Source organism: Pseudopipra pipra, chromosome 1 (assembly GCF_036250125.1).
Source record: "Pseudopipra pipra isolate bDixPip1 chromosome 1, bDixPip1.hap1, whole genome shotgun sequence".
Lineage (NCBI taxonomy): Eukaryota > Metazoa > Chordata > Aves > Passeriformes > Pipridae > Pseudopipra > Pseudopipra pipra.
In genome coordinates this window covers 23,766,333-23,910,511 of record NC_087549.1, presented here as the reverse complement: position 1 = coordinate 23,910,511, position 144,179 = coordinate 23,766,333, and the positions used below count along the sequence as shown (strand labels likewise).

At 42.7% G+C, this 144,179-nt stretch overlaps 3 protein-coding genes across 7 annotated transcripts; 1 reads left to right on the top strand and 2 right to left on the bottom strand.

Annotated features, from left to right (window-relative positions):
• Window positions 1-22,996: 22,996 nt before the first annotated feature.
• On the bottom strand, window positions 22,997-50,482 carry VIRMA (vir like m6A methyltransferase associated). The gene is made up of 24 exons (XM_064648646.1): window positions 50,365-50,482; window positions 47,765-47,880; window positions 46,803-46,889; window positions 46,356-46,404; window positions 45,720-45,888; window positions 44,733-44,855; window positions 43,240-43,539; window positions 41,410-42,562; window positions 39,924-40,415; window positions 39,119-39,273; window positions 37,055-37,137; window positions 36,487-36,580; window positions 35,807-36,351; window positions 35,011-35,246; window positions 34,042-34,288; window positions 32,276-32,493; window positions 30,939-31,071; window positions 30,196-30,348; window positions 28,700-28,860; window positions 28,351-28,447; window positions 27,113-27,279; window positions 26,622-26,953; window positions 25,668-25,811; window positions 22,997-25,213 (listed from the first exon to the last, which is right to left on the bottom strand). The coding sequence occupies exons 1-24, from the start codon at window positions 50,425-50,427 to the stop codon at window positions 25,056-25,058; spliced, it is 5,475 nt and encodes a 1,824-aa protein (XP_064504716.1). The 5' UTR covers window positions 50,428-50,482; the 3' UTR covers window positions 22,997-25,055.
• Window positions 50,483-56,229: 5,747 nt separating this feature from the next.
• Window positions 56,230-92,651, top strand: ESRP1 (epithelial splicing regulatory protein 1). Of its 5 annotated transcripts, none has more exons than XR_010429084.1 (15): window positions 56,230-56,839; window positions 57,045-57,173; window positions 58,053-58,166; window positions 60,592-60,706; window positions 68,021-68,119; window positions 68,222-68,276; window positions 70,154-70,264; window positions 70,353-70,485; window positions 70,569-70,611; window positions 72,033-72,334; window positions 73,831-74,049; window positions 75,981-76,179; window positions 78,134-78,302; window positions 86,348-86,451; window positions 88,034-88,115. XR_010429084.1 is itself a non-coding variant. In XM_064648665.1 (15 exons), exons 1-14 carry the CDS (start codon window positions 56,708-56,710, stop codon window positions 88,122-88,124), a joined length of 1,911 nt encoding a protein of 636 aa, XP_064504735.1. In that variant the 5' UTR covers window positions 56,230-56,707; the 3' UTR covers window positions 88,125-88,139; window positions 89,645-92,651. The 5 variants fall into 5 exon arrangements, 4 of the variants coding, with proteins under 4 accessions (XP_064504735.1, XP_064504745.1, XP_064504725.1 ...); XM_064648665.1 differs by lacking the exon at window positions 86,348-86,451 and adding an exon at window positions 89,645-92,651 and having other exon boundaries at window positions 88,034-88,139; XM_064648675.1 differs by lacking the exon at window positions 86,348-86,451 and having other exon boundaries at window positions 75,981-76,167; window positions 88,034-92,651.
• Window positions 92,652-108,716: 16,065 nt separating this feature from the next.
• Window positions 108,717-110,688, bottom strand: LOC135411275 (GSK-3-binding protein-like). The gene has a single exon (XM_064648636.1). It carries the CDS (start codon window positions 110,156-110,158, stop codon window positions 109,550-109,552), a length of 609 nt encoding a protein of 202 aa, XP_064504706.1. The 5' UTR covers window positions 110,159-110,688; the 3' UTR covers window positions 108,717-109,549.
• Window positions 110,689-144,179: the final 33,491 nt, after the last annotated feature.

Genomic DNA, 144,179 nt, shown 5'->3' with positions numbered 1-144,179 from the left:
GCTCTAAGGAAGGGAGATATAGGGGCTTCTGTTACTGCTGACACTAAATGATCTGCTCTGGCATTTCCTTCTCCCAACCCTATGTCCCATTGGTGGCTTCTGATGTGCAACACAGCGTATTTAGCTGACCGACAAGCAATTGCTTTGTGGAGTTTCTGTAAGAGTTGCATGAGTTTGGTGTTCTTAACTTCTCTAATGCTAGTGTCTTCAATTCGATTAGCCACCCCTGCAACATACATTGAGTCCGTAACCACATTAAGTGCATGATCTAACCAGTGAGACAATGCCCATACAACAGCTGCAAGTTCTAGTCTTTGTAAGGAGTCTTTTGACTGAGCATCCAGGAAATGTTGATGCCACCGCCCTTTTTGTTTCCAGGTGGCCACTGCACGTTGCGATCTTTTTCCAGCGTCAGTAAATACTGTGACTGCATCCTGGAGTGGTGGTGCGGATCGCTTTGGAACTCGCAGCCATGCCTGATTAGCCATCCAGGCCAGCGTCGTTGACCGCAAAGGGTGGATATTAATGGTGGCGTCAGTCACAAGTAGTGCTCCTTGTAGTTCAGGAGAATGGACTAAATACCAGTCTAAGTCCTCTTGTTTTATTGGCACTTGTATTTCATATGGCTCCAACCCTGTTGCTTGCACAATCCGGCTCCGACCTTTTTTAATAAGGTCTGCTAATGTCCGAATTTTTTCCTGAATTGTTCTGCGTGGTTGTAAGGATGTTGTCAGCCACTCCAACACAATCTGTTGCTCTTTTGTCGACGCTGCAAGTCGCCTCTGATTCACCCCCTGATTCTTTGTTGTGTAAGGGCTCCCATTAAATGTTTCTCTCCTGCCAAAATGGTAGGGTTGACAGGTACGCCTTCTATCCGTCGGTGTGTAACATGATTAGTAATACTGGCTATGATCTGATGTAAGATGTTCCGCTGTTCTGGGGTGACAGTTACTGCTGCTGAAGGGTCTGTGCCTTTTAATAGCGGTCTGAGGGGTTCTAGCCATTCATTGGGTATTCCTACCACTGGACGCGGCCACTGTAAATCTCCTAAGAGTCTTTGAGCATCGTGCAAGGTGGCAATCTCTATATTGATAGATAACTTTTGAGGCCGAATGACAGAGTCTGTGATATGCCAGCCTAAATAATGCCAGGGACTGGATTCTTGAATTTTCTCAGTGGCTATGACTAAGCCTTGTTGCTGCAACTGGTTAACTAACTGCTGGTTTTGATTTTCTGTAAAATTAGTAGACTGAGCAAACAGTAAATCATCCATGTAGTGGTAGATCACTGTAGAGGGCCACGATTTTCTAATTGGCAGTAATGCAGCATCCACGTGAAGCTGACAAAGCGTGGGAGAATTTTTCATCCCTTGAGGGAACACTGTCCATTCAAAACGCTGCGCTGGTCCCTCTTTGTTTATAGCAGGGACAGTGAATGCAAAACGCTGTCGATCTTGCTCATGCAATGCAATAGTGAAAAAACAGTCCTTAAGATCAATTATTAACAGGAACCAATTCTGTGGGAGCATAGCTGGGTTCGGTAGTCCTGTCTGTAATGCCCCCATAGTATGCATCTGGGCATTTACTACATGTAGATCATGTAAAAGCCTGTACTTTCCAGATTTTTTCTTGATTACAAAGATAGGAGTATTCCAAGGACTTGTTGATAAACGCAAATGTCCCTGCTGTAATTGTTCTGACACTAATGCATGTGCTTGTAATAGACTTTCCCTTTTTAAGGGCCATTGCCCTACCCACACCGGTGTTTCTGTTTTCCATTGGAGAGGGATTGGGAAAGTCCAGGCAATGGCCGTCATGCTAAAGGGGGTCTTGGTTCGTTAGTTAGAACCATCCCCATCTGAGCAAGAACGTCTCTCCCTATTAGTGCTTGCACTCCATCGGGTAGGGGGAGAACAGACACAGTACATTTCACAGTCACTCCATCTATGATGATAGTTATTGGAGGGGATCTTTTTGCCAGAGTAAGACCACCTACTCCCGCAACTGTATTCACCAAGGGCCATGATGTGGGCCACTTGTGAGCTGCAATAATGCTGACATCAGCTCCCGTATCCAATAAGGCAACTAAATGTACAGTTTGTAAGTCCCATTGCATCTGAATGGCTTTTTGTGGTCGTCTGGCCAAGTCTATTGTTAGAAGAGCTGATACACCAGTGGATCCAAGGCTTTGATCTCCTCGTTCAGGCTTATCTGACCGTCCAGAAGTGATTTGAGGAAGTGGTATCAATTGTGCAATGCAAGATTGAGCAGGTATGTGCAAAGGTGGAAATAATGTATTAACCATAATCAATATTTCTCCAGTATAGTCAGCACCAATCAGTTCCACTAAGACATTTAATCCAACCATTGTGGACGAGGACCGACCCATTAACAAAGCCCCCACTGGTTTGCCGTTAATCAACACCGGTCCATGCACTCCTGTTGGTATTCTTTGAGGATGTTGATCTATAAGGGTACAGTCTATTGCTGTTGCCAAATCCAGTCCGAGACTCCCTCTGGTGGTGAGATGCAGTGTGAAGTCTTAGCTGGGAAGCTGTGAGCGTCTGGAGCCGTCATTTGTGTCTTGGCATGGGGCCCCTTCGCGCTGGCTTTCCCGTTTCCCGTCCTGCACCGGCATATAGTGGTAGCGTGTGTATCCTGCTGACAACATGAACACCATACTGGGCCAGACCGACATTCTCTTCATATGTGGCCGGGAGCTCCGCATCGAAAACAGCGTAATTTTGTTGTCTTGCTTCGTTGCATGGCTCCGGCTGAAGCTTGCAAGGGCACAAGCGCGGCTAATACCTGAGAGCTAGTAACCTTAGCTTACTCCTTTAAGCCCTCACCCAGTTCCTTAACCGCTTCCACTAGCATAGCATTGGGCCCCTGGGGTATTTGTGTCATTCGCTCTAACAGCTCCTCAATTGACCAATTCCCCGGATGCATAACAATAACATTGCGAGCTGTGGAATTACAGTTCTGCAGCATGCATTGTTTTAACAAGGCTCCATGCATATATTCAGGAACCCCTGCTGACTGGATAGCATTAGCGACTCTGTCTATAAATGACCCAAAAGGTTCATCCCTTCTCTGCTTGATTCCCATATACGATGGAACTCCCCCGGGAGCTTTGATCTTATCCAGAGCAAGACGGGCTAAGCGCATAGATTCCCTGATCATATCCGGTCCCAATAACGCTTGCGCTTCTGTTCTAGTGTATTGCCCTATGCCCATTAATTCATCTATTGTAACCCCATGCAAAGGGTCAGCTGCCTGTCTTTGAACAGCTACGGATTCCTGACAATACGCCTGCCAATGTGCATTGTGTAACATTTGCTGATGTTGGGAAAGAATTAACTTCATAATGCTTCTAATATCTCCTGGCAAAAGCAAGTTGCCTCCCCAAATATAATTTAACATTTGTCGGGTAGGCTCACCCTGGATTCCACTCTCATTAACAGTAGAACACAATTACGACAACAATTTCCAATCAAAGGTAGTAATAGTCGCTGTCATCCCACCCCCTGCTGCCGGAGCATAAACCACGGGAAAGGCACTGGTTAAAGCTTCTGCTGCTTCTTTATCCCCCGCTTGTAAAGTGTCTGCAGCAATACTTTGCCACAGCTTCCGTCGCTCTGTTGCTACAGTACTTGACTCATCGGGTAAGGGAAGTAAATCAGCCCCGTCAGATGAGATCAGCCGGGGTTCAGGAGGGTCCGGGAAATCTGACGGGCTGGGGAACTCTGGTGAAGGGGCAGTAGGAGTAATAAAGGTCTGCGTTTGGGACTCAGGTGGAATATGTATAACATTAGTTGAGGGGGGGAGCGGGCATGGAGACTCAGCAGCAGGAGAACTGCTGGTGTCGCCCAAGCGCTGTGCAGCGGCTCGAGCAGCTTGCTGCTCGGCTTTATGTTGTTGTAAAGCGCTAATAACTACCCACCACTGCTTGCCTAATTTCTTGGCTACCTTATCATCATTTAATGAATCCTCCCATAACTTATCCCCATAATGTCTCCATTCCCCTTCATCAAAAACTGTATTAGGGTCCACAAAACAACCATTAGCAACCCCCACCGCAAGCAATCCTGGTAATTCTTTTTTCAAATCTATACCCTTAACTCCCTGCTTTTCTAAAAAGCACTGGAGTAATGAAAGCGACACTTGTCTTTCCATACCTATAAATCTTCAGCGCGCTGTTGCAGCCCTTTACAAGACGTCAGCGGCGTTGTCGGCCAGGACCCTCCTGTGAGGTCACCCGGGGCACGGAGTCCAACTCTTTTGCCTCTTGTGCTGTTGCAAGACCGACCGGCTACTGTGTCGGACCGTGGCTTCGGGAACTGCAGATTTAACTTAGCCCCTGTTCAGGTTTCGGGGACCGCAGATTCAACTTAGTCCCTGGGGCTGCAGAGTTAACTTAGCCCCTGTTCAGGCTTCGGGGACCACGGGTAACCATGCAAAACTCAGCAGGATCCTCTTTTATCGTCCCTTGCTTCAGGCGTCATTATGTCGTGACGAGGGAAGAGAGTGATGCTCAATATGAGAATCAGCAAACTTCGTTTATTGATCACTGCTAACAGCTTAATATATGTTTTATAATTAGCTCATACATATTGCAAAAGCTAAGCTCATTATTGGTTCTGGCTTAAATGTTGATTCCGCCTTTTACTCCTTTCTTTTGTTGACACAGGTGGCTCTCAGTTGCTTTTGTTTTGCTAATCACAACGTCCTGTTTACCAGCCAACTAGCACTTACAAAGACACTGTAGCCTTGCCATGGCTTTGCTATCTCAGATTTTCTCACCGGCCTAGACAAGCCGTGTTCTGTATTCTAACAGCTCGTCCATAGCTTTAGCTATATCCATATGCCCTTGTTCTGCTAGCCAATTCTCTATACATGGGGGTCCTGACTTTGCATCCCTTATCATAAGCAATGACTTATAAGCTAAATCCTGACTAGTTTGTAATACCTCATCTGGAAACTGTGCTTGTACTTCTGCTTTTTCATACTGACCAAGACCCATGAGTGCATCAGAGGTAACGCCGTAGAGAGGATGCCCTTGCTGCCTGGGCTGTGCAGCAGCCGCTGCACAGCTGGCAGTCCATTTGTTAAAGAAGTGGAATTGTTGGGAAGGAGATAGCAATGTGGTTATAATCATACGAGTATCATATGGTGTCAACAAATGCGCAGAAAAAAGATATTGCATTATTGATTGCGTATAACTGCTTTTTAAACCATATTGTGAAACAGCTGCCTTTGCCTCTTTTATGATTTTCCAATTTATAGCTTCCCAGGACTTATTTCCTGCATTATCTACAAATACAGGAAAAGCACTAGATTCCAAGAGCTTAAAATACAGGCAGCAGCCTGTATAATGTTTTTCCAATTCTGTGCTGGATTATCGCTCACCCCCCCTTTCCTCCTCCCTCCACCCGGCAAGGCTGGAACCCCTAAACCAGAAGTTCCCACCCCGGGCATCCCAGGAGAGGGGTTTGGAGGAGGCAATGCCGACACTGCAGGCAAGGCTGGAACCCGTGAAAAACCTGGATTTTGCGGCGCAAACTGTCTCTCTGTTAAATGAGACTTAAGCTCTTTGAAACAGTGTAACAAATTGTCTATTTGATCTTTTGTTGCAAGCATAGTAATCTTGTCGCTTTCATCTTCTGGGCTCTCCTTGTGTGCAAGTTTGGAGTTGGCTTCCTGCCAAATCTCCGAAACTCAACAACAGGATCTCCTTCCCAGAGAGGGAAGGAAAAAAACGAAAAACCAGGCAGCCAAAGTTCTAGCAAAAATATATATATATTATGTATAAAACAGAGATATACAATGAGAATTATATATATGAATCTATGACCCCAAATAGCTTCCCGAAGTCGAAGGGAAGAGGGGGGAAGGGAGAAGGGAAAAGGATAAAATAGGGTGAAAAGGGACAAATAATAAAACAGATCTACACAATCTAAAAACCCAGCAAAGCTGAAGAATTGGCAAGAGCTCACCACTTCCCTTGAAAGAAAGCAGTACGTCTGGACACGGCCCAGCACTCCCCCCTCACGCGTGGCTGATAACAGCAGTTACTGTAGGCCTCAGCTCCAGATAAGCCAGGCCCAGACAGGGACCACCGTTCTCCAACCTCGCCGGAAGAGAAGAGAGCGAACTCTCTTATCAATGCCTTATTTATACCCTAGGTTACGTAAAGGAATAGCATGGAATACTTCCTTGGTCACCTTCCTAGTTCCTTCCTGGTTACAAGCTGGTTTCCAGGAAGGCCTAGACTGAAACCATCACATTCTCCACCCCTTATTCCATACTATTTTTTTACGTAACACCTGTATATTGTGTTCGTCTCTATCCCGCACATATACATATATACATATATAGTCCATGTTTATTTTTTCTCGAAGGCTGTTGTCTGTCATTGAAGATCAGCACCACCAGCAACTCGATTTGTGTTCTTGGCCCTTTCGTCATAATCACAGTTCCGGTTTAGGGCTGGGTCATTGGTTTGGGCTGTGTCATCATCGGCCATCCTTGGATTCTCGTATCAGCTTTGTTCGGGTCTTTTTTCCGTCTGGTGTCTGGTCTCCTGTAAAATACAACTCAAGGCACAGAATTAGTTTTTCCCCAGGCTTAGGTTTCCTTGAGGCACACATTGGATCTCTCCATCCTTCCTCATAACCCACCAGGTATATCCAGGCCCTTGAGCAAAGACAATCCCACGAATGGGTTTGTCTTGGCCTGAGGGAGGAGTGATCCAAACCGCCTTACCTAACATACCTTTTAGATGGATCGCTGGAACTTTGTCTCCATCTACAGTGTGGAGGGACTCTGCTTGGGCAGGACCAGCTCGGTTGACAGAGCCTCGGGTGTTGACTAGCCAGGTGGCCTTGGCTAAATTCTTGTCCCAATTTTTGTAAGTTCCCCCACCTAGTGCCTTTAGAGTCGTCTTCAACAGTCCATTACACCTTTCTACTTTTCCTGCAGCAGGTGCATGATATGGAATGTGATATACCCATTCAATACCATGCTCCTGTGCCCAAGTGGCCACTAGACTGTTTTTGAAATGAGTCCCGCTGTCTGACTCAATTCGCTCTGGAGTGCCATGTCTCCACAGGACCTGCTTCTCAAGGCCTAGGATGGTGTTTCGGGCTGTTGCATGCGGTACCGAATATGTTTCCAACCATCCGGTGGTTGCTTCCACCATGGTAAGCACATAGCGTTTACCTTGGCGGGTCTGTGGCAATGTGATGTAATCAACCTGCCAGGCCTCTCCATACTTATACTTCTCCCAACGTCCACCATACCACAGGGGCTTAAACCTTTTTGCCTGCTTGATAGCAGCACAGGTTTCACAGTCACGGATAACCTGAGAGATAATATCTTTCGCTAAATCCACCCCTCGGTCTCGTGCCCACCTATGAGTACCGTCTCGGCCCTGATGACCTGAAGCATCATGAGCCCATCGAGCTAGGAACAACTCTCCCTTCTGCTGCCAGTCTAGGTCTGCTTGCGAGACCTTGACCTGTGCAGCTCGGTCTGCCTGTTCGTTATTAGCATGTTCCTCATTAGCTCGCTTCTTGGACACATGGGCATCCACATGGCGGACTCTTACATTTAGTTTCTTCACTCTGGCAGCGATGTCTTGCCACAGATCAGCAGCCCAGATGGGTTTCCCTCTACGCCTCCAATTCATCTTTTTCCACCGGTCTAGCCATCCCCATAGGGCATTGGCTATCATCCACGAGTCGGTGTACAGGTAGAGCCTTGGCCATCCTTCTCTCTCTGCGATATCTAGGGCCAATTGGACTGCTTTGAGTTCCACAAACTGACTCGATTCGCCTTTACCTTCAGTGGCTTCCGACACTCGTCGGGTGGGACTCCAAACAGCTGCTTTCCACTTCCGGCTCCTCCCTACAATACGGCAGGAACCATCAGTGAAAAGGGCATAGCGTCTTTCTTCATCTGGCAGCTTATCATATGGCAGAGCTTCTTCAGCTCGACTCACTGGCTCTTCTTCTTCTTCTGCCAGACTGAAGTTCCCACCCTCAGGCCAATTGGTTATGATTTCCAAAATGCCAGGACGATTCGAGTTCCCGATACGGACACGTTGCGTAATCAAAGCAATCCACTTGCTCCACGTGGCGTCGGTGGCATGATGTGTAGAGGGCACCCTCCCTTTGAACATCCAGCTCAGCACTGGTAATCGGGGTGCCAGGAAGAGCTGTGCTTCAGTACCAATTACCTCTGAAGCTGCTCGTATGCCTTCATAGGCTGCTAAGATTTCCTTCTCCACAGGGGTGTAATTGGCCTCAGAACCTCTGTAGCTTCGGCTCCAGAAACCCAGTGGTCGCCCTCTTGTCTCGCCAGGCACCTTTTGCCAGAGGCTCCAGGAGGGACCTTTATCTCCAGCTGCAGTGTAGAGCACATTCTTTACATCTGGTCCCGTTCTGACTGGTCCAAGAGCCACGGCATGTGCAATTTCTTGCTTGATTTGCCTGAAAGCTTGTTGTTGTTCAGGACCCCATTGGAAATTGTTCTTTTTACGGGTCACAAAGTAAAGAGGGCTCACAATCTGACTGTACTCTGGGATGTGCATCCTCCAAAAGCCTATTGCTCCCAGAAAAGCTTGGGTCTCTTTCTTGTTTGTGGGCGGAGCCAGTGCTACAATCTTGTTGATTACGTCTGTTGGTATCTGACGTCGTCCATCTTGCCATTTCACCCCTAGGAATTGGATCTCTCGGGCAGGTCCCTTGACCTTGCTCTTCTTGGTGGCGAAACCAGCATCGAGGAGAATCTGAATGATCTTCTGTCCTTTCTTGAACACTTCTTCTGCTGTGTCCCCCCATACAATGATGTCATCAATGTATTGGATATGTTCTGGAGCCTTACCCTTCTCTAGCGTGGCCTGAATCAGTCCATGGCAGATGGTTGGACTGTGCTTCCACCCCTGGGGCAGTCGATTCCAGGTATATTGAACGCCCCTCCAGGTGAAAGCAAACTGTGGCCTGCACTCTGCTGCTAAGGGAATGGAGAAAAATGCATTTGCGATATCAATGGTGGCGTACCACTTTGCTGTCTTGGACTCCAGCTCATACTGGAGCTCCAACATGTCTGGTACAGCAGCGCTCAATGGCGGCGTGACTTCATTCAAGCCACGATAGTCCACGGTTAATCTCCATTCACCATCAGACTTACGTACAGGCCAAATGGGGCTGTTGAAGGGTGAATGGGTTCTGCTGACCACCCCTTGGCTCTCCAACTTCCGGATCATCTTATGGATAGGGATCACAGCGTCTCGATTCGTCCGATACTGTCGTCTATGTACAGTTGTCGTGGCTATTGGCACTTCTTGATCTTTAACTTGCAGTAGTCCTACAATGGAAGGGTCTTCTGAGAGGCCAGGAAGGGTAGACAATTGCTTGGGCTCCTCTTCAATCACTGTGGCTACTCCAAAAGCCCACTGGTACCCTTTTGGGTCCTTGAAGTATCCTCTTCTCAGGTAGTCCATGCCGAGAATGCAAGGGGCTTCTGGCCACGTCACAATGGAATGCTTTTCCCATTGGTCTCCTGTCAAGCTCATGTCAGCCTCCACCACTGACAACTCTTGAGACCCTCCTGTCACTCCAGAAATGGAGTCTCGGTACTCTTATGCTCCGAAGGCATTAAAGTACACTGGGCTCCAGTATCTATCAAGGCCCGGTATCTCTGAGGATCCGATGTGCCAGGCCATCGAACCCACACAGCCCAGTAAACTCGATTATCTTCTTTGTCCCTCTCCTTCTCCTGGCAGAAGGCAGGGCCCCTCTACTGGTCTTGATCAGAGTATTCATCGTCGGACTTTGACTTCTTAGAGGCCTTTTTGCCATCGTCAAAGCGGACCTCCCTCTTTTTGTGCCTTGGCGATCGCAGTTTCTTCTCCAAGAAGTCTGCATCTACTACGTAGACAACTTTCTTGTCCGTGTCCTTTTGCTTCAGCTCTCTCACTCTAGCGGCAAGCTTGGAAGTGGGTTCACCGTCCCACTTCTTCATGTTTTCTCCTTTACTACGGAGGTATGCCCATAATTGGTTACATGACCGACGCTTGGGGTTTTCTTTCCTTCGACGCGTGAATGATGGAGATCGTGAGCGAGATTGAGACCAGGATCGAGGTCTAGGTCGAGGTTGTCTGCGTCGATCCCGCTGTGACCGTTCCATCGGCCTCTCTCTGTAATCTCTATACCTTCTGTCATCTCTGTCTCTAAGGTCGTCTTCATATCTGTAGTATTCATAATCTCTCTCCATTCTTTCCCTATCATAGGGGTGTCGGTATAGAGGGTCGAAGGGGTCTTCCAGATTTTCCTCAATGCTTCTCATCCAAGTGCACATGGTGTCCACACTTGGTTCATCCATCTTTGGATGATATGCGGTTATCAAGCAATACCTATACGGTTTAGGGGCACCTTGAATTACCTTTTTCCACATTGGTTGTGTGCAAGGAACATTCTCGGGAACTTGGATGTCATAATATTCTGGATCAGAGTAGACAATCTCCTGCATGGCCAATTCCCGTAGGTATTGGATGCCTTCTTCCGCAGTCCTCCACCTTCTCAAAGAACTCTTCAGGGACTCCTTAAATGGGTATTTCGCCCTCACAGCATGAAGAATTCGGAGCCAAAGACTGGATGCCGCTTTCTCCCTTCCCATTTCTTGTTCTATCTTAGGGTCTCGGGCAATGGATCCTAGTTGTCGTGCTTCGTCACCTTCAATTATGTGACTATCAGCTCCCTTGTCCCAGCATCGCACCAGCCAGGCGAGGATTTGTTCACCAGGCAAGCGCATATAATCTCTCCGTAAATCTCTAAGCTCTCTTGTGGTCAGTGATTGTGTAATTTCGCTTTCTCGCATTATTTCTTGTCCATCTCTCCCACGTAGAATCTTTTCCACCTCCCTCTTTACTCTTCCGCTCCTACGTGGAACCGCTCCTGCCTCCTCTCTGTATCTCTCACGTGGAGGTGGAGACTGGGCATGCCGTGGGGATAAGCTTCTATGTTGTTCATGGCGTGGAGATGGACTTCTACGCCGTTCATACCGTGGAGATGGACTTCTACACCTTTCATACCGTGGGGACGGACTCCTACGTCGTTCACGCCGCGGAGATGAACTTCTACGTCGTTCACGCCGTGGAGATGGACTTCTACGCCTTTCATACCGTGGGGACGGACTCCTACGTCGTTCACGCCGCGGAGATGAACTTCTACGTCGTTCACGCCGTGGAGATGGACTTCTATGTCGTTCACGATACCCAGCCGGTGGAGGTAGCGAGTAGTCTCTCGGGTGCCAAGATAAGGGCTTCCTCCAATCATCCACACCTCCAAGAGAAGGTTGGGTCTGAAGGGGAAGAAATGATTCTCTCTCAGGTTGAGGGGGATACTTTGGCCCTTTCTTTGCATCTTTTGTAACACTGAATGTGTAGTCAGGGTATAAATCATCAAGTGACAATATACCACGGGCCGTTTGTACTGTTGCCTTCCTTTCTCTTGATACTACTCTGCTTTCCTTTGGACGCGCCCCTAGTTCTTTTGGGCGTGCTCCTTCTCTTGCAACTGTTTCTTCCTCTCCGGCGGCTGCTTCTTCTGTTGCAATTGCTCCTTCGTCAACTACTTCCTGCATGGTTTGAATAGGTTCCTCTGTTCCTTCTTCTTCTTTTTCTTCTTCTTCTTCTATGTGTTCCGGTAGCGGGGATGGCTCTGTAAGTTCTTTGATCTCCCTTACCCACGTCTTCTTCTTCTTAATGGGGGCAACAATGACTTTCCGGATTTTAGGTTGAGTCCCAGTTCTAGTAGACTTAGTAGAAATGGCACTGACTTTAAGTTGTGTTTGGACCCCGACTTCTGTGGACTTAGCAGGGACATCACTGGTTTCAGGTGGCGTGGTTTGAGTTTCTGTGTTGACCTTAACCTTTTGGAAGTGGTCTACAGCAGCTCGATAAGCATTAGCCAGGCCCCAGCACAAAGCAGAGAATCGCATATTCGGATCCTTGTAGGAGAAGCACCCTTCTGTTAGACAACGGGCCATCTCACCGGAATCAAACATCTGTTCCGGTGTGAACTCCCAATTAATGGGAGGTGACACACTTCCTACTAATTTACCAAAATCTACCCAAGCTCCATGCCACCCGGGGACTGGCCTGTCCGCAGCCCTTTCCAAAGTTCCAGCGATCTCCTTTGAGGTGCGATCTTTCCTGCAACAGGGAAAGCAATACAACACCATTCTTCCAATTTTAAGCAACACTTCCATTATCTTCATTAATAACAGCATGGTTGCCACACAATTTAGATAATAATTGGGTCCAATCGTAACCATGGGGATCTCCTTTACCAGGCCTTTGATGTCGAGATTACGAAAAGAAAAATACTGGCAACATTGGTCCTCTGGGCGTGGATGTTTCCCTATGGGATAACTCAGAACGGGCACAAACATTGCCAAAATCAGCAAGGAAATAGGTAGGATGGTCTTTAAAAGAAGAGCCCTTGCCCTATAGGACCGTCGAGCAATGCCAATTTCGGGGTCATTGTTAGGGCCACCTACAGAGTTCCTGTGGTAGTTGCTGATGAAGGTAGAGCCAGCACTACCCATTGTTGTTGTTATTATTTCTTCTTGTTCTTAAAACAACCCTTTGTTTATATAAACAAAGTTTTCTTGGCTGCTTTCCCAGACTCTGGCAGTGTTCCCAGACCTGTTCCCAAAACAATAGATTTGGTTTGAAAAATAACACCGAGCTTGGCTGTCTTCCCGGACAATGTTTTCAAAACAGGCCAAACTTAACCAAAATATCCCACCGCTGACACCAAAATTGTTGTGCAAGTTTGGAGTTGGCTTCCTGCCAAATCTCCGAAACTCGACAACAGGGTCTCCTTCCCAGAGAGGGAAGGAAAAAAAACCGAAAAACCAGGCAGCCAAAGTTCTAGCAAAAATATATATATATTATGTATAAAACAGAGATATACAATGAGAATTATATATATGAATCTATGACCCCAAATAGCTTCCCGAAGTCGAAGGGAAGAGGGGGGAAGGGAGAAGGGAAAAGGATAAAATAGGGTGAAAAGGGACAAATAATAAAACAGATCTACACAATCTAAAAACCCAGCAAAGCTGAAGAATTGGCAAGAGCTCACCACTTCCCTTGAAAGAAAGCAGTACGTCTGGACACGGCCCAGCACTCCCCCCTCACGCGTGGCTGATAACAGCAGTTACTGTAGGCCTCAGCTCCAGATAAGCCAGGCCCAGACAGGGACCACCGTTCTCCAACCTCGCCGGAAGAGAAGAGAGCGAACTCTCTTATCAATGCCTTATTTATACCCTAGGTTACGTAAAGGAATAGCATGGAATACTTCCTTGGTCACCTTCCTAGTTCCTTCCTGGTTACAAGCTGGTTTCCAGGAAGGCCTAGACTGAAACCATCACAGGGTCATATTTGCAAAAGGTCCACTTCCAGTTATCATGTCTGCAGTAAGACCAAACAGAGGGTCGTTTGGGGCTCGGGGTCATCCTGCTTCCAGTTCCACAAGCCGCTGCCACTCTCGGGTCCAGATGAGCTGTTGAGATGGGGTAAGTAGCAACTTCGCCAGGTTTCAGCAGTCAGTTGGTCTGTTGGTGTCGGCTGTGAAAAGCCAGTCAAGCAAAGCTCGAGCTGCTTCCAACTTGATGCCACTTTCATTGACTGTTTTCTTGGCTTGTTGTAGAATCTTCCAGTCATGCTGCTCGTACTGTGGCCCATTTGCCCCTACAATTATTGGGCATGCAATAGCGCCAGCGGCTTGCCATTCCCCCTCTAGTATGGTATCTCTAATTATTCCAGTCCAACGACTTGGTTGTGGTCCTGTCTTCATGACAGGATTATACAGTGGTGGTGGGAGCTCCAAGGGTGGGGCAGACAGGCTAGGCAAGCAAGGAGGATCCGCCCTGGATGCTGACAACAATTTTTGTATTGAGTTTTCAGTGGAAAGGTTGCTGCAATTATCTGTGCTCTCATGCCTTTTTTCCAATAATGTTATAGATTTTTCAATTTTTTCTTCCATCTTTTCCATCATCTTCTCCATTTGTCATTGTAACATTTTGAGGTCTTTTTCTTCCTTTAGTTTCTTCAACTCAGTATCCATTTCTTCAGTAGTGGATAGCTCTTCATCACTGTCTGACAGCATTTCTGTATCATTGCCAGCAGGGAGCGGTATTTGATCAGGTTGCACTTCTGGTGGCGGAGGTGGGCATGTTTTTGGGTGACAGTCTGACCCACCACTTATTTCCCCGTTCCGTAACTGAGCCGGTTGCACTTCCGGATTTGCTTTTAGTTCAGCTTCCATCCCCGCGGAGGACGGTTCCTCTTTTTCTGCCATGGTAGCACCTGACTCAGTAAGCATTTCACTCACGGATTTACATTGTTTACCACCAGTCACCCCCTTTACCGGCTGTGCCCCCCCATTCCGAAAAAAGCCTTCAGTCCGCTGGTGGGTGGGACAGCTGGTCACTGAGTCTCAGAGGTGCCAAGTGCCTGCACTGCGGCGGCGGCTACGTTCGTTTTGGCTCTCATGTCCTTTAGTGTATTTGTGATCGTAGGCCAAGGAGGACTGAATGCTGAGGTGTGCTTATCTTTCCCTGAGATAGTCAAGTTCCAAAGTGTATCTCCCAAACCCCGCCATTCCTCAAAGGTGAAAAGGAGAGGGGGTACTTTAAAAAAGCCGTTATCACGGGCCCAAGCAACAAGCTTGTCGAATACCTTCTCAGTTACTGCTTCCCCTTGCTTAGCGAGGATACCTAACAGCATTTTTTTAGCTGCAGCAAATTCCGATTCCATGCTTACAGTAAACGACAGGGTGAAGGTAGCGACTCTTCCTACCTCGGTCCGCGTCGACTGGCCTCCGTGATCCGAAACTCCTCTGTCCCGCTCCATTCAGCCTCTCACGTCTCCGTCTGTGTCTCACTACCAAGGAGATCAATTGGCTATCCGCATTCTTCTGCCTTTTCATGCTTCCTTCCACCTTTCGGGCGCCAGAAGAAACAAGAAGATGCAAAAAGGAGTTCCGGAGTCAAAGACACATCCTCATGGAGGTACAGTCAATGCTCTGCTTTATTGCAAAATTACAGAAATTATATAGGGTCCTACAGGGTTCACACGCTCTACTCTAACTCTATTGGTTACATCCGTTTTCACACGCTATAGCTGTATCTCTATTGGCTCAGCTATCCAAGGCATGTGCTCTGACATTTCCAGGCCCTCCCATCTTGTGGTTTCTAACACCCTGGATAACATCCTCTTTTCTTGTTTATCTCTATGCAGCTTTCTCATATCTGCTGCTCAAGAACACAGGTCCCTGCCGTCCGGCACGTAGGCTGGATTGTGCAAGCAGGCCTGAAGCAATATGTTATGTCCTGTATCGTCTAAGATACTCTCAACACATCTGTTCCGTTACCTTTTTATGTTTACATCTTGCTCAGTTACTTTATCCAAAACAAGTTCTTGTTTCTCACGGACAGCTTTCCTCCTGGTGCTTTTCTTTCAGGGTACATCGATATGTTGTCAGGGCTAATGCCTTCATTCTCAATCACATTCTCATTCCATGTCAGGGTCTCAGTCCAGCCAAAATTCCTGACAAACCTTGAATGCCACCATTAAGGAAACTGGCCGTGGATGTCAAAATTAAGGAAAGGAAGCAATTCGTTCTATCCATCCAAACGATCCCTTTTAGGATATCCCAGGACAAAACTTCCAGGGGTTTCCACCCCTTGGGGTCTACCACTTTTCTTAGCCTCTGGGGGAAAACAAAGTCCAAACCACTACAACACTCCACCCCTCGCTCCTGCGAAATGTCAACATATCACAACAATTGAAAAAACTCTAATCAACATTCAATCTTCAATAAACTAAAATATAACCAAAATCTCTCTACTACACATCAATATAGCATCATCACAAACTTAACTCTACTCTTAGTACTTAACTTACATTACTATAGCCTTACTTTCACTACAATGGTACAGTCTGTGTTTTGTCTGTAACTCTTTCTGTTACCACAAGCATCATGGCTCTTATCTCTTTTCCCCGATGGTTCGCAACCATCCTCTGCTACCATTTATGTCATGGTTTGAGATAGCCCCAAAATCCAAATTCCCTAGTCTAAGCCCCCTCCCACATCTCAACCTAATGTGAGATGGGTTTGCCAGACAAAACACGCCAGACTCAAAGTGGGGTAAATGGAATATATTACAATGACTGTACAAATAAATACTATAACACATTATACACACAGTCACAACTATCTCTACCATGACATATAGTATTTACAATGGATCAGATCTCTTCTCTCCTCCAAATAAAAGTCCATGAGGGAAAGAAGGACAGATCCCTTCCAGTCCTTAAGCAGCAGAACCTTCTAAGGCAGCAGGTTCTCCTCATCTCATGCATGCAGCAGCTGTAACTGGATTGTTGTAGCTGGATCCCTTTTCAATACACACAAGGGGGTCTCCAAGCCCCTCGGCTCTCCTTCGGTCCAAGCGAAGGCCTCACCTGTGGACTGCCAGCAGGGACAAGACTCGCATCAGCACAGGTATATCACGAAATGCAGGGGCATCTTCGTGAAAGTCCCTTCCTCAGGGGATTCACCCCTGAGTCAGAACATCTTGGGCAGCATTCAGTTGCAAGCCTTTGCCTCAAGAGTTCTACCAGAGCTCCTGTGCTCTGTCTCAGGCTGCTAGGCTTGTCAGCAGCAACGAGGAGGGCCAAGGTCAACCCCCCCCCTGCATTCCATCTGGCCGTCCCGGTCCAGCTCCAGGACGCTCTGAGCTTCTCAGCTCCTCTCTCTCTCTAGTGCTGCATGTCCAAAACTCTTCTCCAAAATAGGAGTCCATCTATTCCTCCTTTCTCGGAGGTCTCAAAGGAGTTTGGGGAGGTTCTGGCATAGTTCTTACCCCCAGAACTCTGTCTCTCAGCTGCTGGCTCTCTTTTTTCCCGGCTCTCCTTCCAGGAGTCCTTTCTGTGATACATGCCGTTTCTGCTGCTCCTCCGGTTCAGTTCTTATCTGTCCTGGCTCTCTGCCACCGTTTCTCTGGTCAGTCCCGGCTGCTGCTCTGCGCCAATGGAGAAAACATCTCTCGGCATAACTACAGGCACCTAGCCCAGCTTTATGCTGTTCCAGGTCCCTGCAGCCCCCCAGCCGGGGCTGGGGGCCAAAGCCCCCCTGTGGGGCTCAGAGCCCCTTCCTCGTGGCTCTACAACATGGCCACCTCTCCAACAACCAAAAAACAACTCTTCTGGTGCTTGTGGGATGTTGACATTTTTGCAGGAGCGCCCATTGGGCAGAACTTCAAAACTTCCAGGGGTTTCCACCCCTTGGGGTCTACCACTTTTCTTAGCCTCTGGGGGAAAACAAAGTCCAAACCACTACAATAACCACCTTGGCTGTCTTCCCAAGCAATGTTTTCAAAACAATCCCAAATTAACCAAAATATCCCCGTACAGGCCACCAAAAAAATGTGTGAGTTTTGAGTTGGCTCTCCGACAAATTGCTGAGACCCAGCAAAAAAGTCTACTCCCCAGAGAGGGAAGAAAAAACCTGAACAGCCAAAGCTATAGCAAAAATATATATTTACAGTTATATATACAATTTGAATATATTGTACACATGATAGGGAGCTCTCGAGGGGGGAAAAAAGGGAAAAGGGAAGGGGAAACAGGGATAAAAAAAAAACCACTAAAACAAATATCCTCCAAATATACACCATTACTATAGAGCTAGCGAATAAATAAAAAAACTGAATTAAATACTTCCCTGAATGAGACAGCAGAACTGTGCGAAGCACCAACCAACTCCCCCATGCCTCCCAAAGGGAACGGAGATAATGGCAGGTTGGAGCAGACAGGCCCTGGCCTATAAAAGCAAAGACCATCTGCTGAGAGACCTGTTGCCTTCAGCCACTGGAAGAGAGAAGAAAGCGAGCTCTCTTATTTGCACCTTTTTATATGTTGTGTTACGGAAAGGAATGATATGGAATACTTCCTTAGATTTCTGACCCCATTGCTAAGGAAGGCCTAAAAAATCCAAAAAACCAACCCACTACATGTGTGCAGTTTCAACAACCCAAATAAGTTAATTTTATAGTTTAGAAGCAACTACATTACTGTGCATGCCCTGCTGTCACTGAGAGCAGCGCTTTTATGGCTAACAGCATAAAGAGAGAGGCAGCAATCTTCTTTAGTACACAGTCTACAGAACGAAGACTTGTAGTCAAAGCTGTCTGGATTTCAGGCATTAATAAATCCTTCTAACTTGCTGTTTCTTTAGTACCACTGAGGCAGATTTGCACATGTTCAGGTCTTGTGTAGTTAAAAACTGACATAAATAGCTCTTCGTAAAAGTGCTTTTTTCTGAAAAAACAAACAAACAAACAAAACCCCAAAAACAAACAAAAAACCAAACAAAAAAAAAACCAAAACATTCATAGGAAGAGTTATGTCCAAATCTTTACATGTTTTAAGTCCCTATATTCTAGTAAATGAGTCACTGAGACTATTTAGGTCACTATAGCAGTCTCACCAACTCACAACATAGCACATCTCAGGAAGCCATATTTAACAATCTGGAACAGTAAACCAGTAGCTATAATTTGGGAAGACCTTCATTGACACTAAACATTTGGTGGTCAATTCACTTACATCAGTGTGTTTAATACTTACGTGTATTAAAGCTGGAGGTAGAAAGACAGAATCCTGTTATTCTCTTGTGTTCTAAATAAGCAGGCTGTGAGTGTCTGTGCTCTGTGTGACACTACTGCAGCATTCACACTAATTTTGAAGCTTTTTGGCAATACCAGATTTCATGCTATTAGATTCGGTTGCTTTTCTGTGTAACCGTAACTACGTGGTTCTGTGATGTGACTTTATTACTTTATCTAATGTGAAAGAAGAAAATTACTTCAAAAGCATATAGGATTCAGATGAGCTGGATCATATTTCCTGACTCGGAGGGCAGTAACCCAATCTTTTCTGTTCTGACCACAGAAGAAAGCAAGTTATTAGCTCTGTGCTTTCCCCTTAATGGGATCTCTACATTTGTTTGCTTTAGGAATTTCACCCACCTATTTGTGACTAAATTCCTTCTAGTATAGAAAGTAGGGTTTATTTAATGTTTACGTAGGGAAAAGACAGCAGACCAAATGCTAAGTGATGGACATGAAACTGCATGAGGAAAAACATACTCTTGGTGGTAAAGGGAAGACTTTCTGCTGTGGAGTCCAGCTCAGGAGAGTCTGAACTTCCAGTGTGAAAATGTGGCAACACTTTGGGACTACATGCTGCTGGAATGACCTGTCAGCTTGGGTTTCCTTCAGCAGCAAAGCACTTTCAGAGATAGTTTAAATGGGCACATAGTAGCTAGTAACAGCAGGTCCCTCCAGTGACTTTAAGCTTTATCCTATTCCTTTGGGTTGATAACTGTTCTGCACTTCAGATTTTCCTCTGCTAATGAAGCTCTCACAGGGTGGTATTGCTGAATTATGGTCATCATTTAACCTGTCTTACAACTGACTAGACTGAAAGTAAATAGCCCATTATGTTAATGTTTCATCTACTTCTAGCTTTTTCAGTCTCGTGTATTACACAGCTCTTAATAGCACTTGGCAGAAGCAAGGGATTTTTTCTTTCTTTCCAATAGTCTGTTAATCCTTTTTGTCGCTGTTGGAACAGACTGCGACACAAAGTATCCAGCAGGAAAGTTTATTGGAAAGGAAAGAGAAGCCCCCGAGCTGTACTTTTGCAGCTCCTTATATACAGTTTTTTAGGCACACGTACTCTACACAGATAGGTTAATTCAAACACACAAACCACAGTTCTCACGGCTGATAGGTGGACTTCTTCAGTCTTACTTTCTCACAGTCTCTCTGCACATCTGTTCTTGTTTTCTTCTTATGTTTACATTCTACTCAGCCACTTTGTTCAAAATAAGTCCTTGTTCTCATGGAACAGCTTTCTCCTGGTGTTTTTCTCCTCTCGCAGGGTGCATCACTATGTTGTCAGGACTAAGGCCTCCATTCTCAGTCACCTTTTCGTTCCATATTAGGGTATCAGTCCAGCCGAGATTCCCCACACCTTTTCATAAAAACTAAGGCTCCAAATATTTTACTAGATTTGATGTAAGTTAAAGACATTCACTTGGTAATGCTACTTCTCTGTAGTCATGATCATATTTTAGGATTATATGAGAGACACTGCTAACAGTGCATTACAGGAGGGCTTGGCATGGAATTACTGGTATTAGTATTCTCATACTAAATCACATTTAATCAGTTCCATTTCCTCACAAGTGGAACTGTTAGTCAAGTGGATCAGTAACCATGCAAATTGTTGTATTTTTAATTACTTCTGCTAGCACTTTGCAGCTGGTAGAGGGAGAGCAAAGACTGTGGAGCCGGGAGAGTGCAGAGAACAAGTGTGTGCAGTCTGACTCTGTTCCCTCAGCCCAAAAGCAGTGCTAAGGCTGCACCAGCCAATTACCGTGTGAGCTGCCAGCGTGTGGCACTGCAGTTAATGTGGCATTAGAATTAAAAGGAGATTAAATCTTTATCCACAAGTAAGTGGGTACACAATGTAATAGTACCAAGCCTGGGACATTCACAAACAAAACAGAGAGCAAGTGTTAAGTTATTTGAGACTGCAGGGTATTAAGAAGTTGAGCAACTCCTTATCCTATATTAAAATAGGTGGAAAAGAATAACACTAAGGATGTATTTAAAGAAATTAGTATTTTAAAGCAAGTGGTAAGCTAGTCTTTGAAAGAAAAATCAACATTCACATATTTATTCTGAAGATCCAAGAGCCCAGTTACAAACACAGATAAACTAGTTCCCTTAAACTGACTTCTCCACTTGAGAGGTCAAATTCGAGGCAAAATACTGTTTCTTTCAGCATTAAAACTGCATTCCCTGTTCTGCACTTTTCCCAAAGCAAAAAAATGGTCAGCGCACTTAGCCAGTATGGACCATTCCTGCTAGGATTGCTTTATTTGGAGCAGGAACAGTAATTTTGGAGAGAGCTTCCAGTAGGTTTGGATGAGTTTCAACAGAAGTTGTGGAACTGAGAACGGTGCATGGGTCAGGTACAGGAGTGGCAAGGAAGAATTTTGCTGGACTTCCTAATTAGGGTGGCAGGTGGTAATTAGCTATGATTCTAGTACTGGATTAACAGTCTCATATGAGATAAATTCATTTAGTAGCACACATATACAAGGGTTTTATCCCAAATGTTCTAGGTGCTTTTATGAAGTTTAATGTATTCATAGACCCAGGTGGCAAATGGTTCCTGCAATATATAGAAATGGGTAGCCTTGCAAATGAAATTTTCCATGTACTGTCCTCTTGGATGTTTCTGGCATGGTGCTTTTCTACAGCCATTTTCCTTAGAAGTGCTGGATAGTATTTACAAGGAGCAGTACTAGCCTTGCCTTTCCCCGTACTGCTGGTCAGATGGAGTATGGTAGGACAGGGAGATTTTACCACATAGATAAATGCCTTTATTAAGACCTACAATTCTATGCAACTTTCTATTAACCGAGTAAACACTGAACTGTCTTCCAGCATTATAGGTCACTACCAATCTATTTACATTTTCTACCTTTATATGCACAAGAAGGATAAACCAGCACTTAACAGATCTTAATCTCTATCTCGTCTGTAAAAGAAATAGTAACACTTTGTATCACTTTGAAGTACACTTTGTATAAAAGTTGAGCTAATAAAGGGTCTACACCATAATTAACGGACTTTGGTTCACTTCTTTGTGTTACACAAGTTCGAGTACCCTCTTTATCAGAGGAAATCTGATAAATTTGAAATTTGAAATACATTTAGGTATCAGAAATCAGGAATAAACCATAATGTCAAATTGGTGCCCTGGAGTAGGTGTGACTGCACTTTCCCTTGTAAAGTAAGCAATAAACAAAGCAGGTGCTCAGTCAAACACTATCCAGGATTTCCCTCCCGCCTCACACGTGGGAGTTTCTGAATGGGATAAGCAGCCATTTGGAAGGCAAAGAGCTAGCAAAAGTTGAGAACTCCTGACTACAAGAGTATGGCACTCCAGTCCTGCACTGACAATAGGACAATAAACTGGCAAGAAGGGAAAAATTAATTCACTGTCCCTCAACTGCAAGGATCTCATCCCTAATGGAGTTTTCCATAGCCACTACAAGAACCCAGGTGGGATATGAACATGTAAGAAGAGCAAAACAAGAGTGGTTGGATTTGCTTAAACATGAGCAATCTGGACATGGGGCACTCAGGCAGGAATTTGCTGCTGCAGTCCTCTACCTTCATTGTCTGGACATGTTCCCTTACCTGATGGGAGGAGTTACTCAGGGAAAAAAGGTTGAAAGCCCACACAACAACTAGAGACCAGCAAGTAGATAAACTGTTAACTCCTTACACCTCTCCATCTGGCCCTCAGCCACAATACAGACTGCAGAGATTTTGGAAGCAAAAAAAAAATGCACACAACTTATCCCATACACAAACTGTACCTTTGTTTGTCCGTGTTGCACTGTAGATCTCCTCTGCTGCACTTACCCTCCTCCCCCTGTTCTGCTCATCAAGTAAGCACAGGAGTGTCTACACTAAAATGGCATTAGGCACTTAAGTGTTCCGGTGCTGCAGTCAGGAAACAAAACTTGAAAATTTCTTTGTTAGGCAGAGTACCAAAAGCAAAATTTAAGACTTTAAAGTGTTACTTACTCATGGTAACAATCCCATTTAAAAGAGCCAACCAAATAACCCCTAAGTTTTAAACAGCATTATTTCATGTTGGATTTATCCATGAAAGGAACCACGGTGCATTGAAGGGTCACACAACTAAATTCATTAAAAAAAACCCAAACAAACCAAACCACAAAAAAACACAACAAACCAACAAAAAACCCCATCATGATACACATACACTTCAGTTTTGAGTTTAACTGAATTTACAGAGCTTCCATACATCAATTTAACCAACCCTTTATTTCCTCCTAGTTTGAAAATTACTAATGACATGCCATAGATTTTGAACTTTGAAGAACCAGTACTGAATATTTACATATTTATTCCATGCTTGACACTTTTCAGTTCAAATTCCCTGACAGAAACCAAATGATTCATATCCCTGCTAGTTTCCAAAACAGTAAAATTTCTAAAAAAATAAAACAACCTTAAAACACATGATCTAAAGGAGTGAGTCAGCTTTAAAAATATTTGTGCAGTGCTCCTTAAAAAAATAGCATTAATAACAGTAATGCCTGTGAGAGCTCCACCATTTTAGTCATTACAATTATCAGTAAAATTACATCTTCCTATCATTTTACTATTTGGCTTCCAATCCAAATCTGTTCATGTTATTTTAGATAATGTTAAACCCTTTATGAACTCACACTGTTCCCTTCAGGTGCACCCAGTCAACTCAGGGAAATTTCCCACTTTCATAGGTTATGTCAATCACCTCCCAAGCAGTGGGACACTCCCTCAGAGTCTCCACACAGAGAAAGTACAGATAATAGGGGTCTTCGTGGTTCAAATAAAAACCTACTTAACTTATCCAGGCAGTATAAAGCTAAAAAAAAAAAAAATAAAAAATTCAATTTAGCATATTACCATACTTTAGAATCACTTAAAATAGGGTGTTAAAGTTTATGAGTCTAGGCAGATGAGCTGTCCAAAGTTAAGTCAGAATTATGTAAAACAAGATCATTACAACTGGGTCTTATTTAAGTAGACTAAGACCCCTTTATACCACTTCTGTAATGTCAAGAGACCAAAGCATAAGTGAAAAATTGAGCTCAGCTAAGTCTAACAGCGGAATTCATTTGCAAAGACTACATATGGCCTTTAGACAAGGCTACCACACCTCATCCCATCCAAAAATGCAATAAATGGTTACTGAGAATCTGTTAATTCTATGAGACCCATGGAGCATAAAGGAATGCAAACTTGTAAAACAAACATGTAAACCTTATTTCAGTCACTGAATTCAATATGAAAATAAATTCAGAATTGACTCTAGTGATGACATTTCTTTATTAATTCCTACTCTTCAAAGTTTCTTTTTGCACTGTATCTCAGTCTAATTGCAGAAACAACAGTCCAAACCACCTCTTCAAGGGGAAGGTTCAGCATCACTGCCTCACTGTGTGGTTGCTCAGTGTATACACCTGTGTCTCTGCCTTCTCCTCCACTATGTAAGTCAGAGGAGAGGCAGGTAACAAATTAACTCCAGGCCTTTAAGGGTACAGGTATCTTGATTTTTAACTGCAAAGCATATGCTGCTTTCCAATGAAATAACACTTGTGCTCCTAATGCAAGAGCCGGAGTTGTAAAGTAAGTGCTGGAATGTTGTCTTGTGCTCCCTGAAGTGAGTGACAGATTTTAATCTAGTTTTACCTGGTGTGGGACCTTAAGTTTCTAATCACATTACCCAAGATGTACAACAAAACCTACATAAATTACATTTACATTTGTATTCTTTCACTGATAATTCATTTCAGTCAATCTTCTATCATCTGCTACTTCACCTGCTGTCAGATGGACCTCATTCATTAATAACTCAGGCTGGCTAAACAAAAACAAAGGAAGAAAAGGGCTAATGGCTCTAAACATTAGAGAAAAAAACTAAAATTGTCTTACACATATATTTTTTTAATTTTCTTGCAGTAATAAGTCACACACAAAACACCTGTACCTTTCTTTTGGCACAATGAATATTTTAGAAGTCCTTCAAGTCTCAACTCAAAAGAGCTGCTTTACTGAGTATTGTCTACTGAAATCCACAAAAAAATTGAAACATTCTTCCAAAGGCAACAAAAAAATTTACAATTGTACACAAAAAGTCTTGAATTTTATTGAAATTTCAAGTCTTGTATCAAACAAAAGCTTTTTCTTCAGACAAAAATATTCTCTTGGTGTCCTCCAGATACCAGAAACTCTGAATTGGTCCTTTAGTGACACTGCTTTCTTTGTCATCTTCACAGAAGTCCACAAGGTTGGGCTGTTCCACCATTAGGTCTCATTTTATCGTGTGAAGGAACGTACATGACGACCTCTTCCACTGCCTCCACTAACAAACTTCCCTCTTGAGCCACCACTGCTACTACTATTAGCACTTGTCCAAGACGGTCCAATTCCTCCGCGGCCTCTGGAAGCACGATCGCGAGGACTCGGTCGGTAGCCTTAAAGCAAAGAAAAGTATACTCAGTTGGAAAAAAAAAAAAAAAAAAGCCCTAGGCGAAGAAGCTGCTGCGAAAGCGTAAGGAACAAAAACGAGATGAGATACAAACAGCGTCTGTTTCCTCCTTTTAACTGTCACCTTTCTCTTAGGCAAGCATTTCTGCTTGAGTTGCGCTATAATTACCATGTAGGTACGAAGACAACCGAATGGCAAAAATCTGAACGCACAATTAGGTTCTGCAATCAAGTGTTCAATTCAGCAAGTTTTATGGGTTACAGGGCAGGTCGTACGACAGCACGTATTTGACACAGTCTCAGTGACAACTGTTCATATATGCTTAAAACATTTGCTGAATTTCAAGGTGTCTGCAGCATCCTTGCATGGTTTCATTTGTAAAGCAAAAATGAAATTCAAGGAATTCTCTATAGTTCGATGCCCATATGAATACCATGTACCTGCTGAACTTAATGGTCTCAGTGGTGGCAGTGGACCCCTGTTAAAATTGCTTTGACCACCTCTACTGTCATTGTAGGTTCCCCTGGGCGTACTCTGTGCACTCCAACTTGAGCCTCGAGTGCCTTCACGACGACTGTAATTTCCTAGATAAGAGAGAAAAACCCACACATTGTTGAGCAAACATCACTGGTTGTGTTTTTTTCCATTTCAATCTTCACAATACTCAAGTTGGCAACATAATATTTACATAATTCAGATAGATAAGGTTACTCTGCATTAACATACCCTCAAGTATTCTAACTCAAAGTCTACAAGTTACTGTATTCTACACAAAATAGGGGGAAAATATCTATTTACCAGGCAAGAACTCAAGCTTAAAAGACATTATCCAGTGTATTAAGACAGACTCCTATACTTTCAGGTTTTGTGATAAAGTAAATCCTACTATTTATAACTTTATAAATGGAAGTATTTTCTGCTTCTATTTTGCAAGGACTTGCCCTAATTATAGGATGGAAAGGAATGCAACCTTTTCTCTATATGAAAGAAACTTAAATACTGTAGCTAGTATCTGCAGGTCCACTGGAAATTGCATCTTATTCTTGTCAGGAACTTCTATTCTTTTATTCCAAAGCCTCGTTTAAACCCAGAGATGTACTGTCGTGCTTGATTTCAGGAACTACAATGTCAAAGAAGGCAGAGAAGCACTCCAACAGTTGCTAAAACAGCTGACTCCTTTTGTAAAAGAGAGGGAGAGACAGCCATCATAGGAATTCACAGCCTTGTTTCAGTTCCACAGAATTAGAGAGAACCTTTTCTGGTGCCAAACAACTTATTTCAACACTGATTCAGGAACATCTCACACCAGGGACAATTCACTGCTCAGAAATTGGGTATTACTGAGGGAGTTTTTTGCATGCATTTACTCCAGTTCTAACATGGAACCAACATACCTTTAGAAGCAGGTGGTGTAAAGAACCTGTTTTGACTGTGAAAAGCTCCTCGTCCTCCTCGATTCCCTGAGAACCCACCACGTGAAGAAATCTTCTGTGACACCTTTGGTGGCCTTTTGGCTGGTGGTATCCCATCTGGAGCAACCACTTCTTTACTTTCTGCAGCAACAAAATCATCCACGTGCATGGAGGGTGGCCTGCTTGTATTTTGTTTCCTCTGACGGAAGATATCATGCGGCCGAATTCCTTGTCCAAATCCTCCCCTGCCTCTTCCTCTTGGTGGTGGCACAACATGAGCTCTCTTTGCAGGCTCTATGTACTCAGATTTCCCACTGTCACGACAAACCATGATTTATTTAGTTAATGTAAAACTGTATTCATACTGAAGGTCAGGCATTCTCCACATTGGAGACGCAATCTGAAAGGTATTTAACGCTTTTAGAACACAAATCAGTGCTGAACACAGTGTTAACTCATTAAACTCATGTTACCTTGAAGTTATGAAGGTCTCATGCTTGTGCTTGCCGAGCTTGAACCCTTTTGTGGTTTTTGTGCGTCCAGGAGATGATGGTTCTGACAAAAATGATCTTTCCAATTCAGCTTGCAAGTCAAAGTCACTGCAGCCCTTCTCTGACAGTTCAATTAAGTCAACTTTTACCTGCAATGACACAATTGAGTTTTATCACAACAGTCATTACTAGCACCTCTGAAGAAGAAAACATTCTGCACAGGGAGAGAGGATATTCAACTTGGGCCCTTCTGCAGCAAAAAAGCTCCACCCTCTACCTTTTAATGCTGTAGTGTGGCTCAAAACAAAGAGCAGCAGTAATAAAAAAAAAAAGCAGCAGAGCTGCAGCAAAATTCTCCTGATAGTTCTGATTCTCAGCAAAGTGAGTGGCATAGCTCTTAAATAGAAACATCTGTCTTGTCACTAAATGACTTATAGTGAGGCAACTCTCTTGCTTAAGCTACAGCCCTGTAATTTATTAATGCCACTTTTATATATGAATCAACAGTTTTGGTTTTGCTTAAGCAATTAAAACACAAGTATCTTTGCATGTAAATTAAGGAAGAGTAAAACTAAAAACAAGTGAAGGCAATGAAGTCGACAGAAATGGATAATTTCTCACTTAAGAAATTATGACAGTGCCAGTTGCTTAATTCCAGGAAAAAAAAAGGGGGATGCTACTGTATATTTTTCACAATTAGCTTTACAATTTAGATTATAAAAAAAAAGTTTCAAGCACTGTGAAAAGTTTTTGTGCAAGTAGTTTCATTTACTACTGCCATTTTCTCACTTCTGTTACATTAGAGCAAATATTTAAAAAAAATGTAAAAAGTGTAGCTATCAGGCTCTGTGCATATTTCTGTAATGACAGAAGATAAGCAAGGAGAAGCAAATAAACCACATTTTTTTCTACTTTTAACACCAATTGCAGAAAAGGCCCATCAGCAATGAAAAAGCACGTTGGGAGTGACACAACTGTTTCTCTAAAGAAGATGATTTCTGCACTAGAGCACTGCAAGAGGTCCCAATTTTGTGCCTGCTTCCAGATGAATCTGAAGGCATTTTATAGCCCCTTTAACAAATGCCAATCCCTCTATCTGGGTCAATTTAGAAGGGTGAGCTCAGGAAAACAAACCACTTGGCCATGACTTTCTGAAGCTACTGGCTCAGATTAACCCTTGTTTTTAAATCCACTTCAGTTATGGTAATGAAGCCTTTTACCATATCCAGATCAGTGTCTATTTCTTCAGCCTGAAAGGGCGAGAACCACATCGACTTCAGCTGGTCATCCATCACATCTGCCAAGACATAGGTAGTCCTGCAACAAAACAATACCAAATGTCTGTTTGGATGTGAACTACAACCGACTGCAAGCACACGCAGCACTACAGAACCCAGGGTGAATGTTGCCGCCTTATCCTTGATACTTGCATGGCATTAAATACACTGGGACTCGCAGGCAGTAGTGACAATGGTGATGTTTAGATTCTGTTATACTCATGCATAAATTACTGCATTTTCTTTAGTAAATCACAGGTAGAATGCTCCCACATGTTTAACAACATTTTACCTGTTGTTAAACAAATTCTGAAGAGAGTCTGGTGCAGAAAGAATAGGCTCTACATCTTGGTCACTCAGTGGACAAGAATCACCCGCTGATTCCAACATCTGCCTCACTCCAACAATGTTGTCCAGTAAGGATTCGAGGCCATCATCTTCCTTAGAACGATCCTGTGTCAAAACAGGACAAGTCAGAACTTTTTCCGCTCCTCAGAGAAGAATATATGCTTTGGTTAATTATAAAAAAAAAAGGGGGAGGGTACTATACAAAACAGACTCTCCAGCCACAAATAGGGAAGCTAAGAAACCTGAATACACAAACAAGAGCAGAGAGCTCCTCAGTGTGGTATAAAACAAGCCATGTCATCACATGCACGTTCTAGTTTTCATTCCCAATTGATGCAATATCCTCCCTAACAGTCCCAAGGAAGACATTGCCCCAAGTTTTATTTAAGAATCTCTCTGCAAGAGCATTCCAAAGTTCTAAGTGCCTGCTATTTCTCGTTCAGAACAGTTGCAGCTTTTAATCTCTTACCACAGATGTAGGCAGCCAGGGAAGGGACAGAAAGGAATATAGCACTGGAAAGGCATTTGTGACCAACAGGCTGTGGAGCAGCTGTTTCATGGATTCTTCTAAATTAGTCATCTGCTGCATGGCTGCCATCAGTTACATAGGATTAGATTTGAATGTTAAAGTTCGCAATTAGAATCGCAGAAGAGTTGGATGCACTGAATTCTGCATATCCTCTAGTCCAATCCCCTCCACACACACTTGAAGCAGGACTATCATCAAAGCCAGATCTGGTCAGCCATAACTTTATCCAGCCACATCTGAAAAAAGCTCCCAAGGCATGGGATTACCCTGCTCTCACTGCAGACCTTTGCATTTTTCCTAATGAAGCACACAAGCTTTCTGCTAAATAAATCCTAAAAAGTTTACTGAAGTCTCTCTGGATTGAGGCTTTGCTGTTTGTCATATTAGTCACTCCCCCAGCTTACTGTCATCTACAACTTCACTGAAGATGTGTCCATTGTTCAGGTCTGATAAAAACATCCACCAGTATGACACCCCCAGTATTAACTCCACTTGTTACCAGTCATCAGTAACATCGAGCTGCATTAGGCAGTGGTTCCTGTTGCTTATTACATTAACAATCTGCTTCCCTACTACCCAATGCCCTGTTGTATTCCTTTGCTGCTTTCCATGACACAGTTACCTGCCTATGCTCTTAATGTATGCAGATACTCTCAGCACAAGGGACCCCAAACCTACCTGAAATGTCTTGCCATTACCACGCTACAAACAATAAAGTCAGAATCCATCCTGCATCGGAACAGGCAGGTTTGGATATCAGTATTAAAACAATGGGAACAGCAAGTACCAATTCTGCAAGGTATGCCAAGAATTGTGCATCCTTCTCACTAAGAAGGTATAGTTTATATTGTTTTCAAAACACCTTCAGATACAAGACCTCAACATCAACTTGGTTATTTAAATTCTTGTACCATAACATGTTTCTCCAGATCAAGGAGCAGGTTCTCTGGGGTTTCTTCTTTGTTCTGCAGTAGATGCTTTAACTCTGCAGTAGTTAGACCCAGCGTTCTGCCTGGATGGGATCCATCTGTTTCCATAAGGCTTCCGTCATCTCCACAGCATCCCTGAAATATTTGACAATTGGGAAATATGTACACATAACTGTTCATTATACTTCTGGACTGCAAACCCCTTAAATTCAAACCTGCATTAGAGTAAGTTTGGCAAAACAAGAGTTCTCTCTTGATTTAAAAACATATTATGTAAATTATTTTAACACAAGACACTTCGATAGGCAAGTTTAGATGCTGCACCAAGATGAATGCAATGCTTTCCTACAGAAGCTGAGGTTTGTACCACAGAACTAACAAATATCTCTCTAGTCTTTTCTTTACTGCACAACAATACAGCAACTCTCTAACAGGATTCTGTTAATCTAAAACCTGGACACTACAGCATGCTATTCACTTAGGAAATCAATATGGACCAATATGCCTTTCTTCCTACTGAAAAAAACCACTTACTAAACATTTATTCTGCCCAGCTTTCCCAGATTTCATTAAAAACTAAAGATGGCACCAACACTACTGATGGGAAAGGCTTACACAGCAATCTCCATAGTCAACTGCTTTCCGAAATAACTGTTCCTGAACGTGTCTCAGACTGCACATTTCAGAGAAATGCAGCTGAATGTAAGTATTCAATACATACTCACCAGAGTATCAGAGTTTAGAATCTGCCGCATAAAATCCAAAAATGAAGACGCCAGTTCACCTGTGTCTTTGCTAAAACTAGTTATTACTCGCTTTAATACAGTGTACAGAGCACTACTGTGTTTTCTTAGAGAGCTGTTTTAAAAACAAAAAGAGAGAAAATATTTCATTAGTGCATACATTGTGACTGTACCACTTTAACTTGTTATAAGAAAACCACATATATGCAAAGTAAATCTGGTAAATTTTCAATTACCAAGTTGAGCTTTGATTACAAACCTGGAGCTTCACTATTTTCTCTGTACAAGACTGTTCTTTTCACCAGTGCTGTCTGCAGATATTTCAGACCACCATACAACTATATGTACTAGCTCCAAAACCTGCAGGAAATTACATTTTCGTCTTTGGCAGAAAAGGGACAGAAGTACAGAAATATTTGCTTGACAACGGCCTTAAGTATAAAGCAGGATCATGCTTGCTGTTACAATTTCACTGCATCCCATGATGCCTAACTGCAGAAAACAAACTGCAAAGGCAACATCAACACAGAAATAGCAAGGCTGTGCGCCGAAGCTGACGGTTGGATATATGGGATCGTAGAAAGAGCAGCACCCATAACCGGCTCACTTTTCATTTACGGTTGTACAGCTTCTTGCAGTCTAACAGCACTACTTAAAAGAGTGCTTTGAACACCTTTTTATCGACAAGGCTCCTTTTTCTCTTTGTGATCCTCATAACTCTCTTGCCTCTGCACCTCACCTTCAGCAGACAGAAACAGGTCCAAATACAGGACAAGGAATTAGGTGTCAAAACAACACAATACTGTCCAATGCATGTATATATTCTCAAAGTGGAGTCAACAAAAATAGTATGGGGAAAAAAATCCTCATTTCAAAAGCCTTAATTGCCTGGAGGTCAGAATACTCAGGGGAGGTGCAAACTGAATCCTCTCAAAAAAGAGGGAATTACAGACAGCTCTCCAATGTCCCAGTCGAGAGCTGTAATTACTGGGTTTCTCAAAAGGGAAGGACATGAGCACTATACCTCATTCTAATCCTTCAGCCTTGGAGTAGGAAATGAGTGTTGAAACCTTTTTTCAGTGCTTTGTTTATTTCTTGAAAGAAAGTGCTCCTGTGTGCACACTGCAGAAATGATTCAGAGGTAAAACCTCAAGTGAAGAAGACCAAAATACTGACTAAAACACTGAAGGCCCCAAGGAGAAACAGAAGTTTAGGTGCCTTATCCTCAACATTTTCTATAAATTGGGTAGGAAATGATTTCACACTGCAGAATTTTTTAAACAACTTCAAGCTGCTAGTGATATCATAAAATACCATACCTCTTTAAGTGATAGAAGCCATAGTCATGCTCCGTAAGGAACATCATTGTTCGGATACATGTCAGCAGACAATTGTAACTGCTTTCAGAATTAGTTAATGTTTCCATCAGAGAGTCACAAATTAAGGGCATCAGATCTTTGCTTGGTAAGGAGTTGGAAAGCTGCTCTGATTCAGACACAGAGCCTTCTGATGAACTTGGTAAAATCAGTGCAATATCCTAAAAGAATGATTATTACAAACATAGTAAAAATGCATTCTGTATACCAGCAGTAACTAGAAACCACACCTTAAGTCAGAAGCACTAGTTTCTTTTGCTATCCCTTTATCATCTTATTCCTGTATCTCAGTTATTATTGACCACTAAAATATTAATCTATTAACCAAATCCTTTTTATTTGGTTCTGCTAAGGATTACAAACCATTATTTATTTTAAAAAACATAAAAGCTTCAAAGTGTGAAATATGATGGCATAGCCACAACTAAAAACCAAACAGTCGTTGAGTAACATACATATTTTCTTGCCTAAGTAGTCAAAATGTCCCTTAACCTCAAAACACTGATCAGATTTCCATGAGTGGCTGAGGTCCCTTGGCTGGTTCAGCCTGGAGAAGAGAAGGCTGAGGGGTCACCTCACTGCAGACTACAAGTGACTTGGGGGGATGGGGAGGGGCAGGTGCTCTCCTCCCTCTGGTGACCAGTGACAGGACACAAAGAAATGGAATGAAGCTGCATCAGGGGAAGTTCAGGTTGGACACTACGAAAAGGTTCTTCACTGAGAGGTTGGTTGGTTGGTCACCAGAACAGGCTCCTCAGGGAAGTGATCACGGCATCAATCCTGTCAGAGTTCAGAGAACATCTGGATGACAATCTTAGTCACATGGTTTAGATAGTCCTGCAAGGAGCAGAGAGTTGGACTTGGTCCTTATGGGTCCATTCCAACTTGAGATATTCTATGACTCTGTGGTTCCATGAAAGCTCAGACGCTGCAGACACTACCCAGGAAGTTTAAGGACTACTGTCACCTCCACATTTTACATTAAATAAAACAAGACTGATTTTCAAATGAATTTGCATGGGCAGAGAGACCTAGTTTATATGCAAATGGCTGATTATCTCTACTGACCAACAATGCCCAAATGTCTTTCATGTGAGTGGGTAAGCACTAAATCAAATACATGCACTAGTAGGACAAATAATGACATGCCAATCTATATACACAATAATCAGAAACTAAAAGGGCTAGTCTATGAATCAATTTTTAGGTAACGTCTCTTACCTTGCTCTACTAATTTGCACCTTTTTTAGTGGGGGACTTTTACAGTAACAGCATAGCTTATAAATCTTTATATTTGGAATATATTTTCAAGAGGTTTCAGTTAGACAACTCAGAGATATGTATTTATTTAGGTAAGAGGTGAATACTGACAACTCAAGTTTTGTCAGTGGCCCACAAGGAGAAATGACATCCCTCTCTCAGCTGAGGGGACAGGCAATTTTTGTGCCATTGAGTTTCTGGTCTCTAATGAGCTACCAAAACAGTGCACATAATGCAGAAGATATCTCATGAAATAAAAGTATTTACATTCAAGAGCAACAAGTCAAGTCTGCCAAAGCAGCCAACTGTGCAAGTTTTTAATTTCTGTGTTTTAACAACGTTGATCTTTTTTTCCCTTTTGGAAAAAAAGCAAGCACTTAAGAAATAATCTCATTTAATTTGTCTCCTACAATTAAAAACACACATTATGCATTAAATATAGAAAATACCTGATCACAGAGGGACTGCAGAAGGGAAGTTACATATTCAGCGCACTGCTGATGAGTGACGTTGTCTCCAGCTGATCGCATCAAAGCCAAGAGCTCCTGGAAAACCTCTACATACTTTTCATCTCCTTTAGTAGTTCCACTGATAAGATGCAAAATAGCTGATTTACAAGCTTTATGTGAAGCCAGGGCATCCAATAAAGCAAGCAATCGAGTGGTCTGTCCAGTGTACTGTTTCTCTTCTGAGTTGCTGAAAGGATACCAATGCAACATGAAAAAGTTGTTTTAAAGTGATCTCAAAAACTCAGAAACAAGTCATATTTCTGCATTTTAGAAAAAAAACGCCTAGTTTACATACGTAACTTACAGTTTCATTCACTCTTTGAAAACTGCTCAACTTTCACTAGAGAACTTCTGGTTGTATCATAAATTAACTAATCTACTATGCATTTAACACACTGTAGGGCATATAATCATATACAGATAAATATGCTTTTATAGAAACAGTATCTATGTGGATAAATATGCTTTTAAAGAAGCAGTACTCATTATTTTAAAACTCTCTGAATTGGTAGTGTTCAACTTCCTCCATCTTACAAACATGTACATATATGTAATCCCAGTATGCAAACTTTACTGGACTACTTGTCTTATTAATGCGAGATAGATCCTTAAAACCACAGGCAAGATAAGGCTTTGCAGGGACAGCCTGAAAAAAATCTTCCTAAAGTACTTACCATAAACATACAACATGAAACTGTCTACGTCAAAACTTAAAGGTACGAGCTGGTTCCCTGGCAACATTGAGCATTATCAGGACACAGTATATAGCAATGGACTGAGAATTCACTCAGACCATAATGAATAAGTAAGATTTCCAAAAGTATTTTCCTCGTGCTAAATCTACTGCACAGAACCAAGGTGAATTTAACAGTTCATTAAAGAAGTCTTTGCAACAGAAAACAAAGATACCTTTGCAGGTCTTCCACAATCAGATCCAATACAGTCCTCATGATGAGAAGAGCAGTAGGTGAAGCCAAGTCACACAGCTGGACACAAATGCGTCTCAACATGTGCTGAATAGGTTGGCAGGACGAACCGGAGAAGGATCGAACGATCTCTTGTATCAGCTTGGCCTGCACGTGGAGGTGCATACTCCACAGCTTCCTGGTGTTCAGTGCCACTGCAATGTCATGTGCTTCAATTACCTGCAGGAACAGAAAGACAGGAGGGTTTTCCTTTCAACTTTTATCATAAAACCTGAATTCTACCACAAGATATTAACAAAGACCAAGTACTGTCCTCATCAAAACCATGGAATGCCATTTTCATTATTACAACCGAATTACTGGGCACAATTCCGGCAAATTAGGTATTCCTTCAGGAGCATTATGCTCTTATGCTCACTTACAGATCACAAATTCAAGATCTATGACAATAGAAAGGGGAGCCTGAATACACCAAGAGTTTGGCATTCAGGGTTAAATTCAAAGGCTTCATAAACAATCATTTAAGTAACAGAATGGGAGTCTAGATAATCTCCCAAGGAATGAAAGAATAATGTATGACTGCTAATTCAAGAAAAATGCTCCGACTAATATCAATATTGTTTCTGCCGAAAAAGACCAATCTACAAACAATCTATATGAACACAAATGCTTTACAACTTTAATTCATCCTTTCACACATCTGTTTTTTCCACAACTATGAAAATGGTCTAAGGTTATACATACAAAAAATTCTTTAAAAACTAAAATCTAAGTTTTACCTGAGTAGTCTGCATGGGCAGTGGAAGAGGCAGCAATTCTGAAAGCAGTATAAGTCCAGAGAAAAAGCCTTCAGGAATTCTCAAAATTGAAGAGAGAACTTCCTTCAGCATTAAGGACCAAGTATTGTTGGCCAAAGTTTCTTCAGAAATGGTAAGTTTTTCATTAACACCTTGAGTAAAAGTCAGTAAGATATCAACAATGTCATTCTGAATCTTTTGCTCATCACTATCTAAGCGGCCTGAGAGAGGAATAGAGCAGAGGAGCATGTGTAAAGAAACAAGTGCCGCCGGAACACGCATGTCTTTGAATTCAAAAGATCCACCCCTCAGGAGCTCTGTTAGCATTGTTTTAAGGAGAGTAAGGGTACAGCGGGCCATAGAAATAGTAGTAACTCTGTGGAGTGTGGTGCCCATGTTGACATGGAGTCGCCAAGGCTGAATAAGTATGCTGTTCAGCTTCTGTAATACCCGGATAAAGGTGTCCATTCCCTCGGAAGAAAAGAGCTGAATAACTGCAAGATTCCATTTAAGGTCTTTCTGTTGACCTGTACAGAAAACAAATAACATTTCTGTATGTCTAATTTCTCCTGGGCAACCACAGTTACACTTTACGCACATTTAAGTAGAAGACTCAAAAAACTACAGCTTGTACTTTAACCAGTGTATCTGTTAACCATTACCTTCTACCAGAGGCGGTGGACATGCAATATGGCAAAGAACACGAAGTGCGGTAGGAAGACCAACTCCATCTGGGGTCATCAAACTGTCAATATTCTTTTAGGGGAAAATTAAAAAAAAAAAAAAAAAAAAAAAAAGGAAAGAAGCTATATTACAAGGAAGGACTTCATGAGTACATCACTAGCTTAGTATTCAAATTCAATATTTAGTTACTGTAAGTATGTCACAGAATTTAAATGCAATTATCCCACTCTTTGGGAAGCAGTCACAAATAAGGCAGAAGCAAAAAGAGGAGGGTCAACATTTGCATTGTGGTTTTATGGGAAGCAAAAAGATTTAAATAATTGGATCTTTGCATCATATATTTACATTAGATTTTGTTTCAATTAATGTAATAGTGCAAGACCCAGCCTAGATCAGAAGTTTTAATTAAAACATCTGGTTTGGATAACTGTATACATTTTTAAATATCAGACATTAATACATATCTAGGACAAAATATCAAATTACAAAAGGTCCAAGTTTATAGGGCCCAACTAAAAGATAGCATTTTATCTGTATTTTACTAACCTGTTTGATATATTCAATAAGATTTGGAATACAATTTATTTCAAATCTAAGATTTTTCAAAGGTTCAAGCCATTTGCTGAGCTCTGAGGGAAAAAAAAAAGACTTAAGTCAGTGAATTTATGAACATAAAACCTTTTTCAATCAAAATGTACGTAATTTACACGATAGGTACTAAGGCCAACTCTGAAATTTGTGAGGCATATAGTGCAGCTGTAGCCAGCTAAAAAGCATCAAAAAATAAGACTTCAGAACAGGCAATATATGTCATGTCCACAGACAAAATTACTCAAGCCAACCTGAACACTCAATTTTCATCTCATTAACTGTATTATTTGTAATTAAACATACTTTATAAAAGACACTAAGGGTCACTGTCAGCCAAAAAAAAAAAAAAAAAGAGGCCATCAAGAGCAAGAACCAAAACGTTCTTGATGTACAGAATAGCTTATCATAAACTGAGTACAAAACTTCTATTAAATACCCAAATGGAGTCAATCTCTGCACCAGTAACCTTCACGCTGGAAATCCTTATAGATTAACAGTCTCTCTCTTAGTCCAGAATCACCTGAAAGTCACAGGTTTTTGTGACAAGAGATTTAAAATCCATTGTTCCTAAAAACATTTAAAAGAACACGAAGGTTCAAAGATCGAGTGGATATGAGTTGACAGCCACTCTATGACTGATTTCATGATTTAGTTTAATAAACTAGCCCCACTTCTCATTAAACTGTCTGATGATCGGGCGAGGAGCAAAGGAATAAAAGCATGGCAGAGAAGAGAATTAAACTAAAACTTTGAAGTATTCTGATTTCTTTCAGTGCATTTAAGTTTCGGAAGAAATTATTGTTATGTCTACATGTGTCAAGTAGGCAGTGCAGAGCACAACTCCAGATATCGGTTTCAATGTTCATGTGCCAAAATAATCCCCAGCAGGATTTTTCCGAGTGACCCAGGACTGATCAGTGAGACAACACAAGCCAAGAACACAACAAGACACAGCTTGGAGGTCAAAAGATTTAGTAACAGGGTAACATGGACTATTCCATGCCAGTTGGCCTTGGTGACAGAAAACAGTCCCAGGATTATTCGTTAGTTAAGATCCTACAAGACGACATCTCTGTCCTGGTTCTGGCTGGGATAGAGCTCTTTTTTTCTTCTTAGTAGCTGGTGCAGTGCTGTGTTTTGGAATCGGCATGAGAACACTGTTGATAACACACTGATGTTTTGGATGTTGCTAAGTAGTGCTTACCCTACATCAAGGACTTCCAAGTGTCTCACGCTCTGCCAGTGAGGATCTGCACAAGAAGCTGGGAGGGAGCACAGCCAGAACAGCTGACCCAAACTGGCCAAAGGGGTATTCCATACCACAGGATGTTATGTTCAGTATGAAAACTGGAGGGGGTTGGCTGCATGGGGCCAACCACTGCTTGGGGATAGGCTGGACATTGTTCAGCAGGTGGTGAGCAATTGCATTGTGCATCACTTGTTTTCTTGGGTTTTCTCTTTTTCTTTCCTTTTTATTACAATTATTATTATTATCATTATTATTATTATATTTTACTTTATTTCAATTATTAAACTGTTCTAGTCTCAACTCACTAGTTTTATTGTTTTTCCCCAATTCTCCTCCCCACCCCACCAGGGGAGGGCGAGGGAGTGAGCAAACGGCTGTGTGGTACTTAGCTGGCAGTGGGGGTTAAACCACAACAATCATGATAGTGAACAACCAAAATAAGAGTCAGCTTACTGACCAGTTAGTCCACTTTTACTCTCCTATTTTCTCTCCTATTTTCAACACAGAAATAATTTCAAACTTCCTGTAATTATCCAAAATTCATGGTAGTTAGCACTGCTTGAGAAATAATTTAACTATAAATAATTTGCTATTTAACTCTCATTAACAGAAAAAGATTACACATTATCTCAGTGACTCAACTAATCAGATCCAGCTGGAAAAGGAATTTCATTATCCAACCCAGACGACTGTGAAGCACCAATTATCCACACATAAAAGGTTTCTTCTATACATTCAAACAATTCAGTTGATAATGACACATACCGTACCTTGCAATTTGGTGTTATTTTCGTCTGCTTTACAAAGCTTCAGCAAAGGCGCTGAGTGCTGTTCCAGCATTTGGACATCACTGGAAGACTGTACCACCAGCAAAACAAGGATGCAGGCATAATTATAAGCAACTGACTTCTTAGACTTCGAGTCTCTGGAACAATAATAAGGATTTTCTTTAGATCTCAGCTAATACAACTGGCTGTCAGTTAGATTTGCATTATTTGACTCCTAAAAATCTACCTACAGAACTTTTACCTTCACCAAGGATTGCCCATACACTCATCAACAAAAAGCTCCCAAACAATTTTCACCTATGCTTTTTGATAAGTGAACACTTTCTTGTACATTGACTTCATACTTATTTCAGCATCAACAAAAAATGTGAGTCAAGTGGCACACAAATATTTTCCATAACTTTGTCCATTTTACAAATCTCATTTTAAATGCACTGCTATCTGAAGCAGTACAACTGCCTGTCCAAACAGTGACTGTATTTAACACTCAAAAGAACTCAAAGAAGCCCAGAGAAGTGTACAGTGTCCAGTTTCCAAGTCAAATCTTTTGCTTGTTTCACAGTCAACATTTTATGCTTGAATGAAAACTGCCTACTTACTGACTTCTTTCATATAACCATTATATTATTCGTTCATATAACGATTTTCTATTACATTCTTGTACTTAGATGTTGTTTTGTTTTTAAAAACATCATGATCTAAAAGAAAAATATTTTAGATTTACTGAATAATTTATAAAAGACAGATACTTTTAAAATGAAAAACTTAAAGGAAAAACATAAATTACCCTAAAGCTTCTTTGGAATAGTACTCCATTAAAGTAATAAGACTTTGGAGATTTTTTTCTAGACTGAATACGTGAGCCACAGCAGATCTTCCTACAGGGTTAAAAGTGATCAAGTAAAGGTTGTGAAGTGTTCCCAGCAGATCTGAATGGTCCGTCTCCTCGCTGGCTGTGCACCGCTGGAAGTGGCAGAACAATTCTGAAATGCACTGTAACGTCTGTGTTGAATGCAGGAGCCACAGGGCAAAAGTATCCTCGTTGGCACCATCGGATTGGAGACCTTCCTCTTGATCTGGATCAGAAAACTGACAAAGTGCTCTAACCAACAAGTTTGTTGCTTCGTGTTCAGAAATAAAGAAATGAAGACCCTTCTGTGACTGCGCCAGGAAGCGCAATATATCTCGTATAGCTTGAAGCACACCTGGATGTGCACCTGTCACTGGAAGAGACAGTAGCAAAGTAATGCATTCCAAGAAATGGTGACTGTGAAGATATCTGAAAAAAAAAAAAAACACAAACAAAACCCAGGAAAATAATCAGCAATATTACAATCATCTGTCAACATTGCACAAAAACATTATATAAAATTACATGCCTCCTAGCTTCAGTACTTATTGCTCTGTGGACTTCGAGATATAATCACTAATTACAAAGTAGTACAAAACGTCAACCTTACAAAACGTAATTGCTATAATACTTACAAGAAATAAATCCTAAACAAAAAACCCTGAACCTTTTCTACACAAAGTAGCAAATTATATTTTATTAAATTTGCTGCATCTGAATCGTTATCAATGCCACATTAATGTGCTAAGAAATCAATCATTAGAGCGTACATAAGAGACAATTTCTGAAGATTCTTTGCCTCTAGATACATTCAGCCATGACTTACAACTCTACTATCAAAGAAACCTGCTAGCATTTAGAGAAACACTTTCTAGACAGCAACTTGCTAACAGGGAAATAACTCATGGGATCTTTTAAGTGGCTGAAGGCAGGCAGGCCTCAACTCCCCTGCCTGTGCTGTGAAACAGGGAGCGACGCTGACACAACTGCGTGACTTCTAACTGAGGCTGACTTGTATCTTGCCACCTCAACATGCAGACAGGGATTCCCGACCTGTTTTATCCATACACATAGACAACAAAGGGAAACCACTCTAGATCTATAACAATTTTCAAATGGGACAGCAGCTAGCACAACTGGGCAGCATCTGTGAAGGCGACTCAAGTACAAACACAGCACCAGTAGGAAGGAGAGGTTAACTTCTTGTTCTTATATGCAAGCTAGGTTGATTGAAAGCCAACACAATAACAGGTACATTAACTTATCAAACTCTCTCAGACTTTATAAGCACAATCCAGAATCCTCCAATGAAGAACAAAGTGAAACATCTAGAAAAGTGTTAGTCAACCAAGTCACCCCTGAAATATATCTCTACCAAGCCAAAGGAAATATGCTCTAGAAAATGAATTTGCCACTGCCATACCTAAACAGGACAGGGTAAGGATCATCCCTTTCTGGAGGGCCTGTAATGCGTGCCATGGTTGGGAAAGATTTCACAGGTGGCTGAATCATTGTATGAGGAGCAGTTTCCATCAAATGGAAGATCTCTTCAAGAAGACTAACAAGTTTTTCCATCTCTCCTTCGCTTATATTAGAGGACTCCAAAAGATGATCCATGTCCATAGGAGCCTCCACATCATTTTCATATTCTTGGTTGGTTCTTTCAAGTCCTGCCAAGTCCTGGTCCTGCTCTGGCTCTGTGTGATTAGGAAGAGGAGGTGTGTTCTCTGCTAACTGATCAACCACCTTTTTAATGTCTGACAGAATCTCGTAGAAGTGACATTTCTGTAGAATTGCAGAACCAGCTGTAACCACTCGCACAGTCTGATCTAACAATATGAGTTCCAGGAGCTTCTGATAACCACTTTTTTCATGTACATCTACGCCACCTCTCAGAAACATTTCCATTCCCTCGGTCATACTAATGACACTGTCCAAAGCTTTAAAAGCATTAAGTTTAAGGGAGGATGATACATGATCTGCAAATAACAGTTCAAATAACACATTAATAACTCCTGCCTGCAAGAGTGCTGTTATTCCTTGAGTCCCACATTCTCCTAATGATGATACCAGTTTTGTCCCAGCTTTGAGTTGTCGAACATTCAAAGCAATGGGTTGTTTGAGAGCCACCTGAAGGTTTAAAGCTTGCAGGGTCCAGTCTACTAGCTGGGTAATATAGTCTTGCTTTGTGTCTTTCACCAGCAGGTAGCTCAATCCCTTTACTATTAAACTCGGAATTTCTTCTAATGCAGTGACCCACTTTGCACCCCTTTCCTCTTGATATAATTCCAGCAGTTCAGTTAATTTAAGCGAGGCTTCCACTGCCCCTGAATTTTCTTTTTCTGGGTCTTGGTCTTTTATTTTACCAACTTCATTTTCAAATACAGTCTTGTAAGGGCAGCTGAAGTATAAAAGAGGTCCAAGCTCCTTTTCAAAAGGCTCATATGTCACAGGAGGCACAGATGCCAGATCCTCAGGAGTATATTCAATATCAAAGCTTGGATACTTAAATGTTTCACGTTCCAGATCAGCAATTCCATCTTCATCACTTGAAATCTGCTCATAGCCATCATCTCCTAAAAAGAAAAAGATTCAGTTAAGAATAAACATGTTTATAACTGCAGAGAATATTTTCAAAGTAATAATTTATTATTACAAATATTACTGGCTAGAGAACAATCACACACTTACATACAAAAAGCTTTCTCTCTCCAGATATAAGTGAAAGCCCCAGCTGATAGGGTTTTTTTACATAATTACAGAAATGTTTAAAAAAATGTATAAAGCAGAAAGTGTAACTTTACTTAAAGAATATTGTCCAATTTTCTTCTTTCGATTGCACCTATCATAAAACTTCTAACCTGAAATTTTGCACAGGCATGGACGGGGACTTTAAGTAATACAGGAAGATGACAACTGACTATTACATAACTTAATTTGGTTTTTAATTAGGAAATAATGTCTTTCACCACTTTCCTATATTTTTAAACAAAACATAACACGATTGAATGTTCGCTCTCACCCACACAAGTTGTATCCATTTTCCTCTATTTATAGAAAGGAACAAGAAGTTTTACTATAAAGGATAAATATTCATTCTCAAGGGATGTTGGAACCATAAATAAGGCAGGCAATGGTGCAACAACCAAGGAAAACATATCCAGTTCTCTTTGCACTTAATCAATGTAATGGTAGTGCCATCAAAATTTGATAAACCTCTCTTTTTTCCTTAACTCTTTACAACTTCACTTACCTTCACCTTCTTCCTCCTCTTCACCCTCTTCTTCATCTTCATCTTCCTCCTCTTCCTCTTCTTCCTCATCAGCAATACTCTCTACTGTGTGACCATCATCATCATCATCATCCTCTTCCTCATCCTCCTCCTCCTCAACATCCACATCATCATCATCATCTTCCCCTTCTTCTGGTTGATCTTCCTCCACTTCTCCATCATCAGAATACTGGCTTTCTTGATGAATGGATGTTCGATCAGGAGAAATGGGCTCAAAGTAATCCTCCCTATGGTCCACATCATCTTCTTTTTCCCCAACCACTAGAAATACATACAATTTCAGAAATAAGACTACTGCTCTGAAATCTAATGACAAAGAACCTTCGAGATCATCAAGTCCAACCAATTAATTCAGCACTGCCAAGTCCACAACTAAACCTTGTCCCTAAGTGCCTTCAGGGATCATGACAGAACCACCTCCCTGGGCAGCTTGTTCCAATGCTTGACCACCCTTTCAGTGAAGAAATTTTTTCCAATATTCAAGCTAAACCTGCCCTGGCACAACTTGAGGCCATTTCCTCTGCTCCTGTTATTTGGGAGGAGACTGAACCTCACCTGGCTACAACCTCCTTTCATGTAGTTTACTGAATAAGAAGGTCTCCCCTGAGCCTCCTCCTCTCCAGGCTAAACAACTCCAGCTCTCTCAGCCACTCCTCAATAACAACTGTGCTCCAGAGCCTTCACAAGGCCCCATGAGTGGATCCCATCTGGCCCCACACACCTGGCTGACCATTCCCTCCTAGATTATGGGAGGTTCATTCTGTTCCCTGTGTCTGTCTTCCAGCTCAGGGGTTGGGTAACCAGAGAGCAACTGGTGTTCCTATTAAAGACTGAGGCAAAGACGTCATTAGGTACCTCAGACTTTTCCACATCCTTTGTCACTATGTATCACCCTGTATCCAATAAAGGATGGAGATTCTCCTTAGCCCCCTTTTTTTTTGCTAATATATTTATAGAATCATTTTTATTGTCTTTTATGGCAGTAAGTATGTTTTAGAATTTTGCATTACATATAGTGGAGACACAAAAAAAGGCATCTTAAACCTTCAGGTGATTTGACTGAATAAAACCAATCACTTAGTTCAGTAAGACTATGAAGAAATATGTATAGGTTTCTTGGCACTTTTAACCTATAGAGTGACCAGAGAACTTGGTAGATGCTGCAGAAGGATGGACAAGGACAACAGAGTCAACAGAACACTTATATAAAATATGAGCAGCATGTTTAAAGAGTGTATTGATCTACAGTCAATAGCCTCCATCTACTAACTTTAAAAATAATACAATTTAACATAGCCAACAGATTTTTTTTTTTCTAATCCCTCTTCTAAACTCAATCTGTCCAGCAGGAGTATCAGCAGACAGGAAACTTGACACCAGGCAGGAACACAAAATCCTGCCTCCTCTAAAGCAGTGATGTGCAGCAAGTAAAACACAGTCTGTTGTCATTCTACCTGACACTGGCATAGGTTCATCCTCATCATCATCAGGAGGAGGAGGGCCTGGAGGTGTCCTTGGTCCCCTTGGTTGTGGTCTTGGAGGACTGCCATTGAACTGGTCTTCCTTCTCTCCATCAACTATATTTATTGTGAAAATAAAAACTTTCATTTAATGGAATCACAGGAACAGAAGCAGAAAGTTTTTGTTTTCAGTGCTACTTTTGATGAGGGAACACCTTCATTGACCAGCTCTTATTTAACCTTTATTCTGCATCTGCAGTTTTCTGAAGTCACTTATTCAACACTACTGATTTCTTTTAATATACTACTGGTTTAAAACTTTCATGGGTAACTGCCAGTTTTGGCTTTGACACTGACCATATTGAAACTCAACCAATAATATCTGAGTTGCCTTTAAAAAAAGAGTTTACATTTTACTCAACTGGCTTTTACAGTTTCCAACTGGTTTTACTACACAGAGTATTCAAATTTTGCAGTCTAATACTCATACTTTGAACAAGATAGTTCTAATTTTAAATCTAACACCAAAATTGAAGCCAAAACTTGATCACGGATTCTATTCATGGCCATTCTAAAACCAATGCCAAGCAAACACTCTTCTGTAATGTACTTTACAAAGTCACAAAAGGAAAGTTAATCATGACTGTGAAATTTTCTTGGTATGACTTTAATACTATTCTAATAATTTTTTTGATATTTCAGTCATCTACATTTTAATGAGTTCACAGAAATTAAAGTGCATTTTGACCATCAAAAGTAATTAGCAACAGATCAAGTAACCCACTCTCAAAATGCACTGGATGATAATATACTTAAAACCATTCAATATAAATCTAAAAGAAAATACAAAACCAAGGGACAAAGGCAAAAATGAAAGCCAGTGAAATCCAAAATGTGAAAGGATTGGCGGTTTGTTTCTCAGATGGGTTACTACAACACTGATTTAAAAAAAAAAAGTCTGTGTGTTCTCACAAGGCTCACCATGTTTTGGATTTCTTTTCAAACCAGGCTGTTGCTGGGGAGGTGGTGGCGGAGGTGGGGGTGGAGGGGGCGACTCTCTCTCATGACTTATTACCCTGTCGACTGAGCCGTATATTGCCAAGGTCAGACAGTTGTACCATCCCCTAAGAACCAACCCATCTGTGTTGACCTGTTGGGGTTTTTTAAAAAAAAAAAAAAACAAAACACTTAAAAGACAACTTCAAAAAAAGTTAATTTAATATCAATGTATTGATATCTGCATAAAAGCCAGGAGGAAAACCAAACATTAAAATACCTCTTTATCCCACATTTTGAAAACTGAGAAAACTTTAAATACATCAGTCTTTGCAACAAATAATCTTTCCCTATAAACATTAAATTCCTTGCAATATATCTATTGGCTAGATAGATCCCTAATCTACTACAGCCTATTAATGAAAAAAACAAACCCCAAACAAAAACAACAACAAAAAACCACCAGGAAGACTCTAAAGTAAGGAGTATCTAACTACGGGCAGGTTTTAGAATGTGGTTTTAAACAACAAATGCCTCACAGAGTGCTGATACACCACATATTTATACCTAAATGACAGATATGTAGGAAAAGAAGAGGAAGTTCAAATCACATTGCATTACCTTTGCATTGGGTCTGAAAATAATTGAAGTGTTTTCATCATATTCAAGGCTATTAAATAAAATATACAAAGTCATTTTCTTCATTAATATAAAGCATGCTTACAGAAATAAAACACAGCAGTACTAAACACAGAAGCCAATAATAAAACAGTGAACAAATACATACTGATAAAAACAAGAGTATAAAATCACTTATTTCTACAAAATTATTTTCATTAATACACATAAGTTTAAAAATAACAAAACCTTTTCTTATTTTAAGCATGAAACCCTGTCTTCCCACACAGATTGGAGGAAAAGGGTAAGTACACAAACTAGTAAAATCCAAACCAAACATGAAAATCATGGGAGATACAGAATTTTCTACTGTGCATTTTCTGCACTATAAAAATTCTCAGGAAGAAAATGAAGATAATGAAGACATGCACTAATCTTGAAAGAGCTTACCTCCCCAGCCGATCAAAAACAGGGGCACTTGGCTTGCTGACATTGTTGAAAAACAAGTCCAGTTGAAATGAATGTGGGGATGTCTCTCTAAGAAACAGAACAAAGGTAAAAATTAGATTAGTCGAGCTCCTTATCAGAGTAAGTGTCCTAGTTAGAACAGCTAGGACTGTTCATCCCAGTTCATCACTGTATGGGTGTAACCCAAAACTGTGTATTCTATAGCCTTCCATGCCATTTCCCAGAAACTGTAATAGACTATTTGCACCCTCTGCCCAGAGCGGCCTGACTCCTCAGGCTATAAACTAGGTGTTAAGAGGCCTTCGAGATAGGAGGGTGCTCCTGTCCTCACACCCTTCGTGGAACTTCCCGCCCTGAGGGAAGTACTGGGCATTCCTGCCTGAACTGGAGGATATATAATCTTGGAGTCTTGGGACTTTTTTAACCACTCGTGGGATCCAGAGGAAGACTGCAGACCATCACTCTCGACCGGACTGCAACCACCACTTTTCAACCAGACTGCACCAGCACTCTCACCAACAGGTTTTCCCCTCTCCTTTTACTTTGGACTCAGGGGGCGCAATGAACACCACTCTGTTCATGCCCCAGGGTGCTGGGTTATACATTTGGGTTTTGTGGGTTAAGACCAATTGTTTGTCTGTATAATTGTACTTATTGTATTATTTTATTAAATTGTTATTCTGACTTATAATCTCTCTTTTGAGTTGAGTTCATTTCCCCTGCTGGTTTACCTTTAAACCAGCACAGTAAGGAAGACTAACAAGGGAAAAAAAAATCCAAAATTATACTGTTTAAGTAATTCCCAAAAATACTTACAAGTTCAGCAAACACATAAATGCATTTTACATTTTTATATAGGAGGGTCTATTGAGATATAAAAGTTTTAAAAAAAAAAAATAACAGGAAGGTGTTCCTTACTCAGATACCCAGTGTCTTTCACTCACCCATAAGCCCTGTTGTCAGGCAAACTTGTGTGAGCTCTCACTCCTGGAGGGATGACACGGACTTCATTTATGTAAACCACGCACGGAAAACGAACTACGTCTATATTGGTACTTTGCTACAAAACAAAGAATAAACAAAGTCTAAGAAAGGTAAAATGCAAACAACATAATGTAGCCATAGTCTTTACTAAAAGAACCAGGGTTGCAATCTTAATAATAATAAAATTCAATTCTGTAAAATGTAAACACTATTACACAGAAAAATGGGGTTTTTCACTTAATCTTCTGGCACTTGTCATGTATTTAACAGTATTTTTTACAGAAAATGTTACTGGTTTATTTACATAATTCACTACCTTTATTTGCAAGAATCTTTTAAACAGTAACAGGTTTTTTTCAGAGAGAAGGTACATGTGGTTTAACTTTAAACACTATCAAATTTAATATTTCAAATGTAACACTAGAAATTGTAATGACACTATAAATCTGTTTTACTAGACCTGTACAAAAATCCCATACGTTTATTTCTCCAATTTTGAAACAACATCTGAAAACCTTTTGCAAATAACATTTCTACTTCCCACACAGAAATAGCAATTACAAAGAATTCTTATACAATCCAAAAAGATGTCTGAGCAAACTAAGAAGTAATCATAAAGTCACAGTAACCTCCCATGTAGCAGCTACCAAATAATTAATGCTGGAAGTCTTCTCTCACTAAATTAACTGTATTAGGTCTTATTCTATTGATCCAGTACACAGTACACACACATCAATTATTTGTCCAAGTGTTTACCAACAAAAAAATGAACATTTAGAAAGTCAAAATGGCAGTCAAAATTTACATAACTCACCACAATCAAAAAGCAAATGAAGCCAGCAGAAAGCAAGAAAGTACTAAGATTTTTAGAAAGCTAATAAGCAATGAAATAGACACAAGTAAAGTTTTAAAAAGCTTTTAAGATGTGCTTTTGGGAACACATTGCTGCCATCTAATAAGAAAAATCTATGCATACATTTTTTAGCCCACAAATACAACACCTTGGCCTAAGGGCTGATATTAAAGCTGGATGCTGGAACTGAAGGAATCCTGCTAGGACGGGGAGCACAGATCCATTAATAGGAACCAGGCAAGTGCAGCCTGCAAGGAGTGAGGGTGGTGGGTGCCCATGGCTTTGCCTCTAAAACATGTCTGTGTGTCATGTGGGAGTCTTAGATTTCTGGAGGAAGGGTGGCTGCTGCTGGGAAGGCTTTTGTACCCAGGAGCACTGCTCAAAGTAAAGACAAATTCCTCCTTAAACGATAAGTGATTATGCCCTGACAGCCACTCATCAACATCATCGAGATGGTAAGTGAATCCAATACACTTTCTCTACAAAACATTAAAAAAAGAAAACCCTACATCAGAACTGCTCAACACTAGTAAACTGAATAGCTAAGCCAAATAATTAATTTTATTCAAAAACACAGCAGTAGTTTTCAAGAACTACAAGTTCCAAGGCAAGACTCATGATCTGCTTAGCTGCAGAATTAGCATAACATAAAGAAGGCCTTTAAAGAACATGTAAAGTACATTTTGTATTTTTCTTTAATAAAAATTCAGTGTGATTCAGGTTTAGAAAATGTCACTGGCAAGAATGAAAGTGCCAGAAAACCTAGTACACGATTAAAAACGTTCAACAAGTGAACATACTGTCCTGGAGAGGAACAGGAGTGGCTACCGTTTCCTACCCAGGGCAACAGCAGTGGCCACTATTTTCTGCCTAACATTGTCTGAAATAATAGAATTAAAAATACACTTGGACCTAGCTGGTCCTGACAGCTAGAAATAACTTTTTAATTGCTTTTGATTGCAGCATCAGCTCAAAATACTCCATTTTCTTCCCCTAACACCTGTCGATGAACACAGTCAAGATATTCTATGACTGTAGCATCTTTGTCATGTTACGCTACACAATCATTTTCCCCCTAATGGTCCCTTTCTTCCTCCCTGAACAGCGAAACAGTGAGCCCTGGGCAAACCTGCTGCAAGACCAACAGTTTCAAGGATGCTCAGGTTCCCAATGGCCTCGAAGTGGAATATTTGCACCATCTCCCACTGCCGAAAAAAACCTATAAATACTCATCTATGCACGATGCACAGAGACTGCATAAATCCAAAAGAATATCTCACAAACAGACAAACACCTCTTCTCATCATCAACTATACAAGAGCATCAGGAACCTCACAAGTGGCCGGGTATAGCCCTCTACCCGGCTCCCTCCCTTATCGCCTTCTGCAAGCGCGTTTATCCTCTTTGTTCCCCACTCGCCTCTGTTCTCCGTCACTTTTAAATCTTCGCTCCCTTCCCACCACCCTCCGTCCCGGCCGGCGGTACCTCAGGCTGCCCGGACAGCGGCTCGAACAAGGCTTCGGGCCGGGGAAGGCGAGGCGGCGGCGGCCCCTCAGCGGCCCCTGCCCTGGGGCTTGCTCCTGCCCGGCCGCCGCCGGGGCCCGCCCCCAGCAGGGGTTCCACGGCCGGCGGAGGCACCGGAGCGGGCAGCAGCCGGGAAGAAGGGAGAGGGGGTGAAGGGAGCGAGGAACCCACGCCCCGTTTTACCTCCGCGCTCTGGTGCTTGAACGTGTCCAGGAACAGCAGCTCTGTGGCGGCCTCCGCCGCCATCTTGGCCGGCCAAGGGGGACGCGCATCCGGCGCGCGCTCCAGCGCTTCCGGGCCGAGGGCGGGGCGGGGCCGGGCGCGGGTCCCGACGCCCTCAGCGCCGTGAGGGGAGGCAGAGCCCGAGGGGCAGAGCCGAGGCTCTTGAGGAACTCAGCGAGTCACAGAATGAATTAGGTTGGAAAAGACCTCTGAGATCGTCGACTCCAACCTGTGACTTGCTAAAACTCGGGCCGCAGTCGGGGTTGTGAGCGGGGCGGTGCCCTCGCTCTCCACAGAGCCCCGTCCCCGCTGGGCGTCACCGCAGCCCGCGCCGAGCCTTTGCTTCTGATATTTCGGTTTCACAAGTTCGGGGCCGGCTAATTTCAATCCTGCCTAAGAAATTTCTTTTGCAGCCTTTGCCGTGCTTAAAACAAACCCTTTCCAGGTGTAAGGAGTTGTCGCTCCTCTCAACCTTTCCGCAGCTCCTGACGTACCTGCTGAGCAGCCACTGCCCTTCTGCAACAGCAACGAAGTTGTACAGCACTGGGGACACCACGAAGCCAAAGCCAGCCCGTGGCCAGGAGAACGATGTGGAATTAATCTTACGCAAGCGCTGTGTGGTTGCACAAGTAGGAGCTCTCACGATAGCACAGCTGCACCATGTGCCTTTGGAGGAAGCTACAACAGGACATGTTACATCTCTGGACCAAAACTTCAGCCACATACCTGTACTTCCCTTAATGATAATTTTGTCCCTTAAGAGTGATAATTGTGCTTTGTTACCCGCATCTTGTTTCTGAAACAGTGCTTAATCAAATGTGCTATTTTGTGCATGCATCAGGAATTTGCAAGTCCCTTTTTGCGTTTCAGGAGGTGAGCTTGGTGCTTTGTCAGCACTCCAGACTTCAATTTACACTGGGAGCAGCAGTCCTCTGGGTCGGACTCCACATGAAAATGTTGCATCAATTTAAACAAGGCTGTAGTTCAATATATCCATCTGCACTGGTGAAACTAGTTCAGGAAGTTCCCGTCCCCACAGCACGTGTTGTGGAGCTTGGCCACAACATGCAATTCCACAACCAGTTCTACTGGCACACCTGAAGAAATGTTTTGTGGCACTGCAGGGAGACTCATCAACTAAAACTTCTTCTCAATACACTGAAAACATGGTACTGCCTCATACCATTTCAATAGATGTAGTTGAAATACTGCAAATCCCTTGACAGAAACATTTCAGAATTTGAGAACCAAGGGGCCTCCTTGGCCTTGCTGGCAGATTTGCACCAAGCTGGGACCCTCTCTTACACTAACAGCCAGATCTAAACTCCTGAAGTAAAATATATATATATTTTCTTAAATGTAGAAAACAAAAAAAATCCTCTCTATGTATTTTAATAGCACAATGCCTTGTGACACTAGGCACAGCTTGTTTTGGTTACGTTTATGGACTCTGTGGAGATTTCTGTGGGAGAGTACCTTTGTAGATCTACTCCAAACATGAACATCACCACGTGTGCCATTGTGCCAGAGGACCGCAGTCCCAATTAGATGACTTCTCTCCTGGGACAGCCTGGAACAGTATTGCAACCAGGTCAGCTAGCAGGAGCTGTTTCAGTAACTGGCAGGGGAATTCCAGCCCTGTGTTTTTATCTGCAGTGACTCCCTCACTGCTGGTAACAGCTGCAGCTCTGGATGTGAGAAGAATCAGCTTTGCAGGATTAAATTCAGATGGCTGTGAATGCAGTGTCATTGATTTCAGCAAATGGCTGGGCTTACAGGTCAGTGGTATTTCCTTGCTGCAAGGAAGAGCAGCAGTGTTTGAACATCACACCCAGTTGAACAATATAAGGAAATAATTTGGGTATTTTGGGGGTATTTTTTCCACTAGTGAAAGCAGAGAAAACAGAATTTTGTTAGGAGCAGCAGTTATCTTAGAGACATTAAAAAAAACCAGTCGGTGGTAAACATTAGCACGTTCAAAAAACATTATACAGATGATTCTTCAGTTTCAGTTGTAAAAAGTTTATATTCTGGAAGAAAACTAGAGCACTGACGGGGAAGAGTGATACAGGTGGGACACTTGGCACAGACCAAAGGTCTGTGCAGGAAAGGATAACAGAGATGCAGGTGGCATTGGGCTGAAGACCCTCCTGTAGAGGAGGGTGGGAGATGCAGAACCAGCAGAAAAAACCTGGACACAGTGCAAAGTCACAGGTTTGTTCAAATAAACTGGGACGAAGGGGATCACTGGGTGAGAGAGGGAAGCTTTCAGAAATGTGCTGAAACAGAAAGTGAAACAAAAGAATCTGTGGTGAGAAACCACCAGAACTAATACAAAAAGGACAGAGAAACAGTTACATTGGGATTAGCAATCAGATGGACAGCAGACGGGAAACAGAAGGCATGCCAGAGGAGAGAAATACAGCAACAGGGTGCTGGGAGGAGCCTTGAGAGGTCATCGTGCCCCAAAGCACCTTAGTACCTTCCTGTAGGTAACAATGCTGATGTCATCTGGAAGGTGACACTTCATGCAAAGACTGTGTTTAAGGAGTCCTGGGACAAGGAACAGGCAGGGAGAAGCAACTGGAATGGGAGTACACAAATGCCAGGAGCCTGGGCAACACAACACAGGAACTTAACCAACTGGTACATGTTGTCAGACCAGGTGCTGCAAGCATGCAAGAAAGAGGGTGGAATGGGAACTGTAACTGCAAAACAGGTGTTTTAGGAAATGTGTTATCCAAGAATGAGAAAAATAAAAGCTCTACAGTAACAATTAGTGGTGAGTAGCTTCCTAAATAAATAAATAAATAAATAAAACAAGGGTTAGTCGAGAACTCAAAGAACATAGTGGGAATTAAAAATACTTTCAGGGTACAGTTTTACCTTTGAAAGGGGTTACTATACATAATGCAGCCTGCTCTAGTGATAAGCTGGGAAGTCTCATACTCCTAGATGGAAAGAGACAAGATAGGATAAGACAGTCAGGTATAAAAGGGAAGAAAAAAAGATGTATGTAAGCAGAACACAACAAATCACAAGTCAAGAAAGAGGTGCCCATCCAAAAATCATTCTCACAAAGACAAGAGCTGCATCTCAAAAGCCAAGCAGGCATCGGGAAGCAAACTTCCTAGAATGGATGATTACGTTTCACTGAAAGACGGGGAGCCGGGGCTCTCTCTGTCTGGTGTGCTCCGATGTGAAATCATTTCAGAAATGTACTTCTGGTCTTTTGTACTAAACTATAAAGATTTTTTTAAGAAGTTGCACTAAACTAAGACCTGAAATGGAAACTGCACAAAGAAATCCTATACTATTGAATCCCTCTTCTCCAGGCTAGGCAGACGTCACAGAGCAAACTCCTCAGATGCTGAGTACAGATCAGCTGCAGCCACTGGTGAGGACACACATCCCAGTCCTCTCCTTCCCATATGTTTCACTCAATGCATCAGAACATCAGAAGTGAAATGCCCAAAGAAACCCAGGTGCTCTAACCCTCCAACAAATGGGGCACAATTAGCTCAGGTGTTTCCTGATGTGAGATTCACATGGCCAATTTCAGCTACGCTTTAAAAAACTGAAGTGATTAAATTGATATTTCAACCCTCAAATTGCAGTCTCTGCTAACAGTGCATGCCATTTTTGAAATCTTGTACCAGAGAGAGTGAAAATTACCCCATTGTGTCATGCTGTCTATTGAAGCACATGAACTATCAAGCAGGAATTTGGTGGCAGTCCCTGCAAGGAGAACCAGGCTGCACCAAACTGCAGCAGAGCAGGACAAGGGTTCTGGGCACTATGTGGAGGAGTCAGTAGCTGACAAGATCCCCAGTAGTGGTGAAACATCTGCTCCCTTCCTACCAAGCAAATGCGTATGCATTAATAAAAGGTGGTGCAAGCTGTGAACCTGCACCAACGCAAGGAATGGTGATGAAGAAACACACAATGCACACCATCATCAAAATGTCCATCACACAGCTGGATAACCATATTGCACCATGGGTGAGCAACTGGCTCACAGGTTGGGCACAAAGAGTTATAGTGAATGGGGCTTGTGTCCAGTCACCAGTGGGGTTCTACAGGGCTCCATCCTCAGCCCTCCAACGTCTTCATAAATTACTTGGATGAAGGACTCAAAGGAATACACTAAGTAAATTTGCTGACACCAAACTGGGAGGACGTGCCAACTCCCTCAAGGACAGGGAAGCTCTGCAAAGAAACCTCAACAAATTAGAAAGATGGGCAATCACTAACCGTATGAAATTTAACAAGGGCAAGTGCTGGATTCTGCACGTGGGATGGGGCAGCCCTGGTTGTGTGTATAGACTGGGGAACAGGAGGCTGGAGAGCAGTGCCACAGAAAGGGACCTGGGGGTCCTGGTCAATGGCAAGTTGAGTCATTCTTTTGTTTCCTGGTCAATGGCAATATGAGTCAGCAGTGCTCTGGCAGTCCCCAAATCTTTGTTCATGAAGCCTAGCCACGATGGCTCTGGCAGCCCAGGGGGCATCAGGCAAAGCATCACCAACTGGGCAAGGGAGGGGATTGTCCCACTCTGCTCTGCACTGGTGTGGCCTCACCTTGAATATTGTGTGCGGTTTGGGGCACCACAATATAAAAAAGACATCCAAAGCAGGGCCACGAGAATGGTGAAGGGCCTTGAGGGGAAGCCATATGACGAATGACTGAGGTCACTTGGTTTGTTCAGCCTGGAGAAGAGACTGAGGGGAGACCTCTTTGTGGTCTTCAACATCCTCACAAGGGGAAGTGGAGGGGTAGGTACTGATCTCTTCACTCTCATGACCAGTAAGAGGACTCGAGGAAATAGCATGAAGCTGCTATTTCAAAGCAAAGTAGGTTTAGGCTGGATATCAGGAAGAGGTTTTTCACCCAGAGGATGGCTGAGCACTGGAACAGACTTCCCAGGGTCCCAGCACCAAGCCTGCCTGAGTTCAAGAAGCATTTGGACAACGCTTTCAGGCACATGGTGTGATTCTTGGGGTTTCCTGAGCAGGGCCAGGATTTGGACTCGATGATCTTAATGGGTCCCTTCCAACTCAGTATATTCTAAGATTCTATGATCTCAGTAAAAATTTCAAAAAGCAGCATCGCAATGACATTGGAAATAAACAACTGAGATCCTAAAGAACGAGGTGTCCAACAGAATTTCCCTGAGGAAAGTTAGAGTTACTTGTTTACCCTGCCTTCAGTGATTTGTCATGAAAAGATCTAGTTTTGAGCATTATGCATTTAAAATAGAGATTTCACCGTGGAACAGCGATCAGCAGAAGTGAGGTTGTCACAAGGGCCAAAATCACAAGTTCACGGAGGGAAGGCTGCAACAGCCTCACTGGCCAGCTCTTAACACATCACTCAATCCGCCGTGCCCGAGCCGCACAGAAGTTGCGATGCCGCTGCCTTGAGGACGACAGAGGAAGAGACTCCACCGCCCTGATCCCTCGGCTCCCTCGGAGCTGCTCCCAGGGACAGCCGGCCCGCACGCCACGGCCGTGCTCCCTGGCACCGCACCCGGCCTCTGCGGCCCCCGACCGAGGGAGGAGACCTGCCGGGGGGCCGCGGGCGGCGTGGCCATCTCCCCTCCTCTTGCGTCCGGGGGACGGGGCTGCTCGCGGACGCAGGACCGACCTGCCCTCCGCGACACGTCCCGGCAGGAGCGGGGCCCCGCCCCGCCGGTGAGGAGCCGGACCTCCCCGGGCAGCGCGCCCCGACGGCGGGAGGCGGAGCCCGGCAGGTCCGGGCCGCCGTCGGTGCCCGATGGGGCTCCTCGGAGGCCGGGGGCGGCTCGTCCGTCGCCGCGCTCCCGCAACCCACCCGCAATCCCGGCACCGCGCTTGGCGTCCCGCCCGCAATCCCGGCCCCCCGTTCCCGCTGCCGCCCCCGCCGCGCTGCCACGTCCCCGCCCGGCGGGGCCAATGGGCGGCGGCGCCAGGTGTGTGTTACCTGCACCACGTGGGCCGGGGGTGGGCAGGTGGTGCCGCGGCCCCGCGCTGAAAAGCCCGCAGCCATTGCGCGCTTCCTAAGGGTGCAGCCGGAGTGGGAGCGGCCGCCGCCCGCCTCGGGAAAAAGGGGGTGGGAAAGCGGGGGGAAGCCGTGCGCCTCCCCCGCGCCAGGTCCTTGGGGAGCGAGGCTGCAGGTGGGGGCTCTGCCGCTTGGGTCTCGGCTGGAAGCGCCTCGGGCAGGGAAAGTTTCCGCTCTCTTCTCGTCCCCTTCTCCTCCTTCCTTTCCTCCTTTTTCTTTCTTCTTTCTTTCTCTCCTTTTTATCCTTTCTGCTGACCCTGTGGCACCATGACGGCGTCTCCCGACTACCTGGTGATCCTCTTTGTGACCACGGCGGGCACCAACGGGGCAAGGCTGGGCTCAGACGAGCGAGAGCTGCTCCAGCTCCTGTGGAAAGTGGTCGACCTGAGGAGTAAGGAGGTATTTTCACTCGAGGGGGGAGCACCCCGACCTGCTGCTCCCCTTGGCCCTTGCCATGCTGGGTGCGGGTAGGGTGGTCTCAGCGCTGGGCTGGCAGTGGGTGCTCCAGGCTGGAGCAGGCTCTGGTGGAGGGTAGGGGCTGGTGCTGCAGGTGAGGACCCCCAGCCAGGAGAGCTGACTCACCCCTCCTCTGCTTTCTCTGGAGCTGGGGCACCTGCATGACGTGCTGGTCCGGCCTGACCACCCAGAGCTGACGGCTGAGTGCCAGGAGATCACCCAGGTGGATGTGGAGAGCCTGGCACTGGCTCCGCCGCTGGAGCAGGCACTGAGACAGGTGACACCCCATAACTGGCTGCTGGGTGCTGGTCTCCTTTGGGAGCTCCCCTGTGGGGTAGAGGCAGTGTTATCATCCACTTATACTTTCCACCCCACTGTCAGGACAGTGGAACGTGGCACAGGGATACCACTGATCTGTGTGGGCCAGGCAGCCTGTATGTGGAGGGCTTTGTGGGCATTTCTTCCTTGCTTTTTGCTCATTCATCTTGTGAGGACCTGACCGCCAAGTGAGGAAGGTCAGAGTCAGATATTCCCCTACCCTGCTCTCCTGCCATGCTAGACCCTGAATGAGTTTCACCTGAGGGTGAGCCCCAATCAGTGTTGGAAGAAGCCAAGTTTAGGTGTCCCCTGAAAAGGCTGGGTGGTGGCAGGCCCTGTCAGAGTTTGTGCTCATCAGTCCTGAGAAGGTGACAGTACTAAAGCCCCTAGATTAATAAGGAGGTGTGTGTGATTTCCATTGAGGGTAGGGCTGAAAACTGTCTCCTTTCCAACGTGTTTGACTACCGTGTTTGAAAAGCTCTTCTGCCCTAGGACTACCTCAGCTCTCTGCAACCAGCTTTATGTCTCATTGCAGTGCTTTTGCAAATGTTTCTCAAAAAGGTTGGGTTTTTTTCTGGGTTGTGGACTGTCTGTGTAGCCATATTTCCTTAAAAAGGGGAAAAGTGGTGGTTTCCAGTGATGATAACTATGTAAGTTAGTATGTGCCAAGCTAGTAAGAAACAAATCTACAGAAGTGAAGTAGTGGGGTTATGCAAAAAGGAATTCTAGCTCCATGTTCCTGCTGACCAGGAATAACATGTTACCAACTGATGACACTGCACAGTGCAGCTATTCTGATCTCTTTAACATGTATGTTTTTTCTTGTTCCTGCCTACAGTTTAATCAGTCTGTGAGCAATGAGCTGAATATTGGTGTAGGTACTTCCTTCTGTTTCTGTACTGATGGACAGTTGCACATTAGGCAGGTTCTGCACCCTGAAGCTTCCAAAAAGGTATGTAGTTGTAGCTTAAATTTGAATCCTAATGTGCTTTCTATGATTTCTTGCAAAACTGATAACTTCTCTTTAGTATGAGGGTACCTCCACACAACCATAGCACAAACATCGCTCGTATGTTAATGTGCTTACCAGCCTAAAGAGCCTGTCCATGTGGAAGACATAGACAGTGCCCTGTGCCTATGTAGCCTTGAGATGCCTTTTTAAGTTAAATCAAAAGGAAGATACTCTTAACTGTTTGAGAGAGGAGCACTGACAGTACTCATAGCTTCTACAGCTGTAGGAGCTACAATGGATTAAGAGGTGGGATTTTGAAATGTTGCTAAATAGTTAACCACCTTAATCATAAACTGTCTTTTGAAATTTTACATTCACGTTTAGCTTTGGCAACTTTCAATCTCTGCGTATTCAGCTGACACTCTGAGGGCGGTGTTCATATTTGTAAGGAGCTGAACAGTAGTTTGAGGCAGGATATGAGTGATGATTAGTCTCATATTCTAGAGTTTTCTATAACTTCAGAGTTGCCAAATCGCTAACAGTGTTACAGGGTCCTACCTACTTTTCATTAGTGATAGGGTTCCAGCAATATGCTGTCTCTCTCTAGTTCTGAAATAACTGCTTCAATATTAATAACACCTAATTCTGTGGTATGAACATGCATTGCTCTGTAACTGAGCTGTTCTGCTCCTCTCTTTGCAGCTGACTTTTGTGCCCATGAGTTTGCTGCTTCATCTTTGAAAGGGCACTGCTGCAAGTCTGTGTTATTACAAAACTGATACTGAATGAGTTTGGTTGCAATACTTGTTGGGGCTTTAAGTGTTTATAGCTTTGAATGCTTAGAAGAGAAATAGCATGATTCATGGTAAAGGGACAGTCCTGTAACTTGTCTTCTATGATGTATAATGTGAGAAAATGTGGAAACAGGTTTTTAGCGGACTTTCTTCTTGGTTAATAAGTCTCTTCATCCATTTAAATTATGTGGATAAAAGAAAGGACAACTCCTACAATTATTTAAGTTGATTGATGTTGGGGACAGGCAGCCTTTTTCTATATCATCACAGGGTCACAGACAGGAATCAAATCTTCATCAAAATATTGTCTTGCTGTTTTGTTAAGAATTATTCATCTAAAATTTGTTCTGTGCTGCCTGCAGATAAAGTAAACCAGATGCATATGAGACTCTTAAATAGTTCTTTTGCGAATACCCTAATTCAGAGATTTGACTGTGTGATCACTAAAATCCAGATAGGCAGAAACCACTAGGCTCTTGATTAAGATGCCCATTCTGAACCCAGCTAGCAACTCATGGTATTCAGAGAATGAATTGGCATCAACTATTCGAAGTGAAAGTTTCATTTTACATCATGGAAGAAAGAGTCATCCTAAAACTAAAGCAGAAAATCTTGGCAAGCACACTTGCATTTTCATAAGTTTGTCTTTAAGAGTGTTGTTTGCCTAATGCAATGTCCATATGCTAAGATAAGCTTTAACATTCTCAAAGCAGAACTTGTTTTTAGAGCCTAAACTTCTTTCTTTGGGCTTCCTAAGTATGCTTTCACATAGCCTGTTATTCTGTTATAATGTCAAGATGCTAACTAGTAGTTATATCCCAGAAAGCCCATACTTTTAGTCTAGAGAGCCTTGCAAGCAACAAACAGCCAAAAGGAGTATGAAGTATTCTGTCTGTGGGGAACCTCTGGGGTGAAGAGCTAACTGAAGGAGTAAGGTTTTGTGTTGGTTTCAACAGCTTCCCCCAAGACTTCTCCATGTCTTTTCTTTGACACCCCCCAAAAAAATTACAGTGTGTGGTAAATGTAGTGGGGAGGCAAAAGGGGTTTTATGGGTTTCTAGTGGGCTACCTAACTTGCTTCTGGCTTCATACACTGTAATTAAAGCAGTTACTATGCATAGATTGCCAAGCTCTGCACCATGTCAAACCCTCATCTTTTTTGCTGGGAATAAATATTTGAAGTGTGACTACTCTCTGAAAACTCAGCCTTGTCTATGAACTGAAATATCATCTGCTCATCTCGCAAATTGTGCTTGGTTCTGTAAGCTGAACTGAGTGCCCTCTGGCTTTTTACAGTTAAAATTGGAATCAAGAACTGATGATAAGTTACAATAGCAGGCATTTGCTCTTGTACATATATATTGGATTTGAGGCTCTAGTAATAATTGCAAATATTTCTCTGGCAGCACAAAAGCACATTTCTCTTTTTAAACTATATAGAGAGAAAGCTGCTTATGCAAAGAAGTTTATAAAAATGTACTTACCTGGCTAAGAAGAGTTACGTGAGTTTCTCTGTAGCAAAGGATGCTTGTGTTTCTTACCTATTATATAGAAATTGTTAGACAGTTTGGTATCTAAAGACAAAGTACATTAAACTCACCCTTGACAGCAGTTACTCTGTTCCTGTTACAGAATATCTTACTGCCTGAATGCTTCTACTCCTTTTTTGACTTGCGGAAAGAGTTCAAGAAGTGTTGCCCTGGCTCACCTGAAGTTAGCAAACTCGATGTTGTGGCCATGACAGAATGTATCCTTTTAACAGTGATGGTGTCTGCTGCTGTTACAGTCTTGGCTAAATTCTAGGACAGAGGTGTGTGAGTAATGCTTGCAACATATGCTTAGGGGTGATATAACTTTAATGAGTGACTCGGAGCTGTACTGAGCTTTCTCACAAAGATAAAAACATATGAAGATGTGTGCTTCCATGGAGAAAAACCTGTATTTCTTCTTGACTTCTATGTTTTGTTTATCATCTTTATAGTTTTCTCTCTTTCAACTTCACAGTTTAGTGTAACTGGCACATCTGTTCAAATTGCTGTTATGAATCATAACATTAAAGTTTGAGGTGGTTCATTCCATCAGTTAGATTTTTATCTAATTTTTAGACGAGACTGAATGTTGGGGGACTCTTAATTTTCAGGAGAGGGAATGGTTATTCTTGATGTGAGCTTGTAGTGAATCTCCAATGCAGGAGTGAACCTAAGGCAAGGATGCTGTTGGCATGTGTGATATTCAGTCTCCTGGGAGGTGCATATGTTGCACCTCACAAGGCTCGGCTGGCACTAAGATGCTGTCAGTAATATGTTTCCATTTTCAGTGACAGGGATGTCTAAAATTACTTTCTGAATAGTCTGAAGTGGTCTGTAACCTAGTTCTGTCTGGCTCTTTACCTAGTCTCAGCATGCTTTTGTTTGTATGCCATGTACAGTCAGGAGGGCTGAGGCTGTGAATGATTCGGCAGTGCCTTCTTCCTTGCTTCCCTGGCAGTCTCTCCTCTTGCTACAAGCTTCAGTCCTCATCTCGAACATACTCTTGGACACAGAAACACTTGACTTCCCTACTGAGCTGTTGAAGTATTGATCACAAAAAGCTACCTAGGAAGGACCAGTAAAGGAATTTGAAGTTCTTCTCTATTATTGGTAGTTGTTGTGGCTATTGTTTTTAATAACTTTGACTAGCTTACTGTGTCTGTAGAGTGCTTGCCATTAAGAGCTGATGTCTGTGGCTTCTGAATTATTTTGTCCTTTCACTGCAGGACTAGTATTGCCTGGGCTTTGTACCTGTGTTAGGGGGCATAAAATACATACGTATTTATGGATTATTTTTTTTTGTGTTTAACCATAAGGTTGAATACTGGAGGCTGCCTGCTCTGCTTTGCCATCTGCAAATTAAGATTAATCTCTGCTAGTGAAGAGGCAGAAACTACTTCTCCCCCTACTCTGAAGTACACTTAAAGTAGGAGTCTGACTATGTAGAAAAGTGAAATAAAGGCTGTGTTGCATAGAAACTGGATGTTGGAGGCTTCTTGAACTTATGGTCAAATTTAATACACTGTTTAGGGAATACTTTGACATGAGCTAGAGAAGTTAAAGACAATGAGCTATTTCAACTGTTTTGGAGGGTTGCCTTTGCTTTCTTTTCATGTGAATGTCTGTGGTATGTTTTGCTACTGTGGAAGGAGTTTTATGACTGTAGCTGTCTGGAGTGTCACTGGTCAGCTAAAGCATGGTGAAGGACTGTGTATTCCCTGGCTGCTGGGAGAGGAAAGTAGACCACCCTGTGTTACCTGATTGTCAGGAAGCCCCTAAAGAGTCAGTACCATCTGAGAGTGATTTTGTCAGGTGCCAACAGTATTTTCTCCAAGTTCCTAGGGGCTTGGTCAGTCTATCCAAAGGCACTCAACATGAGTCTGAATTCTGGATATGATATGCTTCTTAAGGTATATAAACCTAACTTCATTCTGGTCTTATATTAATCTTTGTGGTTTGTCTTGTTTTGTAACTGCTAATGTTCTTATTTGTAAAGTTGCTACGGTTATGCAACATGGCGAAAATAGACTGTCTCTGCCCTATGTTGTTTACGAGTGTTGGGGGCAGAGGATGAAGATACCAAAAAGGGTAAAACAATTTTTGTTTTCCTTTTATTGACAAATATAATGATTTTTTTATTTTTTTCCTCCTCACCTTGCTGAAATGTACCAAATGAAGCTGTATGAATTAATTGCACTTGGAGAGTCTGGACATGTATGTAATGTTTGAGATAAAAAGGTTGTTGAAGCAGGTGCTAAGTCTAAAGACTAGTTCAAACAGTTGTATGCAGAGTTGTTTGGGTTTCTTTTCCTTGATGTGTGGATATGCTGTGGGGGACACAGAAACAAATGCATTAGGTTGAAATGAAACTGAAGATTAGTGCACAGAATCTGACCAAGCTCTTGTTATTCTTGTAGAAAGTGCAGAAATTCAGCCCCATTGCTAAAGAGGCTGCATGAAGGGAATCTTCCATGATTTCTGCCACAAACTATACTGTGCTGCTTTTCTTAGCATTTGTTGAGGATAGAAGGTTTTAGTACAGGGATGGGGTACTGACTAGGGATTCAAGAAATGTGTATTTGCAAACTGGTAAGAACAGGAATAGAATAATTTTTGGGCACGTCCCTTCATGTACTTACATCTCCATTTATCTGTGTGTAAAATGGTTGTGGTCAGTAAGAGGAAACTTGTATGATATAAAATAGTTAAGGGAAAGTTGGGTATTAATCTGCAGTTACTTAAATTATTAGAAGTCTTCAAAAGCTTTTATTTTTATGTGTAACATTTGATTAAACGACAAACTGCAGGCAAATGGAGGATGTACTCTATTGCTCCCAATAATCAGGGGAGACAACTTCCTACTGCACAGTCATTCTAGATATATATTTCAGTAGCTAACACACTGGATAGTAGGGAATTAGCTGTGTATTTCTTGCAGACAGGGCAAGCATAATCTTGAAAAAGAACATAGAGATAATAAACTGAATAATTGACTGGGTTATTCTTACTTTAGAAAATCCTTTGGGGACCTATTCTTTCAGCAGACTACTTGACATTTGTGTACAGCAATGACACCATTCCAAAAGCTCAGGAGAAAGCTTTACATATCTTCCCTCTTCCTTCCTCCAAGAAATTATACATTTCATGTACAAATAGCCACTGATTTCTTTTAATTCAAGGTAAAGCAAGTTTTAGAATGCCATGAAATTGGAGGGACCAAGGAAGAACTGAAACTAGTTGTAACTTCTCAGTCTCTGAGTGCTACTGCTGCTTAACTCATGGTCTCAAAACAGTTCTTAATGTAGGAGACAGTCTTCTGGCAGAATTTATTTGGAATTGTGTAGGTGTAATGACAGCAGAACAATTATGAGAAATTTCAAGTAACAAAACTTGAGAGAAGTGATCATGTCCCAGCAGAGAAAGGAACTTGGATCTGTTGAAATCTTTTTTTTAATGTGTAAGCATACAAAAGGAGCAGGGTAGTTCTTGCACCCTCTGTACCTCCCATACTTGCTGCACTTCTTGATTTGCAAAGCTTGCCGAGCCAGTTTTCACCCTGTGAGTGCCTTTAGGGTGGAGTGAACAAAGCTTGCATGACTATTCATATTAGGTCTGCAGAAGACTCATCCTTTGCCTCGAGATTGGGTGTGCAGGAGCCATTAAGTGGCAAATAGCTCTTGCTTCCTCCAGTGCTTGGTTTGCTCCACTTGTGAACTGGATTTATGAGAATAACTCCTTACTAGGAGTATCTGACCATGTTCTGAGTAGGAACACAGGTGCACTTCAGAACAACCTGCTTAATGTGCTGGATACTGTAGTCCTGAAACTTGGTTTGTTGAGGGTTTATTGTTTTGTTTTTTTGACCTGGGTGGCTTGCAAACAATGATGTGGAGCACAGTTAAAACCAATAGTGCCTAACTCTGGCAATGAAAAGCCCTTAACTGGGCATTGCCTGAGAATCTTGGATATTGCTATTTGTATTTCCTGTGATAGTACTCAGGAACTGGGTAATATCAGATTACCTTTATGCAAAGTATTATTTAAAAAGATATAATCTTCTATCTAAAGAGACTTAAATAAGAAACAGAACAAAGGGGAAAGGGTCAATGCAGAGCACAGTTGCAATGCTGTTTCATGTCATCTCAGGTTAAGTTAGTTGTTCAGTAAGAAAGGAGTTAAGAGACTGAGAAATGGAAGAGACAGTGGGAAGGAAGAAGTCTTGGAGGGCACTGACAGTAAGTGAAGCTGTGGTGATGAATTTGAGGAAGCTATCTAGAAACTTCTTCCATGTTATAGAGGCCACCATGATGTAGAATATGCCTTTCCTCCTGGTCCCTTTAACTTCCTGAGTATTGCAGGAGGTGGTGCCATAGCTGCACAGCAAGATTAAGTAGTTCCTTGTTTCCCATCCTGCCTTATTTGGGAGTATCATTTGCTTGTTGCTTTGTTAGGAATATACATTTGTATGCTACTGCATATAGTGGCTTTAGACAGCCAGGTCTGGTTTGTAGCACTTCTTTAAATGTGAACTTAGACTCTCCACAGCAATTGCCTCTTTTCAATTGCCCAAGAGAGGCATCCTTTAAATAAAAATGTACACAAACGTGTATGATCTCCTATCTCTTCACAGAACCAGGGGTGGGTTTTGTAGAGACTACTCAGTTAACTGAAGTGTTGAGAACTTCTAGTGTTTCTGTCCACAGGAGTCCACCTCTATGTAATCGGTCTTGTTCATTAGAATATGGGTTTTCACTTAAAAGCATGTTAATAATAGTGACTTACGTGCAGAAAACTATCAGTTCTTCTCTCCAATCTTAGCTGAAACCTTTGCTTTTAACTAATCGGAGGTGAAGGTGTGAGCAATTTCTTACTCCTGCTAATGTTTATGACTTTCTTCCTCCCCTCCCACTGTGTTTATATTAATCTAGAGTTTGGCACAACTGACTCTGTCTGACATCTGGTACCAGCTTGCATTGGCACTAGGGTGTTTTTAGGGACTACAGCTCCTGTGGATCAGTGTCTTCAGAAAACGTTTTCATTGAAGGAAATGAACATGGGGTGGTGGAGTTGTTTGTTTTCCTTGTGTAATAGCCTCTCTTCAAATTCCCAGCCCCTTCACACTGCTGCATTCCCTCTCTGGCAGCTGATCACTTGTAGGGATCTTTGGCTCTGCACAAAGGAAATATTGAAATGTCTTTTCAGTTCTGACAGCACAGTCTAACAGCCAAGTGTATGGGTGTGCACATGTGTGTGCATGTCCCCTGCTGGAATAGCTATTGAAACTGCTGCCCAATTTCTCTTGATTTTTGACAGAGGAAAGACATTTCTGAAATCTTCATAAAAATGTGTCAGGCAAGACCAGTGTTCGAATACCTGCATCCTTCAGCAGCTTGTGTTTCCCTGAACAGACAGCAGAGACTCTGCACAAGCCCAGTGTGGAGCTGTTTGCTGCAGGGGGAAGGATGTTGGGAAAAGGAGGAGATGCACTCCTCTGTTCTAATACACAAGGTGCCCGGAAACATCTGTGTGGTACTGCTTAGGTACCCTCTCTGCAAGGGAGTCTGTTTGTGGGTTACTTTTCTTTTCAACCCCCTCTTTCCCAGGGACAGGGGGAGGAGGCAATGTCAAGTTTAAAGCTTAGGAAGAGATACTACAATGAAGAAATTTTCTATTGTCATAAATAGTGTAATCTCTTAAACTGTGTTTTTGAGATTATTCAGTTTTTTTAGCTTGGTTTTTAAGACAACTATTTAATTTTCTCAGTACTTTACCCCAAAGAAGGTAGCAGGAGGGAGGATAAAGGCAATGACTAGCAAACTATTTATAGTCAAGCAGTTGGAGGGGAGGAATCACTGATTTAAGTGTTTTTTTTTTAAACTATGATAATTCACTTCAAATGTTCTAAGACTAAACATCATCCTCTAACCTTTTATACTCTACTGCACACTTAAAAACAACAAAACCTCAAAATCAAGTTAGCCTCAAGTGTATTGTGTTGGCACAGCAGCTTTCCTTTTGTTGCTGTGGAAGAGGAATGCATTAATTCAGTTGAAATTATTTTTCATCTCACAACAAGACAATTTAAAAAAAATTTTGTTTTGTAGAACCGACTTGCAGTCATCCTGTGAATAATAGGTAAGACTCTGTTTCACAAAGAAATTTGCACTGCCTCACCAGTTGATTAGATGATACAGCAAAGCTGCTGTGAGGTGTTTATTTCTAACAGGAACTGTTCTGTTCCCTGCACTTCATGTAGGCATCTGCCAACTCAAACTTTGCTCACCTCTAGGTGGAGAAAGCTTTTTTTTTTTTGTTGTTTTTTTTTTTTCTTTTAAGAGGAAACATGCTGTCTTGGACTATGAAGCAACTTTTGAGCACCAAAGTGCAGGCTCTTGAGCATTTGAAATGTGCCTAATGTAGTTTAGGGGGGATGTGGGCAAGTTTTCAATGTCTTGCATTACTGTACTGCCGTGCCAGCGTGGGTCTGGTTTGAGAAACTTTCACTTTTCCTCTGAAGTCTGGATGCAAAGTGATAAGGCAAGTAAAAAATTGCAAGTCCTATTCCCAGATTTCTTTGTTTCTTGTTCTGTTCTTGATTGCTTTTTTACCCTACACTCTTCAAAGAAGGGGATGTGAGTGAAAAAGACCTTTTTAAAAATTTGCTTCATGAAGTAGAGTTGCAAGTAATCTTAGTCCTGTAACCTGGTGTTGGAGAGGGGCAAATATGATGGAAGAGGGAGACGTACTGTAGTAAACTGTTTGAAGTTGTGTGAAAAAGGGTGGTATATACAACTTAAATCAGACTCCATTTGTGAATGTGTGGTTTTTATTTGGTCTTTCTATGGCCTGTCTTTCTAGGACAGGGCACTTCCTGCTCTCTATTGCAGTCATTTCCAAAATCCTTCAAATTGAAGAAGATATGGGTTGTGGAACTGGTTTGCATCTTGAGAAAACACAAAAGTGGTGGATTCTTACCAGATTATCAAAATGCTTCTGTATAAGAGCACAAAACTTGCGTTGTAACTTCTAATAGGCAAGGTTTAGACGAAGTGCCATTTGTGGGTTTTGTTCAAGTGGTAAGATGCTTATTCTGCTTTAGGATTTACTTATTCAGAAAGTGTGTAGTATATCCTCCTATTTCTGGAGCTTTTAGTTTATTATTTGCTTCTTCTTCTTCAAATCTTTCCCTAGAGATTAAAGATGATGTTAATTAAAGAGGACAGGACTCCAGTCTCTTCCACACTCTTCCAGAAGTGTATCTGTCAAACATACATAATTCATGGATTTATTAAATATATGTCCTTATTATGGAGTCTTATGTCTGCAGACACTTCCTGAAATGACCTCACATTCCCGCAGGTGGCAGTAGTTAGAGGACAAGGCAGAGCAGCTAACATATCTCGGCAGGGAAATGGATTAAATTTTCCTCTGAGAAGTGACTTTCCATCAGGGATAGCATGGAAGTGTGTTTGTCTGTCAGGAAGCCAATTAGAAATCTGTTTGGTGATGATTGACTTAACTCTAGCACAAAGATTTAAATCTTGATAAGAACAGTCCAGCATTTCCGTATGGAGCCTCTCAAGTTGAAGATATGGGGAATATTATTTTAAGACTAATATCTGAACCATACAGTAAGTGATTGTGATGAACGAGTTTTCTCTGTTCCTTCTTTGGTTTTCCTGCCTGTCCTGCGTGCTGATGAAATAGGAAATAACTTGTGCTGTATTTCACAGATCACCGATTTTCAGATCCAGAAAGAGTGAACTACAAATTTGAAAGTGGGCCTTGGTAAGTACTTTCTCCCTCTTGTTGCTGCACATATTTCAACCCCCACCACTTCCTGTTTAAAGTTACTGTTTAGGTAAGCTGTGCTTGTCTGTGTTTCTAATTTTCAAATAGCTGTTACCTTTATTTCTAATTGTCTTGCCACTGCTGTGGGAATCGATTAGATCCTTTAAGTGGCAAAGGGAACACGTATTCTATGATCAGATGCAAGCCAGTTTTCTTGTTAGGCTTCAATGTTGCCAATGTTAACTGCTTATAGTTCTGGGTTCTGCTAATAAGTGCTTATAGTGGGTGTTAAGTGTACTGTGCTATTAACAAAGAATGTAAGCAGTGTTGCAGAAGTAACCCTATTGGTTACTAAATCTTGCACTCTTCCTGCAATTTACTCCATAGTTACTGCATACACATCATGATTTTTTTTATAGGGAAGAAACACTTTTGTAAAGATACTGGGCGAGAGGTACTGTGCTACCAGTCAATTGCTTAAGCTGCAATGATTATCTTATTCCCAAATATGTTTTAAACATAAAACTTTATCTGCTTTTGACTGCTTTGTTGTTTGGTTTAGGTTTTTTAAATGTAATTGTGCTCTTTCCATGTATAAATACAGATTTTTCTCAGTGGTTTGCTGGATGCTCCCTCTGCAATATCATAAGAGACTGGTGTTAAACTGACTTTATTTATATTCCCATCTTCCACAAATACTTACTTCCCCCTTCCAGATTAAGGATCTGTCATAATGGTAGATGATACTGACACTTCTGAGTCAAAAGAAGCAAGAAAAAAATGCAAAAAGATTGGCAGAAAGTGTCCAGAAAGATTAGCTCAGGGATTATGTTCAGCATTGTTCTAAGCTTTTTCCTTTTCACTAACAAAATTCTGGGATGAGGTGGAAGATCTCATCTTATTTGAGGTAGTGAGAAGCACAGAATTAAGAGGCAAGGGGAAACAGTTTGGGACAGACAGCTACAGACAGAAAGGCCAACCGAGAAATTAAAATATGAGTGAGAAACACGACCCTTCTATAAAAAGGCATACCACAGCCCGTTAGTGTGAGGGAGTCCTCTGCTACTGAACAGCACTTCATCTGCTTAATCAATCGCGTTGTCTCTTCTGTGCAAAAACCTGTTCTTGCAGTAGCCAGAAAGGCAGCCTCGGGTAGCTGTGAGCATTTTGTTGTAATGGACACTTTTAACGAGTAAGAGAACAAAAGAGACTGTGGTAATGACCAATTAAGCCGGGCTTTCTGTGGCTGAGCTATTCCCATACTAAGCAGCCAATGTAGCCTTTAGCTATATTAGTCCCTAGTAGCATGGTGATGGCCTGAACAAGCAATGTTACAGCTCAACTCTTGGGGCAGGAGTCCTGTGTGTGCTGAGTACAGCCAAGAACAGATTTGGTCTTGGCTGGTGACTGGCTCTTAACACACTGTCACAGTACAACTAATAAGCACTAATCTCAGTTACATCTAATTGCTCTGCTTCAATTTCCACTTATCTAGATTAGAATAACAAGTGCTTGATTTTTATACCAGCAACCTTGTTCAGATAATGGAGAAGCACAAATGATGTCAGGAGAGGGAAATAAATTGGGAACATGATCAAAGAGATGACAGGTCAAAGAGAAAATGTGATGAAACAGGAAAAGGGAACTGGGAAAGGAGCAGCTTAACAAAACAAACTTTCCCTAGGATAGACTTTACCTAGGAGTGGCTTTCAGTTGTGGTGTGGCTTTGGATGGTGGTGGCACTTGAGCCTCTGCCATCCAGTAGACATGGAGCAGGGACAGAAACCTGTCTCTGGAACACAAATGGCAAGAACAGAGGGTGGTGTGTGGCAGATACTACAGGCAAATGTCTCTCCCTGTTTCTCTGCCTGCAGCAGCAAGATGGAACTTGTGGATGACAATGCTGTTATCCGAGCAAGAGGATTGCCATGGCAGTCGTCTGACCAGGACATAGCGAGATTCTTCAAAGGCCTAAATATTGCCAAGTTAGTAGCTAGGAGTTTACCTGTACATTTGTAGTGCTTCAGCTGTGGAAGTCACGGAGTTTCATCTCTTTTGATTTAAATCTTGCAGGGGAGGTGCTGCACTCTGTCTCAATGCCCAAGGTAGAAGGAATGGGGAGGCTCTTGTGAGGTTCGTAAGTGAAGAGCATAGAGATCTAGCACTACAAAGGCACAAGCATCACATGGGGAATCGATACATTGAGGTGTGTGACGCTGGCTTTGAAATCCTCCTCTCAAAAGGAGTGCGAATTGCATGCCAATCACATGTTCTCTTTTCTTCCTTTAGGTATACAAGGCAACAGGTGAAGACTTCCTTAAAATTGCAGGAGGTAATTTTTAGAGGACGAAAAGGGATCACTAACTTTTGGCTTTAAACTGCTCCCATTGAATGTGACTTTTCATTTTCTGTCTTTGAACAAGTTGGCTCGTGTATTGATTACTATGTACTCTGCTAGCAGAAGTCAAAGATGTTCCATAATTTCTGTCAGCCTTTCTCTTCCACTTCTTGCCATTTTCAAGCAGCCTGTCAAAGCAGGATTTGATTGGGCAAAGTGATCTTCTATACAAACTTAATTTTTTTAGGTCATCGTAACTGTGGGGATCTAAATGTTATTGACTGCTGAAAAAATGAAAGCAGAGTAGTTTTTTGAAGCAATATGACTGCTGTTGCTGTGGAGATTTGCACATAAAACCAAACAGATATCACACTGTAAATACAAGAGATTTGTGGGACCAACTTTCTTCAAATCAAATCTTTGCCTCAAACATAATGGGGAGGATTTAGGGGAAATGCTTATGGAATATTGAAATATTTGCTGATAATTGAAAGGCAGCAAAATTTGCTCTACAAACTACCCCTTAGTCTCTTTTCATCTCGTTTATGTCTGAACATGTATAGAATTTGAATTAAGATCCAATAAGCTGTTATATCTACAATAGTACCTTAAGGTCCTTGTTGGTCCCTGACAGAGATTTGTTCTGGGGATTGTGAGTGACTAACTGGATATCTGAGTCTGAGGTGTTAGTGTTGGAAAGGCTGTTAAGCTGTCAACTAAATAGCTCACTGATAGGCTTGGTAACAGTTACACTAGCCAAAGTGAAGACATTGCACACTGATGTTGCTGAAGAACGGTGCATGTCTGGTGCAACCAAACTTCACAGCACAGGAGCTGTAAGTGAAAGGACTGAATTAAGATGTGAAGTTGGTTAGCAGCTACCTTTTGGATAGGGTAGTGTTTTGAGTATCACTGGGCTTCTCGTAAAAGTACTGAAAGTAGAATTGGCAGACTTTGACAGTTCTATCAGGATAGGATGAAATTCCTGAGCTGTTTTCGACATGCCCTTCCAACTTTCCTTCCCAGCACGATTATCTAGATACTTAGTTGCTATATATTTTGGCTTTAGTGCATGCTGAAGGTATTCCAAATTTAGAAAGGTGAAGTGCACAGTAGCACACTAGATATTCAGAGACTGTGCTTTCCTTGGACTTTGAACACTGCAAGTACCTATTTTCCTTTCGAATAAGGAGAAATATCCTCTAAGTGATGGAGTAACATTATTATACTTTAGTGGGAGGTGTCTTCTACAATATATCTAGTTTATCAGAGGGACATCTTTCCTGGCTTTTGAGGCAAATACTGTTCTACCTGCTCAAAAACTGTCTGTGGGCAGGACTCAGCTATGCCAGACTTGCTCATGATTTTATGTGGTTGCCTGGACTTAAGTGCTTCTGTACTTTTTCTTGTTAAAGGCACTTCCAACGAGGTTGCACAGTTCTTGTCAAAAGAAAATCAAGTGATTGTCAGGATGCGAGGTCTTCCTTTCAATGTAACAACAGAAGAAGTGCTGACTTTCTTTGGCCAGCACTGCCCTGTAACAGGAGGGAAGGAGGGAGTCCTGTTTGTCACATACCCTGACAGCAGGCCGACAGGGGATGCCTTTGTCTTGTTTGCTTGTGAGGAATACGCACAAAATGCACTGAAAAAGCATAAGGACTTGCTGGGGAAAAGGTACATTGAACTCTTCAGGAGCACTGCAGCAGAAGTTCAGCAGGTGGGTGCAAACTTTGCAAACATTGGCTTCTTGTTATCCAAACTTCCACACTGGCAGCAGTGAAAGCAAATACTAGTTGGCCATGACTTGACAGCTCCTTTCATCTTCTCTCACTCTTCACCCTTGCTGGAATGAGTACTGTCTGAATTTCTATGAGGCTCTGCTTCCTCAAAATGTAAGACTATGGTATATGGATGTTCTCAATCATATATACAAACCTTTGGGGTTTTGGCTTCCAGTAGCCTTGCAGAAAGTTGATGTGAGTCTAGTGCTTTACACTACAGATACTGAATTTTACAAAGTCCAATGATGGTCTATTCAGAAGGAGTGTTAGCAACAAATCTTGATCTAAAAGACTTCTCTTTAGTCACTGACACAGAAAAGCAGAGTTTTTTGATGTAGTTGTCCTCTTCAGAGCAATGTGTCTGAAGAGTCTTACAAATTGCCTCTAAGGGCAGATCTCTGCCATCTTCTGCCAGCACAGGCTACCTAGCAGAGGGTGGCATGACTTTGTGAAACTGGGCCTGAAGAGTCTGGTGTTAACAGAGTTTGCTGCACTATTAATCGCAGTTATGCTGTTAGGGAAAGGAAGTAGGGCTGAGAGGATTGTTTAAGTCTCCAAAGACTTGTAGAGCTTCAGTTGAGGCCATTAACTTCTAAATGTGATTCTAAAAGGTGTCATCTCTGGTGCAAATTATAGCCATGTCATTGTAACCAAGAAATGATGCAGCTCTGTCCTCCCAAATATGTGGAGATTTCAGTGTCGTGTTTAAAAGGTGCCACTAATGATAAGGCAGAGCTGCAACACTCACTCTTGTCATTGTATTTTTCTCAAGTGCTCTCATATATTTCTTTTAGTAAAGCCTTCTGGTAGCCGTATAAATGCAAATAAATCTTTATCTTGCTTAGAGTTCAAGAGTAATGATTGAATATTCAGAGAACTCTTCACTAGACAGGGTTTTTACTGTTAAAATTATTAATAAGAAATCTCAAAGCATGACTGTCACAGATACTGTGATTCAGCAACGCCACCTGTTACTTCAATGGACTATTGCATCCCAAATCGGGTGTTTGGTAGTAAAATGTGCTTCTAGTTCCCAGATTCTCCTGAAGTTTTGCAGAGGAGATGTTTTTGGATAAAAATGTCACCATGACTGTAGATGGTAGAATGTCTTAGGATACTTTCACAATAAAAATACTGTAGAAATACTGTAGAAATGCAGGTTTCATGTTCTAAGATCTCTTCTGAGAGTTACATTAACAGTTCAAGTAAATTCTCAAAAACAAAATTGTTTTTCAGGAAAAAACATTGATTTTAAAACATTTGAATTCCAAGCGCTGCTGTTGTGGTTTAAGCTCAGAATCTAGCTCACTTGTTTCTTAAAATACTGCAATGAAAACAGTGAGTGAAAACAAATGGCACTAGGCTTATGTTCTGTCCCTCTGAAGAACGAGTAAGGAGGCTTCCTGTAACCTCTCTGTTTTTGTTTGCACAGGTGCTGAACAGGTACTCTTCCACACCTCTCATTCCTCTTCCAACACCTCCTATTCTTCCAGTATTACCTCAACAATTTGTGCCTCCCACAAACATCAGAGACTGCATACGTTTGCGTGGTCTTCCCTATGCTGCTACTATAGAGGACATCCTGGAGTTCTTGGGAGAGTTTTCTACAGATATTCGGACCCACGGAGTTCACATGGTACTGAACCACCAGGTTGGTAGGCAGCATATTTCCAGACATCTGCCAAATGCTTGTATATGTGAACACAGTCCTTCTGAGGATATCAGTAGGGAAGCACCTTTGGGATTGGCACTAATGGTGTTAGTGGGCCTCCAGCTCTCCTCTAAAGGTGTACTGGCAATAAATGATTTGAACTCTGCTGTGTAAGCTGCTGCATTTGCTGTAGACCCATGTGCTGAAAGCTAAGCCACAGTCTTGGAGGGGTTGGTGCTCTTGGAGCAGCAGCTGTGATCCTGCACTGTAGGAGGCTTGAACTGAAGAGTCTTGCTCAACAGCATGCATGATTCCTCTTGTGCCAGGCAAAGAGTGCCTTCCAAACAGAAGTGTGGGCAATGTTAGTTCTCAAAGGAGTGGTTTGCCCCTGCCTTGCTGAACAATGTGCATCAGGTATGTTTGAGGACAAATGGGACTGCAGCCTTCTAGGGACAGTATTTCCTATGACATAAGTCAGAAGCTGAAGCTTTGGGTTTCCTGCGCTGTTTCTCTCTTTAAACAGTCACAGCTAAGAACCAAGATTTAACAGCTCATTGAAGTGTGAAATGCCACTGTTTTCTGGAAGAAGTTTTTACCAGAACTTTTTAGACAAAGGATTGTGCATTCTTGTGATCTTTATCTTTGTACTCTTGTGACTAGGAGGAGGAGTTGGCAGCTCCTTTCACTCTGTGGAGATGCTCTGAGTGGTTCAACTCATAACTGATTAAACTGATTATTATGGTATAAAAATGGTGGTTCTAAAATTCTTTCAGCTTAGTCTTAGTGTCATCCAAAACTACAAAATACTTCCTTGTCCCAGAGTAGGGCTTATGTATTTTGGGAATATGGGGGAGGAGAAGGGACTATAGATATTTCAGTACCTCTTTATCTAAGGAGATTCTTGTGTCTGTGGGGACTTGACCTAGTCAAGGCTGAAAAACAATAACAAATGCTCACTGCTGGGATAGGCTAAGAAATGATGCAGATGTTAAAGTACAAATAATGATTTACAGAAGTGTCAGTCCTTGCCAGCTGTAATGAAAGAACCTGGATGAAGAAATTGGTGTGTGCATATAGTCTCGAGGGCTGTTTGCAATCCTTGCCCTTCCCAAAGCTGTCAGAAATTTTTTTCCCCAGATACTGCTTTTGCCTGATTAGATTTGTATCTTTCTCCATGCACCTGCTATTTCTGGTTTAACCCTCTAATCACGAATGACTGTACAAAAGATGGTGATAAAGTTGTTCTTCCCTCCAAAACAAGAACTGGCCCAGAACTGAATTACAGCTGGCTTCAGATTTCTACCTCTACTTTTGGCTACTTCAAATCAGCAGCTGCATGTGGCTAAAATGACTCTTCCCAGTGGTGTATCCCACTCATTTACAGCTACAAATGTAAAGTGCTGTTTTGTTTTGTTTTCCTCTGCAAAAAGCTCATACCAAGCCTTAGGCTAGTTAGTACCCTTATAAAACATCCCAGCCCATATTGGTCTTCACAAGATTAAATTTTTTTTAAAAAATCATTTAACATTTGGCATTTGACTGTATTTATCTTTGGATTTTCAAAGTCATAGGTAATAAGTGGGGATTATATCTTCCAATTCTGCATTCTTACTGAATTTTTAAGAGCAGGTCTCAAAGCGCCAAAGTACCGTAGGAATCTTTTTTTTTTTTTAAACATAGAAGCAACATGGCTCAAGTTACAGTGTAGCTTAATCAAAACAGGTGAATAAATACAATCAAGTTGCCACAAGTGGGAAAAACCTTGGAGAGAACTTAAACATGCTGATGGGTCTCAGGTTGACTGACTGTACTTGACTTTGGAAATAAATATATTAATGACTGAAGAGATGGCTTTTAACAGCACAAATTATTGCTATGCTGCTCCTTCATGGGAGCTCTAGAAACTTTTTTTTTGTCTGCCTTGTTTATAGGGACGTCCGTCAGGAGATGCTTTTATTCAGATGAAATCTGCAGATCGAGCTTTCCTGGCTGCACAGAAATGTCATAAGAAGACTATGAAGGACAGATATGTTGAAGTCTTTCAATGTTCTGCTGAGGAGATGAACTTTGTATTAATGGGGGGCACTTTAAATCGAAATGGCTTGTCCCCACCACCATGTAAGTTACCATGTAAGTTTTGCTTGGGTCTTGTCAATACTCTACACTCTGTGCGGGTAGGTGTTGGAGCTGCTCTGTTGACTCTGATTCTGGTTCCTGGAAAGAATTGTCAGATGGGGGTATTAAAATGAGGTCTTTTTGTCTTAAATCTTCAGCAGCTTGCAATCATTATTTTTCCCTCTGGTTGTGAATTATTATGACTGGAGAACTACTTTTGCTCTTCCATTGGCAATTTTTCCCTCCCCTCTGTGAAACTTAAAGTTGTTGGGGTGAGTAGTGATTCTGAAAAATAATTTGTAAGCCCTGCTGAGACTTTAAAGAATTGTTTCCCATTTAAACTGGTTTACATTTATGTTTTTTATCATGGTGAACGTGCCAAATAAAAGCCCTTCCCCTTTTACTTGCAAAATTTAACTTATGAATAGGCAATACTCCCCTTTGGGACTTAATCACAAGTGTTCTGCCTTTTGAACCACTACCGACTAAACTCTTCCTTTCATAGAATCAGCTGGGTTGGAAGGGACCTCTGAGATCATCAAGTCCAACCCTTGATCCACTACCACTGTGGTTACTAGACCATGGCACTAAGTGCCACATCCAGTCTTCTTTTTGTTGTTTGTACAGAATTGAGGTTCCCTGTGTTGGGAGTAAAATACACTGGCTTTGCCCTCAAAAAACTGCAGAAACTGTATTTCATTTTAAATTTTGCTTCTCAGAACTACTAGGATGAGCATGGACTTTGGGCCATGTTTGGGAGCTTAAGGGCTTTAAGAGCTTAAGGGCTAACTTACTAAGCATATGTGCCACATACATCTGAGCCGAAGGGAAAAATAATACTTTGCTTCCAAAATCATAAATGGCAAGGTAGTCAAGTAGGAGCTTTCTCTTTCTCTTTATGCAAATGTATTATTGTTGTTGGACTTTTTAAGAAATGTCCTCTAAACCCTAGTCAGAGCTGCTAATATGGCAGCAAACTTCTTGGGAGTGGCTTCTTGTGGAGTACGAGTAGACCTTCAGCTAATCCTTTAGAGATTTTTTTTTTTTTTCCAATGAAAGTATCCTGAGCAGGGATCAGCAGTATGTGGTCCTATGTGTGACAGCTGTTCCAGACAGGGGTTGGAATGTTCTGAGCTCCTAGGACAGGTTCTTGGGCAGAGTCCCAAACTTCAGAAACACTTAGGTGGCAGTGATCCCATTTCCAACTACAAATGCTTGTGATGTATTCCTCAGATAAGGGTTTTTGGCTCTATCACTGCCCCATTTCACAATATTTGCTGACTGTCTTTTTAACTCTGAATAGCAAAAATAAAGGCTTACTTTATTTAAAGCTTTTATATGTTCACCTTTATGACACTGGAGAGGAGAAGAGGGAAACAAAAGAAGAGAATGGCAAAGGAGGAGGGTGAGCTCTCATCAGTGAGAATTCATTTAGGGCCTTACATCTTGTTGCAACACCACAAAGTGCGCTTTGGCGTTACTTAAAACTTGATATTAACACTTGAAGCTGCAAAGCTGTGACTCTGCTTCATCTGCTGTTGATTAATTGAAGACAGATGTTTGAGGGATGGAGAATATGTGGATGAAAGTGTCCTCTCTCCTGGAGGATGTTAGATCTTTATCATGGAAGTTTCTTTCTTACAGTGGAGAAGTCTCATACTTCTTGATTACAGACTTCATTAAAATCTAAGCCTGAACAAAAAAAATTGGCCTCCTCCTCAGGAAGATACCCTATTTTCAGAGCAAGAGGTGGCTTTTAGTGTATTTCTGACTTTGCTTTTTGACTGGGGGGTGGACACAACATTTATCATCAAGCTCATGTTGGTGGCTCAGATTTATTTTCTGTGATGAGTAAGGGAATGAGAAACTCGTGAAGGCTCTTGACATACTGCAGGGTTGTTGTGTATGTATGGTCTGTTATCTCTGGAATTCAAGAGTTCCTAATCTATTTTCCATTTGTTCCCTTTAGGCCTTTCACCCCCTTCCTACTCCTTTCCTGCTCCTGCTGCAGTTATGCCAACAGAAGCTGCTCTGTATCAGCCATCCATGCTCCTCAGCCCACGAACACTCCAGCCCTCCACAGCCTACTACCCTGCAGGGGCTCAACTCTTCATGAACTACACAGCATATTACCCCAGGTAAAGCAGAGGAGAAACCAAGCAGGAATAAAGAAGTCTTTCTTTGCAGCAAATGCACAAAGCTCACAAAAGAACATTGTCTGCTCTGCTAAAGGCTTGTGTTACCAAGAACAACTTGTTCAGTATCTTGTTCAGGGAAAAAATTTAAGGATATCTAAGGATTTTCCAAGTTTTAGAGTATTTCAGGTAGCCATAGTTTTTTTGGAGTTGGTTTGTTTGTTGTCTGCTTTTGGTTATTTGGCTTTGTTTTGTTTTTGTTTTAAACTTAGGTCGCACATTTAAGTGGGATATTTTTGATTTTTCTTTTTCCTTCTACCTAACATGCCTCTTAAGCTTGTTAGTTTGCATTGTTATGCCCTCAGTGGAAACTGATGTATGTGGTATTCCTTCCCATGTCTATAAAGAAGCCCTTGGCCCCTCTTTAGAATGGGTAGATGGAGGTCTGCCCTAACAACTTCTGAAATTCTGCCTGTTTTTGGTTTTTTTTACCAAAGTAACTTTTGACCTTTTTGGTGAAAACTGTTTACTTCTAGAAATAAGTTTTGCATTGAAGCATATCTGTATTGAATGCATATGTAAAGCATATAGAGGCATATATTCTTCCTGACCTCAAATACCTCTAACAAAGTGCTTTTGGCTCTTCTGGATATATTAACTGTTTTCAACAGAACAAAAACTCTGAATAGCATTTGCCCTCTGCAGTCATGAGGCCTTGGAAAGAGCCATGTTACCTATAAGCCATAAACCATTCATCATCTGTCAGGGAATCTGTTAAAGAGCCCGAGTTTTTTTTGTCTCTGGAGAAGGGTCTGAATAGCTACTTAGGTAGCTGTTAAGCAATATGGACTCTCCTGTACCTGTAAGATGACAAAGGTTTTCTTATTACTTTACACTAAACCAATATGTCTGTGAGCTGCCTTTTGTAGTTTTGCTATTAAAATGTTTTCTTCACTCATGAGTTAATTTCTATAATGCCTTCAATAACTGTCTTATGGTTATGATAATGTGTTACCAAACTCAGCCTCATTAATGTAAGATTAAGAAAAATAAAATTCCAAACTTGCACTGGCAATGTAACCAAGTTTCTCAATAACAGTTCTATATGTCATGAAAATGTAGCAATAATAGTTTTGTTATAACTTTGACATGTTGTACTTCTTAAAATAATAAGACTGGCCACTGCAAGCTTAGTGTCAGGCTCCACACAGATCTCTCACTGAATGGGGTCCCATATGAGTCCTGTTGCTGGCTGCTTGGGCTGGGGGCATATATCAGTTACAAACTGATCAGCCCCAAGTCCCTAAATATCTTTTCTATATTCTTGTCTAACTGATAGCTGTTCGCTGTTCTTAAGAAACCATTCTTTTACATAGCTTCTGTGCCAATTACAAGTACCTCCATCTCAAAGAAAATAAGGAAAAATTTCTGGAGTCAACTTCTTTCTGGGTTGCGAGATTCAGTGTTTGACTATTGCTTTTCTATCCAGAGTAAATGTTTGATCTACAGACAAATTGTATATACTCCAGTAGACGTAGTGATCCTTTATTGCTGACATTTTGGGCTATTTTTTTTCTAAAAAATGAAGTTTTGTTACTTTTTAGACAAGTTTCTTTGCTTTGTAAAGGATACAATAAGTAACTGGGCTCCTTTGAAGTAGCAATCAGAACTCTCTTAAATGTGGTCTTCTGATTCTGAAATCTAATTCCAAAAATGTTAAGTATGTGCTACAGGAAAGAATGGGGTATCCTCTCTACTAAGTGATCCATTTAAATGCATGTACATGGAAAAGCAATACAGAGCTGGTGGCTAATGATCAGACAGTGGTTCATAAATCTAACTAGTGAATACTTATGGAAATAAGGAAAGTTTCTTTGACCTGCTGCCAAAAGGTTCTACCACTTGTGTTTTGCAAGGTCAAGTTGCTTTATAATAATCCAATTCTGTTTTCCACACAACAATCAATGTAGAGGCAGGTGTTGTTTTGGTCTTCAGTATCTATCAGAAATCCTGAAACTCTCAGACTCATCTTAATGATGAGTCTTATTCTCTTCTTAATGCTCTTATAGCTTTTGGTGATGAAACCCAATTGTGTAAAGAAATGGATGCCTTCTAAGCTATTAAAATAGCTTTAGTGAATTCCTAATGAAAAGGAGGGAGAGCAAGTTATTCGGGATCTGTCAGTCTTTGATATCTCTCTTCAGCTTGTAATTATATCTGGCAACATGCTCTGACAGCAAATCAGTGGTCTCATTCTCTGTCTAGTCCCAGGCTTTTAAGAAAGAACAATAGGATTCATGGGAGGGAGGAGTTTTTCTTTATCTAATCCTCAATAAATGAGTGTACTAGGTGCTATATGTACATTGAAAGTAATGAATAACTGCTCTACTTGGCAATTGCTAACATGTTCTACAGGAACTTTTTACCATATACAAACTTGAAAGCTACTGCTACAGGGTATGCAGTTTTAAAACAAAGATGAGTCTTGTTGTATTTATTGAATTCTAATGCCATTTCTATCACTTTTATGCGTTACCTTTAAAACCTCAAAAGTATCTGTCAAAGTCTATACATCTAGTAGTAAATTTATAATTTGTACTTTGTTAACAGTACTTTAAATAGTGCAGTGGAAAGAGGAGCTTCTTACTCAGTGGGTAGTGTGCTTGTAGGACTCAGCCAAAACATGATGTGGAAGCTGAAGACTGATGTGGGTTCAAACAAACTGGATAAATTCCATGGCAGGAAATTCATTGTGAGTTAGTGAATACATAGAAACCACACCTGGCTCAGGAAGTCCTTGAACTGAAAATAACTAGAAAAGTGTTCTTCTGTTCTGTCTCCTATGGTAAATTCTTGTGCTGTTGAACTGAGGTGTGTAGGAGAACTTGTTCGTTCACACCTTTGTAGTACTTGTCTTGAGATACAGGCACTGCTTGAGAGCGTGGGCCTGTTCTAATGTGTTTCTAGCTGTATTCAGTTGTGCTGGTCTAATAGTGGCTAGGTTTGGGTTATCTCCCTGTTGTGCCAGTGTGTATATGGTTCTCTCTCTTGGAGTGGTTTAAATTAAAAGGTCTTTTTATGCAATAATGGTATGATTATGACATTTCCTGCACAAGGAAATACAGAGTAATCTTAGTGCTCTCATCTGTCTGCTTCCATCTCTTCCTGCTATGGATTAGGTGTGGTTTTTCTTGTTATACACTAATCAACTTGTATATACATGTGCAACATACATATAGCATTAATATTTATGTATGCATACCTACAGAAGTATGGGTGTGTAAAAGTAATACAACTAAGGTTAGAAAAAACTCACTTGTTCTCTGTGATGGATCAGATCCTCTGTAATGATCATCATGGAAAACAAGTGAGGCTTTTTCCTACCTTGGTCATTGCTCAGATCTATATTGAAGCACCAATAAGTTAGATGGAGTTTAAAACTGGCAAAGCTAGAAACAAGTAGGCTGGATCAGAGCGATAGTAGTCAGAGCTGCTGCCAGCAGCTTTGTTTGTGTATCTCTGTCTGGCTAACCAGCATCACTTGACAGAACTGGGTTAGGAAACAACCATATGTGTATTTAGCCTGGGAGCTTTGTCACAGATGGATAACAGCAGCAGCCAGAAACAAAACCTCTTCATCAGCTTAGTTGTACTCACAGCACCATAGCAACACTCGGAACCACAGCTCTTAGACTCTTTGCACTCTTTTTTATTATTATTATTGTACTAACTATGTCAGCTTGGATTGCATGAGATCACATCTGCAGTGAATGGGCTCCCTGGGCATAAAAGCCTGCTGGTGGCTTTCAGTTGCTGTCCAGCAGATGGAGTTCACACGTTTACATCAAGTGGCAGAATCTGGAACTCTTCATTACCTGTCCTTGCTCATATTGAGCTGGTTTCCATCATGAATTTGTCAAAATAACTTCAGCTCTTTAGTTAATGGCACAAACTTGTCACCGGAATGATTTCTTGGGTGGGACACTTAATGATTCACTTTTGTAAATGAATGTAGCTTGCCAAGGATTAGAACAGCAGGGGTGCCTTGAACTACTACTGTATTTTGTTGGAGGAGCAGTGCATTAACAGGGAAGATTAATTGTTGCATGCCTCCATAGACTGTCATTATCCCTTTGTTTGTAGGTTTTAATTAGTAAAATTACTATGGTGTCTGAAAAGCAGCAGAAAGGTGGGTATCTGTAGGATCAATAGGTATCTGTATATCAGGATAGTAAAATTATTTAAATGAAAAAACAAAATGAACTCCACCTTCCTTCCAAGTTGGTAAGCCTGTAAAAATGTTTCTGCTGGTAGCAAGTGTCCAAGACTTACTCAACCCACCATACAAAATGGCACCATGGATTCTTCCTTTTGTTTGTGTAGCATACTGAATCACTTGACTTTCAGCTAGCAGCTCTCACTGTTGTCTTCTGACTTTTCCTCTGCTAGCTGGTAAAACATTTGGATTAGTCTGAGGGATTAGAACATTGCTCAAGTTTGCTGCAGAGATCAGTTTGAGTGTAGTTTTTCCTTTTACTTATTTACAACACAGTTCAGTGGTGGGAGAGATCTGTCTGTTGTGCCTCAAGGCATGTGTGTCATCCATGCAAGTGGCTCTCTTAAACACTGCAGTGATCTCAGGTTATTCAGGGCACAAAGATATATTGCTGGATACTTCTCTTTACTCAGAAGCAGCCTTCTATGGGGTGTGTTAAAAGTCCCAACACTACCTAGGGCAGAAAGTGTTTCTGACTCCATGCCCACTGCTTCTTGTCATCATGCTACCATCAACTTACACAGCTGGGAAGCTGATTGCTGTAGTCAGATGGAGTGGACAGTAGGTTATCTGGTTAAATGTGGGGAAGGCATCTGTACTGAAGGAGCTTTTGGTGTTTCCAGGGGTAGAGTTGGGTTGATCTTGGAATAAGGCTCCTTAGACCTGAAAGCTTTTTTTTAGTCTTCCTTGTTGAGAACAGAGTCTGTGATATTTGTCCATGATTAAACAGCAGCCATGGGGATCTAAATGTTTCTATTTGATTAACAGATGACCTGATGGTTTAGTGCTACTACTCCTGCTATTTGTCAAGTTACATGGCCTTTCTTTAAATGGATAAAGATTTCAGTCTTGGAAAAGGAAAATTATTCTGGTTATGTAAATACTTTTGCTAGTAGCATGTCTTGTTAGTTTTTGTGAACAAAGTACCATGCTAAAACTTTCAACTTTGGTAATTATACTACAAAATTCACTAGTTTTGCTTCTCTCAAACTTTTGTATGAACCACTTCTAAAAAAACCTTACAGTAAAGCTGCATTTCCTCCTGATTTGGGGCTGCTTTCCAGCAATCAACATGATAGGCATTATGCTGCAAGCTTGTGTATATGTGCACATTATACCCATGTCCTGTGCCAGCCAAAGAAGTAGTTGAAAATCCCTTACAGTCTCTGAAAAAATCTGCTGTTCACTGGATTTTGGACTGATCTGTCAAAATGGATGATGCGTGTCCATTGCTTTTTCTGGTCCTTCTGCTGGCTTCAGTCAGAGGATCTGACTTTGGGGTGCTGCAGAGCTGCTTAGGGTCTGCTGAGCTTCCTAGACCTCACAAAGGGGGGATAATTTAATCTTGAAATGCTAGTGGATGAGTTTGACAAGTTTTCTTTGCCTACTAGTGTTCCTCTGTGTATTACAGTGAGGTATATGCAGTAAGACTATCCTGCAACACAGGACCTGTCTTAGAGTCCTGAAATTAATAGAAGCTGTCAGTCAGTAGCTTGAGAAAAGGTTATCTTCAGTATCTGTTGTCACAAAGCAGAAAATAGTTAATACTTAACAAATAAAAATTTTTTTCAAGACTACAGAGAACTAAGTCATAGGAAAAACAGGGATAGAAAATCTGCAGGGAGAGAAATGAAACCTCTAGATGGTGTCTAGGCACATATCTGCTCCTATGTGCAAATAGTGCTGGGTATGTCTGTGGTTCTGTTGATTGACCTGCAAGATACTTGGCAGAGATCTGAAAACCTGCTTGGCTATGTGTGCTGACTGCTCCCAACTCACACCCACTTGTATTATAAATCTCAGCTTCCTTCTGGATATTTGTATCTGTTAAGCAAATGTATAATGGAAAAATGTTAGGAAATCAGGAGAGACAGTGATCCTCAATGTTTCCACATACTTTAGTGATCAATGTTTGGGATCCCTTTAAGGGTATAAATGCCAACATCAACCTTTAGAAGATGTGAAAACTTGTTCTTGCATCCAAAACTGATTTCTGAAATTTAATTATGTTTTATTTTGAGGGTCTTTGGGGAATACAACAATCTCAGAAATATTGATTGGAAAAAAAATCCAATCTGCCTGATTAGATCCAAGAAGGATCAATTCATAAGGAAAAGAGGTTTGCATTGGGAAATGATTTCAAGAACTGGATGGGTATTAAGAGTTAAATCCTTGCACTGCATCATTATATAGTGATATGCAACTACTAAGAACAACTGTAGAAATTCTGTCTGACCTGATGTAAAATGTGCAAGTATTTGTTCCTGAAATTTGTTTAATTAGGGAAGATAGACTGGAATGTTTGTCTTGTATCCCTCTCTGGACACTTTTTACTACCCATCTCCTTTATCGCCTGCTTTTCCATCTGGAAACATGACCACTCTAAGTCACTGCTGTTTCTCTAGGAGGTTATCACCCCTCAGACTGGGGGTAACACAGACCTGGCTGGGAGGAGTCCCTAAGTTCCCTAAGGGAATTGGAGCAGATAGCACCCTTAGTCTAACCCGTGGCTGAAGCTGTTACCTTTATCTCCAAGGTGGAGTTACAAATTAGCAAGTGCTAATTACCATTGCAGTGCAGAGCCAGCAGGCTGAATAGCTAGTTTTAAACAGGTTTCCATGTTCCTTGAAACAGAGAAAGACCCTGTAGAAGGAATGATAAAAAAAAAGGGGGAGGAAGAAAACTGAAAGGGAAGTGCTCTTGCCCCAGCAAATGCTGTCCCACCAAAGCTGAGGGGAAAGCATATGGAAGCACAGCAGCAGGGCCAAGTGGCCGAGATGGTGGGAAAGCTGTTCTCTGGAGCACCAGGTAAAGCTGTCATGGCCACTACTGCAAGTTCTTGTGGCCTGTCTCTCAGCAAAGGCCAGGGAGGCAGAGGAACTTCAGTTTAACAGTGATATGTCCCAAAGACAAGGGCTGTAGCTGTGTTTCAGAAGGAAAGCAAGATTGCCCAAGGAGTCTGTCTCATTGTTTTCTGGTGCTTTGTTTGGTTGATTTTTGTTGTTGTTGTTGTTGTTGTTGTTGTTGGGGGGGGTTGTTATTTGGTTTGTTGGTGGTTTTTTTTAGTGGTGATACAAGCTACCTCTGTATTGACTTACTAAATTAGTTTACTTAAGAAAGCTGCATCATGGTCTACTTTGGGGACTGGGCTCTTTATCCCCACTAATAAGAACTCTGCAAAGAAAGCTGGCAAAAGGTCTCTTTCCTTACTCTTCATGTTAGTTTTGGAAGTAATGGGATTGTTCTCATAAGAATTCTAGAAAAACTTAAACTATTCTATATCTTAAGTTCTCTGTTACCTCAGATGCACAAATTATCCTTTCTGGTAGCCTCAGGTGGCTGGCCAAAAGGACCCAATGTTAATGACACTCTTTTTATAAAGCTGTGCAGGTGCAAATGGGCTCGAGGGATGGATCTTGCTCACTAAATCCAAGAGCAAAATAATTCTTTTTTTTTATTAAATGTTACACATGTATACAAGTGTCTAGCAGTAGATGGATAGTCATGTGGATTACATGGAATTTTAGCAAAAAGAGGATATTTTCTGGAACTGCCAATTCAAAACAAAACAGTTAAGTAGCTACAGTTTTGTGGCAATTGGAACAAGGCTATGAAAGACCTGACAAAAAATATCAAAACTTCTGTCATCTACAAATGGAGTATTTTGGGCATAAGAAAAGAATTTTTATTACTCCTGAATAAATTCTATTGTTGTGGCATTAAAGCAAGACAAGCACATTCGTTCATGGCACTAACCTTTACTATCCCACAGTTGCCATTGACCGCAGAAGATGCTGTGTCTAAAAAGTCCATGAAACAGAAGTGAATGGAAGCAAATACTGCCTTGCTGGCAGCTCTGGAGAGTTCCTCCCTCATGTATTTTTGGCAGATAGGTAATAGATACTGTTGGCCTGGATCTGACATCCAAACTGTGGATGGACATATCTGCTGTGGGTTCATATCCTTACTCTGTAGCTACTTTAAAAAAATGGGGTTGGAGACACCATGTGATGGCAGTAAGTTCCAAAGCTGAATGGAAGGGGGAAGACTTATTTTCAGCCTCGTTAGTGTCATTAGGTGACCCCTGGATCTTGTGTTTAAGAAACTGAATAGTACATAGGTATATTGACTGTGGTAGTATTTTTTTAGGGATTAGTATGGCTATTAATATCACGGAAAAGGCATGCAGGAAACCATTACTGAGATGTGTTGTGATGAGTTTGTATGAAAATGCTACTCTACAGCATAAAACCTTCCTACAGCTGTTTTTCTGACAATAGGCTCAAAATTGATAGAAATGATTACAAGTCTTGTCCTTGGCATCAGACTGTCTCTGCTGTTTAGTGAAGAATTATTCACAAAGGTACCCAGGAACACAAAACTGTGGAGATAAAAAAGCATTATAAGCTGTTCCTATGGAAAATGGAAAAAGCAGCTCTCCTAGACACGGATAGTTGTTCACGATGTTAAACTTCATTGAATTTCATTTGCTTTGTGAAACCCTTTGAAAAGGTTTGTTTGAAGAGAAGCCACAAACATGTTTATGCTGTGTCCAGGAATTACTTTTCTGCTGGATTTGTTTGTCGTTTGCTGTGACTAAACTATCCCCTTCGATACTGTGCTCCATAAAGATGACCCAGGGCTTTGCAAATGGTGGGAACTTAGGGCAAGACTGAAAACTGGTGAGAACACATGCTTGGAGGCAAATGCAGCTACTAGACTTAGAAGCTGCAGAGCCACTCAAGAAGATTAACTTAGAGAAATGGAATATAGGCTAACACTGTAGGTCTCATGGGGAATGAGGGAGGAGTCTTTCACAAGGCATCTTGAAGCAGTAGCCTTTGGGCTAAAGTCAGTCTTCATAAATATCATTTTAGCTAAGGATTTAAACACAAATATAAGCAAGCAAAAGGAAGACTGATAGTGCCCAGCAGAAACTTTCTCATGATATTTTCATAGCCTTGAATTTGGAGAACGGAACTTTCATCTTAAAATTGTATAATAAGTAGGAGTAGCCAGTGGCATCCTTCAGTATTAGGACAACTTGAAGGAAAAGTGGTCTATGCAAATCTTCCAAATAGTAAACTTGTTAACTTTTCCCTTAGAGACTTTGAGAATGTGTGTGGCTCTGCAGGAGATGTGTTTATGTCTGATCTCCAGGGACACTCTCGTGAGACCAGTCAGTTGTGACTGCCAGGGTCTGGAGGCAGTGATCTTCAACAAAATACTGTGTGCACCCCTGTGTTGTGCTGTTAGAGGAGGCTGATTACCCCACTGTGGTTTCTGTTGTTGAATCGCTCTTGATGCCGTGGTGATGGAAGCATTATGAATGTCTAATAGTGGCCTGAACTTTGTCTGCCCAGGGCTTTAAGAAAGGTTAAGGTTGCATAGCCAGCTGCTGGCTCTCTTCTGCACTAGTTTGGCTTCTGATTGCTTCTATCTTAACTTGTGTTTGTAGTATGCAGCAGAGGATGGACTTGTACACACAAATGATCCTGCCAGGACAGTGTCCAAAGAATGGATTTGCATTTAAAGGCCCCAGCAGTTAGACTTCCTTAGAGAAGGTAAGGATATGAACCCCAGGAGATGGGTTTTGGGTGCATCATAGTGTTTGCTTCAGATAACCACCATATTCAACATAACTTTTCATTTGCTGCCCTGGGAACACGGCTAGTCTTTCCTATTTCTAGAATGTCATGCTGCAGTGTATAAAGCCTTGGCTGTTAAAGCCATCATTTAAAAGATTTTGACTACTCCAGTCATTGTAAGGGCTGCTGCTTTACATGCTTCCCAGGGCTTCAAATGCATGCTACTTCAAGCTTTAATACCAGTACTGAGAGAAAGATCCTCAGAGACAGTTTCCTCTGTGGAACAAAGTACAGAGATGATGTTACTTCTAGCAATGCACTAGGATGTAGTGTTGGTTAGGCAGAATGAGCTACTTTCTTAGGTAACTACAGAATCTGATTTCTAAGCCTTGCGCTGATGTAAAATTGCAGCAATGAAGTAAACTGTGTTTGTATAACAGCAGCTACTCTCTTGCCTTTGTGAGCTTTCTGATCAGGCCACTTGAGCCTTTCAAGCTTGGTTTACTTGATCTTCTGTATAGGAACAGTCAAAGGGTGAAGTCACCCAGAAAGCACTTGTGCAGAAAAATGCAAGTTGAACTGCAAAACAATGTATTGGTGACTGCACCAGGTGCTTTATCATGTGCTGTAGTCTCAGAGGAAAGTATAGAAATATATTTATGAGAAATGGTCCTGTAATCTTTAGTCCTTTAAAAACATATAGTCAAAGAACTTTTATGCCCTTTTCTTTCCTCTGTTCATTCTTCCCCTCAGTCTTCTGTTTTGTTCTCCTGCTTTTGACACAAAGGTAACTTAGCCCAGGGTATAATCTACTTCTGGGCAGAATCTTTACCTGCAGCATCACCTCACTGTCACCTGCTCAAGGTGTGCTGCTTTTGCATGTGTTTTGCAGAAGTGACCATTTCAAGTAGTTGGCTAACAGGCTGGCTTTTGTCTGGGCTGATAAAGTTAAACTCCATCCCTATAGCTGACAGTCTGAGGCCATAATTAGGTGCTCATTAGCATCCCGGCCTAAACTACGCTGCATAGCTTCCCACCCCGCAGCTGTTTGTCTGTAGTGGGTGTTGCCATGCAGTGACTAGGCTGGGAAGCTGATCTAACTGGAAGATCCCATGGGGGTTGCCTCTTAATCCATTTTCAGCAAGTTTACATCTTAGCTGTGAGTACTTGTGTTGGCCCAGAGATGGGAAGGTTGAAGTGAACAAAGCAGACACTGAGGGACAGTAATGGCATTGCTGTGTTGGAGTTGACTGTAAAACTTCACCTTGAGAGGTAAAAGGTCATGTGATAATTGCATTAATTCTGGCATACTCCTAGTGAAGCACTGTTATCTTAATAGGCAATGTCACTGAAATCCTGTGTGTGTAAGGTGAAAACTAAAACTTTGGGTTCTTCAACAAATATTTGATATTTTGGAAATCAAAAAATAAATATTTGCTTTTATCATGGTGTTCAGTGACCTGCACAACTCTTTCGTGCAGATTCTTCCACCCTTTCTGATGTTTTGAACAAACACAGCAAGCATAGATGGAGATTATCATTACATTCCCAGTTTTACTGCTTCTCAAGCCAGTTGTGCTCAAGAGAAAAAAATCACCAGAACTCTGGAAATCAGCAGATGGATCTCTGTGTTCAAGCTGATGCACAATTTTCAAACATGCACACGCAGACCACTAAGCCCTTCATTGAGAGCACAGGTGTTGAAATCATGCAAGTCCTTGAGGGTTTCTCCTTGATAAAGTATTCAGCTGCTCTTAACACAGACACAGTTTAGCCTCAACCTAAAATTCTGATCTCTTATGTTCTTTGAAATAGCAAAAAAGTCTTTTTTTGTCTAATTTTGCACACAGTTCTGTTTAATTAAAGTATTTTACAACCTCTAATTGTGCACTTGATATTTTAATAAAAAAAAAGTGGGGTTTTTTTGGCTTGTATATATGTCTAAACTGTGCAAAAGAGGCCTTTGTAAACTTTATACGCAGGCATATTTTATACAGTGCAGAAATAATTAGGAATGTAAAATGGATTATCTGAGGGGAAAAATGCTGTAACTTTGTAAAAGTATACGTGTGGGATGTTAAATGCTTTGTCTCTGATTCTTATCTTGTATGCTTTTTCATATGCACTCAGGTATTTAAATTTTAAAAGGCTTACAGGAGTATGCATTTTCAAACTTTGCTCACTCTGCTTAGTCAGAAAACGAGAAATGTAGTTAATGTCTCTCCTGTGCTACTACTTTTATTTTTCCACTTCCTGCTCTACCCACCCTGCTTGGTGTTTGACAGCCTTTCATGCAAGAGAAGGAATTGTGATCTCTAGTAAGACCCAGCACCTTATCTGCTTTAAAGGAGGGTCACTCAGGGATGGTAGTTTGAGCTTAGTCTCTCTCTGAACTAGAGCAAGTAACCCAGCACCACAACTGTCACTCTTACCAGAGAAATCAGGTGATAAATGTGCTCTTACTTAAATAACTTTTAGCAGCCTCTGGTCTCCCTGCCTGCCCTGAGACTGGGCTTCAGGCTGAGGGTTAGATCACTATGTCTTTCCATGGCAATTACACTCATTTCTACTGAAGAAAGGGGGAAGGAAACCCTGAAATAAAGAGATTTGTGGGGCTAAAAGTTGCCAAGTGGATAGGTTCTCTGGCATGTTCAAAATAAATATTGCAGAAGTGAGGGCTGCAAGCACTTCGGGTTTGTGGTGCTTAGAGTCCTCCTGTATTTAGTTCCCATGAGCCCAAATCCACAACAGTGCCTTGCTATCTCTGAAAGGAAGTAAAGGGGAATTAAAAAAAAACCCCACAAACAAACAAGGATGGTGGGGTGGCAAAGTAGGAAAACTGTTCTAGACAAGTGATAGTCTCCCCCTTTCATTCTTCCCTTATTATTTTTCACTTCTCTTTTCAATGTGCCACCCTCCCCCACTCACTACAGCCATAGTAATCTAGATTTACATTTTCTCCTGGCAAATTATCACACTCTGAAGTATTTGACAGAGACTTTTTTTAAAATCACTGTTCGGTAAGCACGAGTACATCAAACATGATTTATTGGCACAAAATATTTTTAAATGGTATTTCTAACTTTTCTTTCTGAGAAGATGGTTTTGCCTTTCATTTTGTAGCATGATTATAAATTAATAGTTATGCATTAGCCTATATAAGCCACTGGGGCAGTGACGGTGGAATGGAGTCTTCACATATTAACTGTGCAAATACAGACAATACAGTGGATGGGAAGAAGTAGTCCAGAAAAGGCTTGGAAAAATAAATCACAAACTGAATGCAACAATAATTAAATGCTTCTGAAAAACAAAGGCATACTTTATGTTGGGTTACACACATGAGCCTTTAGTTTGGGATGTTTTCCAAGTGTTCTATACAGTGCTGGTAAAACTTTAGCAAAAAGTTATAGCCAAAAATTGCCACAAAAATTGCAAAACGTGGATCAACTGCAGAGCGAACAGAGAGATTGTGAAAACTGCTCCTGGAGGCCTGCTGAAGGCATTGGGATTGCTTCATTTGGTGAAAAGGAGACTGCGGTATGAGACCAGTATATTAAAGATATGGCTATGAAGAGAGAAGGAATAAATTCTTCCCGTTGTGAATGGGACCAGGAGAGAAGGGATGGAGTTACAGAGACAGATTAAGGGATCAGAACAAACCTTATAGCAGCAGGAGTTAAATACTGCTCTGAACTGCCTGGGGAGGCACCACCCAGGTAATCCTTTGGGACTGATTGGCCAAGCACTCATTAGAGATGGCACTGGTAGAGCTGGTCCCACTGTCAGATGCAGACATGGACAAGATCTCCTCTTCAGCTCCCCTCCAGCCTTGTTTGTGGTGATACTGCTTTCTTCTTAGGACCCTGGCCTCAGATGTTAGCAAGTGAACTGTACATCTTAATATATACAATATGAGCTGAGAATTGTGTTATTTTTCACGAGCTCTCTCGTATTTGGGAGTCTTTAGACTCTATTTTCAGAACTGAATTCTTTATACAGTTTTTCAATAACTGTTTTAATTGATTACAGCTGGAGTTCATTTAACCTAAAGCTGAGGAAAATAATATTCCCTCATTATAATGGGTGCAGGTTTTAGAAAACAGGCAAACTAGAAGTTATGTGATTTCTACAAAGGGGGAAAATGTGTGTATATTCTGTTTTCTTTTTGCAAAACTAGGAAAGCTTTGAGATTTCCCAACTATCTCTGAATATCTCCATTACTTCAGTTAGGAGATTCTCAGCTGGAGGCAATTTTATTTATTTAAGAAGGAAAGCCTGAAACTCCATCAGTAAAGATGAAAGTCCAATTCCACACTGTAACTTTCTGTGAGATTAAGAGTACTGATTGAACTTGAGATGTGAATCTATTGCTTGTTGGTTTGGATGTGTAAAGAATATGTAATATGAAGGTAATAACTGGAATTAATCTGAAAAAAATATGTGAAAATATATATTGTACTTTCATAAAGACTATATTTAAAATTATTGTGTTACATGGAGAAAGTTTTTCTTTCCTTTCTTTTTCCATGCTTCCACCTGTCTCTGTCCTGTTCTGCTTTTCTGGGGGTCACCTCTTTGACCGTTCTGGAGCTGGGAGGGCATAGAGCTGGGCTGTGCCCCTCACAGGGGGAGTAGGCCAGGCTGGAGAGAAGGGGACGAAAGGTGCAGTGAGAAGACCCAAAGCACTGCCCATCCTGTGTGAATGCTACAGCACTGCCCCAGAAGACAGGATGAGGGGCTGGCACGGTCCTATCCCCAGCATTTCCTATCCAGCCCCTACTCCTCTCCACTCCCCTGCTCAGGTAAGGAGCCTGGGCGTTTGCTGGGCTTGCCACTGCCTTACAGCAACGGGTTAGATCAGTGTATGCTCAGACAGGCATATTCAGCTTATGGATCTGCACAAACTCCTTTTGTTGGTGTTGTTTTATTGTCAATTACTTGAACAGAGATGCAAACAACTGCTCTTCCCTGCATCCTTGCCTAGAAAGGGAGATGAGTGATCCTTCTACACACCACAGGTCAAAGATGGGCTACTTGGCAAACAAGCCTGGGCAGTCAGAGGAAGCGTAAACAAAATAAGTTTGCTTTCACCTGCCTTCACTACCTCTGCCCTGCTTGGTTTGTGAAGCTGATGGAAGGTCATGCTGTACTGAAGGAAACAAAGGAAAAAGAAATTGTTTTCATGGTGTAAAAGGAGCATGGTGATAAAAACAGTTCTCCTGTGGTTCTTGCATGTTGTGTGGCATGTACTTGGTGTAGTAGCTGCATCTCCCTAGGGGATGTGTAATCCTGTCCTGCTGTGGGAGATCCTGCAATGAGAGACTTCAGTAGCAGAATCGCAGCAAACGCTGCTGAAAGGACATGTGACCAAAGCACTGGCTACAGAACCAAGCTGGAAAACAGCTGAAAAAGCACTGTGGCTGCACTGAGAAAAGTTATTGGATACCACCCCCACTTCTTCATTTAGTGATGTGAGAAATGTGGCTGCACCCATCAGCCTGGCTGAGGGAGGACTGATTGAATGGCCATAACTGAGCAAGGAGCCTACATGAACTCCAATAAATCATACCCTGACTGGCTGTGACTGCCTGTGAGATATCTGAAACACAGAAATATCATACCCAAACTTTGGGCTTTTTTTCAACTTTATCACTTCGGTTAATGAAACATATCACCTCTGCCTACAAAGCATGCCCTCATTCATAGCCCGGGGCCATGATGTCATAGCCTGACAGCAACCCCTTTGCAAATCCCTTCTTCCTCACCAGCTATGCTTGCACCAAGCCCTGTGCAACCACACACCACTCTGAGACCTGGGCATGGCTCTAAGGGTCAAAGTGCACCCATGGGCATAGAGAAACAATGGAGATCTTTATTGCAATAGTTTGCTATTACTGAACACAGTTTGGAGTTGGATCAACAGCAGTAGCTGCACACAAGGAAGCCCCACTGCAGAGCCAGGGACGAGCAGGGAGTTGCACTGCCAGCAATACTGGACTGTCACTAAAACATCACAGGATCCCAGGCAAAGTTTAGGGAAGGCAAGCTGGAGGCACGGTGGTCTGCTCTCTCCCTGATGATAGCACTAACACATTGAATTGCCCCACACTCAACCAAGACTTCCTGTGACAGATGAATGGGGGGCAGAAGCTTGTCCCAGCCAGTCTTATTGCATCACAGAGGAGAAATCAAAGCAGGCACAAAGTGATGAGGTGACAACATTTCTAGAGCACCCCGCTGCTCATAAGCCATCTCTGGCAAAAAGACTCTTGCCACTACTCTAATACAAATCGTAGATGAACTATTTTTATTAACCAGTATCTCAGATGGAAAATACAGTTACAACCAGATGGGAAAAAATAGTAAGAAAGAGCTGATAGATAGGCTTCAACACTTGATTCTTTTTCAGGCAGCAACTGCAAAAACAGTATGATGGAATGACATTATTTCTCTCTAACTTCAGGTTAAAAAGCAGTCCATGTTCAAGGAGACTGCACTCAAAGTTTCAAACCCAACCTGACCTCCAAGCTCCAGGCAAGGTGGGTCTCCTTTCCACACATATTCACGAATTGCAGCTGCTCTGCAGGTTCAATAACACCCTCGCTGGTGCCTGGTGCAGGCTTCTGACTGTGCAGGTACCTCAGGGGATGGCTGTGCAGGGACCCTGGGTTACAACCACTCTGGGACCTCATGGACCGTGGGGGCCCTTAGTCAGCAACGCTGCTGGGGCATCACACAGCATCGCTGTGGATGTTGTTCCCCCTGCTCCCTCCCAGGTAGGATCAAAAAAGTATAAGAAGGTAAAAATAAATAAATAATGACAATGCAAAATTGGGTGCTGTGGTTAGCTGTACACCACAGGGCAGTAACAGCGTATTTGAGTACTCAGATCTTCACTCTTTGTGGAGAAAATAGTGTTTGGGAGGAGCTGGGGGGTTCTGGCACAGCCACCCCGTCTCTGTGGGCAGCAGTCTGTGGGGCAGAGCCGAGATGCCCACCCAGCACAGTGTGGCAACTGGGGAAAACTGCTTGGAACCAAGCTCTTGGCCACGATGGGCTTGAAAATAAACTCTGCTTCTAGTGCATTGTGCAGGTGATTTTCTCTCCCTCCCAACTCATTATAAAACCTGTGAGCTGTGACCAACTTTTTGGATGCTACAGGCAAGTAATTCTGCTATTGAAATGTGTGTCTGTGGCATGGCGAGACCTGGCATTGCCTCCACCAGCTGAGGCCACAACCACAGAGCGTGCTTTCCATACTGAGAAGATAGAGGCTGGTAGGTAGAAATAAAAAAAGGCAGTGTCTTCCAAATTTGTCTCTGTATGTGCTCTGGGATAAATGTATAGCAGCTGAACCAAATGGAGGGAAGGAACTTTCTGGTTTAATTAAATGAGCAGGCTTAGCAACCAGATGCTTGAATAAAGAACAAAGAAGAGCTGCCATTTGTCCAGGGGAGAACTTCAGTGCTGGGGGCTGGTTTGTGGATGGGCCACTTTCTCCTGCTCCTGCCTGTGGAAAAACCACTGTATTGCCTCTTGGCATGTAGGTGACTCAAACTGGCATAAATGGTGATCATACAATTGCATGGGAGGGTAAACTGAGCTTCTCTTGATGGCAGGAGCTGCCTTTCCCTGCAGTGCACACCAGGATCACCTGACAAATCCCATATGGGTGATGCACAACATGCTTTGGGTACTGACAGATTTACAGAAAGCTGCTTAAGGTGGAAGGCAGCTGCACAGCAGCTGTACAAGGTGCCTGCACATCCTTATTTTGTTGTGTTCAACTCAACTGAACTAATAAGATGAAAGGCAATTTAAAAGCACCTTGTGGATTACCTTGTTCAAGAGCTTCTTAAAAGCTCATACAATGAAAGTGCATTTGATCTAAAAACACAACATCAGTCATGACAGTGTATAATAGCTATAATGCTTAACCCAGAAGGAATCAGCTCTGTTAAGTGTATCATTTTACAACTGCTGGCACCTGGGAATAGCGTCTGAGTTTCTGGGTCAGTCTTTCAGATCCATTTGTCAGACTAAAAGGGACTGAACCTCTTCTACCTAAAACTTAACAGCTCTCTCTGTGTTGCGCACTACGGTAAATCTAATGGCCAGCAATGGTGCAACAAAAGTCATGCAGGCAGCTGGTGAGGGAGCCAATGGCTGTGATTTAGTCCATTCTGAAACCAGTCTCAGGCAGCCCATTTCAATGCAATTTGTGTGCTATTGGAAGTGTTTCTGATGCTGAGTTAGTTCTGTTGCTTCAAGCCTGACAGGGCTCACAGTTCCCCTGCCCCACCTCACAGAGTTTATCCTGGTCCCACTCCCTGGAGATTCCATGACAGCAGAGTCTGAGCAACCCCTGGGCTCAGGGGACCTGAGTTTCACCTTATGTTTTGCCAGCCGAGTGGCCTCTCTTCTTTTGGGTTTAGCACAAGGTGGCTGATGAGCGTTATCTGAAAGCAAGGGAAAGTACAAACAGCTTTTATCTCCATGAAGCCAGGCAATGTGTCCCCCCCACCGGCTTGGGGTCAATGACATCTATCTGTGAGGCTAAAAACTACCAGCCTCTTATCTACAAAACCTCTTGCAACAGAGGGACCTGAGATATCTTTGTTTTCTGGCTCTCAAGACATAGACCAAGGCTTAGGTCAACACCTTAAAGTTTCATTTTACCAATCAGGAGTTTGCAGGGCTCAGTGTGTGCCATCACTGGCCAAACAGCCACATTGCAGGACTGCTGTTATCACAAAAGTGAAACCTATTTAAACTGCCATCCTGCTATCAAGTATTCCAGCTCCGGTATGTCCAAGGAGAAGCAGGTAGTCAGTTCAAGGGCTAGAGCTGTTTGCTGATAAATATTGATGGTGTGGAGCAAGAAGTATTGCAACACTGCAAAAGGTCCTTAAAAATGTTCAGAGGATAAAAACTGCCAGCACTGTTGTGATTTTGAAGCTCAAATAATAAATGATTCAACAACTGTACAGTTACCATGGGGATGAATTCTCATTGAGCCTAAAATTACCAAGCTGCTGACAAGGACCTATTTTTAGTATCAGCAGATGTGTATCTTTAAAAACATCAGCACAGACCTACTACTGTGTGTTTGTGTATACATGCCTGCTTGGCTGTAATTGAGTTTTCTGATGCTAATAAGAAAAGCAAAAATAAGTAAATGTCTGACCGTTGCAACAGACAATGCAGTGATTTAGGCTGGGGGTGATAAGTGGAAGTTGCAATTAATACCTGGTAAATAAAGCATGCAAAGTGGCCAGATTGCCAGTATGCAACTGAACTAGTAAGCAGAGCCCTATCATTACCATCAGCTAATGTGCTGCAGTAATGGAGTGTCTATTTTTGGTGTCTGTGAGTATCTAATGGGAAGCACTCGTCTGCACTGTCAGAGCCCCACGACACAGGAAAACGGAGCCTTAAAGCTGACAGGAGCTGCTGGCACAGATCCTGTCTCTGCACTCAACCACGGAGTTTGTAAGTGCTCTCCCTCTACTTCACACTTGAGGGAGGTGCAAGGATAACCCCCCAAGAAAGCAGACAGATTAGGCGAGGTGTTAATACATCCCCAGCAATGACATAACGCAGCCGGTACAGTGCCAAGTTGTGAAGTGCCTGCTAACCAGGACCAGCTCATCCTATCTGTGCTGACTCACCACAGCGGCACCGGAGTGCACCAATTTAAGAATGGTTAAGGTCCCTGCACCGCTGATTTTGACTGGGTTTTTCTCATTAACTCTAGTAGGATGGGCTGAAGACCTGCCTTTTTTTATAGCCCCATTTTGCTGAGGGGGATGCCAGAGGGTGGCTATAATGGCATCTCATTTGGTGATAAAAGGGTGGGTTTGTTTTTGCCAAACACGTAGCTGGATAGACATATCTCTGCTCGCCTCTTGGCATGCCAGTGCAGTACATATACATGCAAACGGAATTTGCTAGCAAAGCAGCCAGGCAAAAATCAAAAGCAGTACATTGCAGCCAGGTAGAATAATAGGGCATCACAGGAGACAGTTCAGCAGTTTTGTTTAAAAACCAAACAAGCTCTTCTAGTTTCTGAAGACAAGGGAGAGGACTGTAGTGGTTCGTAGCAGGCAGCAGTGCTCCCCGCCTGCGCTGCCATGTGGGAAGCTGGTCACACCTCCCACAGAGAGCTACGGGGGAATAATGGCATTTCAGATAAGAGAGAGAAGAACTAAGGATCAAGAAAAGCCCTTGCGTCGAGACACATTGGGAAAAAAAACACCTGTGAGTGGTCGTCTACCCCAGAGTAAATTATGTAAAGGGGCCTGACTATCCATCATTTCCCATTTTTGATATTTAATTAGGAAAGAATAGTTAGTTCCTCAGAATTGGCTCTTTGAGATGTGTTGGCCATGTACACTCTGCTCTGGGAGTGTACGTGCATCTGTTACAAATGTCCAACTCTGCTAAGAAATACCAGTGTTCTGCCACCATAGAAAACTACACACACACTCCATTTTTTTTATTCTAAATATTTGATACTATATAATTTGGACCTTGGGGGAGTTTGGTTTGACTCCGAAGAAGCTGTCTCTGTGGAAGCCAGGCATCCAATATCCAGGTGAGGTCTAGAGATGCTCTCATTCAGAAAGACTGAGCAACTTGGCCACACTACTGAAGATTAAAGTGAGAGCTTCAGATCTGGACAGCTGAACTGCCTGGGCTGACACTGCCTTCTTAACATTATACATGTGGGCTCTCATCTGCATTTCCTAATGCCCTTGCCAAAAGAAGAATAGGAGGGTATACACTGGAGAGCAGAGGTGTATAGGACACATAGACATGTCTGAGAGGTCGTCTCAGGCTCATGGCTTATCTGAAGCAGAGGATGTGAATTTAATTCTGTAGCAAACAGAAACTTGACCTCACATTCCATTTTCAGTTTGAACAATCAAAATTGGAGAGGTTTTGTTGTCCAGGCACAGTGATCTGAAACACCCACATAGGCACTGGCCTAGAACATTTTCTGAGAAGTCACTGGTTCACAGGAAACTGCTTTCTGATACAGAGGGCGTTGTCAATTCTTGTCAAGACCCAAGGCACTGGGTTTACTGAGACAAGAGCTGCCACTATGAACACAAACCCTTACCCTTGGGCACACATGAACACTAAACTGGTTTGTTCCCTCTTGAGTCCAAAGGTATGATCCAGATGATCCAGATGTGAGCCATGGGGGAAAGTAAGAATGCCTGAACCACAAGGGTGACATCTGCCATCCTTTCTGTCCTTTTTGTCTGCCTTTTTCAGTGATGGAGAAAAAAGGCCTGTGTCTGCCTGAGCAGTATCAGCTGAGCTGTAGATGTCCTCCTTTGTTGTAGATGAGTAATTGGTGCCTGGGGAAAGGGTGTTATTGCTTTTGAGGCCCCACAGATTTCAGCAAGAAACAGTAGAATCTAGATGTAGAAGAAACTGGGGAGAATGGTCTTTTCAATCATGGGACTCCAAATGACAGTAGTACTTAAGGTGAATCATGGTGAATGGCAGAAAGAGCCTTGAAATTACATGCTTGCTAAGGACTACATTGACATACCCTGGATTCCTTATACCTAGTTGAGATTTAGGGAAACACTGGATGAATTCCGTGTACTGGGGAATATTTTGGGAAGGTGGATGTGCCAACTTTGTGGGATCATAGGATAATTCAGGTTAGAAGGATCTTTCAAGAGTTCTCTAGTCCAACCACCTGTCCAAAGCAGGGACAGCTCTGAGGTCAACCATGTTACTCAGAGTTTTATCCAGTCTGATAAAACCCACCAAGTATGGAGACTGCAACCTCTGGGCAACCTGTTCCAATGTCTGACTGTCTTCATGGGGAAGAGGTTTATCCTTATATGCAGGACATAAGGATGTGGTAAATTATATAATCAGCTTTGCTGTGCCTCAGAGACATCACCAAGAACAGTGAGAGTGTTAACAGCTGAGTAACAGCTGTTATTCAAGGGAAGCTGTTGATGCCAGGATCACCTGGGGCTATGAATTTCAGCTGTGAGATAAAAGTGACAACATGAGTGCTGAAGTCTTTGGTACTGACAAAAGTTTTGTCATCATTGCTGAACGTACAGTCAGAAGAGCAGCAAGGCAATAGATACCACTTGTACTTAATTTCACTCGCTGTGATATGGGTTAAAAAGCTGCGTCAGCTAACCGAAACAAAGAAAAAGGCAACTCGAAGAGGAAGGTGTAACTTCTACAACTCCACTGCTTTCAAAATCACAAGCTTTGCAATAATCAAAGAGTCGATAACCACACAGGTTCTGTTTCATGGCCACAGCTGTGGAAATCAGACTTGGGCAGTGCTGTACTTCCCCCATTTCCCCACAGAGGCTAAGACTTGTATGTGCAGCATTAGACAGAAGATTCAGATCTCATGTGCTGGGGTGTTGAGGAGTACTGGTGCAGAAATAAATATGGTCAAGCCCCAGAATTATGTTTGTCTTGCCATCTGTCCTGCAAACCCACAATTCTGGAGTCAATCAGTGACAGGAAAAGGGCAAAACCCCAGCAAGACCCAGGCCAAGGGTGCACCAGAACAGAAGAAAGAGCTGGTCAGTGCTGCCCACGGTCAGTGCCCACATTTCAGCACCCTTTTTTACGTAGTCAGGGATAGCTACTCAAGCTTGTCTTAGTTTTCTTGGCTATGCTACCATTTTTTTCTCAACAAGATAGAAGAAAAATCTTCACTCTTGCAAATGAGAAAAAAAATTGTTTTTACCTACAGTTCTCTAGATGGGTCTCTCTCAGTCTTTCCTCTCATTATGGGGCTCCTTAATCTGCTCTCAAAGCTTCAATAGCCTCGCACTCTAGGAGTTAGTAAGGGGAATTGAGGCTTACGCACCCTTTGGGGTTTCAGTGTGGGTGCTTTGCTCTAGAGTGTCTGAAACATCTGTTTCCCCAGAGTTGTTCACATCCCTGTGCTGGTTCAAAACTCAACTCTGTGCAGAGCTTTTTCTCTTGCTCGTCTTCTGTTTCTCTTCCTGGTCAGCTCCAATGTTTCCTGAGGAGTCTCTTTGCATAGAGTCTGACTTCCAGTCCCACACCCCTCTCTGGAGGCAGCTTTCACAGGCAGCATCCACTCCTGCTGTTTGACTGTCAGTCCTCAGCATTACACACAGAAGTCAAGGCAGTCACATCTGACGGGCTGGCCAGGCTCTCTGCTTCTCACAGAGGGAACCTTGCTCCCCTGACCATGCTGAGCACCCTCTCCCTGCCCTCTGCAGAAGGCAGCTTTGCATCTGATTATACAAAGGCCAACTGAACACAGCAGGTCAACTCTCCTGGCTCAGAAAGCACTAGAACACCCATACCATCATGCACAGCTATCAAGAAAATCAACTGCAACCCCTGACTAAAGCTCCAAAACCTGGTAGTATGGAAGGGATTGTAGCCAAGAGGGAGCCAAAGTGCCAGACATCAGGATAAGAACTGCTGGGGCTCTTCCACCGTGCGGCAGCTGATATGAAGCTGTTGAATGGCATCCAAGATATTGAGCTACCTAGAGCTCAGGTCTTACCCAGTACAACAGTCCCTAGAGTTTTAAAGATTTAATTATGTAGGAAGTGATTCTCTCCCTCTACTCCGCTCTCATGAGACCCCACCTGAGGTTCTTGTCCAGCTCTGGGCCCCCAACATAAGAAGAACATTGATCTGTTGGAACGAGTCCAGAGGAAGGCCATTAAGACAAGAGAAGGGCTGGAGCATCTCTCCTATGAACAGAGGCTGAGAGAGTTGGGGCTGTTCTGTCAGGAGAAGAGAAGATTCCAGGGAGACATGCCTACAAGAAAGCTGAAGAGAGACTTTTGACAAGGGCATGTACTGATAAGACAAGGGGGAATGACTTCAAACTGAAAGAGGGCAGGTTTAGATTAGATATTAGGGAGAAATTCTTTACTGTGAGGGTGGGTGGTGAGGCACTGGCCCAGGTTGCTCAGAGAAGCTGTGGATACCCTATCCTTGGAAGTGTTCAAGGCCAGGTTGGATGGGGCTTTGAGCAACCTGATCTAGTGGAAGGTGTCCCTCCCTATGGCAGGGGGGTTGGAATCAGATGATCTTTAAGGCCCCTTCCAACCCAAACCAGTCTATGATTCTATGATGATCACTTATGAAAGATCACCTTTGGAGTCAATCTATTAATCTCCTTTGCTGAGTCACAGGAGCTTAAATAAATTGGACTGGACTACTTGTGAAGCTGAAATTGCACATGGAAAATCATTGCTCTTTTTATTTAATTTTACCATTCAAGTTAACTTCCCCTCTCCAATTTAAAACTGTCTAAAGTTTATGGACTTAAAAGTAGTGCCTCCTGAAAAACACAATTTCAACTTCTAAATGTCTCTGTTGTACTTAAAAGTGAAGATCAGCTTGTAATATAATTTTGCCAAGAATATACAATCTGAAACCATTAAATGTTTTTCTTTTGGTTTTTTTTTCCTCCTTACCCTGAAGGAATACTTTAGAAGATAGAAGAAAAATCTTCACTCTTGCGAATGAGAAAAAAATTGCAACCATATTTAAAAATACTGAAGCCAAAATAATGGAGACTTTTAATAATAATAAGTTAAAGCCATTGCAATGAAAAGGCAGATCTGTATCATGCTGGCTGCAAACTTCAAGTCACTACTGCATGAAGACATCCTTCAAAGAGTTATTCATCATCAATATATACCTGACAATAAGGATTTTTGTTTTGTTTAGGAAGAAGCAGGTGAACCAAAATTCATTTGAAATTCTATTTCTTACAATATTTTGGTAGTTCTGATAGGGTCTGATCTGCTTTTAATAAGACAAGACCTGTTCAGGAGCAGCTCTCAAAGCAATGCACTCACAGGACGTATGCAGTATTGCTCTGACATACATTTGCCTTAACTTCTACAATGAGACAAAAAGCACAATGATATTCTTCCACAGTGTTTACTATATATTATTTTTTTCCCCAGAAAATTTAATTCTAAATCTAATTAATAGCACATGTCCTTTGTGTAGGGCTATCTCTTATTCTTACTGTCAGTAAAACATCTGCACATTTGACCCTGTGCACAAGTACCATTTCAGCGACTCACATCTGGTTCATGCCTGTGTGTGCACATGCACAGCACCCAGGATAAACACGTTTGCTCTTTAGCCCTGAAGCATCTCTGTTTCACTGCAGATTGGAGAACAGGATCAGCACAAACCAAATGTCTCATGAAAGAGTCTCCAGGAAAACAAGGGGAAAAGTGAAAAATGGGGCTGTGGATCACTTCCAAATCCCTACTGAGGTAGGCAACTTGAGATCCTTGACATCGGTGGCCTGTCTTAAAAGGAAAAAAAAAGAGGAGAAGAACAGATCTATACAGATGGTGGGAATTTATGTCTCATTTCCATTATGCCACCAGTCTCACACACTCCAGGCTTACTTATTCCTTTTTTATGGGAATAAGATTTCTGTGTCCTGTGACCCAGGATCCAGCCATGGTTCACGACAGAGCTGAAAGCAGCCGGGGAAGTTTGCATCAAGGTGTTGGAGGAAAGCAGTTGTCAAAGCAGTCTGGTGAAAGCTAACAAGAAGAGCAGACCAGCAAGATGGAAAATATAAATGTCTGCTTTTTTACCTTCCAAAATGATGTACAGATGAGCTATCACATCGGGGGGGGGCCATACCTGTGCACTGACTGACAGCTAGGTATTGCCAGAATAGCAACTGTCAATGCTGCCTGCTAACAACAGGACAGAATTAGGTATCCCCCTCTTTTTCAGTCTTTCAGGAGAAGCTGGGGATGTACGGACACGCATTCAGTCACCTGCTTCAGCACTGTGTGGCTTCCTGTGGAAAACTACTACTTTTTTAAAAATGAAAAGGCATTGCACTGTGGATTTAAGAACATTAATAACCCAAATTTGCACTTTAACTTAGAGCCCATGCTTCAGTAGATTTAAGCCTTGAAACTAGGACAATTTTTGTGATGGAGGTAGAATAAGCCCCAACCTCTTGTGGTAAAATGCTTAGAGCAGTAAATATTTATTATTAAGTCAGCCAGGATCCATTTCATCTAATTAAAACATTTGCATCCTGGTCCTGTCTCATCCCATACTGCCAAATGGAAAATGTATTTCTCTAAGTCAGTGCTGCTCCTGAAAGTGATCCCGTTGAGCTGGAAGACTACAACCTCTCTGGACTGTAAAATCACTCAGAGACCACCTTCTGAGGGGGAGCTGATGACACAAGGCTTATAAAGTGCCAGCTTTACAATTGTTGCTGCTATAAAACATGTTTTTGGGGTTGGAATTGAATGTATTAAACTTCTTCATATAGCTCAGGAGCTTATAGCCTTTCTTTAACAGCTACTCATGAATGAAGTCCTGCTAGGCCAGGGATTACTGAGGGACACAGAGACAAGGTATTTTTTACAATTTCTTTTGATTGCTGATGTCCTAGTGCCTGCAGTGATGAAGAGCACCCTTAGCTGGCCATATTACTGTACCAGACACCACCATACTATGTAATGGGAAGCAAAAATAATACAATTTAGATACAGGATATTGCAAAAGGAACAACTAATGCTGCACGCCTCTGATTTTATGGTGCCTGGTTTCCTGTAGCTTCGTCTGTTGTGGAGTTTACAATGTTTACTAATGCAGCTTGGGCACACTGCAGCCTTCCTCTCTCTATGGGCACCAATTCCTTCTTTTCCAGCAGCTGCCTTTTGCCAAGGAAATTGCATAATGGCAGTTCTGCAGCTTTGACAAAGGTGGCTGAGGTTAGTCACATAGCTAGAGCATCATTTCTGGAAGAAAAATAGCAAATCAAACTAATTGACTCAGGAAATGAATTGTCGATGTCATTTTTGTGTTCTGTAGTCACTGTAGCACTTTAGGTGGTGTTTTCCAGCTGCTTCTAAAAAAACCCAAAAAACCATAAAGCCCCATAGAAATAGAAGTTGAAAGGAATTTTTCTGTTAACTTCATCTGTTCATTTTGTTGCAGCTAGGATTTTGCCTCTGATTTCTGCCCTATGTTGTACAAACTGAAGATGAAGGACACTTTTAACTTGCCCTCCAACTAACACACTGCAAGGTTTATAAGAAGTTAGCCAGATCATGGCTACCGAAAAGCGACTGAGCTACAGTATTTGAAGTCAAGTGAAAAAGCACATCAAAAGTACCTACCAAAAAGGAACTGAAGAGAATAAAGCTACATAATATTTGGGAAGAGCAATATGAGGTGGACAAAAGATATATAAAAGTGAAAGACTACAACCACAAGCTGAAAATAATGGCCTGGGTAAGGCAAGGAAAGCAGGGTGAGGAGAGGAAAATCATCGGGCCAGGGACTAGGAGGGAATGAAGAATGTTTTTTGGATGGAGGTGGAATAACCACAAACACTGGGACTGGCCTTGGCTGACCAGAACTTAAGTTGTGCATTAGCCAGCACATATCCTTCTTCTCCCTTATGCCTTCCATAAGATGTGCTTGCTAGTTGCTTGAAAGACTTCTTTAAAACTTGAGTTTAAGGACTTAGAGCAGAGTCCTTGCTTTCCTGCCTTGTTTATTATCCCATGTACCATACCAACATATGTTCTAGGTGCTGGTACAGTACACACTAATGAGCTAAAAGGGAGACAGGACACACACTGAAATAGCACACAAAAATCATTCCATCTGCCAGACTTCTGGATAAATTGAGTTACTTTTAAGAGCTCAGGGAATATGGGAGTACAAAGAGCAAGATATAACTAGGGTGCGAAGCTGAGTTTTGAGTAAAGAGTCAGGAAAACTGACTTGTCTAGTTATATGGAGAAAACCCAGAAGTTAAGCAGTAACATAGACAACGAATGAAAAAGCTATGCCAGCCTTGTGCCATGCTAGTTCTACATCACAGAGAGGTGGATTGAAAGATGAGGCAGTGAGTTTTCAGTGCATTTGTTTACAAAATTATTTAAAAACAAGTTTGATCTCAAAATATAGCCCCTATAGATATAATGAAAATAAATATCTTCCCCAATGCATTGAAATGTCACTTGTTACAAAAATCTAAATTACTTACTTTTGGTTCCACAGCTCATGTGATCCACTGCAAAATCTTGTGTTTTGAATGATTTTTTTCTTCACAAGATGGAAAAAAAAAAAAAAAGCTAAAACCTATCTAAATGCCTCCCATGAAAATATCATTTTATTCCAAATTTAAAGCTGAGGTAAACTACATTTTCACTTACAAAGGAAAACAGCCTAGGCATACTAGGAAGGCCAAACACACTGGCATTTTTTTTTAGAAATTTCTTCTCTAGAAACCAACGACTGGTATCTGAGGACCAGCACAGACTAAACGTAATAAAGAAACCCCACCTCTGAATTACAGGTATTAGAAGCTTACAAAATTTGAAACTTTTTATCCTGTTTGGGAAATGAAGTATATGGTCACTCTTTTGTCACAGTTCCTTTCTGTTTGTATGCCCACAGGGTGTAGCACAAGGCAAAAAAAAGAGAATTTGCAATGAATGAACGGAAACCTTCTGGCAATATTTCAATTGGTCCAAAATTTTGTAAAATGTGGCTTCCAAAACTAAAATTAGCCACGTTCGATCCATTCCCATATGAAGAAGTGACGTGCTCTATCTTGAAGAAGATAAAATCTTATACGGAAGATGTGACGAGAAAGGCTGCTGGCATGATCTTAGGATGTTCACATTTAAAGTGATGAAGACACATCAGTGAGTTATGCAAATTATCTGAAACAAATGCCAAAATTCCTTTTACTAAATCATCACACACTCTACGTAACATTTAGCTTACTATAACCCTTTTCATATATACATCTCTCAGCCTTGCAAAAAGGAGAAAATAAAAGCTATTTTAGAAGTAATTTAGGAAGCTTAAAAACCAACCAGTCACAGTGAAATTTATTAGCATCTTTTCTACGCCTCACTTCAACTGCCACTTTATTGAAAAGTGTTATTCTAGTAAAATCCTTAAAAGGAATGTCTCAGGGCTTTCAATGACTACAAAGGACACTTGTAAAGTTAGCTGTTCTCATTAGTATACAGAGGCCAGGATTTGGGGAGGGGAAAGGGGGGGAGGGAAGGGGGATGCAAAATCAATGCATAATTATCAGTGGCAAAAAAGTTCAAGTCAAACTTGCCAGCTTTCAGAATTTCAGCTGACCCACACACATATACTTTTAACCATAGTTGTGTAACAACACCAGCTCCATCAGCTGTTCTCAGTTTTGAGCTCGTCCCCTTCAGCTCTTTTAGTAATTAAACTATTCATCCCAAGGTTCAAATTCACCATCAGCACAGCAAATACCCACCTCCCTGAGCATCTAAGGGGCAAATACAAGAATAACTAGTTTTTCAGTTGTGGGTAGTGGTTATATCTGAAGCTAAGGTTTCTTTGTATCTTCTATTGAACTTTTTTTACTGGATTAAGAAACAAGAAAATTTCAAATAAAAATTCAGTTGAAGGGCAATCTACCCACTATGTTATTGTGTTAGAGGATAAGAATTAATGGCAGATCTAAATACTTTACAAGTTGTGCAAAATGCCACAAAAGCAGTGCAAGTTATGCGAAAAGAGACTTCAGATGCTAGCAATTAAGGAATTCTAAAATGCATTGAACTGCATTATACTTATAAATTAATCAAGATAAAGCTAATAATAACATCACATACTGATCCTACTGCATGAGGAATTCAGTGAGACATCATAAAACCCTTCAGCATCAGTTTCTATTAGTAGCTGTGGCAGAGAAAGAAATCTAAAATATTTCGTGGAATTAATGTATTCATGAAAGAACTAATCACAGAAATAAACGTAGCTGTTCAAATTGCTCTCTTGGACAAAGACAAACATCTTCTTCCATTTTCTTTCATGTGGGATTCCTACCTTCTTCAAAGGAGCTTTTACCTCAAATTGAGTGGGGGTTGGGAGATTGTTATGCTCCAGTCTGTCTGATGTGTTGTTCAGTTCTGATCTTGAAGCTCAATGACTACTAAAAACCCAAGGTAGGATTTTACCAAGGAAGCCATTCAAAATACATATTGGAACTTAACAATGACCAGCATCAAATTATCAAATTCCGGTCTACAGATTTTTAAGTGCTGCCTAGACCTACCTCTCCTTTCTTGAGTACTTCCCACCCCCCCTCCTCAGAGGAATAAAAAAAGACAACCCAAACAAGTAACCAACACAAGCTATGTTCCTGCCCCAATACAAGATCCCTAATTCTGGTTTCAGAATTATTTGACTTATAAATTCCAGCAGCCACATTCTCGGCTGCTCGAAGGGGTGTCTCATGGCTTACGAATGAACGCTGCTGGCAAACAAAGGGGCTCAGTTGCATCTCTGTGCATTAATAACCAGTGTCCCACTGCATCAGACTATGCGGATTGTTGTGGGGATTTTTTTTTTGCCCGCAAAATGGAGATCTTACAACTGAAAGAAGATCAAGGGGGAACGTGCCTACTGGAGCATTATCCACACAGTTTTGTTCTCGTGAACCAGAATTCACTTCACCTTAACAATGAGACACAGACCCGAAAATATAAACAAGACCACGTTTATTCAATACAGACAGGTTAATTAAGACAGTAAGTCCTGCAAATCAGGAACACATTTCAAACGCTCCGGTACGAAGTGCATATATTTAAAATCAACAGCTGCATCTTGTACTTGAGCCATTGCGTTTGTAGGGGAAGGGTGGATTTAGGATTTTTCTTTTTGGTAGAAAAAACTTGTTTCAGCTACCTTATGCTAACAATGCATCCTCAGGCTCCATTCACTCATTTGTTAAGTCCAGCTGCCTTCCAGCTTTGATATTCACATTTTTTTAAAACTGCTTCATACAGTCACAACGAGAAATAATAACAATAAACGTTAAAATAACAATAAAAACCCCCAACAAAAAAAACCAAATCAGCCCGGGAGGGGAAAGGAAACACCTCCCGCCGGGGTCAGCGAGGATTATTGCAAATGGCTCCTGGGAGACGGAGCAGCTCCGCGGCAGCGGGGACCCGCGGCGGGGGGGTCCGCGGCCCCGGCCAGGCTGCCCCGGCGGGGGGAGGAGGAGGAGGAGCTCCCAGGGAAGGCAGAGGAGGGAGGGGGGCACAACAACAGCGCGGGGCCGGCGGCGTGCGCGGCCTCCGCCGGTGGGCGAGCGGCGGGGCTCGGCGGGGTCCGCACCGCGGGTGACCTTGGGACGGGGGGCTCGGACACCCTTCCCGCTCCACCGGCACCGGCCCCGCCGGGGGGGCCCCGCCGCCGGGACACACTTACATCCTGGCAGAGCCCGCACGGCGCTGCCGCAGCCCGCCCGGCCCCGCCGCCGCCAGCGGCCGCGCTCCTCCGCCCCGGTCACCGCCGCTCGGCCCCGCCGGCTACTGCAGGGGCTGCACCGCCGCCGCCGCCGCCGCCTCGCTGTCCGCGCCGCCGCTCCCTGCCGAGGCGCTGCCGCTGGAGGCCGCGGACGCCGCTGCCGCTGCCGCCGCCGCCGCCAGCTGCAGCCGCCGGACGGCTTCTTTGATGAGGTTGCCGGAGAGGATGAGCTGCTGCAGGAGCCGGTGCGGGTCCTCCTCCTCCGCCGGACCGTCGCCCGGCCCCGGCGGCGGCTGCTTCCTCCGTCGAGCGGCGCTCCGCAGCCAGCCGCGGCCGCAGAGCTGCTTGGTCACCCGCTGGTGGCCGCTCCGGTCCGGCCGCGGGGTCTCGGCGTGCTGCGGGTGGGCTTGCGGCGGGGCCGGACCCCGCGGCGCCAGCAGCCCGGCCCCGCCGCCGCTGCAGCACCGCGGCGAGTAGGGGGCGGCGCGGTCGCGGGCGCTGCCCGGCCCCAGGTGCTTCGGGGCGCGGGGCGGCGGCGGCGCCCGCTGGGCGCTCAGCTGCAGCACCTCGCCCAGCTTAGCCACCAGCGCGTCCACCTCCTTGGAGCCTGCCTGTCCCACGGCGACCGGGCGCTCCAGCAGCAGGAAGCGCTCGCCTGGGCGGCACGGCATCTCTGCCGGGTCCCTGCCGTGCCGCAGCCGCCGCAGCGGGACCGGGGCCGCCGCCCGCCCGCCGCCCCGCGCGCGCGCGAGCACACGCGGCTCCGGCGCTGCGGTCGCGGCTGGAGCTCGGCCCGCTGGCGTTGGTTTGTAAACAATGGGTGACGCGCGCGCCCGGGCGCCTCCCACTGCGCCGGCCGGGGGGAGAGCGGGGAGGGCGGCCCGCCGGACCAACGCTCGCCGGCCGGTCTTGGGGCCGGCGCCCCTCGCGGCGAGGGCTCGGCCAACAGCGCGGGGGCGGCTCCCGCCGGTCGGGCGAGGCCGCCCCCCAACCGCCGGACACGCCACTGCCTGTCCCGTCCCCCTCCCCCCCGTCTGCGTGCCGCGTGGACCGGCCCGCTTTCAAACCCCGCACCTCGGGTCCCGGGGGCGGGGCCGCGGTGATTGGCAGCAGGGGGGCGGGGCGGCGGCCCGGCGGGGGTCCCGCACCGCTCTATCGGCGCGGGGGGGGCCGGGGAGGGCGAGCGGCGCCCGATGCCCGCCCCGTGCCCGCCCCGTGCCCGCCCGGCCGGTGCCGCTCCCGCTCCCTCCGTTAACGGCCCGCAGGTTGCCGGTGCGGGCGCGCGCCGGTGCCCCCGCGAGCGCCCGGCGGTTGCGCGCATGCGGCTCTCCCGCAGCAGCGCGCGCCTGGAAGCGGGAGCCGGTGCTTCCCGGCGGAGTGCGACCGTCCCGCACCGGCATCTGCGGGAGCGGGACGTGGCGCTGTGATTCCCGTTGCCCATTGTAGCCTCCCGCAGGATTCCGTGTTGAGATCGCGGCACGTTCGCACCGCACCGCTCGGCTCCGACCGCTTGGCTCGCGGTCGGCGGTCGCGTTCCCCCCGCTTGATATGCCCGCCGTGTCCCCCCACCCGGCAGCGCACTGGTTTTGCGATTCGTTCCTTGGCATAGAAATTACTTTGGAGTCTTATTTTTCATCACTAGAATTAGCAGACGTGAGGCAACTTTGTGCGGGCGTTCTGTAGGGATTTCTGCCAGCCGCATCACCTGCACCAAGGCTCTGTCCTGCCTCTCCCTGTCCTAGTCCCGTTCCTTTCCTTGAGTCCATCATCATATTCTTCAAGCAGGTGCTGACGTTTCTATGATGAGCCTTAAATAACATTTTCTGGGTGTCGGAACTCTGGGGGCATGGTCCAGAACGCGCTCATTCACGTGACAGGGCATGTGGTCGGCTCCACTGGGAGCACCAAGTAAAGTGGAAGTTACTCATACACATAACTACTATCAGCACTGTGCCCTTGATTAATCAGTAAGCAGCTGGCAAAGGAGAGGGCATGTCCTTTGGTCCGTTTGTCATGTTCACCTAAGCTACTTTCACTTGCTGTACAAAGCAAGAGACCCTGTGCGTATGTGCATGTGTTAGTGAACGTGCCTGTCACTAGCATGTTACTGGTCTCTCCAGCCTACATGTCCGAGTCCATTATTACACTTGCAGTCTGGATTTACATGAGCTGGGCATAAAGCATGCTACTTAATTGCATAATATTTATTCATATATATATATTTAAGGTACTAATACTTTCTTATTTGTAGCACCTTCTTGGTAACTGCCAATTTAAACTCAGATTGCATTGTTCTGCAGATGAGGAAAAAGTGAGATTTTGTTGCCCCATAGCAAAATATTTTTAAGAAAACACTTTTATTCCTTAGTTATGCAGTATCTATTCAAGTGAAACAAAAGCAGGCCTACATAGATGCAATGGATGGATCTACTTCAACTCCAAGGGATATCTATATTCAGATCACTTCTAAGTAGGTAATCTGTCATTCTAAACAAGCAAAACTGCAATAAGTACAGCTTATTCCAGGCTTTTCTTCTCCCACAAAAGCAAAATAAGCTATACCAGCAAAAGCTCAGTGCTCCTTGTGATTACATCTACACCTGGGGCTTTCATGAGCCCAGAAATGATAATCACAAATTGCGCTTCATTGCATCCCTAACCAACTGCAGCGCTGGGAAAAGCTGGCAGTATAGAGCAGATCAGTGCCACAGACAGGGAGCTCAGAGCACAGTCATTAGAATCCTGATGTCCTCAGATCTTTTTAAATGCAAAATTTTAGTGATGATTGATTGACAATTGACTGAGCATCTGCTGAGGATTTTAGGACTAAACACACTGAAAATGGCCGAATGCTACTGATCAGGATTAATAGATTTACCACCTCAACAAAGTGAGTGTTGTAGATTTGCGGATCTTCAGAAGGGCATTTCAGATCATGTTCTCCTAGAGGAATTTGGAATCTCAACCACTACTTTAGTAATCTATCTGCTCTCTTCACAATAAGACTGAAAGAGAAAAGCGTAAATGGGGGAAAGACGGTATATCCTATGTCAGAAATGAAGTTCTCCCTCAAAGATTTGCTTATGTGGGAAAACTGCATCAAAAAGGGCTCAGTATGATTTTACATCGTAATCGCATCTATGGACTGGATCTCAGTGTGTCAGCACACAGAGACCTTTCTGTGATTAAACCCCATTCCATGACAAGGGCAGGTCTAAACTGACTGTAGCCATCACTGGATGTTCCCAGCAGAAATCACTACAGCAGTTTATGAACTGGTAGCTACTTGCTGCTGCCCCTCTGTAGAAACGAGAACTTCAACAGTGAGTTTTGCAACAAAGTGGCCGTCATAGGTGCTCTGATGCAGAGTTTGTGAGCATAAGTGACAGGCTGCCAGCTCAGCCCTGAAGAAGCTGAGGCTTCTCCAGTTGTAACCATCAGGTTATTTGGCCAAGTCCTGAGTTAGCTGTAGCAAGGTATTCTCATGTAGATCAGGACAATCACAGCCTGGTTATCATACTTGGTCTTCTACTGCGGTGATGAGTTCTGCAGCACTGCTTTTACTTTAGCAGTTTGCCACAATAACTGCAATTAAAAAAACCCCCAACCAAACAAAAAAAACATGCAAAGCCCAAAACACTAAGGATAGAGGCAAGTTCTTTTAAAAATAAAAGTATGAAAAAGGTTGCAAAACTGTTAAGTTTTTTCTGACCACTCGCAGCATTTTTCTCAGCAGAAATTTGACAATATGCATTGCTGCAATTCTTTTTTTTTTTTCCAGATAAATTTCTGTGTACTGTCTCTTTCACTCATTGCTGCTATTCTTTTTTTTTTCCAGATAAATTTCTGTGTACTGTCTCTTTCACTTCTGGGATTGCCAAAATTCTCATGGCAACTTCTTGTCCAAGTCACTCAATTAAGCAAGACATTACAGTTGCAAACAAGAGTTGGTTCCTTTATATGATTATTGTTCATTTGCACTCTCACTTTGTCCATTCAAATGTTTAGAAAACAGTCTTTAAGATATTTTTAGTAATAATTGTCTTCCAGATATCCCTAGCAGAGAACAAAATCTGAATTTCATAAACAAGTACTAATTGTATTAATTATGTGGTCATTTATAAAATTTTGATATAATTTTATAGTGTTTCCTGAGGATACATTTTTATTTCAGAATATAACGGTCAATTTATATATCTTACCTTTTGTACTGATCCTGACAATGTGGACAACTGGATGTGAATTCTGAGCTTTAAACCTATTAAGGACAAAGAAGGAAAACCCTTAAATCCTTTAAAGTCTGCAATCCAGTGTAATCTCAGTCCTTCCACTTCATTTATGTGTTCAGGATCATGCACATGTTCTAATATGTTATGGAAACCCTGTAACCCAATCAATGTACAAATTATGAATAATATTTAATCTGTGCAGGTGTTTACATTTCGAACCCCTCTGCTTGAGCTGTGTGATCTGTGATCTCAGGCTTTGGCGTTGTGTATAGAAATAAATCAAGTTGATAAATTCGTAACAGAGACTATGTAGTGTTGCATCACAATTGTAAAGTATTTATAGTGTTGTTTACAAAACAGAAAGACAGCTTTGAACCCAATGACTAGAAGGTCCTTTCCAGTCCTTCCTTTCTTCAGGCGTTTCTCATGTCTTTATTTTCTACAGAAACTTCTGTCATATTTGTTAAATATGCAGAGCTTCTCTTCATAACAATAGTGTCAATGAAGGATGCTTGTGCAGAGTAAATTAATTTCCTGTGCACACTTCAAATGCATAAGTGGGAAAAGCCAGAACACCACCCAAATAAGACAAACTTAGATTCCCCAATAATTGTTTTATAATCTGCATTCATAATAGATTTCCTAGAACAAAAGACATTCCTTTAGAAACAGCTGAGGTTGCTAAGTGACACAAATGTATTTACTGTGTCATAACTTCCAAAAACCAAAGACATTAAAACAAGCGAATTAATAAACAGCAGTGTCATTAGCTTAACTCCCAGGGTAAATATAAACCTGTTGGCCAACAGCTTTACGTGGTTTTGGATGCCATGGGCCTTAATGGAAAAGGGAAACATAAGTTGTTTTTAAAAATATAGACTTTCATTCTTAAGGAATTCAAATATGCATACTCTGTCCCAATGCATGTTCAGCTTTTGTATCTTTTTTGTATTGTTTCTGTTTACCCCAATCAATTACCTAAGAATTTGCATATAGGGATACTGTTTCCTAGTAAGGCTGGGAACTACATTGTCAGTTGTGAGTCTGAGTTACTTCTTTTTGCTGAAGTTGTCCTCCAGTCTTTTGGGGAAAGCTAAAGGCTGACACCTTCTCCCTTTTCACCTTCTTCTAGTGTCTGACACACCAAACTGCTGTGTTCTGTGCACTCAGAACACATGGCCCCTTTGGAGGGACCACAGGAACATTCCTTTGGCCTGATAAGCTGATCCTTTTCTTTCCTTAAGCTGCCAAACTTCTTCTCCCTCCTCTGATACACAAAAGATGCACTTAATGCCCTGTCCCTGCCCAAAATGTGGAGAGGTGGGACAGTGTGCAGGGATTGCTTCTGAGGAGTGCATTGAGCTACCTGTTCATTAGGAGTTGCCAGGCTGCCTTGCACAACAGCCTCTGCTAGTTTAGGAATGAGACAACAGGCGTGGGAAAGGAGCCTACAAACCTCTCAGGGATGCACTAAACTACGGGGCAACCAGGTCTTTGTTTGTTTATTCGAATAATTGACTCACTTCCAGCTTTCCTAATAACCAGAATACATTCTAGTAGTAACCTTATATTATAAGCAATGGGACAGTGTAATCTGTCGTGTGGGCTCTCATAGATTTTCCATATATGCAATTCCTGTGAATAATTTCCATTCATCTGGTCTTTTCAAACATTAAAATATAAGAAGCAGAGATGAAAACAAAATATTGAACCACCTCTAAAATGTCATTAAATAGACTCTGGCAACATCTCTTGAAAAATATCAGATTCAGGAGAAAACCACTTTTACCTTTTGTCAAAATTCCCTGCACATTTCTGTATGTTCTGACAAAATCCCTGTACTTGTTGCTACACCTTTAGTCGGTAATTGTTTGTTAACCAGACATGTCTCTTGACAGTTCTGTTAAAACAAGCCTATCTACAGTGAATACTGAAAACTCACGATCAATAAACTAGTATATAATGATTACAAGTAATGTATCTCACTCAGCATGTAGGGAAAAAAAAAAAGAAAAAAAAAGCCTTCTGTCTAATTGTGGAAGTAGACTTGTCTAAAATTAAGGGAGCACTTGTCCCACAAGGACTGGAGCCAGTTCCACTGAATCAATGGAACCTGGGCAGGATTGCCAGCTTTCTTCATTGAAATTCCTCCTTCAAGCATACTTTTGACATTAAGCCATTAGAAAAAGACGACTATTACTTAAAAAGAAAAACAAAAACCAGACACCACCTGAGATCTGACAATTCCTTCTTGCTTCGAATCTGAACTGTGGTGTTTGCGCAATTTAGGCCCTGGATTTGCTCCTCGCAGAAGCATGATGAACTTTCAGGTGAGAAACGGCTCAGGGCAGCTACTGTGGTTATAGATATCGTCACATTTCACATTTCTTTCTGCTCTCAGACCACAGCTCTTTTTTTTTTTTTTCTTTGTGGTATTACTCATCTCGTCATGAATTCCTCAGTTTTCCTGCTTAATCTAGTTCTGCACAACACTATGGTGTTCACTTGTGGTACTAAGTATGATGTTTGATCTCTGCCATTTTTCTCTGTGAGAGAGATTGGTAAAAGATTTTAAACCCAACAAAACTCATATCCATTTTTCCAAAGTCTTTGTAGCCCCTCAGAAAAAGACAGATAGATCTAGCCTTTCCTTTTTTGCTTCAAAAAAATTATGGCCATGACAGCCTGATTCCACTGCACATGCTGCTTCCATTTTTACCTAAAATAGTCCTTTTGATCTTCTTGCAGTCCTTTTTTTTTTCCCCCATTAACTTCTAAATATCCAAACACATTTCATAGAATCATAGAATGGTTTGGGTTGGACGGGACCTTAAAGATCACCCAGTTCCAACCCCCCTCCAATGGGCAGGGACACCTTTCTCTAGACCAGGTTGCTCAAAGCCCCATCCAACCTGGCCTTGAACACATCCAGGGATGAGGCATCCACAACTTCTCTGGGCAACATGTGCCAGTGCCTCACCACCCTCACAGTAAGGAATTTCTTCCTAGCATCAAATCTAAACCTACCTTCTTTCAGTTTGAAGCCATTCCCCCTTGGCCTGACACTAGATACCCTTGTCAAAAGTCCCTCTCGAGCCTTCTTGTAGGCCCCCTTTGGGTACTTCAAGGCAACTCTCTCATCCTGTCTTCATAGGAGAGATGCTCCAGCACTTCAGTCATCTTTGTGACCTTCCTCTGGACTCTCTCCACATGCCTATATCTCTCTTGTTTTGGGGGCCCCAGAGCTGGATGCAGCAGTACAGGTTGGGTTCTTACAAGAGCATAGTACAGGGGCAGAATCAGCTCCCACAGCTTGCTGAACAGAGTGTGAAGAAGTGGCTTATTTTGAACATTTTGGGTTTTTTTCTTACTCCATCTGCTAATTTTATCTTCCAGATATCTATTAGGTCAGCCTGATTTTCCCTTATTAGATCAAACCAATATATTTAGATAGTGAATTTCCCAATAGCAAAGTCGACAAACAAGATCCATAAATTATTACACAGTAATAATTCCCATCACATTAGCAAGTGTATTTTCCTGTATATTTTGTTTAGAGCTAAATTCACCCTTAGCGGATAATGAAAAACCTTTGCAAAACCTTTCAGCATATGATGTTCAACGTGACAGATTTCATGATATCCTTCGGTGTTATTATACATAATTTGGAGTAATTATCACAGGTCATGTCACCTCCTTCTGATGTAGGGCTCTCAAGACTTTTGTGTAAATAAAATCTCTGGCTTACAGTGAGAGACATGGAGAATGTTTCTGCCTCATTCCATTTTCCTCTCTCCAGGGTCTTGCTGAACCACCACAGTTCACAGCCAAGGACACCCACATAAACTGGTTGTTTTAAATTATGGAATCACAGGATACAGGTTGGAAGGGACTGACCTCAAGGATCATCTCATCCAACCTTTCTTGGCAAAAGCACAGTCTAGACAAGATGGCCCAGCACCCTGGCACCTGAATCTCAGAAGTGTCCAATGTTGGGGAAACCACCACTTCCCTTGGGGAGATTATTCCAATGGCTGATTGTTCTCATTGTGAAAAATTTTCCTTGTGTAAGCAGTTGGAACCTCCCCAGGAGTAACTTATACTCATTACCCCTTGTCTTTACCATTTGACTCTTTATAAAAAGGGATCTCCATCTCCTCTGTAGCCACTCTTTAAATAGTGGAACATGGTGATAAGGTCTGCCCTAAACCTTCTTTTCTCAAGGCTGAACCAACCCAGTTCTCTCAGTCTTTCCTCCATTGACAGGCCTCCCAGCCCCTTATCATCTTTGTGGCTCTTCTCTGAACCCTCTCCAGCCTGTCCACATCTCTTCTACACTTTTCTGCTGAGCAGATTGTGATAATTACTTCTGCTTTATGCGCTTGTGTTTCCATTAGCCCGGATTTTTGTTCCCAAGGCCAGGGGCCCAGCAGTGCTGGTGCAGACAGAGGTGAAGCAAACATTGAGAACCCCTGCCTTTTCAGTATTGTCGTTCACCTCTCCTGTTTATCAATGGGACAGTATTTTCCTTCTGTTTCTGCTTGCTGTTTATGTACCTGAAGAACTATTTCTTGTAGTTCTGAGCAGACTCAGACGCATGCAGTTAAGCCAAATTTTAAGTTTCCTTTTTAGCAAGACTTTGATTTGTGTCAGTTCTGTAGCTGCAGAGGAGCAGGCTGAGTTGCCCTTGAAGTGAGAAAAGCAGGCAGTGGGGAAGTGGAGGGGAGAAGCTCTTTCCTCAGTCTCAGCGAGAGCATTGTCTTCCCACTTGGGATTGGAGGGCTGTGCCTGGGTTGAATGGAGATCTGTGGGATGAAGCTTTACAGGTGAAGTCTTAGGGAAGCCACTGCTTTTTCCATGATCTGAATTGTTCTTATTGGAGTCCCGCTGTTGCTATCAATAAAGGTGGTCTCCTCCCTTTGAAAACGTTCAACATTTTGGAATAATTCCCCCCTCTTCCTTTTTAATAGCATCATTTAAACTAAGAGCAGCAAACCAAAATTCCCACCAATTATGAAGAAACTTTTTCAACACTTAAAAGCCAAATAGCAATAAGTTTCCTGCCTCGCTCTGTGTTTCCTCTTTCCCACGCTGGCTGCTACAACACAACTATCATTGCTACTGGACATTTTGATTCCCGCATTACATCCTTTTTGCTGAAAGAGGAGACTGTATTTTTGAGAGGTGAGACATGGGGATTCAAGCAGGTTTCTTTGTCAGGAAAATTACAACTAGGCCTCCCCAATCCCCCCTGAGCACTGACTGCATTTTGTTGGGATTTAGTAGTGATCAATGTGCTCTTGCAGTAGCTGCCTCAAGTCTCTTGCTAGTTTATGAAAGGTCGTTTGCAGCTTCTGCCCCCAGGAGCACGTCTGTATAGCTTCTCTTGTGTCTCCTAAGGTAGTCAAAGCTTCACAGTGCTGAATGTTTAGTAACAATATTGCTTTAAGTTTTCTGACCGGCCATGCCCACTGCCATGCCTGAGTTGGAGCCCTCGTTGTGCTCGGAGATGTATTATGCCACGCTAGGAGCTGCTGAACTGTTCTCTGAAAGTGTATCTTTTTCAGGCCTCTAAAAAATGTTGGATCAGCAGAAATGAGCAATGCTGGGGCAGAGAAGGGCAGAGCTGAGGAGGGATGGTGGCACAGGAACACTGAAAGTGTGTTTTACCAATAGAAAACTTCACATAAAACCAGGGACCAAGATTTCTGCAAACCTTAGTGGTTCTTAGCAGTACCACGAACTGGCTGTGCTATTCATTCTTTTGCAAGCGTGAGCAGGAGCACGCTGGCAATAAAGAAGGAGGAATGAGAAGGCACTGGAAGACTAACATCATTCAAATGGTGCAAAAATGGTATCTTACAGGATAGATACTTCAATATCAGCCTCTATCTTTCTGTTAAACTCACTGCCTCAAATCAAAAGCAACCGCAGGCTTGGGGTTCATATTTTTTATGTAGAAAGGAAACCAGATATAGCTGTAATAAGTTACAAATCAGGTTAACTTTGCAGTGAAATTGAGCCCAAAGAGCTTATAAACAAAATCCTTGTTTGCAAAATTGATTTTAAACCATATAAAGTAATTCTGCTGGCACAATTCTATTTTAGCAATGAAGACAGGACCCCAAAGGCCAACATTTCTAAGAAAATTTGTCCAAGGAAGAACCATCTCTTTTCAGTTAATGAACCATTTTATAAAGAACTTAATATTATTAATTTTCACTATAACTTTCTTATAAAATATATGGTGACATTAGGTCACCATCTTCAGCTGGGAAGTCATCACTTAGATTATGTACCATTGGTATTATGAGTTCATATACTTCAGAAATTCCCTCCTTTACTGTTTTCACAAATTTACCTGTGTGATCCATTTTCAAATGGTCCCTACTTTAAGTTTGTGTTTCTTCCTGAATGTCAAGCTGCAAGAGAAAAACTTTCCACCATATTTACCAAAATTCGTTGTTGTTGCAGCCTGGTGGGTTTTACTACGTTCATTTAACGTTCAATCGAATAAGATAGTTAATTGGGCAAAACAGTGCTAAAACCAGAAGTTGCAACATGGTTTGTGAAGACACAAATTTATAAATGAGCAACCAAGCCAGGAACCAGGGAAACTAGATATCATCTGTCTATATGTTTGAGACTACCTTTCCTCTACTTCAAAATCATACCGGACCTGAAAGACACCCACACAGCAGAAGAAAAATCAGAAGGGAAAACTCCCATGGCAGTTCCAGCTTTGTGATTACTTTCTTCCTCATGGCTTGCCTACTCTTCATATTTATGCAGATTCTTATCAGCACTGGGCATTGCAGTCTGCTACAGCAAACTGTAGTACATCAGAGTAGGGATTGCATTGCAGAAAATAAAATGTTAATGATGATGATTAAAGTTTTCCTGGGATTCCCATATGCACTCATTATCACTGCTGCCATCATTCATTCTCAATGCTGTTCTCATAGAAGCCTCTACAACTGGAGTAGGTAGGATATCAAACTGAAGGAATTTCTTGAAGAGCCTGTGAATCTAAATTCCTTTTCCTTCATAAAACAATTCTGAAATAATGGTGCAGTGCCAAAATCCCAAAAGAAAAGCTCTTCTAAGATACCAAAAGAGGAAGTCAGCTGCATTGCTCAATAAGAAACCCCTTGACAATGACAAGCAGAAGGGAGTGACCACATGAATGTTTCCTGTGCTGAGGTATCCCAGCTTTCATAGGGGTGTTGTAAGGTGACTTGTGTAACTTGTGGGTAGCCTGGATGGCACCTCATCATGGAGATGCCATTTGATAATGACCAAACCTGACTAAGCAAACCTAATGCCAAGTTGCCTTTGAAAGCTCCCCCTCCTGTGTTTCTGATACATCCTTGTGCTGTTCCTGGTGCTCTTTGGAGCCACAGGCAGTCAGATCAGAAGATTCAGACAGGAGAAAACTGGGCCTGCAAAAAACCAATGAGTTTTATATCAGTTTAGCTTTCTGCACTGTTTTATTTAGGTTTTGATGTACATCCCTAGGAAAGAGCTTGCAGAAAGCATGGCTGGCAGACAGGAGAGGGAGTGGGACTTCTTCTTTCAGTTATAAGTTTGGCTTAACTGAATCCCAAATCTGCAGGTGAAGTTTCCCCAAGAGGCTGACTTTGACAGTGCAGTTCTTTGAAATAGTGTCTGCTCTGCTCCAGCTGACTGCTCCTGCCTTTGTGCTGAAGTTCACAGCCTCCTCAGGTGGGTCCATGAAATCATCCTCCATAGGGCTAGACTATAAATTGGGCTGTGGCTCAATGTACATAACTTCTGATGCAACAGCTGTGGTGTAACACCAGGAGTGAGTAGCTGGAGGTCATAGGGTAGGAAATTTAACCATCATGGTTGATGGAGCCAGTGTCTCATAAAACTACAGTTGGAGGATCTCAGTGGATTGTGTTCCTAAAACTCATCAGAACCTGCAATTCCTCTGTGCTTTCTAATTAAGGAAAATGCTCTGTGTGGCAGCTAAAGTAGTGGATTCCATTTTCTCCACAGAAAATGGGCTTCTGGGGGAACAAATTAACACATATCGGTCGGTCTCGCAGAGTAGACAGGTGTTGCAGAGAGGACACTAGTACAACCGCAGTACTGTTACTGGTGCCACAGATCTCCTTTGCAGAATGGAGCCATGCAAATCTGCTCAATATAGATTCATTAGCTCATGTTACACATTGCTTTTACCATGATTTAGGTATAAAAAGAAATCCAATTTCTTCTATGCTGGCAATAAACCATAGATCATGTTGGGAAAAAAAACACCTTAAGAGTGCCTATATTTAGACTTGAACCAAAGTGCCTGAAGGTGTGGTCTTCAGAGGCAGTCTCAGTGTTCCACTTGGAGTCTACAGTGGTCAAGTCTCCAAAAGAAGCATGATTCTTATGCAACCATATGACTTGCAGAACTGGTGTAAGAGGCAAGGACCTGTCATCATAAAGAGCTATCTCTGTTGAGGCTGGTGTAAGGCATGAGTGAGGCTTTTGGACTCCTCTGTCTGAGAAAACATTGTAGAATATTTTACTTTAAATGTATTTTGCTTGGAGAGTGTGGCAAAGTTCAAACTAATTTTCTGCTATTTTGAGTGAACTCTTTCATCCTTAGCTCTTTGAATTGCCTAGCTCACAATGAATGCCTTCTCTTACTCGAGTCATGACAAAATGCATAAGGGATTTTAGCAGGATCCCCTTCCACCCCTGCCAATATGTAAAGCAGGCTGATACTGCTGGTAGAAAAAAATTACTAAGAACTTCATGCACATAGTTTCTGACAATAAGGCAAAGGGAAGTATGGTGGAAAGCATTTCCTCTCTGAACTGATTTATTGTGTATTTATTTCTGTTTGCAGCAACAAAGAAGCCATTGCAATGTAAAAATGTCAGTCCTCAAGGTGAATTTGTAGTTGCAGTTATCTGATTACATATAAAGAAGTGCTGAAGAACTGTTAAACTCTCAAATATTTATTCAGCAAAAAGGGTGAATCCCATATTCTCTTCCTCCACCATGCACATGTGCATGTTTCTTGTATGTCATTTACTCTGTGCTGCTTTTTATAACACAGTTTGTGTAATTTGTAACTTCGATTTACTGTATGATTTCCTGAGTATGGAACAATCCCGAAACAAGTGCCATTTTGTGGGTAGCAAAGTATTTGAGTGCAGCTCACTGCCTCCAATGTGTCAGTGATAGATCTATTGTACCACTATTAATGGCATATTCAGAAGAACTCTTACACTAATATTGAAATTCTTTAAGACTGTATTTAGCTTTGGCAAATGTTTCCCACGTGTTTTTGAGTGGCAGTCCATCTTTTGATGTTTATATTTGCCATCTGGAGATGTCAGCTTTGTTCTACAGAGTAAGTGTGAAATGGTGTAAGTAAATCTCAAGAAGTAGAAAGAACATTTTAAAAAGTTTACAAACAAGTGTACCCATAAATCGTATAGAAAAACAATCGTATAGTCATGTGTAATGATGTGGACATCCTTTTCTGGCAAGACACCCTACTGTCTGAAATTTTTTTTATCCATTGCTATAAATATTCCAAAAGGTATTGTAAGCAAATTCTATTAGAGAAAGAATATATACTGCAGTTTTAACTTGTTCATTTTATGCATGTGATCATATCTTCAGTATGATCAGGCTTACATTTCTTCTAGTACTCCTTATAAAGAGGCAGATTTTGTGATTTTCAAGGAATTACCCACAGAAGTTTTGTGAAAACTATTTGAATAAAGGATGAACTGCATGTAAAATATAAAAAATTCCTTGGTTCCTTGGACAGGCAGACACAAGAGTTGTGCATTATGGTTATGGTTGTTGCCATTACTATTCATTCTTAAAACAATTTGAATGTAGAATCTGTTTTTTCTTGTACTCAGCTACAACTCAGATAAGCATCAGAAGAGATTAAATATAACCGTGTAAAGGACGTAACCTCCTGTTACACTGCAGTAGGTTTGTTTTGCCATCAGCTACTGCAGGAAATTCAGATCTTGGCAGGTAAAACACTTCCAGTTGAACTTCATAGTTTCTGTAATGCGGAATATTTGAAGCTATAGCCATGTTAAATAGAATTAGATGCAACTAATGGTTGTAAACCACAGAACAATTAAAACTCAATCCCTAGAAATGTGTTAAAGTTCTTTCCAGTTATTTATGCTGTTGAGATAGGCAGGGCTATATACAGTACTCAGAAATGATACGCATTCATCTGTGTTTATATCACCAGGAAAGGCACTGCCATCTGCCCTTAGCAATTCTCTCTCTCCTCTTTGCTCTTTGTAAGATGAGCCCAGCTTCAATGTCGTGTTATGATTTATTGCTAGTGATCTGCTTCTAGTTGTTTTCTGGTCACCAGTAGTTTGTTTGGATTCCCTCTTTTCTCCTCTGCCGTCTAGTGTCTCTGTGGGACTTGGGCTTGTCAGAGTTATTTTATACATCATTAACTCAGCAGTGCAGGGGATGATCACTTTCTCATAGAAAAGTAATTCTTTCTCGGAAGACACATGTAAATCTTGGCTGTTGAGACTGTTTTTTGCAAATTTCCTTGAAAGCTGAATACTCAGGATTTTATTCTTTGTTGCCTCACACATCTTGCTGTCATTTAAACTCCTGCCAAAGAACACCACTGAATCAGCAGCTCTGCACACTGTGTTTTCCAACCTTTGAAACTGCTGCTTTGTAATCTTGATGTCCTTGTACACAAGTCTTATTTACTGTTTTTAATGTCATCTCAAGTTCATTTCCTTTAATGATCAAAAGTCCGTGACATGGTTTAGCCCTGGAAAGGACTGATACTACAGCCCTCGCTGCGTTACGGAGCGTAACTAGGGCAGAGGCCAGCTGGGCAGCAGCCAGCGCCTGGCTCCAGCATTTGAGAGCTGGGAAGCTCTAAGGTGAAACATAGTTGGACTCACTCAAAAACTAGAGGCTGTAAATAGAATAAATAAAAACATTCAGAAAAATGAGGGCTGCAAGAACTGGGCTCTTTCCTAAGGTTCTTCCTATTTTTTTTTTTTTTTTACGAAGTCTTCATTTCCTTTGTAGGGTAATATAAGTTCTAGATCTTGGCACTGCCCTTTCCACAGCACAACACATGCTCAATTCTCTGTCCTGTTCCTTCTTGTGATGTAGTTTGCTGAAAGGCTCTGGTACATAGTTTTGGGGTTCATGAGTTTGGTTGGTGGAGTCAGGACACAGCAATTCTCCAAGTGTATTTAGGGTGCCTCAGTGGCCAGCTGCTGCCATTTGTGCACCATTTTCATTTTCAGAACCTGAGAGCTGCTCTGCCACTGAAACCTGTGAGAGCCCGGAGCATTCAGCATTGCCTCTATATTTCTGCAACATCAGAGTTTGATTGTAGAATAATTTCTCCAAAGTCTCATTCTGTTCCTGCTTTGCTGGAGACTCTGCTGCTACCACAACATACCTGGTTCCTTGTGAACCTTGGTTCTCAATTAACAGTAGGCACTGCTATAAAGTTGTCAACTATCACACCACAACCCATAGGTGCTACCTGTAGCGTAGAACTATGCTAGTAATCCTTCAAAGTGTACACCAGCCCTGAAGGAGTAGACAAGTCATGATGGAGAATCAAAATCCTTACCTGTGGACACCAAGCTGGTAAGACCCAGAGCAACACTTCTATGAGAACTTAAGGGAATTTTATGCATTTAAGTGTCTATAAAGGAATTCTGTGTTTGAAATTTTGAAGGGGATAGAGCGTCCCTGGGTGGAATTGTGTAGGGAGTGAGTGCACCACATAACCACATAGGTTCCTACTGTGATCTTTTTGTGATGGAGACAGGTCTCAGACCATGACTCCACTAGGGGAATTGTCAAGGCACTAGTAATTATAGGTATTTGTTTCTTTGACATTTTTCTCTGCCCCTTCCAGTCGTAAGGCAGGCTGCCCCTTTGGTGTGCAAGCTTAAAAAAGTAACCCTGGGGGAAATAATACGCTGACTTTTTCAAAGCTGGACCAGCTCAATCACTCCCAGAAAAAGCTGGGTTAGCTTCCCCAATGGAATGTTGCATTGTGATTTGGGGACTGGAGACTTGTGGTCAGGATGGATGGAAGAGGGTAGAGAGGGACTCTGTGGTTTTACAGCCCATCTTCTTGGTAATTACATTCCAGATGCAGGAATATATTCTAACTAGAGCAGATTTACTGGGGCGCTTGGGAAAGTATGACTGTTTTGCAGTTGGTGTGTAAGGGTGAATTACTGTATAACACACAGGAACTGTGGAGTCAAATATCCAAATGTAGGAGTGTCTCTGTTTATCCTTATAAACACACTTTAAAACATTACTTCATCAGAGACTGCAAGAAAGAAGCACAAGCAAAAGGAATAATCTGAATAATTCACAACTGTCAGTTAGAAAGTGATGCAGTATGCCAAAAAAGTAAAGGCTTTATGAAAGCCAGCTACACACTGCAGTCGTTTATGCTTAGTACTGGCTTGTAACTATTGCTATATGTAGGATAGCAAATAATTAACATAAAACTGGTTAGTTATTATGTGGGCCTGGAGCCAAGCCATGTTATAGGTGATTTACTGTAAAGGCTTATCTGCACTCGTGCTGTTCCCACCCTTGCTCTGGTACCAGGGTGGCTTCACTTGTGGCAACAACTGTAGAAGCTCTTGTTCGACCAGGCAGGGGCACTTTTACTGCCATGTGGCCTAATCTGGTTGTGCAGTCATGTGTGCAGAGTGCAGCATATGGGTGTATGTTTTACAGCTTTTCCTTAGAAATGGCTTTAATATGCACACCAACAGCCAACACATAAAAATCATTTCCATTGAGTGATTTTGGGCTATAGGAAAGATAGATTTCAAGGCTTGTTATTATGCTACTGTCATGGTCTTTAAAAAGTAAACATTTTTCCTAGCATGTTATAAATATCTCATCATGCCATTACAATTACAGGCTAGGAAACTATCACAGCTATGCGTGAGAAAGGCAACACTGCAGTAATATAAAATCTTTCACTCTCTTTTGTTTTTCTCAATGGATTGGGAAAACTGGCTAATGTCCAGACATTTTCTTACCCTTTTTTAAAAATCAAAATTTCTACTTGTTTGCCTTAGAAATTGAGGCTTTTTTAATGGTGTGTTCTGTGTGTTCTGTGGAAATACAGGCGTTCCCTGCTTGAGAGGGCTCCTTACTCACTGAGCTACTCCGAGACTATATATTCATAGGGAGACCCAGATTCAGGTTTGGGTGATTAACCAAACATGTCTGCGTGTCTCAGAGGATTCATGCATTTGAGAACATAAGCTTAAGTTCCTAAAAGTGAGCAAGGAGTTAAACAATAAACTGTATCAAGTAGCCTGTTTATTACCATATGGCTATTTCCACTGCTGTTCTCCGTAAAGTTGTGCCAGCACTTTCATTTTAAACATTGTTTTTCGTTAGTTTATATAACACAGCTGTAAATATTTTTTCTGGCTGAAACTTGGAATTTAAAAGGAGAAATTAGGAAAAAAAACCCACCCCTGGCTACTCTGCTTTTGAATTATATGAAAGCAAAACTGCTGGGAGTGTTGCATGGGATGGGAATGTTCATCTCGATAAAAGCTTTGGATTAACAAGTGGAGGATGTACAAAGCCATCTCTGCAGAAGTCCTCCACAAGGCAGATGTCCTGGAAAAGGCCAGGGAATGAGCCTATGTGTTGAATCTTGAACTGGAATAGAAGAGCTCAATAAACAAAATACCAGTACAGTAATGCTGAAGGAATATAATTAGTCACCACATTTTTGACTTGTGCTCTCTGGTATTTCCATTGTAAACATGGATTGTTTCCATTAAGCATAGGCAGAGCTATGCATATGACCGTGTATGCTTGTATAAGTAACAAGGATCAAAGATCTGATCATACATTGAGATCATACAAGACAACTAAGCCATCTAACAGCCCGGTAGAAAACTAGCCTCTTTCTTTCCCAGACAGTCTAGTTTCCTGCCAGGTTAGTAAGCCCGGTTACCCCGGTGAAGCCTCCAAATGCTAGAGCCAACACAAGTGAAATGGCTCAAGCAAAGACCCTGTTGACAGCACCCATTGATGCATCTCAGTCCCTTTGCGTGACCAACCCGGGAGCACCTTCCAAGGGGGACATTTTATTGATAGCAGCATTGAGCAGCTGCTTCTCGCTCCTCATCCTGCACCCTGTGCCACCTGTCTGTTGGGCTGGCACAGCTGTTTGTGCAGCCAGGTGGTGAGCTGTGCTGGGAACATCACTATGCTGGGTTATTTTCTAAGGTGGTTTACTGCGTGGTTACACAAACAGTGGGGCTGGTGCAACTCAGGAGGCTGTAGGAAGGCACAAGTGATCAGCTGACGGGGACAGGGTAAGCAGCAACTGCTTTAGCCAGTCCAAAGCAGTACTGACACCAGAAGCCAAATCATGGGCTCAGATTATTACAGTTCTTTCCATTGGCTTCAGTGAACAACAATTAGTCCCCCTATTGCAACACTAAACCTCGGTGACAGTGAAATCAATGAGCACTTTTTTTCCACATGATTTCAATGGTATTGCATTTAGAGTAAAAAACTCGCCTGAGTTTTGATGTTGTCTATGAAGGTCCCATCTGAGGGCATTTGGAGTGGGTATTAAGAGGCCATTTGGGTAGCAAGCCATAGATTTTTTTCCTGTTTTCTGGCTTATTCACCAGCTTTATATGATTATTGATATTCTACAGGAGCCTTTGTCTCTGTTGTGCCTAAGGATGATGTAAAATAATATGAAAGTGAGCTCCTTCAATATGAATCATAGGGGTGGAAAAACAAATCCATGGCTGATAGAGGCTCCTATGCACCTGACTCAGCTGAGAACACAGGCTGGGAAAAAAAGCACTGGATGCTTGGGACATGTCCACTGAAAGAAAGCATCCAATCCTCTTCTTCCCCGTGCTTGGCTAAGTAATCCATGCTTGTGTTGCTTTACCAGTTGTGCAGAGAAAGTCCCATGTTGCATCCCCTAAAAGCTACCATGGATCTGACCATATAGACAGGTCAGTACATCCATTAAAAACTCTCTTGCATTAAACAAAAATGGAGAATAATTGTCAAAATCCACTGAAGGAGGTTCAACACATGGGGCCCTTTAGGTCTGTAGCTCATGTTTACAGCAGGATTACTAAAACCTTATTTATTTTTGACTTATTTTGGATCTAGGTGCCCAGTATCCAGTGCAAATATCAAAGTTTTGGCCAGGAACTCCCTAGGTGTGGCAATATCAGATGATAATTCCTGCATGAGCCTGTGAGGGTTTGGCTCTTTGAAAGGAGCTTCAAGCAACCCCAGAAAAAAAAAAAACAGAGGAAACAACTTGATGTCTCTGGCAGGAAGATTTGATTCTCAGTCCCTATGTCTGAAAAAAGCCTACAATTACACCTAACCTAACAGAAAAGCTGTGAGGCATGATTAGTGTGTGCCTGGTGAAGTCTATTGCACTGGCAAAGGAAGGAATGAAGTGTCCCAATAACTCTGCAGTGAGTCATGGATGTTACCTAATCCATAGTGCAGCTGTGCCATACGGGATATTTGTTATAAACACACTGCCTTATCACCTATTTGTCAGGGTGGGTGAACTGGTTCAGCTAAAATAAGAACAGGAATAAACCTGTGCCCAACAGTACCTCAATCTTACCTCCAGTTGTGCTCCAGCGCTCCCTGTCCTGGGTGAGATGAACTCCCACAGGATATTTATTTTTTTTCCTTGAAACATCAATTACTTAATTGAACAAAATGAGGGAGGATTAAAATAACCAGAGAAATGAAGTTTTGTGCAGTGTTTCAACCAAAGTTTCCAAGCTGATGTACAGCAATAAGTATCAAGGACCAGCTGCTTCCTTACATGAGTCCATGTGGAGATGGCGATTTCCTCCATATTCCCCCTTGGAAAACACTGGCTCATAGCATTATTTAAAAAAGAAATAAAGGATGTCTGCAAAGAGAGGTGGACTTCATATTATTCTCTTCTCTTTCTCCCCCTTTATAGTCCACCAGGTGCCATGGCTGCCTTCAAGGGGACTCCTAAAATCATTTGGCTCTTGGAGGCTTTGCTTCCACTGAAGTTACATCCTGCTTCCCATCACCATGTGGAAAGAAGGAGACCAAAGATCAAAACATAGCAGAAGGGTTCAGCAGATACTGGTTCTCATGTCCGTAGGGACATGTGATGTGTCCTGTGGCACATCACTCTTGCCCATGTGTAGTGTGAGGGTAAGAGCACCTTGTCACCTCTGGAGGATGCTCCAAGTTCCTTAGAGCTACCTAAGTGGGCGATCACAGAGAGATGCTTATGAAGTGCACAACTCCAGACATCCTGAGATTGCAGGCAATGAGCACTTTATGTATTATTTTGATGATTATACGGCATTTATATTTCAGGAGTGATCAGCTGTTCTAGAAATTGTGCAAACTGATAAAGTAATATAATCTCTGCCACAAGGGAACACTTTTAAAAGATAAAGGAGATGGAGTCTGGGGAAAGTAATACTCTGTCTTACAAATGTATACCAAGGTAATGATGAGAGCTTTTGCACATCCCTATAGATCTCACCCAGAAAAATATACTTGTAGCAGAATTGTTAATCTTGACTTTCCTGCTCGGTTACGTTTTGTTTAGAAATCCAGTTTTTTAGTCAGAAGAGGCTCATCGGAGTAGAAAGAAGAGGGAGGGGAAAGATAATCATTATCCCCATAAGAAAACTAAGGAAATGGGAATAAAGAAGGAATAGAAAGAAAGAAGATGAGTGCAATAGGAGTGAAAAAACATATCAGTTGAGGACACTTGCATGGGGAGATGACAGAGAACAGAGTTAGGAGAAATGCAGTGTAAAGCAGGGACAACTGCCCTCGGTAGTTTAGAAAAAGAGTGAAAAATAGCCAGAGTTTTAAACACATGTAAATGTTGGGCTCAGGAGCTCTAAAGGCATCAGAAAGAAACTAGTGACCACTGGGACTAAGGCAGGGACACTACTTGAGCAAGGACAGAAGTGGATGCTGCCACCCCCTCCCATACTGCTTCCCCATCAGCGCACTTTTTTAAAGTTTGTTCTAAGAGTAGTTGCTCCTAAGGCCACCAGTCTCAGTAGAAGCAGTCCTGCATCCCAGCACTAAGAAATGTGCAAAATACGGAGTCAAATCCATTTACAACTGTCATTCATTTCAGTGTAGTCTCAAACTAAATTTGGGGTTATGTTTGAGTTTTAAGAGGAACAGATGCCAGGAACAGATGTTTCTTAGGTGCAGTCTTCCTTACTAAAAAGCCCTCCAACATCATATCTCCCTGAGCACTGCAAGAAATCCAAGCCTGTCCTTCTAGGAAACACCATTCTTAAACTTTAGTTTTCTCCTTACTTCTACCGGAGATGACACATCATCCCTTCTCTGATTTTTAATTTTTTTTTTCATTTCCTGTGCACATGCACCCTTTGGTCTGTAATCGGTCCTAAGAAAGCTCTTGGGTACTTTGAGTGATATCTCCCACTTGGAATGCTCTGCATCCCCACTACCCCTTCAGAGGTGTCACCTACCTGCTGTGACACTACTGCTGCTGCTGTGCCAATTGCCGAGCAGGAGCAAGAAACCAGTCCAGGTGTGAAGTAATATTTAAAAATTGGGAGGAGAAGGGGAGAGAGGGAGGGAGAGGCACGGTTATTTTTAAACTGGACTAGTTCCCTTGCCCACTTCATGCTGTGGCCTTGCAGACACTTGCATCAGTGGAGCAGGCAACGGCATTGAGCTGCTGGCTAGGGGGGTCTGTGCTGCTGAACTTTCCTTGCCAACAAGACAAGGGTGGCATATTCATATGCTCTGCTCTGCTCAGCCCACACCATGCTGGCCGGTGGGTTCTGTTGTCACTATTTCAAAGTGAACCCTTCCTTCCTACTTGCTTGTGGGGAGTTCACAGCAGGAAGCAGCTGGAATTGAAAGCTTTTATTTCCACAGAAAACCAGGGGTGTATAAGCTCTAGGTGACAGTTTTAGCTGAGTTATGAGGATGTGTTTGACTGTGCTGACTGCTCTTACAATATTATCTTGAGTTTCTGATATCAGGTGATGTTGGTAGAGGCCAGCTGTTGGAATCTGGCAATCATATGTTAATCCCAGCTTTCTTTTTCCTTCCTTAAAACAAGATTATGGCAGGAAAATGAGGAAAGCCTGACAGCATGTCAGGCTTTGTGCTGTGTTTCAGCACAAAGGTTGAAACTTTGAAGGCCCATAAAACACACTTCAAATGTACGCATTTTGTAAAATCTCATTAGTTTTTGAGGCTTGATTCATGACAACTGAATCCTTGGGACTGGCAATATTCATATAATGTAGAAGAGCTATAAACATTAAAGAAGTAAAAATGCACAAAGCTTCTACATCACTCACCAGCTGCAGCCAAGCTATGGCTCATTGGAATTTATTGCAGCATCTTCAAGCAGAGCAAGTGGTGAAGTGGTGCTATTACTTCTGATTACAAATGGACTGGGTAAGAGCATTGATGCTATAAACACCCCATTATAGAATGGGCTGCACAGTACAACACCTACTATATTAATAACATCCAATTCTTTAGATTTAAAAATAGTGCTCTTAGGAAGAAAAGCAATTGCACTCTAGTCTGACACCTGAAAGGAAATGTGGGAAGGAAATAACTGTAACTGGCACAGCTAATAATGGATTATGATGTTACCCTCCTGGGAATTGGGAGGAATTGTCCTGTGCTTTAGATTGGAATTAGCCTGCTTTCTCAAACATAAATCTATGTTAATCCTTCTAAAAGTTTTTTTAAAAAGCCCAGGTGAGCTTTTGGTTCCCATGAAGTTCCTCTGTACCATTTTGATGAAAGAAAAGGATCAGAAAGCTGCCTCTACAGTTTGTGTGAAAGTATCCCTCTTAAAAGGGAACCAGAGACATCCCTGCCACCCACACACTGTCTCTCCACACCTGCTGAGGACAAGAAGAGGCTGCAACAACCTGCCCTTTGGTAGGCTTTGCCTTACGTAATGGTACCTCAAGGCCTTTGGCAATTCAAAGATTAGAGGGCTCAGCTGAACACAGATGCTGCACCTATTTAACTTGTATCATGGCTTTGATATGCATTCCCAGAACCAGTTCAAGGTGTGGTTTCACAGGTTCCTAGCTCTCTGTTCCCATCCCTCTGCCAGAGGTCTGTCCCTCCCAGCAGAGCTGGTGGCCCTTGCCATGGGTGCTCATCTCAGCTTGTTTTGTGCAAAAACTAAGCATCCACACACCTGCCTTCATCAGCCACTTGTGGGAGGACTGGACTTTTGCCCTGGAGGAACTGGGGCACAAGGAGGTTGGTTTCTGCCAGCTCATTGCAGGATGGTGACGACCAGCACAAGCGCTGAGTAAACACCTGAGGACAGGACTCCTTGACTGCAGCAGCAAGGGTTGTCAACCTTTGTCAGTCAGCACAGCTGCTTCCACAGACCCAGAGTTCAAACCCTTCCTCTCCCATGACCCAGCATTATGTCCGAGCCACATGGCTATGGGTTAGCTGGAGAGAAGGGAACGCTGTCTGTCTCATCCCATGATTTTTTTATCCACTGATAAGAAAGAAATCAAGATTCAGGCAGGAGAAGCAAAGTGAGGACTTGGATATCACATCCCACCGGGATAGGGTTTTGGAGGCAGATAGTTTTACACCCATTGCATAGACACTGCACCAATAGCATTGAGTAGGTGATTGATTTGATGAAGGTCATCTAGCAAGCATAGGACAGAACTGGGAAAAAATGTTGCCCTAGACCCTTTCCAGTAACCCACTTACTTCTCAACAGTGCCTCAAACTATGAACCCCTCTGGCAGAGACAGGCCATTGTCAAATACTTGCATCTTCCTCCTATCCCCTATCCAGGCAACAGATTTGAAACAAACCTGTACTGTCCTTGCCTAGGACACTTCTACCACCCAGATCATGCACAAGGGACCCTATATGACCCCACTTGCACCCATATTCCCTGGAGGAGTGATGGGATGCATTCATGCTTCAAAACACACCAGTTTATCCATCCCAGGCTAACCTGAGATCTTTGGTTAAACTGATGAGATATTACACATGGGCTAGCTACGATGAAAGCCCCTGGGACCTCTGAGAAATAAGATAACTGAAGAGGACCGTAAAGGTTTGTTTAAACCTTTGTCCCTTAATTTTTTCAGACTAAGTAATGCATAAACACAGCTGAAGATTCAACCTCTTTTATAACAAGTATAGATTGAATTAATCTGTCTCAGCTCCAGTTGTACAATGTTAATGGCAGGAAGTTGGTTGTCTTTGTATTCTTCCCTGCAACAGAAGTTCTGGGCACAGCTAGATGAGAAAATAGCTATGGCTTTTTCTAAAGAGCCAGTGAAATAAAATTACTGGAGGAAGTACTCCAAGGCCCTTCGATACAGCAAACTATGTGGGCAAGAAGTACAAGCAAAGATTACATCATCCCTAGAAACAACCAAATAGCCCTGTGAAGGTAATTACCAAGTATGAGGTAAACAACTGCATCAGGGTATGTGTAAACACTGCTAAACCAGAATACTGAGCATGTTATCCTGGAGAACAGAATGGGAGCATTTTAAGGCATATGTTAATTTGTCAGTGCTCACCATTATTCCTGATCAGAAATGCTTGTGTTTCAATATTGTCTTGGGAAACTGTGAACATCAAAGCCCAGAGATGCACGCAGACATGCCCAGGTCCACCAGCTCTGCCAGGCAGGTGTGAGTCTCCAGCAAGCAGATGATAACAAATAGCAGGGAGCCCATGACACTACATCTTAAGCCAGCTCTGGAAACGTGAATCAAAGCCACAGTTTAACTTACTTCGATTCAGCACCTGTGTAGAGACTAGAAACTGAAAATCAAAGTGAGGCTTTGTACCTTTTTCAAGGAGCCAATTCACCACAGCCTAAATGAAAAGAGTTGGTAGCTCTCTCAGAAGTGCAGGTCCAATTCTCAGCTGAGATGTGAGGAGAACCTCTATTCTCTTTTCAGAGCTGGATACACAAAGAAGTTTGCTTTGAAATGTGTGGTGCCACAATGTAGTTGCTTCATATAAACTAGTATGCAGAAGCAATCTCCAAATAACCACACGGTTTTTACTTCCCCAGTCATTGTTTCTGCTTGGAGAAAGAGAGGGAGGTTGCTTCAGACATCCAGTGAGCTGGACACCATGATACCTGGTGGAGTTGTTGGGCTGTGTGCTGGCTCCCCTGGCACCCAGTGGGGCAGGTGACAGAGCATAGCCAGAAGTCACAGATTTCCACATGGGTGTTCACATCATCAAATCCCTGTGATTCACCTTTTGGGTATTATCGTTGTTCAAGTTCCCAGCAAACCATTATGAATTAACCAGTTGTCCCCAATGTAACTGGACTGGTAACTGGGCATAGGTGGCCATTAGTGTTGGGCTATTTGGCATACCAGTGTCAAATAGCTGCAAGTTTTGTTGCAACCAGGCACAACTCTGCCATGCAGTTTTGACTGCCATTTTCCCAGCTTTGTCTTCCTCACTGGCAGCAGTGCCAGAAGAACAAGGATGCAGAGGAAGAGCAGAAAGAGCTCAATACGGTGCTCTTCTGGAAGAACTGCATTTCAGATGTCTTCTGTCCTCATCAAGAGCTTGGAAAGTGGAGAGGAGTATGCTGAGGGCCATCACTGGCCCACAGCACCTGCTCCAAGATAAGAAAAGGCACTTTTCCACAGGCAGTTCACCTGAGAGCCACTGCATCAGACTACTCAAAAGCAGACAGCCATCACCATCCAGAAACTTGTCATCAGGGCAGCGTGTGGAAGTCCCCAGGTCTTGTAGTGTTGTTAGTGTCACCTTATAAGGGTCCCTAATTTAACTGGCTTGCCTGGCAGCACAGCCCTTGCTGTTGTTATCCCTGAGCCAAGGCTTTCACTTAACAAATACAGTCAGGGTAACTTGGTGCAGCCCTGGCCTCTATGGGGCAGCTCATGCAAGTTCAAGATCACTCCTGCTCACCTAAGCCAGTCCCATCTCAGGCTATGCCTCAGGTGGTACCTCAAGCCCTGTAGCCTTTCAGTAAAACTGCATCTAGAAGTTGTCTGCTCCACTTCAGGCCTTGTGAAAAGCTTACAGAGCTCTTGGCTTTATAGTGTTTGCAATTCACTAGATTGTCACCTGCCTCCACTGCTGAAAAAAGAGGACTCCCAACCCACTTAAGAGTGTCGTTAGCAGTGCCAGGGTTTCTTCTGTGGTTTCTAGAAGGTTCTGCCTGCACCCTCTATGTGGGGATCCGTAAGATGTTGGTGGGACACCTGGACCACAGAAAAGTCCATTTAATGACTGCTGGAGTAGCAACAGGTCAGCAGTGCAGCACAGCTCCCCGTCACCACCAGTTAGGCTTCATGAGCTAAGGCTGATCTGTCCCCTTGTTGCAGAAGGAAGAGTGAGGGACTCACCTCAGCTAGAGAACAGCTACAAGGTTTAGATGCTACAAGGCTGTCTTAGCAGCCTGTGTCATGCATCCATTAGAGTAGCAATTTCTAGAGCATGTGTCAGACAGCCCTCCTACACTGATGCTTGGATACAGGCCTCACATAATACTAGGAATATTTGTCATGATGTATGGTACATGGTATCAATGATACGGTGATATGACCTGTTGAGCTGTGTGGGACATCTCCTTTGCTATGATGTACGAGTTCTGCATGCTTGGCAAGCTTTTGTTAATTTTAAATAAAATGGTGGATGTCAATTAACTGTGGGAAATACGTCAGCACTTGTTAATGCACTCTGTACTCCTTTATTAATTTTTAACACTGCCAGGGATGCAAGTCTGCTTGGGGGAAACATAAGCAGTAGCACAGCACATTTCCCTGAAGGGCCCTGTGTTGGGAGGCAGGGAGTGGAGAAGAGGGGGAGGCTCTCATTGCTTGGTGAGGTTTTGTTTTGGAGTGCCTGAGTACACTCATGAATGTGTAAAACCATGGAACTTGTGCACAACCAGTTTGAGTGCCTGAGTGCTGGCCTGTGGGGCTTCTCTCCCTGCCTGCAGCATCATTCCAAAAGCTTAGACTTTTCTCATGATCGATTTTATGCATTGGACTACAACTTTGATAATGCTGATGCACTAAAAAAAATGTGAAATTCAGCTTTAAAATTACAAATATTAGACAAAACTTTTTTTTTTTTTTGCCCCTGGAAAGTACAGTGCTTTTATGCTATGCAAACAGAACAAAGGCAAGGGGATTAATTAAAGGACAAGAGAGATTTTGGTATAGAGAGCTGCATGCTGCTGGTACATTGTGGATAGTCTTCTAGTGTGTGTGACCAGCTTTCCTGTCTAGGAATCTTGGGAACTGGTGTGACATGGCTCTGTAATCTGCTCCCAACATCAAAGGTGTGATCCACCTCCATGAACCATTTTTGCACCAGTTCTTTGACCAGTAAGAGAGCTGTCTTACATTCCCTGGCCTCTGCTCCTCCAAGAGCATCATGCCCCTGTCCCACACATTTCCACATTTCCCAGAGCTCAAATGAGGTTACAAAATGTTTCCTTCTTTGTTTTTCCTTTTCTTCACTCTCAGGGCCTCTCAGAATGCTTCAGGCACAGATCTTGACATCTGTGATCTCAAGGAGCGTGAGCCTGGCAAGGAGAAAAGTCAAGACCCTGAACTATGCAAGAGCTAACTTCCAGCTGTTTAAGGAATTGGTGAATGAGATCCATTGGGAAACTGTCCTTAAGGACAGAGGGGATGGAGCTGGCCTTAAGGCCCCTTTTCTTACAGTGCAAAAGCTCTCTATCCCACTGTGCAGGAAATCAAGCAAGATAGGCCAGAGACCGGCATGGCTGAGTAAGGATCTGCTTCTTAAACTGAGGAATGAGAAAGAAATGCACAGCCACTGCAAACAGTGACAGGTGACTTGGGGAAAGCAGAGGGATAGAGCTCATATGTGTAGTGATGAGGTCAGGAAAGCCAAAGCCAAGCTGGAACAGGACTTGGCAAGAGACATGAAGAATAACATCTCTGAGATGCAGTGCACTCTGTAAGCATAGATACCCTTCTGGCCCCAAAGTAAATATGCACCTGTAAAAATATTGTGCATTTCATCAGTGACATTGCTGCAAGGAACCACGCTTTTTCATGTTGTGAAATGTTTGGATAGCCCAAAAATACACGAAATATGCTGCACAGCCTGTTCTCTGAGGTGTTTTGTGGCAAGATCTTCAAATGTCCTGGCACCTCCACACTGATATTTAAAGGTCAGTTGTATGCTGAAAAGTTACCTTGATGGGTATGGTGAAAATTTATCTTTCTAATCAACATCTATTTGCCCAGCTAACAAATGAAAATGTGCATTTCCAGATGTGTCAGTTTAGGGTAAGTTCAGCTGTGAAAGCCGGAGCAGCTTTTTCTATGTCCCACCCTCAGTAGTGAGGGCTGTGTAAGAAAGGCTTCCAATTCTGTGAACAGCACTGGAGTTGAAGTAAAAATGTGCTATCTTGGGTGAGGAAGCTCTGCAGCCTTAGTTGGCATAATATGTAGCAAATCCTTATTTTAGTGAGTGAATTCCCCTGATGTGCCTGGGAACAAGTCAACTGACTACAAAAGATCTATTTATCCACAATCACTATTTAGAGTAAAACTGCACTTTGAAGTTTTGAAGGCCCTTTCGCAATAGAGGGGTTTGCCCTGATGTCCTTGGCCAAAAATAGCCACTTGGCTTATTTTTGTCCCGCTAACACATGCCAGCTGACTGTCACCCTCCATTCCTGACGCAGCTGCATTTCAGTTCTGCTGTTCATGTAAAGTTTGTATAGTTTGATTTAGGGTCCTTTGGGATAAAATGTACCATATAAATATAAACTTTTATTTCCAAAGTCTTTCTGTAGCCCTTAAGGGCCTAATTCATCCCACTATGCAGGCGTTTGCACCAAGAACTGGCCAAATAGATGTGAATCCAAGCACTCTCTGGCACCAAGCAGGCTTAGGTTCTGGAGGAAGCTTCCATGAGCAACTTCTGGAAATATCGCAGTGCTGCTCAGCACTCAGCTTCAGTTTGGCACAGGATTTTGAACATCCAGGTGGAAGGCTGTTTTGAATGCAAGGGTTTAGTTTGGCATTTTACTACATAAACTTGTCGTTTGCTAACAGATTGGGATCTGGATTTGGAGTTTTGCATGTTCCTTCATACTAGGCTGTAGGATAGTTTGGATCCATCTGGTTAATTTGCCAATACAGCCAAGTAGGTGATAAGGAACAGGGTGGGCTACAGCCCTCTAAGTGCTTCTCTTTCAACTTCATTATAAATAAAGACTGAGACTGAATTTTAGCAATCATCATGACAACTCCTTCTTTTCTGGCTCTAGGTCAAATATTCCCATAATTGGGAATAGTGTGCAAATGTACTGCTTTTCCAAAGAAATGAGCCCTGGTGAGGAACTGGGAGAAGTGAATCTGGTCCAGTGTGATTATATCTTGGCATCTATGACAAGTAGGGGCCTATCCTGGACTATATGCAACACATATTCATAATTCACATTACACAATACAAAATGCAACATTTGCAACATAGCAAAGCAAATGATCTACAAGATATAGCTGCCTATTTAAATAGTGTCCTGAACATTTATCCATAAGAATTTCTGTGTCACTTCAACTGTAGAGGGAATGGAAAAATGTGTGCTGGAAAAAGGAAGAAAGTTAAAAAGTAAAAAAAAAAAAAAAAAAAAAAGTAAAGGTAAAGTTTGTAAATCCAGGGTGCAAAAGACAGGGATTAGGATCACACACCCACAACGCCCTTCCAGCAGTTTAGTCAGGGATCTCCAGACTGACTCCACTGCAGCAGAAATGACATTGAACAAGAGATTTCCCTTAGATTTTAGAAGCCACAAAGCATGAAGCAGACCTCATGTGCCTTAGCAGCAGGCAAAGTTGAAATTTCAGCAGTGCCCAGCCAGCACCAGCTTCTGCCAGCCCAGATAGAGCCTGTGACATGAAATCACATTCTCGTGTTTGTGAGTTGATAAGCAGGACACTCTGCAGCCTTCCAGCTACACCTCCTGCAGCTGATTCAACTCAGGTGAATGTCTCTGCCTCCAAGAGCAGCACGGTAGGGGGCAAAACTGAAAGTGGGTCTCTTTCCCCACGAGTCTCTCCGCTTTTCAATGAATTCAGTTTCCACATGTGCAATAGCAGCAGCATGTACTCTCAGGCTGGACCTTTCATGTGCACTCCGTATCGGCACAGCGGCCACCTGTGCAGCAGGAAAGAGGAACTGCCTGAAGGAGAGCCTGCTGAGGATGTCCTTGCCAAAACTCAAACACGAAAGGACACTTGTGGACATTTATCCCAGTCAAGAAAAATGAAGATCCAAAAGAAGAGAGTGACTTCCATGCTATGCCAGGTATAAAAATTTGGCAGTTGCTAATCAGAGGAGAGAGGTCTGCTCTGGCAGCCCTTCTTGTTTCTGAGAACACCTTGGTCACCAGTAAAGCTTCTTGTAAGCATTGGGATGTCACTTTGAAGATGATCGAATGCCTTTCTCAGACAGGCTACTGGGACTTCATAAAGTAGGCAGGAATGCTGCACCAAGAAGTAAAACCTGGAGCTGCCGAATTTACAAACAGCGAGACTAACCTGGACGTTGAACAGGTAGAGTAGATATAATCCAGATCTCCACGTCAGAGCTGCCATCTTCCTTCATTTAGGGGATGATGCAGCCCACTCCAGCAGAGCCTGTCCCTCTCCTGGGGAACAGACTCACACATCTGAAGGCAGAAGAGACCATTGGAGAGAAGTCTTGGCAGTTGTACATGATACTACCCTGTATGAGTGCTGGAGGCAGCACCCTCTTGAGACACTGCATTTAGTTTATAAAGTAGAGACTGCAAGGCATTACTTGGGATTAGGGTTATTTGGGATTAGATGATATTAGCAGCAGGCATTTTGCTGACGGTGTGTATGTGACACCAGCACGTGAGTGTGGGGCAGGGCCGGCGACCATGAGGCAGGTCCTGCCAGGCACCCCGTAGCCTGCAAATGGCCTGACTCTTCCCCACCAAGACAATGTCTTGGAGCACATCAGCTCTCTCCTGGCTCCAATACAGGTGACTGCAGCATAGACACTCTTTCCAGGACAGCTGGTGGGTCATGAGAGGTGCCATGACACCAGTGGTCCTCAAGCCAAGGTGTGAAGGAAAGCTCAGGGTCCCTTGGAGCAAAAGAAGGGGTTCTGGAGATCCCTTTGCAAGCCAGTATGTGTGTGCATAGGAGGAGGAACACCCACACTGTCCACATCACCCTTCTTTGCTATGGTTTTGCCTTCCCGTCACTAATATCTCAGTCCCCTCCCCCCACTTTCCCACCACACATACCGATTTCCTGTGCAGGATCCCAGATCCACAGCTCCTATTCTACTACTCATCTCCCCTAGGACATTTTGGTCCTAGGTCCATCAGACCTGAATCAACCCTATTCCCACCTCCATCTGCTGTCAAGTCCCACCAAAGCCAATGCAATCTTCTTTGGCAGCCTCCCTGAACCTGACAGGATTCCCACTGGGCTCTTACAGCATGAGCTGAGAGGTGTGATCTGCTGCCCATGTTACTCTCAACCAGCAGCACATACAATGTCTATCTTGTTTTACCCTTGTAAATTCATTGAAAGAGGGAAATAACTTGATTTTTTTCAAAGGTGCCCATGACTGTTTGAGACTACCTGATCCAAGTGAAGAACATGAGAGTGTGCTGCACTCTTTCCCAAATTCCTCCTTTTCTCCGTGCCCACTACAGCTGCACTAACCTCAAAGTTAAAAGGGAATTGCAGAGGAATTTGCAGAGGAGCTTAGGAGACTACTTTGGGTCCAAAAGCCTGAGCTCAGAACCAGTGAGGAGCAGGGACTGGCTGCAGTGGTGATGCTCACAGACCTCCAGGACTGGAGTCTGAGCCCCATGTCAGCCCCACGCTGGTTCTTTTGCTCTAAGCAGGCACTGTGAAATGTCATCCTGTCCTTGAAACAAAACAAAACAAAACAAAACAAAACAAGTAAGCATTGGCAGAACTCTGTCATATCCAGAGAGAGATGAAAGACTGTACTGCATATTACTTTGCCTTGCTGCTACACCAGGTTGCTGCTTCACTCATGGTGTGCACATCACCATCACTGAAACACAGTGCCAACATGACACATTTCTGGCTGAAGTGCACGAAAACTTTTTCAAAACCCCTCTTCCTCTCCCAGGAGCTCTCCTAACCCATTTTTCCTCTCCAGGATCCCCCCTCTTCATTTCACTCCCAATGTCTTCACCTTTTTTTTCTTCTCATTTGGCAAAGAAAAGTTGACTGCTGTGATGTTATTCCTGAAGAGAGATATAGGGCAGCAGAAGGTGCACCACGGGCTGGTGAAAAGACTGTAGTGTGTAGTTTGTCTATCTCTGCTATCAGCAGGGTTTGGAATGAGTCAAGAAGATAAGTTAGGCAACAAACAAGTGGGAGAGCAAATAGACCAGACTATTTGCCATGGTAGTGTGGAGAATGTGTCTGCTGCTGACTCAGAAACCTAACCAATGTCTTGTCATTCCTCACGCCTTCCGGCCCCAGCATCAAACCTCCAAGAGTTCTCATCAGGGATTAATTCCTCTTTCTCCTCCTCATCAGGAGAATGCATTTGAGCCCTCTACATGGGAAACACCCATGTCTTCTCCATGTGGCAGAAACCCCCAGCCACTGATTACACACACAAACATTATCTCCTTGGTGGGACACGTCCACCTCCTGGGGCTCTTTGTCCTGTTCTCTTCTTTTTCTTCACCTGATTTCTATGGCACTTCACTCTGGACAGGGTTATGGTTGTTGCTGGTGGCTACTGATCATTTCAGAGAGCCTTTTTACCTCCCTCAGTGCTTCTGACCCATCCCCATTCTGGACACAGCTATAAATGACATTCCTTCTTCCCACCTTGCCTCAACTTTTGTTCTCTTTATTTTTTTCTCCCTGTCCCTTAGTCTCTAAAGTGCTTGGCAGATGTCTTTCATCTGCCTGGAGTGAGCTTCATGGGTATGCAATGAGAACAGGAGCTAATTAGTGACTGACGCCGCAGGGTTTTTTATTTTAACCTCGTGGTGCACCCACGCCTTGGATGTAAATACAGCACTTGCTTTTGGGTGAACATGTGGGGTCCTTTGAGAGCTTCTCAGTGGAGAGCAACCTACTGCTCAGGTCCAGGTGTGACCTCTGCAAACAACCTCTGAAATGCTCAGAAGACTTACTGTACACTACTCACAAACTATTTTGAGAACTTCCCTCAGTGCTCAAACTTGCAACAAATTCCATTGGGAACATCGGTGAACTACTTGCAGCTGCACATGTGTGTGAAAATGAGAAAAGTGGAAAATTCACTATGAATCTTTAGAGAGGGAACTATAGGCAAATTTGGAGGAGATGGTCAAGCTCTTAGAATGGCAAACTGGCATACATTTCTGCCCCCCCCCTCTGGCCCATAGTAGAAGAAACTGAGTTGAAACAAAGGGAGTAAAATCAAGGTAAAAATATTTCTAAAGTGAAGTATTAGCAATAAAAGAAAATGAGGCAATAAATCAAAATAAAATAAATGCATCAAGATGATCTCAATAATCTCAACACAAAACCAGTCAATCCTTATAAGCGTTAAGAAAGGCTCTTGAGGATGCAGCTGTCCCTTTGGTTACAAACACACTAGAGTCAATTTAACATAGAAACTGGAGCTGCTTAAATAGCTTAGTTTTGAGACATTACTGTCTAATGTTCACATCACAGAGCAAGCTATAAAGATCTAGTCTTAGATTTCCGTTCTCACATAGTAAGTAACCCTTTCCTCCCCTCTGCAGGCAGACTAGATGGCAGATTTCAACTGAAGAACTCCAATAAATAGAATTTTGGCATGTCGTATTAGCCAGAAGCTATCTGGGGTAATCTAGCTATCTAGATTGTTTTTTTAAGCACAGAATAGTTTTTCTTTATGACCCAACACTTAATTCTAAAATGTTTTCTTTATAGTGCAGACTTTGGAGACAGACACATGCGTGCATGCACACAGTAACACTTTCATGGCATAGCATGAAGTCTAAGTCCAGACATTTCCTAGACATTAAGCACAAACAGCAAACATTGATAAAGAAGCCACTTCCCAGAGGATTGGGCCTGGAGCTGCAGTCACGGAGGCAGCAGATGTCCTCTTGGCTCAATGCTTCCCATGAACAGACCTTGTTTGGGCACTGCCAGGGAGGCAGGAGGCAGGGACAACATGATCAGCAGAGTTTTGAACATATCTCTTTAAAACAACTGTGCTTGGGGGGACTGGAAAGACATTCTTGTCTCAACAGGCTCATTGACCTTAAAGGTGAGATATCACAGACTGGTCCTTACGGTTCATGAACTTTGTTTACTCTGCCTGGTGACATCTCCCTTCC

Excerpts from the sequence above, each read along its gene's own strand:
- ESRP1 (XM_064648665.1), top strand. The coding sequence starts at position 56,708 with ATGACGGCGTCTCCCGACTACCTGGTGATCCTCTTTGTGACCACGGCG. Across the intron at positions 76,180-78,133 it reads ACCACCATGTAAGTTACCAT|GCCTTTCACCCCCTTCCTAC; the intron begins GTAAGTTTTGCT and ends TGTTCCCTTTAG. Across the intron at positions 78,303-88,033 it reads TACACAGCATATTACCCCAG|TATGCAGCAGAGGATGGACT; the intron begins GTAAAGCAGAGG and ends TTGTGTTTGTAG.
- VIRMA (XM_064648646.1), bottom strand. The coding sequence starts at position 50,427 with ATGGCGGCGGAGGCCGCCACAGAGCTGCTGTTCCTGGACACGTTCAAG. Across the intron at positions 45,889-46,355 it reads TTTTCAGACCCAATGCAAAG|GTCAACACAGATGGGTTGGT; the intron begins GTAATGCAATGT and ends AAACCCCAACAG. Across the intron at positions 31,072-32,275 it reads GGCTTCTATCACTTAAAGAG|CTCTCTAAGAAAACACAGTA; the intron begins GTATGGTATTTT and ends TTTTTAAAACAG.
- LOC135411275 (XM_064648636.1), bottom strand. The coding sequence starts at position 110,158 with ATGCCGTGCCGCCCAGGCGAGCGCTTCCTGCTGCTGGAGCGCCCGGTC.